General features: G+C 39.9%; 1 protein-coding gene across 3 annotated transcripts; it reads right to left on the bottom strand.

The window, feature by feature from the left end:
• Positions 1-10,580: 10,580 nt before the first annotated feature.
• On the bottom strand, positions 10,581-82,915 carry GAB1 (GRB2 associated binding protein 1). 3 transcript variants are annotated; one of them, XM_029960919.1, is made up of 12 exons: positions 82,859-82,915; positions 53,018-53,312; positions 41,418-41,631; positions 38,106-38,186; positions 33,624-34,228; positions 31,675-31,760; positions 31,172-31,475; positions 19,653-19,742; positions 17,417-17,510; positions 16,946-17,069; positions 13,825-13,947; positions 10,581-12,484 (listed from the first exon to the last, which is right to left on the bottom strand). In XM_029960919.1, exons 1-12 carry the CDS (start codon positions 82,865-82,867, stop codon positions 12,326-12,328), a joined length of 2,184 nt encoding a protein of 727 aa, XP_029816779.1. In that variant the 5' UTR covers positions 82,868-82,915; the 3' UTR covers positions 10,581-12,325. The 3 variants fall into 3 exon arrangements, with proteins under 3 accessions (XP_029816779.1, XP_017929623.1, XP_017929630.1); XM_018074134.1 differs by lacking the exon at positions 38,106-38,186 and having other exon boundaries at positions 82,859-82,913; XM_018074141.1 differs by lacking the exons at positions 19,653-19,742; positions 38,106-38,186 and having other exon boundaries at positions 82,859-82,912.
• Positions 82,916-110,289: the final 27,374 nt, after the last annotated feature.

Below are 110,289 nucleotides of genomic sequence, written 5' to 3'. Positions count from 1 at the left end.
GGGAGGGAACGAAAGTGATCCTTCCCTCCCTGTGGCTTAGGGCCGTACAGAGGGGATAAGTCGCCTGTGTAATTCGAGTCTCGGTGGGAATCGGGTTTCATACCCTGGTTAAGGTTCACGGAATCCCAGAATATTATGAGTTGGAAGGGACCCACAAGGATCACAAGGTCCGACTCCTGGCCCTGCACAGGACCATCCCCAAGATTCACACCATGTGCCTGAGAACATCATCCAAATGCTTCTTGAACTCTGTCAGCCTTGGAGCTGTGACCACTGCCCTGGGGAGCCTGTTCCAGTGCCCAACCACCCTCTGGGGGAAGAACCTTTTTCTAATATCCAACCTAAACCTCCCCAAACTTCATGCTATTCCCTCCGGTCCTGTCCCTGGTCACCACAGAGAAGAGATCAGTGCCTGCCCCTCCTCTTCCCCTCCTAAGGAAGTTGTAACTGCAGTGAGGTCTCCTCTCAGTCTCCTCCAGGATGAACAGACCAAGTGCCCTCAGCCACTCCTCATACAACTTCCCCTCAAGGCCCTTCACCATCCTTTGGACACTCTCTATGAGCTTAATATATTTCTCATATTGTGGTGCCAATATATGATGTGTCCAATTCCACAACAAAGATTAACAGAAGACAAAAGGAGGAGACTCTGGTGTGACCTTATTGAGACCTTTCAGTACCTGAAAGGAACCTATAAGAAAGCTGGAGAGGGATTTTGAACAAGGGCATGGAGTGATGAGACAAGGGGGAATGGCTTTACACTACTAGAAGAATATTGGGAAGACATTCTTGACTGTGAGGGTGATGACGCTGCCCAGAGAAGTTGTAGATGTCCCTGGAAGTGTTCAAGGCCACAGGGGATGGGGCTTTCAGCAACCTGATCTAGAGGAAGCTGTCATTGCCCATGGTAGGGGGGTTAAAACGAGATGTCTTTAAGGTCCCTTCCAACCCAAACCTTGGGTTTTAGAGTGGCCCCAGGGAGGCCTGGCTGTGAGTGCACTCTGCAGGTTTGTGAAGCTGCATCTCCCACATCCCAAGAAAGTATTGTAACCTTGTAGGCAGCAGCTAGGTGGAGACCATCTCTGTGATGATTATGACAACCTTCATTCCATTGTTTTTTATTACAGACATTCTTTAACATTTTTTTGAAGTTAAAATTATTAGCTTTGACATTTCCAAAAGATTGTGTCACTTCATTTCTGCCAAAACTACTCGGAAGAATAAATTCCCAGAAAAAAAATCTCAATTTTCCTAGAATAGGATTTCTCAAGTAATAGCAAATTCACTGACATATTTTCCCACTTCTTGTTGTCATCTCTTAACACAGATGAAAACCCAGTCCCTGAGCTTTGCTAAAGGCTTTTCTCTCCATTCAGGGAGACAGCTTTAACTTTTAAATATATGCAGCAGAAAATTATACTTAATTGTATTAACTCATCCACCTATGCTCTTCCAGCATAGCCTTGTGTCCATCTGCTCTGCCTCAGCTCCTGCCCCCTGTCCTGGAGCTGCTTCAGATGATGCAGTGCTCTCCCTGTTGTCAGGAGTGTAGGTTAGAGTGGGAGGTGAACTACACTCTCCCCTCCCCATTTTGCATTCTTTTGTCTCCACTGCAAAGCACACAAACAAAACCACAGGTGGAGGAATCACTGAAGGAAAGCGGGGTGGAAGGTCCCTGGGAAGAAGTCAGGTATTTGGGAAGAGAGGTGAAGGTGTTTTAGTACCTTCGACACCATATCTTACAATCAGACTGAAGCTGACAGGTAAGATCTGGTTTGAGGGAGAAGGGAAAAAAGCACAACCTTCATCCAAATCTTACTGATCCTTGGCCATCCAGCAAAATAAAACAGCACCTTGTCAGGGGGTGGGGTGCTGATATATTTGTATGCCTGGTGTCAGAAAAGACTAACATGGTATCATTCATCCCTACTTCATCAGGCATAGTAATTAAAAAAAAAAAAAAAGAAAAAAAAACTTTTTCCAAAAGTAAAAAGACAAGAGGCTCTAAATTTCTTTCTAAATTTTCCAAAGTCCTGAAAGCACAGCAGAAAACTATGCAAAATCTCACCAAAAATCAAAATCCGAAAAATCCCAACAACAAAAAAAAATCAACAAAAGCCCCACCCAAAAAACCTCCAACCAAAGTGGGAAAGAGGACTTTCCAAGTTGACGTGAAGATGTTCACGAACACACAAGATCATGAGAGTCCATGCAGAGCCCGAATGTGAAGACCTTAAATCGAAAGCAACCAGTGGCATAAAGAAGCTCATGATGGGGATAACTAATGTGCTAAACACCAACATATGGTCAAATACACAATAAAGCAAAAAACCCTCCCTGAGCCAGTACCAAACTGTAAAGACAACTAATTATTAACATGCTTATGAAGTTAGTAAAGAACGGCTTAATTACAGATTTTTGTCAAATCTCTTGGGCGACATGTCTTTCAATTTTGTTGCTCAGTTGTGCAGTCATAACTTTAATTAATATTCTTTGGATGGCTCCTTGTTAAACAAGAAATTGAAACACCACAAGTAAGAGCAACTCTGAGTGATTCTATTAGCTGTGCAGCAATTATCCTAATAGGCAGTGCTGCGCATGTATCAACGCTGTAAATCTTCCCAAAGTTTGGGAAATGAAAGGAATTAAATAGACACTGTTTGTAGTCGCATCATCAGATGTGTGGCAGGCACTTGGATTTGGGAAGGCAGGAGAGGGATGGGAGCCTGGTTTGCGTTCAGATCTTAGGGGGTTTTGTTGTTGTTTTTCTTAAAGTTTAGTTTGAAATTCAAAAGCAAAATACTACACAGGTGAGATTAGATCCTGCCAGTTTTTCTGGTCCCTCACAAGACTGATGTTGAGCTGGACTATCCCATCAAGAATAAATACAATTAGGCCTATTTTTCAAAGCCATCACTCCTCTGTCACCATCATTTTTCTTCCAGCCTCGGATTAATGGTGCTGCAGGCAACAGGTGATGTACACATCACACACTCAGAGTCAGCAGTCAAAGCAGCATCAAAATCATGCTCTGTCTTCTAAAAACAATGACCCCCACACCCCGAAATCCTCTGCCCATCAGCAAAGGTCACTGTCATCAGCTTCATGAGAACTGACAACACATTGATTTTTCACTGTTAAAAAAAAAAGGCCTCCACCAAAAAAAAAAAAAATCAACACATGCAAACCATATTCTAATTTCAGTAGATTCCTTAATGCATTGGAAAACACATTTTAAAGTTTACCACATGTAAGTAAAGTAAGTATACCATACGTAAGTGGTAAACATACACATGATAAACATGTAAGTGGTATACATTTCATCCACGTGCTCTTTAAATTTTGAGTCCTGTGACGATGACACTGAGGTTGTTCAAATTAGGGTGTAAGCAACCTAGTCAAATGTTTCATACAAAAGAAACAGTGACAATTTGGTAGCAGCAACATGGCATGCACAGACTGTCATAGTGTGTCACACTGTGCTTGTGTCCAGTTCAAAATAAGGCCTTTGAATATAATTTACTCCTGCAAAAAAATGACCCCATACACAGTCAACTCCTAAGCCCATTAGAGAAAACCTCAAAGAATGAAGATTCTGTAACAAGCAGCACCTCACAGAAAAAAACAGAATTTAAAAAAAAATGCTTTTAGGTTTTATTTGCATACTGCTATGATCGAAAAGGTTCAACCAAAAGGCAAAAATAGATTTTTTTTAATATGTAAAATACATATTTATATAAGAAGAAATAATGCACAAACACTTTATTACACACAAAAATCCTTCCCTCTTCAAAACTCCAGGTTCTCCTCCCTCTCAACGACCTGGTTCTGCCCTGGCCATGTTTCCTTTCACCCACGAAGTTCACTCCACACCTTAGGGCACAGCAACCAGAGGGAGGCAGTGCAAGGAAAGGTTCCCTCGGGAAGGTCCCTTCCTCCATCTATTAGCACTGCAGTTAAGCCACCCGACTTCCTCCTGCTCCTGTCATTCTTAGAGCAGAAAAGAATTTTAAGAAGTTGGATATAAACCAGAACTTCACTGAAGGATAGGGATGAATCTGAAAAAGTTTTCTTAAGCAGGACTAATACTTTAACTTTTCTATTTTAACTGTATCTGCAATTCTATCACTTAAATTAGAGTTCTAGTGGGATTCCACGTTATCAATCTGCCTCTACACCCGAATTTCATACATCGAGGACTCTGCAGTAGTGTCTTAATCTGATTTTCAGGTTTTTCTTGCCTTTCTTATGCTGCTTTGTTTCTTCTCAGCTGTGACCTGGGCCAATTCTCCCCGTAGTGTTTAGATACTTAAATACTCATGGAAAGATTTTGAAAAACACTTCGGCACTTAACTCACATTGACGAATGTCTACTTTCCTGAAACTATATTATCAGAATAAATAGGACATACAGGGGCTTCCAATAGAGTTTTTATTGCAGAAATGGTGGGCTCTTTATGTGTGCTGTAGACTGTGCTTGCTTTGTGCCACATGTATTTCCTGAGCCCTTGGCATTGGGCATGAATAGCTTTTTGTATCAGCCTCCAGTCAGTGCTTTTGGGTTACTAGTTTGTATACATCGTCTGAATTCCTTTCTGCATTAGTGATTCTTCTGAATAATAACAGATTTGCTATGTTAAAAAAAAAAACACTTCTGCTCACGAAAAACAGAGCAGCTATTATAAAATTAATTGTTTCTCAAACCTGCTTTAATTAAGCAGAGTATTTGAGGAGAAAATCACATCAGAAAGACACAGGAAATCAAAGTAAGATTTCACCAAAAAACTAAGTGTCTTGGGAAAAATATAATAGCATTTATTCAAATCATTATGATGCAGGGGAGATAAAAACTATGACCCCAGCCAGCTGAACTGACGGTGTTCCGGAGGGATGCTCTCTGAAGGAAATAGAGAAGGTCTGTGCAGCTGTGGTTTACCTGAAGATAGTCAGACCTATAAATAGAAGATACTAAATAAAGATATACAGTTGAAATCAAGTTTTTTTTGTTTGGTTTTTTTTTTTGTTTGTTGTTTTTTTGTGTTTGGTTGGTTTTTTTAGGGCTCTCTGAGTGTTTATTTTGTGGGGGTTTTTTTGTTGTTGGTTTTCTTGTTTTTAAAGCAAAGTATCACCTCATTTACAGAACAGTTACTGCTTGTTTAATTTGAAGTTTCCACTCTTCTACACAATGCACCCACTAAAAGAAAACCTCAAGAACTATCCACTGGAAATTTATCCTTAAACTTTTATGCAAGTACACCTTGACAAAAAAAGGTTGAAACTACTGATGAATCTATGTGTCCAGTCACTACAAAGTGCATTATCACAAAAACTAAGACTGGAATAACCTTGCATAAAACCATCCCACAGTTCAAGATCAGACCTGACCACAAACCTGCACCCATTCAGCTTCTTCCCAGAGTCTGAGGGAACCGTATTCCAGGCAGCTTGGATGGCTGGCTAGAGAAAGGGTGTGAGCCAGCATTTTCTGCTCCTTGATACCATAGCTTAAAAGATGGCCCCCCTCCTGATACACCAAATGTACAAAAATACTCTACAAAAAATATAGACCACAGATACCATTACAAAAAATGAGGGTGAACAATAAAATTCACAGTGAGATGCAGCACAGTCTGTAAAAGGTAGTACCAAGTGTACTTGCATCCCAATCTTAAAGTTCATCATGTTCCTTTTACGCAAGCGAAACAAACCCACCACCCACCAATCCTCTCCAAAACTAAATTTTTGCTTTAACTCTTGATCTGGTTGTTAAGCACACCACTTCTTCAGAGCCTGTTGGTGCTTTTCTGGCACTGGTCAGACAGGATTTCTGTCCCTACTTCTAAGCTGAGCACTGGAATTGGGGGCAGCTCCACTCCACGGTGTATGAGGGGAAGGGGGCTCACTGCAAGGCAGATCAGAGGCTAAATCTTGGTCCTGGTTGGCTCTTTTAATTTTCTTCTTGTTTTTAAAAAAGTTCAAGGGCCAAGTCTCTTCTATGGTCCCTCATATTGAGCTGTGAGTGGGTAGAGCTAATGGTAAAAATGTCTTCAGGATCAACACTTCTTTCATTTATGAAGGAGAAGAAAAATAGTTAAAATGCAGAGTATTTTTAAAGTTTTGTTCCTAAACTTATACCTACATACCTGAGTAGAAATTAAATTATTTTGAAAAAGTTCTTGGAACATTCACTTACTCAAGGAAGGTACACCAGTGCCTTGAATATTAAATTCTGCTCCTCAAAAGACCATGCAGTGGATTTCTGTGCCTGGGGAATTTGAACCCTGTTACACTTCAGGCCTTAAAATACTGCTCTATGCCTAACTGGAGACTAGGGAGCCATTTGTTTCCAACATTTTGGTCTCAACTACAATTAATTTTTAAAATGTAACTAAATATGCACACCATGATTTCTAGGTATTACTATGAAGACAACCTCAGCAGAGGGTTGAATCACCATTTTGATGCAATTAACTCCAGACTCAAACTGAAGTACTCTAGTAGGCCAGTCTGAGGCATCTCTAAAACTCCTAGGCCTGTATCCTTCACCCCTAACAGGCAACAGAAAAAAAACCCCTAAACATTTCAGTTAAATCTCTGTAGTTTACAAGTGTGTAAATCCACAGCACAACTGCACAGAAACAAGCAGTGATTCCTTCCTCTAAAGTTTATTCCCTGAAAAGAGCATAAAAATATGAAAGCTTATGTATTTTAAAGTCTGGCAGGAATTCAGGAAAAATAAACCATAATTATACTTTGCTCCTGTTCTGGCCTTCTGATTAAGAAAAAGCAGTACAGGCAACTTTCATGTGCCCAGTTGTATTTGCTCACATTCAGCATCAATGACCAGCTTTCCAGATACCAACAGATTTTCTGTAAACAGGGGTTTAGAATAGAAATCTATACTTCACCTGTAAGTGTTGGTCCTTGGAATTTCAGTGGCACTAAAAAAAAAATCCTCTAGCACTTTATATAGCTGGTTACTAGCTAGTTACAGCTAGTCCAAGAACAACTCAACTCCCTTGCAATGTCTACAACTAAATTCAATAAAGCATTGAGATGCCCTATATGAGCCTCTTTTGCTTTCCCCAAATCAAAAGCATTTTATTTCATACTTAAAATACACTTGGTTGATTCTAGAAGTAATACTAAGCCTGGTTCTACTTTGTGTTATACCTGTTAAATATTTTCAGCAGACTGGATTTCCACATCCTCTCCTGAAGTGTAATCAAACCATCTGGGTACCCTGTGCAAGCCCCACGGAAACACACTAAACCCAGGACCTCACACAGCATTTAATAAAATCTTATTAGGATTGGCCTTTCTCAAAATTGATGTGACACACATTTTTTTATTATTTCACTGCAGATATACCTTACCAGAAAAGGCTTGGCAGTGATGACAGATCCTGTGAGAATTTTCAAGAGCATATCCCAGTGATTACTACAATGGCTGATTTTATAACTACGAGAAAATTTCTCTGTTTTAACAACCCTGTGTTTTATGTTCTGAACTGTACAGGATTTTATTTCTATTCCATTTTACTGTAGTACACTAAAACATTATGTGTGTGCGCAGCACATCATACAACTACACCCTTCAACTAACCTCTTTTAAAAAAGTTGAAGCCAACATAGATGGTCCCTTTCAAATAAAACATGGACATTTTCTTCTAAAGACCATCTAGAAAGAAAACCACTGGCATCAGAACAGTTTAGCTCTGTTTATCTAATGACGAGATGGCACAACCTTTCACCTGGTCATGCATCCAATGCCTACTATCCTTCCACTTCTGATACTGAAACTTAACACCAAGGATGCCAAACCATAAACATATACTGGGAAACTTACCATGACAAAGACATTGTTCATAACCATCTCAAGCACCTTTTCTTTTTGTCCCACCTTGAGGTTCAGTTCTCAACCTGACAAGGTACAAACTGCTTGTTCAGTTAAGGCAAAAAGCCAAAAACCTCATTGCTTGGTATTTGGTTCATCTACACCTGATCAACACAATGTTTCTGTGGAACATTTATTACACTAATTGCTGGACAAGCACCTGTTATTTGTGGTCATGGACCACACTGGCATTCCCAAGTAATAAGACAAACAACAAGAAATGAACCTTAAAGAAGCAGCTTGGTGCAATGCACAGCTACCAAGAGCAGACACAGGAAATATGGAGGATAATCTCCAAATTTAAGTTCATCTCCTAAGAGCTACAGGTATGAACATTTAAACAGATCAAGTGGCATTATTGATGTCTAAATTGTATGGCAATACCATTTGTGTATTGTACAGCCTTTGCCTTGAGCAAATAAACATCCTCTATAGTTAAGGATGGAATGGAAGCTCTGTCCAGGGCTGCTAAATTTCCAAAACACTTTTGCAGGACTAATATCTATATCTATATCTATATCTATATCTATAAATTCACTGCTGCAGGCAGTAATAGCTAAGCTTAAATGTCACTGTGATAAAAGTCTTGCTTAGCTCATAGTGCACTGTGAAAGATGTAGAGCTGCCCATTGCTCCAATGATTCCCTACATGGACCAACGAATTCTAAATTACTTAATTAAAACAGCCATGTTGTAATCTGTCTGTATGCCCTAAGTGTGGCACTATGTCACAACCATCACACACGAGTGGATTGTTAATATTGTTTTAACCTAAATACAAGTCTCGGTAAAGTAAAAAAAGACTAATGATCACATTTGTATGTTTTTCAATGTCACATTACAAATGTTTAGCAGAACAGAGCAGCTGTGTTTGCACCTGCACTTCATGAGGTGACAGTGATTACGTCACAGTGTGTAAAAGTGTGGCTGTTGGTACTTACCAGACAACACAGTGTTCAGATGATACCATGGAGCAATACCAAATCACCTCAAGAGTCAGTCTGAGTGCACAAGGCACTAAGTTTTTCTATTGATTTCTGTGAGCAAGATGTTGTGTATTTGTAAAAGACCTATTACATACATATATTTGCAGTTTATAATGAACCTGGTTTATGAAGGTTATACAGCAATGAAAACTATATCCACAACTGGTAACAGGTTGTTTTAGAGAAAGAAGAACTTACCTGTCTAGAAATAGAACACTTGACAAACAACATTCACAAAATACTTCTGCACCAGTATCTACTGGAGTTTCCACCTGCATCCCTCCAACTAGTGTGTCCTCACAAAGCTAGTAAGAGAAAGTGGCACAAAGGCTAATATCAGTCCAGCTCACTTTCTACTGCCTACAGTTTTATGATTCACATTTTCAATTTAATATTCACATCCTCACACCATCAAAGAGCTCAGACACATCTGCAGCATGAAGCCCCTCTAGCTTTACAGGTGAAAATGAGTCATATCATCAAAAGTTAGTATCACGCCTCTGATTCTGAACATACTCTGGAAGACATGTAAGTAGGGAAAATGTATTAGGAATAAGGGGGAGAAAACTGCTAAGAAATCTAATTAAAGAGAAATTTTGGACTGTTATTCAAAAAGCATTATACTGTCTGTACAGTGTGAAAACTCCTGTTTTCCTTAGCAGAAGAAAGGGAAAAAGCCTAGAAATTAAGAGTGAGTTCTCAATCATAATAACAGCAACGTTGTGAATGCTGCCAAATATTAAATGAAGAAAGAATAGGTGTAATCTGTAAACCAAGGACGGATATCAGCAAACTTAAAGCAAACCCACCTTCTATCACTAGCTCAGCAAGAGAGGTCAGCCTAGGAAACTGATTCTTTCAGGCTTTTATACCTTAGTCTCAGAGATTCTCACAACATCTGAAAACACAGCATTGATATTTAAATATCGGTATCGTAAAAACCTAAAGAGTTTTAAAAATAAAACATAGTCATGTAGTTGCTCAGTGTTTCAAGGACAGACAAGTTAGGATTAGGTAAAAAATTCCAAACCTTCTCCCTCAAATTCTCCCGCCTCTTGAGAGGCCAAAGAAACATAAGTTTGAAATATTCCAAGATCACCTCGCTCCTCAGGTGCAGGCATGAGTGTAGGAGTCCACAGTGTGAGTTCTTCTCCCCAGGGGCAAGCACCAAAACAATTGTGTAGGATAAACAGCAAAGTGATACTTCAACCACATTTGTGAAGAATTATGGGCATCTCACCGGTCAAGATGCACAGCTGCCATTGCTGTGGTAAAAGGCCTCAAGCCGATGCCCTCAAACAAAATATCATTACATTAGTTACCAAGTACTCACCATGCCTGTGGCTGCTTCAGCTGTGGCATCAGTGAAGGAGAGTTTGTTATGGGACAGCAAGACCATCAAAGCAGAGCTGAGCTACAGCTCCAGAATCTTTACGGATCTGAGATAATTTTGATGGAGCCATCAAGTTTTCCCCGACTCACATCACTGCTTCAGGCTCCCAGAGGAGTGAGAATTCACATCATTTACCTTCTTGGTGCAGGGTTTTAAATCAGAGATTCTTTTTGAGAATTGTTTTAGCTGCACATCTGTTTTTTGAGAGGTACTAAGAGGCAGTCTGCAATTTTGACCAAGGGTGGTTGGCATCCAGGCACCCTCACAGACACACCGACCCCAGTTTGCTGTTTCACAGGACAGAGTTTACACATCAAAACCGAACAACTTGATTTATTTAAAATTCACCTCAAAATGCATTGTGTTTAGTTTCTTTTTTAAAATGAACATTCAAAGCATCAAAATATTACTAATTTAAAAAGAATCTTTGTTAAGAATAAGATAATTTACATACTGTAGATTGTGGCTGTGAGGGGAGAGAAACAACCGACGGTAGATTAGGCACAGTACTAAGGCCAACATGCCAGAAAACAATGCAGCTCTATGCTCAACTTTTAAATGATCTGGACAAAATAAAACAATTGGGTGGGAAAACTAAACCAACCACTTGCTTGAGGGTGTTTGTGTAAAATGAGAGTGTTAGTAAGTTTTCTATCTAGACCTAACTCATTCATGTATTTAAAAAAATCTCTATCTTCTTCCAAATAACAAAAAAATGTTTCTAAAACCAAGGCAGATTATTATTTGGAACTGGCATAGTAAAATAAAGGATCACAGTATACAGAGCTTAAAATCCTGTACCAGGAAAGAGCAACGAGTGGTTTACAAGGGGATCATTTAGGTATATTATCTAATTTTTAAAAACAGAGATATAAAATATCAGTTGCATAGGGATTTAAATATAAGGCCAAGCAGGAGATTAAAGTAAAATAGAGCTCATAAGAAGGGCACTATGGTGTCAAAACATAGTATTTCCATTTGAATTAACGTCTAATTCAAAATCACAGTATTTTGCTAGTACTACAAAAAGTGAATGTCAAACTGTCCCATTAATCTCAAACTGAAAACTGACATTAGAACTTCTAAATAGTACAAAACTAAAGCTCATTGTCTAAACCTGATCAGTGTATTAGCACAACAGTGCTTGGTACGTACCTGATTTATATACTCTACCTTCTGTAAATAATATAAAGGTTATTTCTTGTTAATAAGTGTGAGATCACAATATTACTGCATGCCATCAGTGGTTTGCAGGCTTACTTGATATTTAATTATTCAGTCTTTGAAAGTGTAAGATCCCACCCTGCAGAATCTTCACCCATTGAACACAGAACACTGTCATTAATAAAATACAATAGAAGTTCCACCACTAACAACTAACATATAAGCCAGGATTGTAGGTCTAAACCCAGTACAGTTCATTATTATTAACTCACAGCAATTTTTGTTAGGAAGGTAACCTGTAGACTTCCAAATAATCTTGTGTGTATTAAATATAAACAAGTATGTAACTAACGGTCCTCTCTTGGCATTTCAAGTAGATTATTCAATTGTGAAAGTACTTCTGCAAAATCAATTTTGAGTTGTTAAAATGAAGTTCAAATATTAATTTCCATATCTACACGTAGCTTAATTAACCTAAAATTGTAAGGAATAGTAGTGTAAGGAAAAAAGAATTCTCCAGATGAATTAGGCATTAAGGTATACTTACTGGGAATACCTGAACCAACATTGTAACTGAAAAAGTGCATAAACATGGTAATACTACAAATGTGTTAACTACAGAACAAAAGGTTTTCTGAAAGCTAAGTGATATTATTTTACATGTTATTTACAGGCTGCGATTTTTCCAGACACCACAGAGCCAATTTATGATCTGAAAAGTTCCTTTGATATATTCAAAGTGTCCCTTGGCTTCCATCCTATTCGGTCAAGAACCTGCTCGCACACCAGTGAATCAGGTGCTGTACAGCTGAACAACACTGCCACTGTGGTTCTGTAATTCTTCAGAATTCAATTCTTCCTGTTCTTTCAAGACAGAGCAGTATTTTCACTTCACGCTTTTCGTAGGTGTTTCAGACTCCGTAGACTGTCTCCCATCAGTCCAGGCCTCTCGTGTGCTCTTCAGTGCTAACGTTTTCTGCTGGTCGACCACCACGTAATCAACTCTCTCGTCTGCCACGCTGCTGCCCGAGCCACTGCTCTTCTTCTGGAAAAGGCAAGGAAGAGGGAAAAACATGGTAAAATAAATTACCAGCAAAAAGTAAGTAGATGTCCCAAACAGACAGAGAACAAGTAGAGGTTTTCCTGAAAGGTCTGACACTGTCTCTTGGATTGACTGTTTGAGAAAGTAGTTAAGCCTTTGACACCATCTCCCACAGCATTCTCCTGGAAAAGCTGGCAGCGCACGGCTTGGACAGGGGCACTCTGTGCTGGGTCAGGAACTGGCTGGAGGGCCGGGCCCAGAGAGTGGTGGTGAACGGTGCTGCATCCAGTTGGTGGCCTGTCACTAGTGGTGTCCCCCAGGGATCAGTGTTGGGCCCAGTTCTGTTTAATATCTTTACTGATGATCTGGATGAGGGGATTGAGTCCATCATCAGCAAATTTGCAGATGACACTAAGTTGGGGGGGAGGGACCATCAGCTGGAAGGCAGGAGGGCTCTGCAGAGGGACCTGGACAGTCTGGAGAGTTGGGCTGAATCCAACGGGATGAGGTTCAACAAGACCAAGTGCTGAGTCCTGCACTTTGGCCACAACAACCCCCTGCAGTGCTACAGGCTGGAGACAGAGTGGCTGGAGAGCAGCCAGGCAGAAAGGGACCTGGGAGTTTGGATTGACAGGAAGCTGAACATGAGCCAGCAGTGTGCCCAGGTGGCCAAGAAGGCCAATGGCATCCTGGCCTGGATCAGGAACAGCGCGGCCAACAGGTCCAGGGAAGTGATTCTTCCCCTGGACTCAGTGCTGGTGAGGCCACACCTGGAGTGCTGTGTCCAGTTCTGGGCCTCTCAGTTCAGGAAGGATATTGAGGTGCTGGAGCAGGTCCAGAGAAGAGCAACAAGGCTGGTGAAGGGGCTGGAGCACAAATCCTATGAGGAGAGGCTGAGGGAGCTCAGCCTGGAGAAGAGGAGGCTTAGGGGAGACCTCATCACTCTCTACAACTCCCTGACAGGAGGTTGTAGCCAGGTGGGGGTTGGTCTCTTCTCCCAGGCAGCTCCCAGTAAGACAAGAGGGCATGGTCTTAAGCTCTGCCAGGGGAGGTTTAGGTTGGATATTAGGAAGAAATTCTTTACAGAGAGGGTAATCAGGTATTGGAATGGGCTGCCCAGGGAAGTGGTGGATTCTCTATCTCTGCAGGTTTTTGAGATGAGACTGGCTGTGGCACTTAGTGCCATGGTCTAGTAACCATGGCAGTGTCTCAGAGGTCTTTTCCAACCTGGCTGACTCTGTGATTCTGGGATTTTGCTGGAGGTTCCCTCTTTCCCAGCAACTACTTGTGAATCGATTTTAAACTCTTGATGGCAGGACTGCAAGAGCTGAAGATCTGCTTACCTTACGAGGTGGGGTAGATTTTCCAGAATCTAGGTCCAGATCTAAATACTCTACTTGTTTGTCTCCTTTAGGTTTTACCATAGGGCTGCTTCCTCCGTCAAGACTGTTGCTTCCAAACAAATTCTGAAATCATAATATAAATAACTTCAGTTACAAATGTATGTGCTAGTGGTCCACATTATCAGATATGCTTATTATAAAACTGCCAAAAGCTTAAAGGTTAAAAAAGTGACTAAGAGCTCTTGCAATCAGTTAAATCATGCAAATTTCATTGACTTTGTAGAACAAGGGGGTATATTCTATGTCAAAACTGGGACAGAGTCAATAGCCAATGGAAGGGAAAAACCCAGAAACCAACCCCCCAAATTTAACGTTGCCACCAAACCCATCTGTGCCTTCCACCTAATGTCCCCTTCATATCATGAGATAAGAATGGAGTGTGCTTTGTTCTTTTCAACTGTAGTTGTTATATCTCAAATTTAGCATTACTTAATTGCCAACTTTTTTATTTCCTTAAATTGCTGTTTAATACCTACAATAATTCCAGTTTTACAGTAGTGGCAAAACTTCAAATGAAACTTTTACATTTCATCCAAAAGTCATCATGATTAAGCTGAAAATCAAAAAGTATTATTCCATTGTTAAGATCAAAATATTAAAACTTTGGAAAATATGTGTAGGGCTGCCTGAAGTGAATTTGCATTGTATATACCTAAATTTCAATTAGCTCAGACTTTTACGACCTCACCTCCTCTGTCCTCTCCCAGCCTGATCCCTCCCTCTTAACAGGTGTTATAGGAACAGTACAATAGAAGGACTCTTCTCTAAAAGATAAAGAAAAAACAGGAAGACAGAGGGCAGCAGTCAGCAAAAAATGAAGAGGAAGGCAGAAGGAAAGACAGAAGGGTAAGGCTGACAGCAACTTGAAAGAAAAAGCAGAATATTGCTGATTTTATTAAATAAAACAGAAGTATGACATGTCCAAACAAGATGCTTCGAAGCTGATGACAGAAAAAGATGAAGAAGTATGGACTCCTTGCTCAGAGTTGCAAAAAATAAAAATTCTCAAAAAGTCTATTTAATAGGCAGATTTTAAAACAAAGGCTGTGAGCTATCTGGAAACATTCTGGTTCTCTAGGAAATAAAATATTTCATGGTTAAAGCTCAATGGGCTGGGCTTTTTAGATTGAATTTAAATTTGTATCATTCAACTCATTTAATATTAAGTGGTAACAAAGGACAACAAACACAAACAATTGATACAAAGTTCATTTTTGTTGCCCAAATTCTCTAAACGAATTTCTGCATATGTAACATACAAAAATCAGATTCTGTATCAATGTTTCCAGTATAAATTAAAAACCAAAAAATAATCTGTTATTTCAAACAAACTAGGCAGGCAGAACATAGGCATTAGAAAACAAACTTTAAATATAATACAAATGAAACTGAAAGGAAATCTGCAGAACAACCTTAAAGAAGGAACGGTGCAAGCGAACAGAAGATATTAATGACAGGCTGAGCCATGGCATTAATTATACCATCCTGGCATTGGCGTTAAATCCCTGAAACAGCCTTAAGGATGCACAGAAATCCCCAGTTTGAACTGCGATTCTGTGCAGGGAGAACCGCGGGTGGCACTAATCCTTTGTGTAAGATGGGATGTTTCCTGCGCCTGTGAAAGGGGAACGTCACCGGTTACTTACCAAGGGCCCTTGCAAGAGAGGGGCTCGGTTCTAACATCACCAGAACCCACTGCTGGGGCACATTTCTCCCGGGAAGCACACCTGCACTGCCCGCAGGTCAGACAGGGCACAAAGCACGGCTCGGGATGCTCTGCAGGCTCCTGAGCCGCCAGAGCTGCCCCAGGGGAGTCAGCAGGAGAGGCTCGCTCAGGGGGGGCTAAGGCACGACATCCAGAGGCAGCAGTGGTGAGCTGAGGGGAGGGAGGCTGGAGGAGACTGGGAGGGGATCCAGAGCAGCAGGGGACAGGGAAGCAAACAGCACTGCGAGAGGAGGGGTCCAGGGGGTAGCAGGGACATGGGCCAGCACATGCCATATAAGGAGGCGGACAAACAAACAGGACAAAAACGGTGCTAGACAGGCCCTCCCCAAAGAAGGTCGTTCGTAAGTGCTTTAAAAATAAAAAATGCTGCTGTATTCCCTAGGAAGAGCCCAAGCTGGAAAACATGGTGAAGGCACTGAACCAGGCTGGATGGGGCTTTGAACAACCCGGTCCTTGCCCATGGCACGGGAGGCTGGAACTAGATGATCTCTGAGGTCCCTTCCAATCCAAACCATTCTATGATTTTATACTGAACAAAAAGCTGAGCTCAAGATTCAGGTTTTCCTCCAGTGTTTTATGGGTATTCTAGACCACATTTCAGTTTAGGCCTAGATCTACTGCTATTCTCTTTCTTTAAACTACTATTATTGTGTCTTCTTTTTCTCTCTCTCCTTTTCCCCCACCCCCAAAGAAAAACCACAGCATGCATCACTAACTTTTCCTAACTAGGTCTTCAGTTACTGCACTGCATATGAAACTTTATTATCTGAGAAAGTTCTCCCCCAAAGGGGAAAAAATACAGATACTCAATACACACAGACTCCTTCTATCCTCTTCTTTGAAAGAAGCCTAATAGAAGTACACATGGCTCTGTTCCCATAGAATGCAAACAACAAATATCAATCTTTTTTTTCCCCCTGTTCCTTCCACATTTCTTGGAAGATGTCCTTTTAATACAGTTTTTTTTAAGCATGTCTCAGAGGTTTTTAGACAGTTTCTTTCCCTTGATGTCATAATACTGAATTGGTGCATAGCCCAAGGACAAGCCATTATAAAGAGGAGACAGTTTCTAGGGAAGAGGTAGAAAAAAAAGTAATGCCTTGAATTGCTTTGTATAATAGATGTGTGTATCAACCATTCTCTTTATATGTGACTATGCTCTTAACTTCTTCAGGGAAATCTTACCAAAATTACAGGTTTTCTATGGAATTTTTTTATTATTATTTTGATCTGGAAGTATCAAGGGAGTGATGTTGAGCGAAGGATCTGTGTTTGCATGATTTAAAAGTAAGGACTGCACAGGAAGAGAGTAGTTAAGACGTAGATTTTACATACTGGGTCTTCAGTGGACTGATTTGGATTCATGGATACATAATTCTCTTCACTGTCGTGCGAGTCACTGCTGGAAGTTGTGCTATGAACTGAATCCGGTCTGGGAGACACGGGAAACCTGGAGGAGCTAATTACCAGGAATTATTTTACAAACAATACATCTCGAATATCTTAAACCTCCTGGTAAACAACAAAAATAAGCATATTAGAGCGGAAATTTTCATTCAAGTTTACTAGAGTGTCACATTTTTTGGTTATACACAGTCCCTTATATTTAATACTACAAAATAAAAATTCACATGGACACATTTTGTTTCAATATATAGACACACACACACACACACATATAACACACTTCCAAAGGAAACTTCAATTTGTATTACACAGGCTAAAAATATAATACACACACACATTTATTAACTTTCTAGTGAACAAAACCAATTAATCTGAATAAGGAAAATCTAAGAAACTTACTCTCGTGCAAAGCTTCTGGTGATAGGAGATCTAACTGGGGCTTGTAATTCTTCCCATTCAGGCAGAGGTTTTATTTCTAGTGGAGCTGGTTTTGCTAAGTAAGAAACAGATAATCTTAAAGCACAGAACATTCCAGAAAAAACTTTTATATAGCAAATTTTAAATTGTAAATACTAGTTAGGAAAAGGAGACACTGTTCAGTTCTCAGAAATGCATGTTATATTAATATATTTTTAATCTTTTCAGGTAATGAAAAGCAACATCAATGAAAAAACAATTAAAATGTAAATTTTTAAAAATCCACCACAATTTCAGAATTTTGCAGCATATACTTGTACACAGGAATTCTGTTTTGAAAAGAGATTCTGAAAGTGGCAGCATCAGGTTCTGCCTTTACCCTGCCACAATGACTTGTTGAACTGACAAGCCCAGGATAGGGCTGATGGATATTTCAGCAGAGCCAACTCTTTTCTTGGCTCAAGGACATTTATAATTATGTAAAATGTGCCCTCGCTGCCCTTACTGATGAGGTTTCACAACTCAAACTGTGGGCAGAACCTGCAGCTAAGACTAGGTCTGCAAAAGTGAGAGATGAGCCAACACCAAGAGGAGCTTGGCTCACTGCACTGCTTATCAAGAGATGAGCAGAGTGGTGGTGTGCTTCTGCCATGCATGACAGCTAATATTGTTCTCAAAAAAAAGTGCCATTTTTAAATTCCATTTTCAGAACAGAACCAAGAATAGACTACTAGTGAGAAACCCATTATCCCTCCCTCCAGCTTGTATGTCTCACCCCTTCTAAACATTAGGGAAAAAAAAAGTATAAAAAGACTTGTGGGAAAAAAAAAGAAAAAAAATTAAACAAAAATCACAGAGTCAAACTGCTATCGCAGTTTGGATCTCAACTTCATCCTCCCTAAAACTGTTTTTAGAAAATGAAATGCAATGTCCTTATAATATCACCCCTTCCTCTCCTTGCCCCCCACTCCATGAGTTTGCTGATTCACTATTGGCAGATTCACTAAGATCAAATGTCAGGCATGTAGCACTAGTTCATGTGGCATAAGAGCTGCCTTAAGTGACCACATGAGGAACTGAGAGAAATCAGTTGCCAGATCAGTGTGTTTGTCTCACAAGGGAAAAGCAGAACTGTACTCATTATACTTTCATTACACTCACTCCTCAGACTGAGTTTATTAAAAGGTCAACTATCATATACTGAACTTAAGAACTCCAAATTCAAATTTTCTGGATGACTATAAGTCTTTGGTATCCCAACACTTTTCTCCTTTTCCCTGTTAAGAAGTGACAATTCCACGCTCCAAGCATATCAAGCCTAGTCCAGTAATTCTGCCACTTTCACTCACTTGCTTATAAAAAGCTGCCACCACAGACTCCAAAGAGGAACTACAACTCATCCATCCAGAGATATAAGGTATCACATGAGATAAGAGTGGCAGAACTGAATGTGACATAGGCAAGATGATACTAAAGCGTGAGTGACACAAACTGATCTTTGTGCTTGATCTTGAGCTTGGCTCAAGTCCTCTGTAAAGGTCTGAGTCTACCTGGCATGTATAAACAGTGGGCAAGGTACTGCTCCAGCAGAAACAGAGCCAGGACTTTGTCCAAAGCCCACAGCAAAAATATTTCATCCACTTGCAATGGGTAACAACCAAAGGTAAGGATCAGTGATATTTCTGCGAGATTTTTTAACATTATTAATAATCTCCTCTACTTCTTGTGACTGTATGAGGCACCAACTCGGCATGATGGGCTCATCAGACTAATTGCAAACCTCATTAAGATGCATAAACAGATCTCTGCACTAGTATAGGGGCAGAGGATCAATATTTTTCTTCAGCAGGGGACCAAAGTGAGCTGTGATTTCAGGTTATTGCCTAACAAAAGTTATTTCAAGTATCTTACAAGTTATTATATATAAGTTACAAGTTATATATACATGCTTCTAAATAAACAGACAAAAGTAAATCCAAAATATGAAAAACTACAACTTAAGAGATCAGAACACCCACGTCAATATCAAGGAAATGTTTCCATGCACTGTTCAAGGAAAGCTGTTGCTTGGCACAGAAAATGCATCCATGATCTTAGACTATAACAGAAGTAAAAAGACTATGCAAGAGCTAAAGTTATTGTAGAATAACAGTTTTCTTAATTTTTGCTTCATTTATTTTTATAAAGCTCCATATACATACAGTGCTAAAGTACATACCCTTTCTTCTTGTAGTAAAGTCACCTATGGTTTGTGAATCAGTTCGCTCTAAACCATGTGGTTTAGGTCTTAAAATTTTAGGACTTTGACCTAATTGGTAAAAAGAAGACTCTCTTAATAATATTCTATTTGTAAGTGGAAAATTGGAATTTTGTAAACAAACAGCACAACCCCCTGCAGAAAGATTAATGCCACAAGCATAAGCAAGCTGCTCAAGGAGAGTTTTACAGTCTAGCTGAGGCTCACACTAAGGGCTTAAGCACCAAACCAGAAACAAAGAAAACACTGCATGCAAGTAATATGTTGGAGGCAAGCGTAAAAAGTGTACAAAAAGGCTAAAAAGTGCATCAACAAATACTGTAAATAATCAGTACTATTAACTGGTTTCATTTAAAAAAAAAAATCGTATTTGAGGGGTATTGAGCATGAAAGGGGAATAGTCATGTTTCAAACGCAAGTTGAGGTACCCTCAGGGAAATTAAATTCTCCTTAGTCACAATATTCCTTTGGAAATAGTGATACTCTTGGGAGATCTCCTATTCACTGGGCATCTCCCACTTGAGATGTCCAGAGAATCTTTTTCAGCAATGTATTTGTTAAATTTGTTCCCTAGAGGTCTCCATCTCTCTGTACCAAAGAACACCTCTCTGGCCCTGCAGGCACAGTGGGATTTTCTTTCCACTGTCCCTCCACCACAGCACACCCCAACCTCTGTCACAAACGACCCTGTCATGAAAATACCAATAAGCTCCCTACAGACACCAGTGGAACCCCCCTGCCAAAAAGGGTATTCTTTAGCCAACATGACCAAACTCTGCAGGTGTTCCAGGTCACATTTTAAATAAACATGATCGACAATGTGTAATAGCCCTAAGCTTCCATTAAAGTCTATCTGAAAAGGTGTTAATATCAAAAAAGGTGAATGCCTTCAAGAGGTCCACCAAGAAGCCTTCTGAAAGGTAAATCTTTACAATAAATCAAATGAAAAGTTTAAATCTGATAATGTTAGAAAATTGCCCTACAGCACAAAATGGAAAAGGACTGGTACAGACTCAGACGTGGGCTGGTACTCCCAGCGATGAGTGAGAATGCTTTTTAAAAAATAAACTTGGCAACAAACACAAGAAGTTTGCAAATCTCTACCCCAAGTGTTTTGCATATGAAATGCTCTATTACTGTTATCACTAAAGTATTGGGAATAATCAAATAACAACAAGAAAGGTAAACGCAAAGGTTTTATACTGCATCTTAACTTCTACACAGTGCTTCTGAGAGACCATGCAGGTAAGATAAAATTTATTTATTTACCAGTAGTGCTGCTTAGTAACTTCCTTAAAAAGAAAAGGACATGGAATTATTTTGACATAGACAGTTCTTTCCCAATTTCAAAATCAGATGCTCCCTTAAATGGCTCGATGTGCCGATGGAAAGGGTGAGCAGTTGGGCAATGCTGACCAAAGACACAGATTGCAAAGTGGAACACAAAAGTATTTCTGTACAGTGTACTGTTGACTGGAGCCAAGTCAAAAGCACGACCCAACATGTTGGTGTACTTAATTCTGAGCTGAACCAATACTCTTAAGTACCTTGCCTACAACTCTCTGATAAAAGCTGGCCTATATAAAAAGACCAGGACCTTAAAATCGATTGAACAAATGTAGAAGTTCAAATGCAAACACCTCTTATTAAGAACAATTTGATGCTCAATATCATTATGTGATCATATTAATTTCGTGTTCGGCAGTTTTAAAATCTGATTTAAAAGAAATCTGGCCCAATACAACTCAACTTAAAATGCCAATCAATTGACATACGAGCACAGATCATAAGTACAGTGAGAAAACTAGCAGAGGTAAGAGAGTTAATGAAATTATTTAAGCAGTGTGTACTTTATAACCTCTGTTCTTATAACCAAACAGACTGAAGTGCCTGAAACCCGTAATACAGAGATAAGCTCAAGGAACTCATGCCTGTGACTCATTATTTCTACTTATGTTAATGATGCTACGTGGTCTCGTGCAGCCAACCTTTCTGAACTATGATTAGCCCTATTTGTAAAACATGGGTATTATGTAACTGCCTGCTTCACACTTAATTTAGCACTTAAAAACCACTCCAAGATTTTCAGAAGTACAGGTCCCTATAATACTTCTCTTCCACATCAGACATAAACATACAAAACGCACTGAGCTTTCATCTCTTGCTGCTGGAAGACTGCTCAACCTCAATAAATGTCATGGCAAAACAGCTTGCTGCTACCAACCAGCCAGGATAGTGCAATTCCTGAAGCTTAATATGTCACAGAGAATTAAAATATTTGGGCAGGGTGTTTTCTTTTTCCTCCCTGCAAAACAAAACCCCAAAAGGCCTAATCTCCGTTCAGGAGCTTATACTGTGTAACAGGAAAGACCTGATACCGGGCAAAGGAAAAGGGGAGGGAAGGGGAGGGAGATCAAAATCACAAAACTGAGATTATGTATTTGTTTAAGTGTAGAATTCCTATACCCCCTTTTTGCCCATTTAAGAAGATCAAGTGACACGAGCTAGGGCACTGAAAGCCCTTAATAATATCCCTTAGTGCCTTCAAAAGACAGAATTTTCCCCAAGAGCACCTCTGAGAAGCAACAAGCTGAATATAATGCAGAGGAGAAAGTGCCTCATCCAGCACACTGATCTCCCTCATCTATCCCCAAATAATCACTAAAGGCAAGTGTCACAGGGCTGTTCTTCAAATCAGCACAGTGAAGGTGGAAGGACAGTAGGGCTCTATGGAAAGCCTGGCTCTGTACAGCATTCCAACGCCAGCAATATTGAGGAACACATTTCCTGTGGTTCCCACAGGCCCAGATTTACCTCATCTCATGTTCAGGCATTCACAAAAAACAACACTTTTAACTTACACACCTATTCTGGGAAAGCTAAATCCAGGGTTAAAAAAGAAAAAAGGTTTTATTTATGTAATTTTACTTTTTTTTAACCGAAAAGGAAATAAATTATGTTGCAACACCACTGGATGCAAACCTACAAGGGAGAAAAAAAAACAAACCTAAATAAATTATGTCAAGTGAAACCAACCAAACAAGAAGTGAAAATTAGATGTTTTCACTGTTCAGTCAAGTCACCACCTGTGAAATGCAAAATGCTACAGCCAGGAGAGAGAGAAGCTCAGCCTCTGCACGTTCTATCAGACGAACAGTGCACAAGGGCACTCTGAGCTGAAAAATCACTAATGAAGTCTATTTTTCTAACAAATGGCTGCTTGTACAAACTGCCAGGCAGAACAGGCGATGGTGGCTCCAGCATTAGAGCGCACTCAGACGCATGAATTCTGCTCCTGGCATTTCGGTGCATGTCAATGCTGCCTTTGTCTGAGAAGTCATCAGGAGAAGAGTCCATTTCACATGTTTGATTTGGTTTCAAATAACGGTTTCAGCTGAAAAACCTCTCGGGTTTTGCATCGGCTAACGTATTCTCTTGTTGTTTTCCATAAAACACTTGGAATATAGTGTTGAGGGGAAAAAACGGGTCCCACTGCAGCGAATTCCTGCATCGATGTAGGTGGGTCCCAATGTTTTTGTGGACGTAACACTGAAGAGCCTCATTTGTTTTCAGGTTATTGCCTCGAAGCAGCAATACTGAACATGACTTCTGTTAAGGACACTTCTTTCCCGACTGGCTGCTTGCTCCATGGCTTGCTGGTGAGGGATTGTACATCAGGAAATTGCAAACATCCTCACAGAAGAGGCCAACTCTCTATTTAAATATCAGCTATTTAGGGCTTAAAATTTTAAGGGAAATATACTAACGTGACATAAAATTTAAGAAATGTGTGATCTGTTAATGCTGTTTCCTGGCCAACGGGAGTAATCCACGTGAGACAAGGAGATCAGACATAGGAATGTTAGAGCAGTGCTCTACTTGGAATAGCAGGGGGAGAGCAAAAGTAAAAAACAGCTACATAAGTGCCCTGCATCCACAAAAGTACTTTCAGAGAGAAATAACAGCAGTTTCTTGTTTCCATTAAAAAATACACATCTTTCCCCCTTTCCTTTGTTACTAGAGGAAACCGAAATTTGCACTGAGGTCAAAGAATTCCCGTACTCAGAATCACTGTAGATTTTTCCTTGGAAAACAAGGCTGAAACTCATTGTGTTACTCCCACGGGATTTATTATTTGGTTTTCAATTCTGCAGAATAAACTCCCGCTTTCCTTCTCTTCCTCTTCCTCACCCCAGTGAACTCTGATTCCCAAGTACATGGTCTTCAGCACAGAGCTCTACAAATATCCTGAATTTGCTTTTTTATCTCTGTTTTTATAAGACTATTTCCTGCCAAGGTACTTCTAATTAGAAACATGTATTTAGTTATACAACATTCAAATGGATTTCCATAGTAATATCCACCATCAATCATGTGCTTTGTTCTGGTCAGTGATGTGACATGAATGGTGATAACTACAGCCTCTTTAGGACAGCAAAACCAAACTGAAATCAACTTATTCTTCAATATTATGAAATACAAAAAGCAGTCACCTAAAGAGAGGTTCTCCAGTTTTCTCAGACATCTTTACCTTCTCAAAATAACTTTTCTCAGAGAAATGGTACTTTGAATGCTCCAGAAATTAAGAATGAATTGGAAAAAAAAAATCTGATTATGAAGAAACCCAACTGGATGTGACAGCTAAGGTTCACTAGTATTCCTAAAATATTTGCCAAATGCCATGAAACTATTCAGAGAATACCAAAGCTATTAATCATCAAAATACTATTTGACTGCTCTAATTTGTGAGCAACTCTACATGTCTGTATTTTAAAATCCCCCAAAGCATGATGAACTAAAAGCATTCAATAACAAAGTACAGTGTTCTGGAGTGTTTATTGATTAGCAGTTCAAACCTGCACTAAGATTCATTAAGTGCAAAGTAATGGAATTTAACTTGTTCACTGGAAAAGTAAAGTCTAACATTAAGCCTATAAAAAAGCCAAGGGAACAGCATGACAATATGTGCATCAAAAACTACGTTTTCCTAAAAGAAAGCAATAAGCGCACGAGGAAGAAAAGAAAAATTCTATGGAGGGGGAAAAAACCAGGGCGTTATTACCCTTGTTCACTTGTTCCTGCTCTCCCTGGTGCCTTTGGAGTTAAAAACTACCATCTCTACCGGTAGCATCAGAGCAAGTATTGCAGTTTGTCTTTAGAAAACTCGTGTGTTTGATTTTCTTAAAGCCATTGTGTCCAGCAAAGCGGAGCGAGCTTCCTTTGCAGCTGCGACGCAGCCATCCAAACGAAATCTTTACTGAAATTATTTGTTGTTTCAAAGTTTTGTAAGACAAATCACAGCTGCAAGTTAAGGGCTGGAGTATCACAGCAAGGAGTTATGTAAACTTCATTTCAAGCTATTAAGTAAAAACTAGACTTGTAGAAATAATGTGTACAGGCACGGAGGAAGTTTAATTTTCAGCTAAATGGGAGCCTTTGGAGTTTGTGGAGGATCAAAGAAGAAAAAAAAATTCAATAAATTTGTATTCAACTTGCTTTAGGAATTTTGACGAAGCACCGAAACTTCCCCCCAAAACAGAATTTTTTAGAATTCCTAAACAGAATGAACAGGAGTTTCCAAGAGAGAAAAGAAGGATTAAATGCCTGGATTTCTTAAAAGCAAAATGAACACTACTTCTGTTCAAAAAAGTCATCACAGAAATTACAGTTTCTTTTTTAACTGATCTTTAGTTCAGTTTTTGCTGCTGATTAAAATCACCATTCAGATTTTTTTCAATGCCTACTTGTCCTAAAGCCTGAGAACGTAAGTGAACCTTTATTAAAGAACATGCAAGACAATCACGATAGCATAGAACACTGCAGTGTTGCCAGCTTCTAGTTATTATTATTATTTATTATTTTAAAAGAATTGTCAGCTCCTGTATTCACAAATGCTTTAACTGTTTCTCTGAAGTTTTATTTCAGGCTGGTGGGATGCTCCTCCTGCATCAGGACATGTAACATGTTCACGCTGTCCAACTTAAATATTTACATGTTTGAGTGTCTAACAAGGAAATTGTTCATTAGGCTATTTATAACTGCCTCCATGATTAATGAGGATTCTTAATTTCCTTAACAACTACCTACTTTACTTGGGATTTTTACAGCACCATTACTACACTACAACAATGGGTGATTATGCTGGTTATCCAGGAGCATCATAGCAGGTCCTTTGGGGACCAGAATGTGGCAGGTGCTTCCTGCCATGGGAAAGCTCTGTACACAAATACCTTTTCAAAGTGGGCTTATACTCTTACATCAAGAAAACTGGAATTTTCTATGAAGTTAATTCATTTGGGAGATGCTCATGAGGAGCCATGGCCAAGATACAGCCACATTTTTAGAAGCAATCCACATATTTGTGGTTTAACCACAGAAATAATGTCTTTTAACATCTTAAATGAGAAAAAACTATGAGAAAAACAACCAGATAAAATTTTTAACATTTTTAAAAACAATCACAATTCCCAACTCCATGAGAATTTTCTTCCTCTCCCTTGGTTTGTTTTGTTTGTTTGTTTTCTTGTTTTCAAGCTGCAACTGGGTATTTTCTTGGCATGAAAAGAAAAGTGTGCATCACCCACTAAATCCAAGTCTAAATCCAAGTTCACCACATGCTGGGCTGAAAATTGCCTGGGCCAAGCAGCAGCCTCTTTTAAAGGCAATCCTATGGACTTAAGTCATAGGAAGCATCTCAGATTAAATTTTTGTTGAAATATAAGCCTTTAAAAAAAAAAAGTGAAAATGCACTACACTGGTTATTGGTTATTTCAGCAAAAAAATCTCTGCAATCCTACCCAAAACCCATGTTGTAAACTGGGATTCCCAAATTTTGTATTGCCTCTGTCAGCAATCTGATCCTGAGGGTATCATTCTAACTCAGCTCCCCGTGACTCTGAACTAGGACCTGTGCTAAATGGAACTCTCTCATAAGGTGTTTTTAAGTACTATGGATCAAAAACATGACTAAAATTACATTTATATTCATTCATGCATTACATTCCAATATTATACTGAAATGAATGAGATTAAATTTTAACTTTCATTCCATCATGGTTATGAATTGCTAATTCAGCCATATGCCCATAGTTCATACATTTCTTTGCAGAACCTTAAAATACCCACTTTGGTAGAAGTGGTCTCAGAAAAAAGAATTTACCAAGTTAATGTAAGCTGGGCATCAAACTGAGACTCTGAAGAAGTAAATTCCACCATCCCCAATTCCATCGCTGACTTAACAGTTTGATTCAGATATTGAAAAACCAGTCAAGATGACAAGCACAGATTTCAACTTTATGGATGAGATGATGCCACACAGCTATAAGGACTCCTTCTGTAGGGCTCCTAAACAGTTATAGTTTTTAAAAAAATCTGATTTTGTAGATGTTTGGTCTTAAAGTCTTGGTTTAAGATGACATACTCCATCCCCCAAGTCCTGGAAATAAACCCTTGGGCAGGAGGGGGTCACTGGCATGCCCAGAGGTTGACAGACACTCTCATCTCAAATTCTGTGTCACTCAAAGGCTTCCTGCTGACCTATAAAAAAGAATTCACACCTTTTTCCTTTCATTTTTGACCAGGCACCTTTTCCTTAAAATAGGTTGAACAGGTGTTCTTTGTTGCCTTGGCTGCCCACCGTGTTTGGGCACCTTTAATTCCACTGCTCCTTCTTGGATAAATATTGTTTTGAGGAAGGAACACGTCACTGTCACAACAAATGTCACAATTGCTCTGTGGCAGAACCCTTCACAGTCTTTGAGCAATTCAGTGAGTAAGATTCAACTGCATGGATGGATGCAATATTTCTTCTGCTCGAAGCCTTTTGCTAGCAAACACGCTTCCAAATTAGCATCACGACTACATGCAACTGTGGCAAGCTAAAGCGGCCAAAGAGCAGAAATACAAAAATCAATACAAACACTGGTTCTATATAACTAAAGAAATAGCACCCTGAAAAAAAAATTAAATTAAAAAAGATTTTTTTTTTATCATTCAATTACAGGTGAATGCAGAGAAGCACCTGCCAAATGCTCTCCATTTTGTTCCAAGCCGTACATCACTTACCTTTTGGTATGCTTCTTTAAAGAAAAAGTAAAGTGCTCTGATTCAAGTTATTGAGGCAGGGAGCCAACACCATGTTTTGAACATGGTTCAAAACTGCAGTTTTATTTTTCAGAAAGTACTGGAAGCTCCCTGTATTTACAGAAGCAGCTGTGAGCTAGAAAATGAAACTATGTGAACCTGTAGCGTAATCTCAAGGGGCTCTGTCTCTATTTTTTTTTGTTATTATTTTTAATCCATTTTCTAAAGCAAAGCTTTAAAATCCAGTGGGAAAAGACACAGGGTATGTCATAGCTCACCATGGCTCCTGGTCCTGGCTACTCCTCCAGCTGGGAAGACCAAAGGGCCTATGCCTCTCAGGGCTGTGCTGCACAAGTACCCTCCTCAAAAGACTGTGCACGTACTTTAGTAAATTTTAGACCTATTACCTACATTTAGTTTACCTATGTTAATGATTTTTCATAAATCAGTCCCCTGTCAGTCACTACTTCTACATAACTGTAGAAATTTGGAGAATATTAATGATTAGATAAATTACCCTGAACGTCAGCTGCTGTATGAGAGCTGTGAAGACACTGCACACTACAGTCACTACTGCCGATGGACAGACTGCCAGGTCCTTGCTGCCTGACACATTATTCTTCAAAGACAGCAGAACCAGAAGAAAGTGAGTATCTGTTTCATGTCAGGTGTACAGAATAGAACAGCAAAGGGGAGAGCAGGCTATATGCCAGAGAAGGGGCCCTGCCATCACCGAGCCCTCCACTTTCTACTCTTGTCAAACTATACTGCCTGTAAGCTGTAAGCCCTTAAACCAAAGGAAAGCAGAGGAGATGCTAAACACATACATCTGACAACAAAAAGCAGTATATTCTTTCTTTATCTGCTAGTTTCACCGCATTATTTCTTTGTCAAATGCATTTTTAGCACTGAACAAACTTCCCTGGCCCACACCAACATGACTGAGCTAAAGCTAATGCTCATCTGAAAGGCAATGGTGATACTTCTCGTAGCTACTAAAGAGCAATTGTTACTTGGAGGCAGTGCAAACACTATTTTTGCAGCAATCTGTAACCAATAAAAAAAGATACAGCACCTTCTTCCAAGAGAACAGGAGATGTGCCCTCACAATACCTCACCCAAACACACCCGATCTCTGTGGTAACGCCATCTCTTAGAGAAGCACCAGTGGTCTTCAACAGAAATTCTTGAACCAATGGCATATTAAAAAACCCCAACATTTAATGGAGCAATACCCAGAAGGTAAATATTTTATGTTCCATTTCCTCCCTTTCTGTGTCTGCCAAAGATTTATTGAACCTATTGGCCAACTCAATACTTTCTATGCACTCATTTGTAGCAGAAGAGCGTTGCAGTACATTTACATAAGCAGAAACAACCTGATAGTAGAAGCTGCTACAAGAACTTGAAAGCTGAAAAAGCAACACAGAAGAACATAAAGCAAACACTTGTTTTAATTAGGTAAAGGTCCACTTAAACAAGAGTTTTATCCTACTTTAATTCAAAAGAAACTGCAGTTTTATTTTCCCAAAGGTATATCTGGAAGGAGTTATTTGCTTGGAGAACTCAGCTACTAAAATGGGAATATATTACCATTCTGATGTGTCATCATATCTGCTCTTCACAACAATGGAAAACTCACAGTAATGCGCTTGATAAAATTTGAGTGAGGCTGTGTGTATATGTGTTACTAAGATAAAACCCTCAGTGATAAATCAGAATCATTACCACTCTTGGTAGCTCAAGATCTTCACAACATTTTTTGCAGCCCCTAAGCATTTACTATACAATATTTACTTTCAGGGACAGTTTTACTTTAAAATTATGTTATCTTGTAAATGACATTAAATAATCCTATTATTTTACAGTGGTAACAGCTTCTAAAAGTCTACAGGCAAAAATTTCAGCCAGTCACTCTACACTTATTCAGAGGTATGTTAGCACATCTAAAAATCTTTTCCCTAATGTTAGCTAGTTCTTTCTAGCTGTAAAGCATTTGAGGATGGGAGCAAAGCAGGAGCCTCACATGCCACTTTCAGAATGTGAACCACTAATTCAGTTTCAAAAAGAGATGCAAGAGCAATGATGTTGCACCAGCAGACATCTGTGTGGCAGCTTTGCACTGCCAACAGCAAAAGTGAGATGCTTTTAAACACAGAAGTTTACTGCTTTTGAAGGTCAAACATTTTATCAGTAAAATACACAAACTGGCCAGTCAGGGAAAATATTTTAAATCAGTTCAGTGCTTATTTTGAGAATATTTTCCATTATCAGCTTTCATCAATCTGTTACTGTCCAGTATTTCTTAAGAACTAAGCAAAACTACTGTCTGGTAAAACAGAAACAATTAGACACATGCATAGAGCCAAGGTCTTGAAAAAGGCCATGCCTTGCTTTCTGAAGATGGACAGGCAGGAATGAGACATTCCATTTCACACTGAGCTCATCTATATGATCATGATACTATCTACATCCCTTAATTACAGGCTGTTTTCACCTAGTGGGAAAAATACTAATTTAAAGGTTTAGTTAGTGAATATTTTAGACCATCTGAATATTTGCCATCAAGCTTTCCTACAATGAAGTCAGGCATTCTGAATGTAAATACTAATTTTTTCAAGTGCACAAGATTAAAAATAGGACTTACTCATATGTAAAATAGTGCAGAGACTTGACCTAATGTTCTGTAGTTGCCACTTCTACAAGAAAGTTAGTTATCTTGTCTGAAAAACTGCATAGTGGGGGAAACAAGTTCCTTAAGCATTTGCCTGTATTTCTGACAAGATGGCTGATAAAAAATTTCAGCTGAACTGGAAAATCCAAGCTATTTATTAGTGATTCTCTATACAAGTATCTCTTATAGACACATTGAAACCCTATCTTCTTTGTTCCTTAAGAACACCAGTCACTCAAATAATCCTTATTTAAAGGAAAAGTAAACACAGTGTGCACCAGATTTACAAGATTAATCTTTTAGGATAGATTTAGAAGGGCCTTCTAAAGTGAAAATGTGTACTGCTCCTGTACCAAGCATTGTTATGGCTATAAATCTGTATTTTATCCAGTGCCTTGTGTGCTCTCTCTGCATCACGAGTGTCTCCTATGTATGAGGACTAAAACTCACACCTCTAAATGTCAGCAATTCTGTGTCATTTTTTCTTTAGTAACTGCAGGGCTATCATATAAGCCTATGCTTGTATTTGGCACTGTTTTTGTGATGCTTTAATATTGTTAAAAATAATCCTACGATCCCTTTGTGTTACAATTATCTCATAGGATAAAAATTATTTTTAAAATAATTTCTAAGAATATGGTAATTTTCCACTAACTGGAAGCTGGGAGAGCTATGTTATTTTCTTAGATGATAAGAATTAGCTTCTAGTGGACATTTTCCTCACCTTTTCTGTCTGGTTTGAGGTTCCGATCCACTGGCGGTGGCTCACATTCTGCAGCAGGTACCGACCGTCTGGGAGGGGTCTTTGGACTGGACCTGAAACCCATGTGAGCAGGAGGAGGGACTTGCTTTCCAAATAATGGAAAATCAAACGTGCCTGGTATCATTGGTACATAGTTTGTTTCCTGGATGGGTTCAGTGAAGCTGCTGGAATGCTGTCGTGGAGGAGAGTTGGGATTCATTGGGACATAATTTTCATCTAGTTCTTCACTTGAAACACTTCCCACTGTCAACATGCTTCTGTTTTTCTAGAATTAACATATATTTCCTTTAACAAAATAAGTTATGCAATCAGCTGTGAATCATATGAGTTTTTTAACCTAATCTACTCAGATTAATACTGAAACTGAAAAATCACAAACACCGTGCAACTTGCTTTTTTACACAGGAACCAAGAGCATTCAAGCACTGTCACTGTCGCCTCACATCAGATCAAGTCATACTTACAAAGTGGTTATGGAAGCCCTCCAATGAATTAGATCTGTCATTCGGAAACGTTCGTGGAATATCATAACAGTCTTGAGAACTAATTTCTAAAGAAACGAGAAGAGAAAGTGGCTATTTATCATCCTTGTTCCTGTCACTTGGCACCAGGCATCCAGAGTCTGTTGTTATTTACTGTCTGCTTCTGAGAGCATACAAACACGCCTCCTGAAGCTGTGGCCCATAGATTTTATCTGTACTTGGGAGGACTGTGCTCACAAACAACCTTAGCACCCATCAGTCACAACGTGAAGCTCTTATGGCGGCAGTTTTCCACAGTGAGAAAAGAAAAAGGAATTTTTGCTTTTAAAGAAGCAGCAAAGTCTTTCTTTCAAACAAGCACCTGTATGAACTCAGTGTAAGAGTCGGAATCTGGGCCCTCATGAAAAAGCTATTCTAAAATAAACAAATGGCAGATGTAGTTCAGGGTCTGGAGAAAGGTTTCCTGACTGATACCCTTCCCTTGGAAAGTGCTGATTCAACAGGATTCCATCTGTTGCAGGAACAGGTGAATCCCTTCTCTCAGCTCCCCAGTGTGGTCTCTGCAGAAGCAGAGATCTCTCCATTTTCAGAGTTGTGGCTCCTAGCAGTCCCCACTAAGAAGGTCTCGATCTTCGTGGCTGGTTCTTTGGTGGAGAGGGGTGTTTGTGGGACACCTGGCTCCCAGGTGCTGCTCATCCATGCAGGTGGCAGACTGCCTTATCCTGCAGCAGGCATGCCCCTCCTCCTGATGCCAGTACAGAAAGTGGGAAAACTCTGGGTTTTAGCCCCACCTTGCCCTGTAAAAAACCTCTGAAGTTTTTTTTGAGATTTCCATCTCAGAGGAAAAATAAACACCTCTGCTATTGAGCACCAAATTAAAACAGTATTTTCAGGAAGGCTACTTTTCCTGAGACAGAGAATCTCAGCTTTAGTGTAGGAATATTCACCTACAAACTTAGGAAAATGAGAGAAGGTAAGCGGAGCAAACAAGGATCTTTCAGGGTGTTACTTTGTAATTTTAAAATGCTATCAACCACCAATATTGTTACACTCAGCCTACAAAATGAATGACAAACAGGACAATACTATTTGAGTACCTGTATGTCACATCCATTCTGTATATTGCCTCCTCTAAAAGCCCTGTTCCCATCCCCTCATTTCAGCCTCTCATCCCATACCAAGCACAACTCAAACAATTCTCCTTTCAAAAGACCTCTAACACTAGCATTCACCATAACCAGCTTAGAATTTCACTCTAAAAATAACACTGTAATACCCACCTGCTTCAGGAACCTAAAAAATGATGGAAGTCAGCACAAAAGTAGTTAACAAGACAATACACAAGGCAGCACATCTAGAGTACCAACATTTAGGTAGCCACAAGGAATAACTTCAATTTTACTTAAAAACTGCACTAAGCATGTCAATCACAAGTAATGAAATAAAGGTTAGTGGCAATGATCACCCAATCGGGGTTGATCTCAAAGCTGTGGGTATACACCAAATCCCACTGACCTTCATGAAACTCTTTTAGCTTCTGCAGATTGGACCACAATTTACTAACTTTGGTCGTTCTGAAAGACTGATAATGGCAGTATTGAATTCAGTTATATGAGCTTATTAGGTATCAGAAAAAAAAAAAAAGATTAGTTCTTCACTGGTGTTTTCTAAAGATGAGTAACACCACAAATATGTCTGGGTCTTCAAATATTTTTAGCCAAGACCAAATGCCACAGTGCAATGTCCATCCCTTACTGATGTTCCCTTTAATAATCTCTTTTACCTCTTTCTTACGTACTGTGACCACAGACTGCCTTGTGAAGGGCTACACACTTGTTTCCAAGGGCTAGAAACGCCGCTCACATCGTTCATATCCCACCATCCCTCACGAGAGCACACCATTTAGCACAAAAACTCTGCGGAGTACTGACCTTTCCGAAAGATATTCAGATCTCCAGTTGAAATGGTATTACTGCGGGAGGGCGGCACTCCTGCTGTGGGGATGCAGTAACTACTGTCCGTGTCGGAAGCAGTGCGACTAATGCTACATGTTTCCACAGGAGACCGATCTGCAGCGTGGTGAGGTTTTGGTGGCCGAGGCGGAGGAATATCTGGAATAGTCTCCAGTTTTGAAGTCTGAGACAACGTTCCCTCCGGAAAAGTTCGTGGAATCTGATAAGTACCTCCAGGTGTGGGGGGAATGTCGTAGCTAATGGAGACGTGTCTCATCTGTGCGTCCAGCGAAGACGTTGCCGACGGCGCGTTGAAAACGTGTTGCTCTCCTTCCGCGTCAGTCCCAGACGGAGACGCTGCCTTGGGTAAAACATCCTGGGAGTAACTCCTGGGCAGGTTATAGAGGCTGCAGTCTGCCAGCGTCAGTCCGGTCCGAGAAGGAGGGGAGTCATAGACCCCTTGCTGCGGAAAGAAGCCGTTCACAGCGTGCTTGCTCGCTGAGGGAGCGGGGTTTTTGTGGGAGGGCAAGTTATCATTGCAGTCTGTTTCAGAAGAGCTGGATTTTGCCGAGTCAGCGTGAGATCTACATGTGAGATTGTAAGATTAAAATGTTGGTGAACAACACAAAGGAAAAACAAACATTACAAGCGATAGACACAATGTTTGGAATGTAAACAACTAAAAAGTCTGTCAGTGTCTTCCAAGTTTTTATTTTTATTTTTTTAAAATGAGATGCAGGAACTCAATTATCAAACAAATAGTAGTGCTTAAGGATCCTAAGTGACTACATATGTACAAATCCATGCATGTGAAACACATAATACAACTGTGGAGCTTTACAAACAGCTCCACAACAGGTTGATATTTCATAAAGCAAGTGATTTCCATGATGCCAATTTGGAGCAGTTTTTTTGGCAGCTGGGGGATTTTTTTATTTGGTTTGGGTGCTGGGGGGATTTTTTTTTTATTGTTATTTTTTTAACCCATGTTGGCAACTAGCAGCACTTTAATGGCATAGTTAAAGATAAAAATAAGACACTCCATTCTTGGGTTTACAGTACTTGCTAGTTCTAATCAGTATGAAAAAGATGTTAAGAGGAAAAAAAATGACTGCTTGTAATGCTCTTAAATGTGTGCCTGATGTTGTACTGACCACATAAAACTCATTTGAAATATGTAAAGGAAAGAGAAGTAGGAGATAAGAACATAAATAGGAGGAAAACAGTATGCTCTTTGAGGGGAAAAAAAATCCATAGGTTGCATGTGCAACAGAGTGCTTTTGTCTTGAATGCAAATTAAGGCAGTGGTGTTAGATAAAGCTGCACAGCTGTTTACCTTTGATTTCTTAGGAAATTCTTTTATGAGAATAGCACTCACTAGTAGTGGTACTAACCAGTACTAATGTTTACTAAGTTTACTACCAGTAAACTTACGTGGAAAGTAACCACGTTGCAATGATTTTATTTTCTTTATAAACCTCCCCAGTTACTGTGCTCCAGGCAGAGAAATTCTGTTATTACTGGTCTTGATTCTGTATTGGACTCCTTGCTTAGATGAAAGTCAAGATAGTGGCAAAACACTGGTGGAGTTAAGGCAGTCCACACGCTTTTTGACCAATCATACCATGATATTTCCTACTTTCATTAGCACAATACCATACATTGTGTTAATTTATACATACATACGTAAATATTTCATCATGCATATGTTTCAGTGAACACCTGCTACTCTTATTAAGCTTGATTAAGCACGTGGACCACACAGTTCTGAAACTTTTGAGGAATAAAATACATGAACTACCACAAGAAGCATTTTCCCCCTTATTTAAGAGGCTTGCTACCTCAGAGGGATCACAACCAATATTTATTATACAAATTTCATTTGTCAGCAAGTTTGCACAAAAATTTCTTTCTCAAGGGACAGCTGCGTTTATCTCCCAGGGTTCTGGCAACCTGAGGAAAAAGGAATCCAGTTTAGCTATCCAATTAAATTTCCCCTGCAGTCATCAGAGAAATGGAGACTGTGAAACACAATCTGTTCCTCTTAGATATCCACGTAAACACGAGGAATCCCTCACAAAGTGCCTCTCTGACAGCTATCAAGGGAACCAACATGGTTAGCTTGGAATGGACATCTGCAGTCAAGAAAAATGTCATTCACCCAACCAACAGAACTTTTTGTTCTGTTTAATAGCAGAGATACAATCTTCCACCAGGATGAGCAGCTTATGAGATTTCTCTCACTGCAATTATATGACCTTCTCCTGTTAGCTTATTCTTAGGGGTTTTGGCTTTTTTTTTTCATCAGAGAAATGCTCTGGTTATTATTTTAAACATAGTTTTCAGTTCTGTCTTACTGGCCAGAACTGGTTTCTAGGTAACTCAGAACATTAATCAGCATTAGTTTAGTGGACTCTCTCCCAAAAATAAGAGAATTTTCTCATTATTTATCCTTGGCACAACCAGGGAAGCAAAACTTCCTGTATTCCCTCCAGTGCTGACCATGAAAAAATTATATCTCTTGTCTCTTAACAGTTTACTCCCTTTGCCTCAGAGCTTCAAGAATTCACAAATGAACCACTGGAGGTTTAAAACATTTGCAAAAAGTAGAGCCCATAGGACTGAAGGAATTACACGAGGTTACAGACCGCGTAATAAATTGTCAACAGTGTGACCGGTAACACTGAGCTCAGCCCCTGCTGCAGCCCTTCCTCTTTACTCAAAGAATTGATTCAGGAGTTCCTCGCTTTCTAGATGTACTCTTCCAGTTCCATGACATTCATTCAGACTGAAATCTCAGCAAAAGTCAAATGTTTTTCACATAAGCAAGTGTGGCGAGGATTGGGATCTCTGTTTTTCATGCCATAAAAATAAAGCGGGCAGTCTAGAGAAGCTGGGCACCGACAATCAATTGCAGAACCAAAATTATTAGTTCCAGTTCACTAGGATATACTTTAAAATGAAAAAAAACTTCTAAAACTACAGAAATAAAACATCGACACTACATTTATCTTACGAAAACACACAGGACTATATAACCAGAGCTCAAAAATGCAACAACAGCACATGTACAATGCCAGTGCTTAAGGATTACCCATCACATGCAAGCAACAAATGCTTTTTTAAATATAGGAGTTTTTCTGGGTCAAAGTGGATGGTGCTGCTTCTTGACCACAAGCACTTAGAAGACTTTCAAAAACCATGACGCATGAGACAGCCAGGTCTGTAATTTGCTTAGCTGATGGCAACAACTTACATTTCTCATTATAAGAGGGCATTTCTGATTTACTTCATAATTTTCAATCTTTTGGAATCAACCTCTGTCTACTGAAACAGTTTTCAAAATATGAATCGGTTGTAACCAACCTGATTTTGCAAGACTAAAAGTTTGAAGACAGTCTGAAACAAAGAAAGCAGTTTAAGTCCAAACAAAGTCAAGGAATTCAGCCTCTGAATTTTAACTAGTTTTCAAAAATCAGCATTAACCACTGATCATGATAAGAACACCACGTACAATTCTGAAAATGCACAGTGCATAGTTGACAGGAACAAACTTTACTTGTGGGGGTTTTTTTTGTTTGTTTGGATTTTTTTTGACAGGATGCCCAATGACTTCTCTACTTTGGGAATTTTAATTTTTACCAAGCACTTTAGTATAGCTCAATAAAAAAACCCCAATTGCCTTAAATATTCTATTAACAACTGGTTATTAAGATAAGCATTATTTTTTTATATCTCAGTTTAAAACAATGGCAAGGCTGGATATAACACAATGATAACTCCTCACTTTATAAGCAGAGGATGGCTATGACATGAATTCAGTGTTATCACAAGTGGATATCATGTATCTCCAAATTATGCTCAGTGGCCAAGCTATCCCTTACCCAGTATTAGGATTGGACATCTCTTTCCACATATCAAGAAAAGAAAACTGTGCAGCCTGCTGGACTACAAAGACTAGGCATTAAGGTGCACAGAGAAGAGGTGCAAGGGGAATCCAGTGAAAAGTATCCACATCCTAAAAACTACATGTTGACAGAGACCCAGCAAAAAATGTTTAAGAAGTGTTTTAGTCTGAGGGGCAATCATCCCATTTTTGAAAATGATGTATTCGGGCTGGCTTGACCACTCATCCTTTCCAGCTGATTCTTTTCCCATCTGCAGGAATCAATATGACTGATTAAACAGAATATTACGAACGATATGGTAGCAAAACTGCTCTTGTGTGCAAGTAATCTGGGACAAATGAGCAAGCACAGAAAAGAAATGTGGTAGATATGTAAATAAATAATAACCCAGCTTTCTTTCCAGAAAATTCAAGCCAAAGTTACAAGGTTCTTCTGTTAAAACTCACAGAACACCATGCAAGACGCATCTCAAGCAAACAATATTTTCAGGCAAGTTAATGGCTCTGTCATTAATTTCTCACACGTGTGCCAAGAATGGCTACTGTTCACTCACTGCAGTGGAATCTTTTTACTTTCAAAGTCTTCTAACAGCAGGTATTCCTGCCCTTCTTCTGAGAGAAAGGGTGACCCTTGGCTGGTTCATAAACATAGGAGAGATGGGGAAGACAGCGTTTAGTATTTCAGTACACCCCTCGAATGAGCCAGAACAATAAGCGGGTTGGAAACAGTCTTTGGCTGCATTTTCCTCTCTAGGATCCAAATGCAAACCTTAAAATCTCACTAAATGTTACAGTCAAACAATACTCTTTCTCAAGTCAAGAGTGATCGGAGCATAAAACTATTTTAGACAAAATACAGTGTGATTGTTACAGCTGCAACTGCTGCATCCAAGATGTTCTCACAACAGTATGTGGTGCACTGTATGACATTGTAATGAAGCATTTCAAAACTATTTACTAGTTCTGAAACACCACAATTCTCAAAAAATTCCAAAGAGGCAGCTTGGATACTTCCTCTATATTTCACAGTCCCCCATCTTGCCCAGAAAAGAACCTCAAAGCCTTGAAATAAAATTCAGTGGTTCCCAGATTACCTATAAAGTAAAATGTACAATTAGAATAGAAAACGTTCCCTCTGCGTATTGGCAACTTTTAAGTCTAAAGGGAAAACATCATAAAAATAAAACCATTTAATTAACAGTACCTGCCTGTTTAATTACAGCTATTAAGCTTTGCACTTTGCACTAAGTCTGTATGAAATACACAGATATATTGCTTCAAGCCTGGAAATTATTAGGAAAATGATGAAGCCATTTAATTTTTTTCTTCGCTTTTAAGGATGTGGACTGGGGTAGTGCACAGAGTGCACTCTTACTGATCACCTTAGTAACATGCTACACAGGTACACAAAGCTCTAATTCCATAGGAAAAGGTCTATATGCTCTATATTCTGGCCCAAATCCAGCAGAATACCTACTTTACCAGACAGAAAACATAAAGAATCCTTTTAGGTGGAACTGAAAGTCTAGCACAACTACTATTCTGAATTTTCATTATTACAGCCTTTTTAATGAAAGGACACAGTTATTTAGCAAATTTAGCTACATATAATACATTAAGCCCATATAATATCCAAGTGATCACAATGCCAATGTTTCAGTCTTCAAATGTTCCTACAAAACCATCATTCATTTAAACAATCCCTACACTCCCAAAGATTTTGATCAGTTCTTTCTCAGTTCACTGGGCATTTTATCTCCATTGGACCTTCTGCCTGCCCCAGTACCTTCTCCCCTGTGTCATCAGTGTCTTCCTTGAGAAATTTTGTAAGCTGTTCATGGACTCTCTACTTGCCACAGTTTGTGTCCCCTTTTACGGTCTCCTCAGCCTCTACTTAATGCACTTATCACATAACTGTGGAAATCAGGTCAGAAAGTGAATTACACACCTCAACCTTCATAATTCCTAAAAACACACTTCATGTGGTGGTGTTAAACTTCTGCTCTGTGCCCATCCCTCACAGAAGCAAACAGGCACTCAGACACATTTCTGATGGGCCAGGGTGCTGAAATAAAAGTCAAGATTCCTCTGCCAAGTTGTTCTGGAATGAATACCAAACTCTTAAAAGCTTTTGGCAGGAACAGTGACATACTTCTTGGGCACTATCAGCTTCTAAACATCACTAAACACTGAAACCTTCAATGGTGAGAAAGCAGATACTGGGTTTCCCCTTCTCCTGTAGGAGTTTTTAGGGCACACCATGATGCCTGTAACTGCACATTCCATACTCTGGGGGAACGGTAGGCTCATTCCCTGATTTTATAGGGAAGATTGTGAAGGGTGGATACTTTTCTACCATGTAATTATCAGTAAATGGAGCAGGAAACTCCTCAGGCACAAGAGAGCAAGATAAAAATGCCAAGGGAGCACAGAGCACATGGCAGAGGGAAAACTGGCAGAGCATCAAGGTGTTGTTGAAGAAGGCACTGCCACTAAAAGGTATGGCCCTAAGGAAATATGTGAAATACTCACGAAAACACTTTCAAAGGAAGCTTTCCTCAGCTTCCATGTACTTGTCTGCAATCACAAAAATAGTATGACATTTTGTTTATTTTTCTGGAAATACCCCAGCAAATTTTATTTGAAATTACTGCAGAAGAGAAGTTTGCCAGAGGGATTTATAGGGCTCTCCGACAGAATACTCAAGGTTAGAAGGTACCTTTGGAGATTATCTGCTCCAGCTCTTCCAATACCTCTAAGCAAAACCCTTCAAAATCAGATGAGGCTCCTCAGGAGCTTGTCCAGTCAAGTTCATTTGTGGTTCTTTTGGGTTTTTGGGGTTTGTTTTTTTTTTTTCTGTTGGTTGGTTGGTTTTTGGTTTTTTGAAGTTTTTTTAAAGAGAACACAGATTCCACTATGTCCCTGGGCAGCTACTCCAGGAATGGCCACCATGATCCATTCTGGCAAAACATAGTGATATTTCCCAGGTAGTTACCATGGATATCATAGTATTCTATGCAGGAGGTGCTGTGCATTTATATAAGTTTGAAGTAGCAGTTGGAGAAATAAATAGACATTTAATTCAGTAGAAGTTCTAAATGCTTTCCTTAAAATTTCCAGTTGCACACTCCTCTGGAGAACTGACTGTGTGGATAGTCTTTATTCAGCAGAAAATAAAGGTTATTTGAGCTTGCTTTTAAATATTTGTTATTTGGAAAAAGTTAAAATTTAGGACATGGAAATAGTGTGGTTTTAGCCCCCTGCATTCTTAATTATCACAAAATAATTGCCTTTTACTCTGGCTTGAGAGTCTGAATCATGCCAATAATAGTAAAAAAAACCACCACTCGAAGATTGCTGCACTCAATGAGGTGGTAACCTGGCAGGTGATAACAAACATCAGCATGTTTTCTAAATCCCTTCCATGAAAGCTTTAACTGGCAAAACTGGGGCACCAAATACCAGAAGGGAGAAAGGCTAAATTCCTCCAGGTTTTTCCAGTCCTAAACTGGATTAAGCACACCAGATTGTGGCTAAAAAAAGAGTACTTCTCTGCTCCGTGCCATGCACCACTCCAAGCTACAATGAGATGCTTGGATCACTGCATTATTCCTATACTTCATTCAAGCAATTGCTGCCCACACTTTTGAAGAATACAATATAGGTCTAGCACTGATCAAACAATTTATTATTACTGCAAAAAGTTCAAGCACAGAAAGTAAAAAAGCAGAAGTTACAGGCAGCTTCCTTGGGTAGATTATGCCCATCTGAATGTTCAATGTTTTGGCAATAAAAAAGTGCTTTTAGCACAAATGCTGTTGGCCTGTAATACAAACAAATGTCATTAAGAAACAAAAGTCACTCACCTCATGGGTTCAGGTTTTTTACTTTGACAGTTTATTAGCAGTAAGTAGTCTTGAGGATCTTCTTGACCAGAGGAAGACTCCAGTGGGGGGATGTTAATAAGCCGGTAAGGAGAAGGTAGGGAAGATTCTGCTTGCATGGAAGGTGGTGAAGTGTTGATGGGTAAGGGTAACTCAGCAGATGGTTGTAAAGAACTGACTGGTGGCTTCACAGCATCTGCAAACACAGGAGCAAAGCATTCCTTATGCAATGAAGAAATAGTCTTTCAATACTACAAAAAGAAAATTATTAACAGAGGATGAGAGAATTCTCGGGCTTTAGTTCCAATCTGTCAAAATCAGTGGACATGAGAACATCTGGATATTAAGACTCGTTTCAAAGTATTTAAATTTATATATAAATCATTCGATTTTCAAACTGCAATCAGCTTCTTAAGTATGCCTTGGAAACAGAGGTTATGCCTTATTTAGTGACTGACTTAACCTGCATTCTGGTCACAGAAAGAACAAAGGTGCTGACAGCTGCACTGGTACATCGAAAAACACCAATCTGTTGTTTTAATCAAGAGCAGACAAAGGCTCATATGTTATTATAAGTTATATGGCAACCTGAGTTAGCACTTGCAAGTATTCCTTCCTTTTTTTAACCAAGGTCACTTCAACATTTGAGATTAGTCACCAGTTGATAACTGCCCACTCTAAATAGCTGAAAAGCAACAGGAAAAATGTGGCTTTTCCAATGGAAGATTCCTTAGAACTATAAAAATAAGGCAGAGGTACAATAGGTACTATGTTCCACCAAGCCAAACTTTTTATTATAGTGCAATAAATGAAGCAGTTGTGGTTGGATTAGGGGATTTTTCCTTGCTTTGTTTTGGCTTGGTTTGGGTTTCTCTTGCAGGGGGAAAGGAGGTGTTGGATTGTGGGTTTTTTTGAATAACCTTATCTTTATAATTCTTATGCACTTCCTATTCATGTATCTTCTAAAGTAACTTCTTTTTTTTCTTCCAAGTATATGTATCCTGACTATTTAATTATCTGGGAGACTAGAAAATATTGACAATCCGACATTAAACAATCATTTAACTTTTTCATTGTTTTAATGACACATTGACTAAGAACAACATAATTAAGCAAATTATTCCTCAATTATCAAGGCTCCCCTGTACTTGCAACTCATTGTACATTCCAACTTGCACATCCCAAGAATGATGCTTTTTATTAGGATTGTTTAAATGAACATATTATTATCCAATGCAGACTGCTCCTGTTAGGCTTACAGGCCAGGTATGCACTACAAAGTAACTTCAGCACTATTCTGGGAAGAACCAGATGAGCAGCCCAGAAAATAGCCCTCCTGCTTCCAGTCCTGTGTACAATAGGTATAAGTGATTTAGACGTGGAAATAGAAATAACAGCACTTGCTTTGAACTCCCATGGCACTTAGAGAGGCTCAGAAATTAAATCCCACCACACCCATGTGGGTGGAAGAAGTCTAGGAGTATGAAAATTCCTCAACTCAACCTACCTGAAAAGGTAGGATAACCTAAAAAAAAAAAGTTTTTATTAAAGGTTATGCCTGACCTATTCATCAAGCTAGTTAGCAGGAGAAAAGCAGAACCAGACTGCATCCAGGGACTTGAACAATTTTCTATTATTTAGGAAATTCAAGAGCTCGAAAGACCCTATTTGAGGCACCTACTGATATTTCTTGACTCTCCTAATGCTGGGGTTCAACAGCAGGAACAGAGAGGTGCCTGAATGGACATACCAGCATGTACATCTTGCTCCTGGAAAAGAGATAGTGGAGAGAAAGGACAACTATCTCTGTCCTGTCCCCTCCAGAACTGAGGAATGCATGAGTAAGAGTGGAGAGGAAAGGTTTCCTGCCAAATACAGTCTCATTCTTTGACCACACTTACAGACAAGATCCTCAAGAGCTTCAGTGTTCCATGGTCCCCACCCCTGCTCCTTGTCCCTGACTACACACGGCTTTCACGTCATTAAATCTGCTTGGTGCCAAGTTCACACGAGGGGGAAAAAAAGACATCAAACAGGATGTCCATGGGGCTTCCAGGGAAGATGGGTGTGTCAATCAGACCTCATGTAGACAGGAGAGCCCAGCAGGTATACAGCAAAATGCATGCCTACGTGACGCTGATGCAATTAAACAGGCCACCCACTGGCATTCCCAGGAAGAGCAGCAAGACTCGAGGGTAACTTTCCAGGGAAAAATAACATCAAGACTTTTTAAAGAGGACCACTGTATTCACTAAGGTTGGAGAAAGAAAAAGTTACTTTGAGAAAAAAGTGTGTGTGAGAGAGAAAGAAAAAGAAGTTACAGGCTGGCTATAAGCTGTGATTGGTGAAATGAGGCAAGGTGGTGCAGGCCATTATGCTAAACATCCTGGCACAGATCTGTGCTCTCTGAAGCCCACGATGCCATCTCTGATGGTGGCCTGATGCAGACATCAAGCCTGATGTACTGCCCCCAGCTTCTGGGGCACCCCAATGCAGAGGCTGCATCCACAGCCAATGCTGACCAGCCCCTGACACACTGTTTTCTGAATTTCTCCTGCTTCTTTTAAATGCTTTTTTATTTTTGGCCTCTACTACCCTTCTGTGGCAGTGAGGTCTACACGTTATTACTTGTGTTATGAAAACCACTTCATTTTAAACCTGCTGCCTGATAGCTTTACTTGATATCCTTCAGCTCCCGTCTTCAGAGAAACAGTGAACAATTGCCTCCTGTTCACAATCCCCATTCCCAACTTTACACAACTTTGTCACAGTTTTACAGAGTTGGTGCTGCTTAATTTTTCCTGGCACGGAAGCCATTTCATTGCAGATCTGGTTTCCCTTCACCCTTACCTTTTCTAGCTCTGCTATTTTTTTTTTCTCCTGAGAAAGGAAACTAATTCTTGCATAAAAAGCACAGGAAAAGGTCTGGGACACTCTCACTGATTTACAGACATAACAATAATTCATTCTATTCCTATCCCAACCTTTGCCTTTCGATTGTTACTGAACATTAAAGGTGATGCTGTCCACCTGTCTAGAAGGTTTATGGTCTGTTCTCTGAGCAAGGATTTCGAGCCCATTAATGGTAATGGATAGTTAGGGACATTTTCCTTCTGATGAGCTGCCTCATTTATTTTGACACAGATACCACTTGATAAAATCCCTGATCCTCCTACGGATGTGTTGTGGGGTTTGTGTGTGGTTTGGTTGATTTTTTTTTTTCCCCAGTGGATAAAGCACTAAACTATTAAAATACCAACTTTCTGATCTGAAATTCATCCTCACACAGGCATTTTGTATGTATTAAATAGTGTGGGTTAATGACCAATTTAAAGAGCAAGTGAATTTAGTCTAAAGCACTTCATGCTGGGCTACTTCATATTTGCTTTATGCATTGATGGGATTTCAAATTTGACTATGAAGAAAACAGGCATGTTAAAGCTTTCATCACTGAGCAAATGAGTGCTGTTTGCCTATCTGTACCCTCTCAAATGTTCTCTTCAGCCATGTAGTTCTGAAGCTGATATGAAGGAAAGTTTCTCTCCCAGCAGCCTATTATGATTTCAAAGAGTACAATCATCAACTTGCTCCACTTTGGACTAGCAGATTTTTAGGGAAGGGGTCATCTGCACACCAAAGAGCATTGTAAGTCATTTGGTTTGTTCCCAGAGCTCAGACACTCGGACTGCTTTGAAATAACTGGGAGCTGGAAAAACAGCCAGAATATTTAACATGCAAATGAGTCTAAGAAGAATCCTATTTTGTTTTTATAATTCCTACATTCAGTGCAGCTAGAACAAGCAGCTTTCTCAAAACAAGGCAAGAGTTTTATCTGTTCTCAGATGGTTTGTTAAGAGTAGTTACAGACATCATCTTTGCTAGAATTTATACTTTTTCCCTCAAAACCATTTTTGCATTTCATAAAATTAATGAGCTAAAAAGAGCATTTTCTGAACAAGAATAATAAAACGCTTCCCTTTCTTCCTTCTTACCTATATAAAGTTTCTTTATTCCACACATTCCTATATCTGTGCTTTGTGGACAACCTAGAATATTTGAGTGTGGGAGTTGCCATTTAGGATTAGGTTTGTGTTTTGGTTTGGTTTTTTTTTTAAATGAAAGCAAAATTTAAATTGTTTTCTAAACTATGATATATAGTCTCTTAATATTCTAATTATGTAAATACTTGGAATGTTCTCATAGTGAACAAAACAGAGAGGCCTCATTACAGCAAGCATTTCTTTAAATGTCAAAACTGCAATCCAAGTAAGAAAATGCATTCTTTCCAGCTTGTAGGTAGAAACATGAAAATAGAAATGGGATTTTCCCATTGGAACAGTGAATCAGCAACAGATATGCAGTGGCATGATTTCTCTGGCATGATTCCTGTTCTTCTGAGATGCTTCATTCAATCCATTTGCTATGATGCAGATGTTATTAAAATAATTAATGGCCAACAAAATGTCAAAGTAATAACTTTGAGCAAAAAGTTACAGATACAACAGTAGAAGCCTTAATAAAAGTACAAAAACTTTGTAGCTTCACTTTAAACCTTAAAAGAACTTTTTGTTGTTTTCTTGGGTTTTTTTGTTGGGGAGTATGTATTTCTTTTTTGTTTGTTTGTTTTATATTAGGTCTGTCCAGTCCTTATCTCTGCTGCTTAACCTGATACATCCTGAAATACACTGCTGGAGCTTCCTCTAGTGTCAGCCTCTCCGTGGTCTCAAGTGAAAGATCCTGGAATCAAAGGGCCACATGTCTGATGTGCCTGCCCAGAGCACAAACACATATATATACAGTGAGGGGCACAGACAGACAGACACTTGCTCTGCTCACACACTGACTCAGTAGGTGAGAGCCAGATCCAGCCCAGAGGGTGCACAGACACGAGAGCCTGGGTTTGGTTTTCCGCATAAGTGATCAGCTTGCAACCCCTATGAAATCTATGCAGTAAACCTCAATTCTGAACCTTCCTGCAGTACTCAGAGAAGATCTTTTTAAATACTTTAATTAAGAGTTCCTGTGCATTTCATAAGTTTGTTTCCTTAGTTTAATGTAATCTCACAGTATCTCTCTTTTTCTGAAGACAAACATAATACCCTAAAGAACACTAATGAGCAGTTGCTCATTGTACATTATGCTTTGGACAACTGTGCCTCCTGCATCTGAACCAGAAACATGACTAGGTTCTTATCACATGCTGAAGTTTTCAGCTTTCAGAGCTAACAGCTAAAATTTAGTACTTACTATCTGCAGTTCATATGTAATTTTAAGCTACACTTCTGGTTACCCATTTAAGATTTGAAAATACTAGAAGCATTTCCACTCAGAAGTTATTCCCCTTCTCCACCTGCAATTTTCTTTTGAAGACTGTTCATTCAAAAAGAGACTAAAGAAAGAAACATCTGTAGCCTGTTCTCTCCATCCTCAGATGGCTCACAGGCTGGGTGACACAGGAAAAATAATCAAGAAATTCTGTTATAGACTAACTTCTGTAGGTGCTTGTGAAGAGAAACAGTGCAGCCCACCACATTAAAACACTTGGGATTTTTTTTTTTTCTTCTCTAACAAGGCCCAGAGCTCTCCTGAGCAGAGCCATGGTTCTCTGACCACCAGGTGAGTTTTCCCAGCTGGGGCTCCAGCACGGTGCCTGGGACCGTGGGCATCCCCGTGCCTGCCTCTCAGCACCTCACAGCCTGAGAGCCAGCAATCTGCAGAACCGTTTTCCACCCCACCACCCTGCAATCCCCTTCTCCCAGGGCCTCGTCAGGTGATGTTAAGCAGCACAAAAGGTGTCCAGCAGGAACCAGGGAAAATGAAGTTAATTACCTAGATTCAGTTTATTTTTCCTCAAGGAAGAGCAGAATCACCTTCCATGTGAACTTCTGTTACATGCAGCTGGCAGCTTAAGATAATAACCCCAAATGCTCAAGATTAAGACTCTGATTGTACCCCTGATAGTAAATTATCTTTTAAATAGATGTGTTTTTTCCTCACATCCTGTAAGGGAAGACCTACAGTTGCAGATTTTGTGCTCTATTCATCATCATCTCACTTAACCACCTATTCTTTTACCACATTATCTGAAGCTGAAGACATTTTAGTCCTCTCTGCTGTCTTCTCTTTCTCCTTTGGATAACAGGCAATGATCATCTCAGCTTTGCCTCCCTTTACTCAGTTCTTGAGCCACCAGCTTTCACCTCTATCAAAAATTTGGTTATTCCTATGCAATTTTGCCACTTAACTCTAGCATCATCACAGTCTATCCTCACCTTCTTTGCAATTCCATTCTTAAAAAAAAATTTAAAAAATCATGTTTATGTGTGTCAGCAGCCATTATCCCTGCAACTTTATTCAAAGCAAACAACCAAAAAAGCCTCCAGAAAAGAGATGCCCTTGTGCAACTATTCCCTCTAAACCTACTGCCTCACTTTTAAGAGAACAGACCCACAGTCCTTCTCGGGAGGGTCTCTCTCCTAATGCTTAACTCATTTATGCTATTCTTTACTGCACTCTGGGTCACCAGTCACTCATCCTTCTGGCATGTCACCTTTGAGCCAACATTCTTTCTAGTAAATAATGTCTAAGAGGTACAAAAACTCGTCATTAGGTACATCACCTGCATGGTGTAAACTTGTTGCAAATTTTTTTTAAGTTTATTGCTCTGCTATTGCACTTCTCTTTATGCCCCTCCAGAGCCTCCCTTCCTTCATCTAAAAGTGAGCTTTTAGTCCTCGCTTTTGCTATTTGTCCTTACTTTTGAGTCCTTCCATGACCAAGGTCTCTATTCTTCTCCCCATGTTATGGGGATGGCAATTTTGATTTGCCAAGTGTTCTAACCTCCATCATCCACTTGTCAAAGCTGCCAAAGAATAAAATTTTTTATTTCTTACAGGCAAACCCTTCATGCAGGAATGGCATCCAAAACACCTCCAATGTCCACTATTTATCAAAGACCTCCTGAAAACCTCTTCTGAAAAAAGCCCAGAGCTCAACCAGAGTCCAACACCTGAGGCACTGACACTGTCACAGTGGTCAAAGGCACCTTGTTTGCTTTCACTTCTTCCCCTGCCCCTGCTCCTGTGCAGACAGTAAGCTCTTAGTGGCAGAGCCTGTTCTCTGTTCCATGTGTGTGTCACAGGCAGCACAGGGAGATCCTGATGGGAGATGGAGATCACGGACACAGTGCAGCAGCGCTGATGCCTGACCACGCAGCACTGGAGAGGATACAAGGAGCCAGGATGGCAAGGTGAAGTTATGTTCATCCTGATAGTGCAACCCAGTTGTGATCAACCTGCAATGCATGGATCATCAGAACACGATGAAAAAAAAGCACGGTTCCCCAAAAATAATTGTCCCAAAGGCAGAAGGCATGAGAGGCACACACCAGAGAGCAGCTGCCCGAACAGAAACACTGCAGACTTTGAAAGTGCCGTGTGTGAAAAAAGCTGCAGCTCCTTCAAAGTACGGGCCTTCTGATGACAAACTTTCTTTACCACATGTAATTATTTGTGTAAATGTAATAGTAGATTTCAATGTCTTGTTCTTCCTTTTTTTTTTTTTCTTCTGCTTTGCCTTGTTATTTCTTCTGGTTTACTTTGCTGTTGCTATCTTTATTCAAATGAATACATGCAAGTAACATGTTTGCATATAGTAAGATTATTTCCTCCTTCCCCGGCTCTGCCAAGCACGCAATTCACTAAATTACAGAAACATGGAGCTGGATCACGTATAGAACATTCATCACAGATGTCTACTGAATTCCAGGGAAGGGCTTTCACAGCCTGTGCTTAGATATATCCTTAGAAGGGTTTTCTTTATTGTTATATCACTCACTGAGAGAAAAACAAGTAAGTTCTCTCTTCAGATAACAACTAATCCATGTCCTGCTTATCACAGCCTTTTTTTCAAAGTCAGTTTTTCCCTCAGTATTTTCTTCCCAGGGGAAAAGAAAAAAAAAAATCCTTCAACCTTTCTTCTCATCAATCACTTTAAAAAAATCCATTTCCTATATTTCTACCATTCTTTAAACATTTCTCCCCATCCTTCTGAAAGTTCAGGCCACAGTATATTTCAGCAGACATCTCCACAGCACCAGGCAGAGAACAGACATTTCCTAGGTCTATTCACTCTCTCCACTCCAGAATGTCTCCTACTGGAGTTCAAAGCACACAAAACACAGGTGACACATTTTTGCTCATAGTTTCATTTTAACTTCTAGATTACTTATTATATTATGACCTTACAGACAAAATATGAATGTTAAAAGTGCAATATGAAACTCTGAGGTAAACCTAAACCCCACGTTCATGTGTAGCTTCCCCCACCTTTGCACATGCACTTTAAAAAGAAAGATTCTATGGAAACAAAATTTACATTTGAAAACAAATGAAAAAGAAGTATTAGCTGAAGAAAACATAACAAGTACCCAGATATTAATTTTTGAAAGTGAATTATTTACCTTATTTAAAAGAAAAAAAAAATCCTTCGTGTTTCTGTCTTGCTGTAATTTTAAAATACCGAAACCACTGTGAACCCTTTCTTAAAAGAAACTCCCTGTAAAAAGCCATATATTGCATATATTGTAATTGCAATGAAATCATTACAGATTACACAATACTATGATGCAATCAGAAATCTGGAGACTCAATGGCTGGTAATAATGACTGAAGAACATAAAGTTATCTATGTCCAAATACAAATGTAACATTGCAGATCTCCACAATGAAGAGATTGCACAGGCATAGACCAATTTTGAGTTGGAAAGTCACAGCAAAGCATTAGGTAAAAATGAGTACTCAAAATAATTTCTGAAAAAATAAACACAAACTTAGCATCATAGGAATCTCTGAGTCTTCACTAAGGATGAAAAGAACAGCTCACAGCTACTCTGAAGTGATCTTTTATTTTTTTGGTCTGTCTACAGTTATGACAACTCTTTGTCCCTAATTCCTCCCAACACCAAAAATAACAAGTCCATATTTGTTTTCTAATAGCACTAACCACCACGACTTGTAAATCCAAGGAGACAATGGGCCTGGGCTTCTAAACAAACACCAGTAGGAGCAATAGGACAGTGGTGCCCCTAGTCCTTCATGGAACAAAGGATGCCAACAACAGTCCTCTCATAACACAGCCCTTAACCTGTCTGGCAAGAGACATTTTGTCCAGCCTCAAAGAAAACTATCCTCTGCTTCCACAGGCTAAAGGGGAGATCAGTTATGCCCCATACACTCATTTTGTTTAGTTCAAGACTAAAATCATAGAATCATAGAATGTTAAGGGGTTGGAATGGACATTAAAGATCATCTAGTCCCACCTCTGCCATGGGCAGGGATACATCCCACTAGACCAGATTGCTCAAGGCCTTATCCAATCTGGCTTTGAACACTGCCAGGACTGGAGGAACTGCAATCTCCCTGGGCAACACTGTTCCAGTGTCTCACTACCCTCACAGTAAAGAATTTCTTCCCTATATCTAACCTAAAATTCCCCTCTTTCAATTTGTAACAATTACTCCTTGTCCCATCACTACAGTGCCTAAAGAAGAGTCCCTCTCCAGCTTCCCTGTAAACCCCCTTCAGACACTGAAAGGTTTCTGTGATGTCTCCATGCAACCTTCTCTTCTCCAGGCTGAACAGCCCCAACTTTCTCAGCCTGTCTTTGTAGGGGAGGTGCTCCAGTCCTCTTATCAACCCTATGGTCCTCCCCAGGGGCCATATGTTGGGGACACCAGAACTGTATGCGTACTCCAGGTGGGGTCTCACAAGAGCATATTAATAGTGCTTTTTTACTGCCTGAACTTCACCTGTTCTTGAACTTTTCAAAATAAACTGAAGGCTAACACAGATTTTATAAAATACATTTATGACTTGTTCTTCCACTAGTAGGAAGATTCATCTTGGAAAAATAAGAACTTGGCAATAAACACTCAGCAACTGATTTTCCCATTTTCCTTTTTTAAATTCTTCCTCAATTCACTGCAAGACATTACTAAACCCATAAAACAGACAGTACTGTCAACTGTCAGTTGTGTGAAGTAAAGGTGTTGGAATAATCCAGGCAAAGCTAAAATGCCCAAGATGAAACACGCAATGAAAGTACAACGGGGATAATTTATCAATACAACTGACTGGAGCAAAAACCAGTTTTGGTCCAAATGGCCTGTGATGCTATAGTTAGATCTCTTCACATCCATAGTGTGTTTCACCTTCAGTTCACCAACAGATGTTGTAACCATCAACAGAAAATTAAGGATGAGCAATAAACCAGCCTTCAGAGGAAAGGCCTCATGTTTTTTAGGGGACTCTACCTCTCCCTCCCACGCAACAGACACAAGCTCCTTTGTGCTCTGCCAAAGAGCTGCCAGTTAAACACGTTTCCTCCTTAATTCCCAGATTCCTAGTTTGTCCCCAGAACCTTAGGCTTCTGTGCACCTCCTGCCCACAGCTGCACTGGTGCACTCGTGTGCTATCCACTGAAAGGCAAACCACCTGCCCACCCCTCTCCCGTAGGCAAGGGATGCCTGGCAGACTGAACACTGAATCACCCGGCAATCGCTCTTAGAAACGTGCTGTGGGTGGTCTCGGGTATGTTCAGGATGCCATGAAAATATGCTGGAACTGTCAAAACAAGCACCCTTCACTGCATTTGCTATTTGAGTGGTAATTCACAGATCAGGTTTTCGTGACGAAGTTTTAGTTCAAAACTGCAGCAACGAGAAAGAAAAGGGCCCCTCTTCAGAGCACAGTGTTTTCCAGTCACTTTTCAAGATCTGGCTAGAGCAGAAGTGATGCAAGCCCTTTTTCCCTTCACCTCCCTCAATCCACAATCCTGTAAAAAGCAGGGATTTAATTCTAGCCCCTTCAGTCAGGCATGCCTTATTCATAACCCTCTTACCACATATTTAATCTTTTCTTGGGACTGTGCACAGAGCAACAGCAAGTCATGCAACCCACTAATCTCCACAAGGAATGCAGGAATAATAAGTAAATAAATAAGAATGGATTCAGGACAAGCAATGGCCACAAGGTATTTGTAAGGAATTAAACACACCATCCTGTTTCCTACAAGCTGCCTTCACAAAATGCCTATTTTGGTAGGATTAGAGCTGGATAGTGCAAAACTACAAGTTATTTTTTGTTTGTTTTAGCTGGTGGGGGGTGGACTTTTTTCCCCCAAGTTGCAAAGCAGACGGAGAAATGGTAATATTAGAAACCTGACATTTTGCACTCATTCCTGCTTGCATAACCATATGTTTTTATACCAAATGGGATTCCTTTGATGATTATGATGATCTACTGCTGCACATGATTTTACTTAAAGATTTTTCCTGCGTTCTCAAGACCTAATGCCATGCAAAACAGAAGAGCGTCATCCAAGTTCCATGGCACACTCAATTTGTAACAAGTTCTTCATATCTCCCTCTGTTCTGCTTGCTTTTTTCAAAGACTAACAAGGAAGTTTCATAGCCAATGGATACGAGTTTTAAAACATATGCCAGCTAAAGATAGCCATCTGATCTTTGAAACATTCTTTGCATGTAGGCACTGCAGATTCTCAGAAAAAGCAACAGAACTTACCCTCATCTGTAGGGTTGAACCCACAGATATCACAGATACATCGGACCCACTTATTCATCTCCTCCTCGCTGTCTGCTACCAAATAGAAGACTCGGTCTATAGTGTTGATATCAAAAATATAGCTGTTTTCAAACTCTTTTTTGTTGAACGTTAATCCAGCATCCACTTGTTGACACAAATTTAAGTCAATAATACGGATAGGCTTCTTGGCATGGTCATTTTTGTAGTATTCCAATACATCCGGATCCCCCGTTAAACGGCCGCTCCGAAGAACAAACCATCTTCTCTTCCATGCCTGAAAATTGGAGAGAGAAAAAAGGGAGAAAAATTAGAAGAAATCAGACTTTAAGACCGTTTTGTGTATGGCTTCAACCTGGGTTGAAGTGCTAATAAATAGTCCAATTGTTATTTTAAGAGATTACACACCAGATACCTGCATTTAATACAATCTACTTAGGTATTGTTACAGCAGTGGACTTGAGGATTAGTGAATTTGTATTTTGAAGTTTATTTGTTAGCTTTGCTTATAACAAGTGGATATATAAACTAAATCACTGTTTACAAAATGAGAAAGAATGAATCCAGTAAAGAAAAAAAAGGGGGAAGGGGACCAGGAGCGGGGTGGGGTGGGGAAACTCCACACAAAAGCCTTTGAAGGAAGCTCTCATAGGCATGGGGAAGACAAAATAAAATACATTTTTCAGTGCTGCATAGCATTTTGTTTCCAATATCTGTTGCTTCAGGCTGATGCATTTTAACTGAATTTTTCACTGATACTCAACAATAGTTGACCTGTATTTAAAGAACAGACAATGCTCACATTGTACACTCGCCTTGATGCCAGGGGACCTCTGCACTCAGAACCTCATAATATTTCTACAGTAGTACTTCTCACAGAAAAAGAGCTACATTATTCTTTTTGAAACCATTAGAGAGATGAGGATGGAGAGAATGACCAAATGTTATAATTTTACCACATAAAGCCAGTCTTTGGGGAAGGTACATCCACAGAAGAAATATATTTGATAGTCTGAGGCTGTGCCTAACACACCAGCCCTCCTGATGCTGCAGAGACAAAGAAGTTGGTCTGAGAGAAAAGCACAACTAAATTGCCTCATCTTCTAACTGATCCTCAGCTGCTTTTCATTCCCATGGGCCTCCATCACCTGTTATAATTCTGATCAAAGGCATTGACTTAAACTAAGAAAACAAGGTTTGCATACAGCTGTCCTGTTGCTTCCAACAGCAACTTTATTGCCCCACTTGTTCCTCAGCTCTAGCAGCAATACAACATTCTGTGCTGCAAGCTTCTTTATATGCCCCAAGTCCAGGATAACGGGCACAGCAGAAGAAACCAGACATACTGCCTCTGCCCACTGGAAGAGCTGCACTGCCTTCAGAGTCAGAAATCTGAAAGCAGAGCCCAGGCACAGTGGGGAGCCATCACTGTGTCATCCATTTGTTCTTATGCTTTCCAGCAAAGTTGGAGACCAAGAAAAATCAAGGCAGTAGCCAAGTCCCTGCACATCACGCTACAGGCTCGCACCGTGCCCCAAGGCAGCCCACTTAAAACTGCTTTGGGATATTCAAACGAGGTTGTCAGCAAGTCCTTTGGAAGATCAAAAAAAAAAACAACAGAAGAAATGCATAAATAAGACAGGTGAGTGCATTTTCCTTTTGGTCAGCTCTGGTTGCAGGCTAACCAAGGAAAGGAATGAAATCAGCAAGGATGGTCCTAGAAGAGGTCAAGATGTGTGATGTCCCTTACACACTGGGAGTAGGTTTCAAAACAAGTGTTTCTTACTGTGTATTAGGAAAAGATTCACAGACATTTTTGTGAGGCACAAGAGCGCTTCCATTTCATTTTTAGTGTAGCTGTTACCTTCAAACAAACTAGTGGAAGGAGGACATAAAGGACAAAGAGGGAGAACTGCACTGCCATCTCCCAGCTCTGAACTAGCATCGTCAGCTTGGAGACTCACAAAACCCTCATTGTGAAGTGGGAATGCCTTTTTGGGGTATCAAGCTTAGAAAGCTATTATGAAAAGATAATACAGAAAACAAGGGGAAGGGAAAAATGCCAGACAGCTTAATTAAGGGTTGTGATCCATTCTCCAACTACCAACACTCAAAAAGTTATTCGATTTTAAGATAATGTCTATACTTCACAAAACAAGTATATTTATTGTAGTTGTACAATATATATGTATAGTATATTGTATTTATTGTGTATTATATTATGATGAATACAGCATCTGCCTTTAAATGTTGAACTGTGTGAATCAAGTCAAAGTCTCAAAGAACTATTTCCATGGTAGCAATAAGTTTAACTGGGTGAACACTCAAACACAGAAGTAGAAAACATAACAGACGAAACCCCTTCAAATTTAGATTTCAAATGTGGGTATATTCTAGTAGCACAGCTGGATAAGCACTGTCTAACAGCGACCCAAAAACACCAGCAAAGTTTGTTTTGTTTCCTGTTTCCAAATCAAGTGACAACTTAGATGCTGGGATAACAGGAAACGTCAGTATCGGAGGCTCTCTCTCCAGGCAAGGTTGGTCACAGATAACTGTTAGAAACCAAACTGCAAAACCCTCCTGCTTCAAAAACTGCCTTTATCTTTAACCTCAGTCCTCAGCCACTCAGATGAAATTTTCAAAGCTGAAATCAGGAGGGAAGAGATTAGAGATAGGAGAGGGACAAAGCAGTTGAGAAGCACGATGTGTTTTGTCTCATAATTTGTGCAACAACAAAACACCATGTAAAAAACCCTATAAGCTCTGTACCAACCAGGTGTGCCTCCTCTAGAAGTTTATTTCTAGTACTGTGTTAAGGAGCAAAAGATTCTTAGCAATTCTGATAATCTCTGTTTAGCATTAACGAGTAAATAGGATTCTCTAAAACTGAGAAAAACCAACCAGCTAAAAGAATTTCCTTTCAGCCCTTCAGGCTACAAAACAGCAACTATAAAGTACTTAAAACATTGAATTTAGCCTACCAGCACCTGCTACTATTTTTGCAGAGTTTTCACATAGTGCATATGTGAACGTTTATTTCAGTCCTATAATGAGTCACACTCACTGAAACTGGCACAGATTATATTCAAAAACAAAAGCAATTCCATAAACTACACACTAATAAGGCAGATACAAAGGTTCTCTGGATTACAGTACAAAGCACAATTTAGCAGCAGAATAAAGCTTAAAGCTAGACAAGTGAACTGACATCAGCACCCTTGCTAATCATAGTACAAAAGCGCCTCTATATTTTGTCAAAGTGCAAAATGAGCTCACATAAATCACTCTTTGTTATTTGAAAATATCTGGGATTCTTAAGGCTGGATCTATTTTTAGCATTTCAGTATTTGTCACTGTAAAGAAAGCTGTACACTGCCTCACTGAAGCACAGATCAGTGTGCTGGATGTGTACAGAAGAGCTTCTTCAGTAACAGCTTTCCAAAGAGAAATCTCCAAAAGAAAGCATGTGCACAGGTGGAAATAGCTGTATTTTCCTTTTTTTTTTTTTTTAACCCCCTTTGGGTATTTTTGTTTAAAAATTTAGAAATTTTTTTTACAGAGCACGTTACAGACTATTTCTTGTAATCACCGAAAAAGATGCAACTGGTTTACGTCACAGGAAAATTACAGGTAGTAATTATTTATCCGTCATATAACTGATGTTATCAGCCATACATTATCAAACACTGGTTTTCTGTGCTAAAAGTCAACTGCTTTAAGTTTGAGAAGTCGAAAAAATAGCCATGATGGGATTTAAACATTTTGTACAAATATTATTCAATTCTGGAAACAAAATTGAGCCAAGAAATAATCAAACATATAAAATATGCTATTAATATAAACAGGATTTCAAAATATATTTTACAAATACACTACCAGTTACTAAACACTGCTTGCAGAGCAAATACTTAGTTGAGAAGTAAAATGGTTCCATTTGTAAGCGTAGTAAGGCGAACGCCACGGGAATCAAGCTCACCAAAAGCCTGTGTAGGCTTTGTAGATTATTACAAAACACGGTTTAACAAGGTTTGCTGCTTTTGTTTCAGACTAAGAAGGGCCTTGTGTGCCTCTCAGCTTGTTTTCTCCTTCGAGCTGCAAAGCATATCAGCTGGCCTAACATAGGACACCACCATGCCTGCCAAACATTGTCCTGTTTGTATCATGAGACCATCGTATCATGAGACCATCATAACTATAGAAACAGGCTTGTTTTCTTGTTTTTGAGGCAGGCTGAAATCTGACAAGCTGCTCACCCACAGAGCATCAAATGATCAAAGGAACAGTGGAGTTCTGTATTTTTCACACAGCGTTTTGAGTAGGTTACAAAGTAAAAACAAAAAATTCCTACTATTGTTATTTTTTTCAGTAAGATACTTCCAAACTGCTGATGTAAAAATGAATGAATCAGCTAAGAAATTGGCAGAAAGCATCACGTACCAGTGTTAAGAGTTTAGTTGCTTTTTGTTTTGTTGTTTGGTTTTTTTTAAATACTGTAGTTAATCCTGTATCCAGTACACCGATTTTACAATATATTCTCCTTACAAGAGGTGTATCTGTTGAAAAAGTTGTAGCTATACCTCCCTTAATCTTTCCATTATGGATTTCCCCCTCCCCTCCCATCATGTACACTCGAGATGTACCTCATTCAGCTGCTGGCTATAGTTCAAAGAGGTAGGAAATAGGGGATGTATGTGTAAATGGAGAGGGAAAGGAAGGAGGAAGGGGCAGGAAAGAGTAGATAATTTATATTTTTAAAAGGATTTAACCTTCCATTTGGATCTCCTCAAGCTGTTGCTCAAGAGGCCAAAATGATTACATGACATGTTTAAATAAAAGCTTAGAAATGTTAAGTCAAAGACAACTTTTTCGGTCCATTTTTACAGATTTTGCCCTCCTGTGACCAAGACAAGTACCAAGTAACTGTGGTTACTGATAAACTGGTCAATTGTGCTCCTATACTTTCTTAAGTATTATTACCCATCAATCTGTCATTTAAAGCTGATTTTCTTCTTCTTCTAGCACATTTACCACCTTTTTTTGTGGGGGGCGGAAGCATCCAGTCAAAAAAAGTCTTTCCAAACTGTTGAGCACTGGCTAAGCTGAAGAGGGTATCACATTCCACTCTGGTAATACTGCTCATAAATCTTTCCCTATGTATGACCAGTAAACCCAAGAATAAAATTACAAATCTCAAGCCTCCCCTTCTCATCTCTCAAGTGTGGAGACATTTGTGCTTAGGTTTGCATCTCTGAACTCCATAAAGTACTTTAAAAGGGCAGTATTTGGCATCCTCCTTTCTCAGACAAGTCTGATAAGACCTGGAAGAAAGAAGTGACTTACCCAGGAGGATCCCCAAATAAACCCTGATGTTTTATAAATGCACAACAAAACATTTCCTTGCTCCAAAAGACATTATGAAGTAAACAGAAGACATAGAGAGCATGAACCAAAGAGAAGTAGGAGCAGCAAAAGGCACAGCCCAAGGTGACTTCATCATACTCCCCTGGACATTTGCTTAAGTCTTGAAGCTACTGTTGAGGGATTTTCCCTCATCTGCTGAGATCAAGGCTTAATTTTCTTTATACTTTTTGCTGCCACCTATTTAATTTATCCCTCTCTCTTTACTTATTTTTCAGTGCAAAGGCTAAACAACAGTGAAACTGGTAGATGTCTGACAAACAACCAGAAGAGGGATCGCAAACAGAACCTGAGTACTTCTCCTTTTTGCCTCCACAGTTCTAGTGTCCAGGTGTTCCATTCATTGCAGGAGACAAACACGCCTCTGGCACAGCTTCACTGTCTAACTCACACGTTAGACCTGTGCTCTGCATCCCATCAGAAGCTCAAAAGAAACAAAAATAAGTGTCCCTCACACTGTGCTTCTTTTTAAATCCTGTTTGTGGTCAGCACAGACCAGCGACAACTATCACTGAGGAGCTTCATCCCACAGGGCACGTACTTGGGAGGACTGCCGGGAAGTAGCAAAAAGAGGTCACATTAGGTAACGGTACTTCAAGTACAGAACTTTACTTTTTCCACTTGCTACTCTTCCGGCTTGCAGAACTAATTCCCAACATGGTGAAATTTCCAAATTTCGGCTGCTGTTTTCCCTGAGAAATTAACACTTGTAGATTTTTACATGGAAATAAATTACGGGGTGTTTTACAGAAAGCAAGTTTTCGAAATATTTTAAAACCTGTTTGTTTGTTTTGGTGTTTTGTTTTGGTTTTTTTTGTTGTTGAATTCTTTTTTAAAGGCCATATCATGAGCACTAGGAACTGAGGAACACGTAATTACTAGTTAGTTCTGAAACCATTATCATAATACCAACTGGCAATTGCCATCCTCTTACCCTCTTCCCTAAAAATAATGACCTTTATTTTGTGAAACCTAAGACAGAACAACTAAACTGAGTGCAATAAAAAACATGTCTTACTGTCTTAATTCTATACAGCACAAATTGCATTTCCAGGATCTGACAAAATAGTCCAAACTTTCTACTTTTAGTAGTGTTAAATACTAAGAAGTGCAAATAGATTGCTGCAAAATAAACAAATGCGAGATGAGGAAAATACTGAATACATTACGACTTTCTTTAAATACTTAAGACTTGTTTTCCAGGAAGCACCATCTTTTCTCACTGAGCAAAATAAGGAAAAAACAGTCTCAGTGGAAGTTTCCACTCTCCTGGCCATCATCCTGATCATCTGTTCCGAATACACACAAGGCCAAAATTTCCTGTTTTCAAACTATTGTCACCATTTTCTAGTCTTGTGCTGTCGATTCTTTTGTTTATTTAACAAGCTAAAGTTAGAAAACACTGAAAATACAGAAGAACAATACTTCCACACACATTTGCTGTGAGCTCTGTTTCATAACTGAGGTTTCAGCACGTGAATTAATGTCCTAAGGTTACGCCACTAATTAAAGCGCCAAGAGAGGTGCAAAATACAACGTAACACTAACTTCTGCTTTATTTGTGAATCTAAAACTGAGTATCTTCATAGTCCTTTCCATTTTGCATGGGGATCCTTGATTTTTTCTTACCTTTTGTTTGATTTTTTTTTTCCCTACAGCCTTATCCCTATTCCCAGTGCAATTGTGCGGCCAGGTCTGTATCATCTAATTCACATTAAACTGATCCTTATGGTTGGTGGCATCAGGCACTTCAATAAATACTTACTTCTCTGCTACACGACAGAAATTTTCTAATGGCAAGCACAAATTTCCTCCTGCACACCAGAGAATTACCACCACATCTTCACCAAAGGAGAGCCTATTCAGAGCTATGCAGAGCAATAAAACAGATCTGCAGCAGTGCCAGGACCCGAGCCCTCATTTCACTGTCTCCAAGCTAGGATCAGTGACCAGACCATGTCTCTATATTCCTACATCCTCTAATCCAATTCTAATGCCTACAAAAGTTCTGCTGCTTCTGATCACTTGCAAACCTACCTTTTCAGTTCTAGTTGTTGTACTTCACCACCCATCCCCTGTGGCTAAGACATAACTCCCAAACGGCCTTTCCAGGAACACGTTCCCTATCACTGGCAGTAGCTTCACCATCTCCTCTCACTGCTCCATCCCATTTGACATGGCATGAGGTTTGTCACAGCATAGGAAGTGTATCCATTGCAGGTCCCTTACTCACATATCTACATGGTCTTTGCTTTGCTGCCCTGTTTCTCAGAACATTTCAGAAATTTTGTGGTTTGTTCTCTGATCACAAGCATGTTCTGACCGTCTCCCTCCCTACTCTTTCCCACATCCAACCTATTAAAAATAATAGTGCCAGGAGAATCTCCCTTCTCTCATTCTGATCACATCATCTTCTATTTTAAAGTTCTCCATTTATTGACTTGCTTTATCGCAGTTTGGGGCCTCTTTTCCTATTTTTAGGCCTTTTCTTCTTAGGAAAATCCATCTTTCTTGACTCCCTGCCACTTGCAAGTCACCTCCTATTGCTTTGTGCTCAACCAGAGCCAGATCTGGCTCATTTTTCCTCCTCTGCTGCATCTCTCATCTTCCTTTAACTTTTGAAGGCTTCCCAAACCAATAAGCACAGGCACGATGTCTCCTTCCTTCAGATTCCTCCTAAGGATCAACCTCTTTAACAGTACTTATGATCACCCAACCAAATTACATTTTGGCTTTGCATCACATGGATTTATTTAAGAAATGTTGTTTTTGTGTATTCACCAGACAAAGGTTTGTTTGTTGGTGTTTTTTTTTTAAAGTTGCTTCAGTCTTTTCATCAGCTTTTAATCAGAAGCCACTTCCCCCCACAAGTCTTAATCTAAGAAAGCAAAACATTTGAGGTAGGCTCTGCCCTTTTTTTCTGTACAGCACTTACCACAAGGATTACTACTGTGCTGACAAGACCCTCTTGACGAGTTGCACGAAAGCAACACACAGAAAAATAAAAAACTTTAGCATTTATAAAGACATGGTAAGTCCAAAGCTGAAAGGTCAAGCCTACACTCCACTGACATCAACAACTGTTTTCCCACTAATGGCCAGGGATGAACTATTTCACCATATATTTTTGTCTATTCATTTCTCATATCCTGAGAGGACAGTAATTTTGAAGTGGTGTTTGTAACAAGGTGTGAAAAATCCCCATTCCTCCAGATCACAAGCCCAAGTGCTTCTTGTAATATTTTGTACAAATTGAGAGTTTTCTCTTTCTTTCCTTCTTACTCACCCATGTAGATATCTATCTTCATCATCTGTCAAACACTTACACACAAGGAAAAGCAAGACAAGACACTAGAATCTTGTAAAAACATGCAATTCCTAACACGGTTTTGGATCCTCTAAAGGACACTGCAGTTGCAACAAACACGCAAGACATGCTTGACTGCTTCGTGTTTGGATCACTCAAGCATGCTCATTTTGCAAACAAAGTAAGAGGTTTCCACACATGACAGAGGGCAAGCATTTTGCACATCATCTCTTCAATGAAATATTTATAAGGCTTAGACCCTGTGCTTTGCAGTTCCTCTAAAAGAAAAGGCAATTGAGCTACAGAAGCAGCAGTCTCTCCAACTTCAATAGGGAATGATGAATTAAGGGGGATTTAGCAATGAACTAAGGAGGACAGTACAAAGGTACCCCATAATTTCTACAAGTTGCCTCCTGACTAACTAGCCTGGTTTAACCTACTAGTTGAATTAAAGAAGCTTCTATACATCCATAACACACATGGAAAAGTCTCCCATGGAAATTCAGACTGTGTTTTCAATAAGCCCTATAAATTAAACTTAGAGCATGTTGACAGTCCATCCTTATCCCTTCCTTCTGAGAGCAGGGCTGTGCATTCTCTGACATCTTTGCAAATCAGGTATCTGCAGATCAAAGCAGGAGCCTCTTTTATAAATGAGTGGGCCACTACTACAGCAATAAAAGGACTGGTAGTTACTCAAGCCATTTACTCAGTAAAGGGAAAGCTAAAGGAAACCTATTGTTCTGCCACTTTTACAGGGAGAATCAACACAGTACTTTTTTAAATGCTGTCAGGCATTGCAAAGAATTCCTTATTCTAAGGAAGGGGACGAATTAGGGATGGCAATCGCAGTGTGTACTTTTTAAGACTAAAACTATTAACTTTTCCAATACAAACCATCAGATCTGAAATGTGCATGAACCATGTGATGGCAGGGAGAGCTGCTAAGGAAAGTAAAAGCTAAGATAAAGTAAAAGTCAGCATTACGTCTGATAGACACACTCTCCCTTTACATGGCTGAAAATATTTACCAACTAGGCTACAGCAGAGTTTTTTTCTGAGCAGAACCGACCTAAAGAACTCCAGAGAAAAATTAATCTCAAAACAAACAAGCACAAAGTAAAAATTCTTTGCAAAACATTATGATCTATAGATTCCTTTTACTATGCTCCTTAGCATGAGTTACAATTGTAACAAAAATATTGTTTTTCCAACGTGGCAAACAATATACTTTTAGACTCAAATTACTCACTAGTAGTAACAAAATCGTTAAGAAATTTGGAAACACCATGTACCAACAGCAAATTCAACTACATAATAGCATACTTGAAAATTTGGATGCTTCAGTATACTTACTTGGATTAGCTTATTAAACACTCCTGTAGCTCTCATCAGCTCACATAAAAAAAGTTTTCCACTGTTTGTTTCCTAGACTGTAACAGTACCCTTGTGCCATATATTATTAGGATCAACAGCTTTGTAGAACTTAACCAGCACAACCAATTCACTTATCATTTTTTCTGCCCACCCCAGAGCAATGTTCTGAACCCAGAGTTGTTCTCAAACCAGATGCCTCGAACGGCGTGGCCACAGTTGCTCCAAGAAACTACAGACAGTTCTTGAATAACAATACAAATAAAATCTTTTTTTCTTTTCCCCCCCCCGGAGTCAGTGATACAAGTGAACAAACGAGGTTTAGGCTCGTGCTTCAGAAACAGAATTTACCGAGTCAACTTGTAAATCAAAACGAAAGCTACACCTCTTTTTGAACAAAAAAACCCCCCATTTTTCAAGCGCAAAGATAACATTCTCTACGGAAGCCTTTGTTTACTTACTCCAATTCATTTGCCATATGCTTAAGTTACAAAGCAGAAAAATAAACAACATCAAGAACACTTTTTTTCTAGTTTACCTCTTCAAGTCTTCAGAAAATTTAAGCAAAGTCCTGGCCATTTCTGTAGTTGTGTCTACCCCAAAAAAGCAAAGCTTTCTTTTTCCTGCCGGCTTCCCACCTCACTCTACACCACCCTATCCTCATAACCTTTGACCAACAGGAAGCAGACACAATGGACTGAAAATAACAGCAATTGTAAGATTTCGAATGATTTAATACATGAGGGGTGGGCTTAAGATTTGAAAAACTTCCCTTGCTTTGGTTTTTCAACAGTTGCTTACAACTGTTAGACTCTAAGTCTGTCTACACAGACTTAGAACATTTGTTCAAAATCCTGGGTTGAACGAGGCTAAAAACTGTGAAAGGCACTTTTCAGAGTACAGAGGTCCAAATTCTTACATTTGTTGAGATTCTGTGTTTAAGCCATGGTCATTAGGCTATTATATACAACGAACTTAGTTTTCCAAGAATGTAAGCAACAGCAGTAGAAGTTTCTTACAGCATTACCTCTTTTTTAAAAAAAATATTTTTATTTATCTGAGCTTTGAGATCAGTAATAGGTGTATGTCCCATAGAATAATATGACATTCTTGTGAGAAATGTAAGCGTCCATTTAAACACTGCAGTTAAAGCTATAAAAAAATCATGGTGATGGGAAGTCACAGATACAAAAAGGACCTTTGCTAATTCTAGGTAGCTGAGATACACTTTGTAGTGTAGAAGGGAAGATCTTTATCTTCTCCTCACATAAAAGCCAAAGCAATGATCCCATAAACATCTTCATTAACAGTAAAATATTCACCTGCTTTAAACTGTACCAACATCTTGACAGGAACACTTGGGGGTTACAGATTCCAAAGTCCAAACAGGCAATTACAGCATTTCTTTTTATTAGTTTTAACGTTTTTGTCTTGCACTCCAAGTACCTGCCAAACCCAGAATCACATCCCATCCCTGCCATCCCTCCCCAGAGCCCTCAGGTTCCTCCTCTGCAGTCACACCACAACATACCCAGGTCACTGTGGCAAGAGGAGAATGCACCAATGCAGAGAGGGACTCCCTGAGGAGCTCTGAAGAGCTATACTGTGTTTTCTGGAGAAGGGAAAGGGCAGAGGGGTGAGGATAAAGAGTCAGTGTAATTTTTACACAGACTCCTGTGTAAAGATGACTAAAAGGTTCTTCCACAATCACAGGAGCTGGTAACCTCCTCAGCCTTGCTTGCGAACAACAAGCAACATTTCAAGCTATGAATGTTATAGCAGAATAGTTGCAAGCATGCTGAAATGCAAGGTCATAATAATGTTCCAAAGTAATTCCCAAAGAATTTGCTACCCCCCCCACATTTCATCGAGCATTGGCTGTACCTCTCTTGCATGTTAGGCACCACTTCATTTTAAAGGCATTTTAACAATGGAATTACACTCAAAACGTTCTTTTCTTGGCAGGGGGAAGCACAGGCACTGCATTTCTGCAGGCTAAGACTGGATCTACCTTGTCAATGCAGTATTTCAGTAAGGTCTGCTGGGGCTCAAAATAACTCCAGAGAAGCCCCTCGCACCCCTCGGTATCCAACAACAACTTCCAAATACAAAACATTCCTAGAGCACACGAGCAAGCTTTTGAGCACAGCAGCAGAAGCCACCACTGACATGTTGTCATAGCAGCTTGAAGCACAAATGGTTCAACAACAAGGGAAGTAAACATGAGGTCCTCAGCAAGCCTGCAGTTCAAGAGTCCCTTGAAACTACCCTGTCTGCTAACAGGATCCTCCTTTTCCCTTCCCCCATTTTAAGACATGACCTGATGCCATCACACCAAGGAATAACAGAGAAAGGATATCCTGCCGAGATTTTCCATTATACAGATCAAATCATCAATCCAGAGAGGTCTTTGCTTACACATGGGATAAAAAGAAGATGCTTACAACTGATAAACCCTGAGAGGAAGCAAGGTTGGCTCCATGACTATTTTTAAGTAGTTAGCATTCACACAATGGCCTAAAATTAATGGCCAGCCCCCAGGGTCCATGAAATCTTCATTAAAAATAGTAATAATAATTAAAAAAAAAAAAGGAGTTTGCCTATTTGATGGGGGGAAGTGAAAACAAAAGAAATAGAAGGTGACAGATACAATCATGCTTCTTCCCAGACTCACCTTGAATTCAGTTTGTATGCTAAGTTTAAGTAAAAGATAGGAAGCTTTATGTCTTTTTCCCTAAAAACAAAGCATTTCCTTCAACAATTGATGGGAGAAATCTTTCTTCAACAGCTCTTGTCATTTTGACTAATACTCTTTTGCTGTAAGTATCATAGGGTAAATAGTAAGAAAACACAGAAAAATAAAAATATCTTTATGTAGCTGTATCATGAAAGAAGGAACTTGTTTTTTAGCCCTCATTTCCAAGGCCAGCTACCACAGCTGTGCTGCAGCTCCCAGCTGAACAGCTCCCTCCATCTCACCACATTACAGACAAAGGGCATTTAGTTTACCAAATGGCCAGTGTTTCACATTTAGCTCAGTTAAAAGCATTCCACATCTAAGGCTTCATCTAAGCATGATAAGAAAAGTCATGCTTTGTGCATCTGGACAGATGATGAATACAAACATCCTTGGTATAATCTAAGGATAAATAATTTAAATGGCATCATGTCAACATTAAATGCACTGAAAATGCATTCTTAGGCCAGGCATTTCTTTGGATAAAGAACAAGATGAGGCAAAAGGCCCTGTAAGATCATCTCTGTAATCTAGGAAATGCCCACAAACTCAAGACATTTTAAGTATCATCATTCATCTCCACCTTTTGCTGCCAAGAAGGATTTCTTCTTTTAAGCATTTATACTTGTGGAGGTGGTGGTTGTTTTTTGTCCTTTTTAATAACAGCATCACTCTGATGAGTAACTAAGAGATTCATGGAAAACAAAAATTGCCTAGAGTTTCTGATCTCATCACAAACTATTCCCCTCCTCCTCTGTGCACTAGATAAAGAGTGAACAATTAGCCTGCTGTTTGCTCTGTACAGTGAGATTGTTCATTTCTTCATTTGTATCAGATCAGATCACGGAACAGAGAAAAACATTCAAAACAGATTAAATAAAAAAATCTATCCTTAAACCACCAATACTGCTATGAGAACTTAAACCCCATCAGATTTTTATCATTTCTTTAGTAGTTTTGAGCAGATTCAAGTATTACAGTCCCTTTGCTTCATTTGGTTTGCAAAGTACTTCACGTTTTTAGGATTTGCTCTTTGACATAAAAAGCAAGCACTGCCTTATCCAACTGCTTTTTACACCTTTTTTGTGAGAGTTTCATAACCAGCTTCACTTACCATAAAATTGTTTAATTTTTAACTTACAGGAAGCAAAGAAACTCTAAAACTGGACGCCTTGTTACTTTATTTATTGGCTCTCCATACATCTAAACGGCATCTACTTTGTTTACTGGCTGGGAGCTCTTACCACTGCCAGCACTTCAGGAACAATGTAACTGTGGAAAGGGGAAAACATGTTTTTCTACATTTTGTTTGTCATCTAAGAGAATTATAAGGTACACAGGCAGAAGTTTGAAAATATTTTTAATAGCGGGTAACCTCAAATGGACAAAACAACCTAATTCAGCAGGTATTTTTATCTACACTCGTAACTTAACCCTTTTCATTCTGGAGCCATTTACAAGTAATAACCACTGCCAGATTTGCCATAAACAATGGTTACTTTTCAATGCCTGTTCCATGACGCTGAAAAAGTGTATTCTATTTCTAAAGATGGCCATTTGTTAATCCTTAAAATGGAAAGGGCTTTGGGACAACCACAAGAGGCACGAGATCAGAAACAGGAGAATTTTGTACAATATCTTGTACAAAGTTTTCCACGTCTTAAAAATACATATCACATTTTAATGAACCCAGTAAGACACACAACACTGTGTGTCTTATTTTTTAATATATTAAAAAATGCTGTTATAACAATGTATCAAATTCCAAACAAAAAAAGGAAGCTTCTCATTTTCCCCTCCACTTACAGCGGCATCCAAAGTCTTTCCACCCCTAGGGAATTCTGGTTTCACCTATATTAGGCTGTGTGACAAGGATCCACTTGTCTGAGCAGTACAGCAGGGTGAGAGGGATGCTGCTGGTCAGGCCAGTGCCACTCTCCAGCTTCTCTGAGCACAACTCCCTCCCGCTCACCAGCACAGCCAGCAGTCCTGGCACGAGGGAGGGCACAGTGTTCTGTATCAAACAGGTGAGATTTGGCAGAGGAGTGCACTTTTACACCCAACATCAGGTCTCACACAGCTTGCCTACGCTGTCGTTTTACCCTCAGTGCTAAACGGATGTAATGCACGTATTGAGGTCTCCAAGTGGATGGCTACCCTACTTCCACAGCCAACCACCCATCCTCCCTCCCTCCCAGACCTCAAAGGCTAACAAAAATGCAGAAAATAAAAAATTAAATTGCTACTCTAAGCAATACTCAGCTGACCTTCACATTTGAACACGTTGGTTTTGCCTCTGCTGCGAGCCTCTTCCTTCCATCAATCCACAAAGCCAAAGCTGCTTATTCCCAACTTGAACCATGAGAGAAGAACTAAGACCAGCACTAACAATGTCAAACCATCATTTGGGAAACAACTGATGTGGAATGCCTGTATCTTCACTGTCACCAACTGCACTGGCAGGACACCACCAATGTCACGTTTCTGGTGCTGCTGGAGGCAGCTCCAGCTCCTGGTCAGGCAGGTGCCACTCCACTGAAGCTACTCCATGACTGGAGTATAAACACTGCTAGGACTGCTCACATCAGCTACTGAGGGACACAGTCCAAATCATTCCAATCCAGAGGAAAATTATTTTGGTGATCAAAGTCACTGAATCAAAGTAACAATAAACACAAAAAGCACTTATATATCAACGTCTTGGCACCTTAACCAAAATATGCTGATCCATCAACTTGCCAGTCGCTTTGTGACTACTAAATAAGCACAACCAGTATTTTATTGTGTGCTTTGTACCTCCTGTAACTCTGCTCAAATACTGTAATAAAAGCACAGTTTAATGGTTGACAGTTAATGGTTTGCTCTACTATGAATGCCCTCCCCACAGAGGCAGGGATGGATGATTTTCTGCACTACCATGTGTGTCTTGAACTGGGCACACAAATTAAACACCTTCTGCCTGAGCAAAGCAACGACAGCATGGGATGCAGCTTGGGGGGAGAAGCTCCAGCTGAACTTCCTTTAGCATTTAGAAGAGGTATCACATCATACCAACAGAATTGACAAAATTCCCACAGAACGTAAGGAGAAGTTTCAGTGATTTTATCACCCACAGCAGAAGTGAGCTGGCGGGGCAGAGAAGCATATACAAATGACTGCTTTCTCTTTGATTCACAATATTTAGATTGTTATTTCCAGCCCAGGTTAAACAAATTGGTGTTATGATACTATTGTTAGGCTGGATGTATAAACACACTTATGCACTTTTGGAGGCCAGCCAGCTCAGCAAACAGATTACAAAAGAAACAGGGAAGAGGTAGAACACGAGCTGCTGCTCGAGTTCACCCACCAGGCTGTTATGGAGAGGGAGCAGGGGGTGGGAAGGAAGAAAACAGCACAGAACAGTGGAGCAAAATATGTTGTGAACACGCTATTTTAAGAAGTGTGGAAAGTTTCTTAAAAAAAAAAAAAAGGCTCAAGAGTTGGTTCATACTCAGCAAAATAACTCCTGAACATTTCATACAGACAGACACATTGAGCAGTTTCCATCAGGTTGCTTAATGCAAGGCAAAAGAAACAAAGAAACACTGGATATAGACTTCTTATAGTAAAAGGAAAATCAGTGCCCAAAGCACAAATGACCAGCAAAATTTTAGTTAATAGCAAAAAAACCCCTTGTTTGTTATCTTTAAGAACAAAGAATAAGGACAAAAGGCACTTTCTGAGTAACCTCATCTCTCATGAGGAGAGCTCAGCCTTACCCCCTTCTCTTCTGCAACAGCTCAGGAACTTGACTCCAATTTTCCATTTCTCTAAAAAATTACATTAAAAATATTTTTTTCCTCACTTCAATCAGGAGAGGTGTTTGAAGACAGGTTATTTACAATTGTTTACCAGGACACTCAGTTTGCAGATACAGAGTTGAAATAAGTATACCTGGACCAAGAGAGATTATGGATTTTTCAGCTACCACAACCAGCCTATGTAAGCAGAAAAAGAGCTCTAACTTTTAAATAAGAAAGGCAGAGTAACAAATACTGTCATGGACTAATCTCCCTTAGCTAACATTTTTTCCTGATGAACCTGAAGTCATTTATCTGTTCCAACAGCCAACAAGGCTGGGGTATCATCCCTGAGAGATCACTTCCTAAGCAGACCCAACATGCAGAGAGAAGAAAGTTGCATGAAGAAGTCAAGTCAGTAACTCATCCCCTTTGAAAAGGGCCTCATGAGATCTCTCATGTATGATTTGCTCTCCTTCGTCCATGGCAGACACTCTGGAAAGAGTAAGCTGGGTTGCAGTCATACCAACAAAGGAGGTTTCTATTCTCATAATCAAAACACTTGCCTTGTTTCACTGGAAACACTCCATAATTTTATATTCTATTCAGGGGAACAGGTCCTTCACTGGCAAAATACAGCTGCAGAACAAGGTCTGGCTTTGCCCTTAAAGTAAAAAGTAACTGAGTAGTAGGTTCCATGAACTGAGTACCTTCAAACATCCCAGGAAGCATCAGGACTTGAGCAAGGTCTCTGAAAAGGAGATCTTGAGATAATTCAACTCAACCAATGAAAAATATTGGTGTACCATAATATATATACATACCAGATATTGTAATAGTCAAGTAATTCACTTCAGCCTACGATACAGAAAGATAACTACATAAAATAACACTTCTACTGAACAGTTTAAAAGTTAAAAAAAAAATAAAGTAAAGCTTGTCAGTTCATTTGTTTTCCTAAGCATTTAGTATTTGATGAAACTTTACTTGATTTTGCATATAAATTGTTGGCCTGCCTCTTATTTGGGTATCACTGATATCCAGTATAACCCTAGATTTTAAAATCAATCATATGAGATGATCTCTCCTATCATCAAGCGATGCCATTTTTACTAAATTGATAAAATTAAACTTGAAAACTTGGTGTGTATTTGCTCTGTGGATCACATTTCACACAATGCTGGTGTTTAGAACGTGCTAGTAACTTGTACAAGTATGTGATTTTATTTTTTTGTCAAATACATATGAAAGAACACTCTCCTCACAGTGTGCATATTTCCCCACTTCTTCACATACTGGAACAGGTTGTTGTTGTTGTGGGTTTTTGGGTTTGAGTTGGTTTTTTTTTTTTTTCATGACAGCAGATCCAAAATAGCTCTTAGACAAAGTTCACTTCCTTGTGGAACTGCTAAACAAATAGACCCACATTCGACAACAGAATTCAGAAGATATTGTTGGGGTTCTCCTGCCAAAACAATAGATTATCTGAGCTTTTGTCTCAGTGGATGTGCTTATTAATATTATACAGTACTTTCTCTAAGCAAAAGAAGTGGACAAACTGCTCAAAACACACAATGGAAGTTACAAATGTTTTTTCTTTTCGTCTCCAACCTCCTAACAGATTAACTGGGCTATATTTTAATACAGAAAAATCTGACTGTACAGCAACAGTAGCCACTAGCAGTCTCAGAATAGTAGTCTTGACCTTCCAAAATTCTTTTCTAGTCACCCTTGCTTTACACATACTTTAATGGTGGAGACCCAGAATTAGAAATATCTGTAGCTTGCTAGCAAAAGCAAAGTTCAAGTATAGGACTAGTTGAGTACACTACTTTTCATATGAAATTCAGTGTTTTCAATGACCTCCTTAAAACAAGCAGGTGTGAGGAAGTCAGATAGGATTTCTCTGCACCACCAGTTCTGGTATTAGCATGTGCTGCCTGCCACACTAGTTGTAAACAGGACAGGCAAGAGGATAAGGAGTGACACAATTCACCTCATCAAAGGTCAAGACAAAGCTGACCTGCAGAAGAAACGCAGATCCTTTATAAAACCAGAGCTGTGATGTACATTGTGATATTCCACAGGAAGTTACACAAAGCAGAAGTGTGTCCTCTCAACACTTACACTGCAGTTTCACAGAGAACAGCAAAGCACAAGAAAGCATGATAAAACTAAGCTAGCACAAGCCTGACACTGACTTCAAGATAAAATGACATCATCATACAGAATCTTACTTTAAAACAGGGAAAGATGGAACATCCTTCACCAGCCTCCAGCTGCTGCGACCGTTATCCGGGAGCAAAACCCAGCAAGATCTCCATTTCAGCATCACTCCAAGGAGAGCACTACACCTACTTAGCATCAGCCCCCAGCAGCAGTGCAACTGAAAGCTCTGCAATCTGGTAGACTCAATGAAGGTTTTAATCATCTAATGAGATTACCTCATCTGTGTGTGGTTTCCCAGTGCAGTCTCAACGGCAGCCCATTAAGGCAGTCCCCTGACACGCGGCATCAATCACGCTAATCGCCTTACTCTGCTATCACTCCTGCAGCCAGGGGACTGCCACGCACACACACCAAAACCAGCCAGAGTCTCTACCTCACGGGATAACAAGGAACTGTGAACAGAAAGCACAGCCAGCTCCAACCCTGAAATTAATGTCTCTTCTATCCAACAGGTTATAAAGGAATGTTCCGTTTTTAAATTTTACATGCGTTCTGGGCTAAATCGTAGCAAAGTACAACAGCTCCTGTATGGAGAATATGAAGTTCACACGTAACAATTTACATGTTTACAGTTAATAAACTTCACTTTGGAAATAAAGCTTCACAGAACACCAGTAGCTGCCTCTTCTGAAACACAAGCTTCCCCAGTTACCACCAAACAGAGCTCACGAAGCACAGGGCGCCGCCTATTTTACTGTTACCAGTATAAAAATGGTACAGTAATTAATGCCATTCATTTACCAAAGCCAGGAGCATCCCACCTCAGAGTAACACAGAACAATAAAATTTGTTCTATTTGACAGATGAGGACAATGAGAAAAATCTAAATATTAAAACTAAGCTTAGCGTACACTGCACTCTTTGGTTGCAAGGGGAAAAAGCAACCCTGATATATCCCAAGGTAAGACAGGGATCCAGCTGTTGTATACACATATAAAATCCAGGCACACTTCACTGCTCAAAAGACAAGCAGAACAAGCCCCTCTAGTACCAGCTTTTTATACAAGAAAGATTAAGTGCAAGAATCGTGGGCAAAAATCTAAGACATCCCTATTAATTAGCACTGCCTCATCACACTGGCTTTACCTCTTTAACTTTTCCCAAAGCACTTGAAAATAGTGCTGAATTTCAAAGAAAGAAATTAAGACATAGTTAACAATACCTTTTCTTTAAATAGCTATATGTATCTAAACTTGACTGGGGACTAAAGAGGAGGTCTCCCTAACCTTCTCTACTGTATCCTTTTACCATTAGCTGCTTTCAATAACATGAAGGAAAGGGAGGGGAAATTAAATAAAGGAGACCAGATAAGTGCCATAAGTCACATGTAGGCTGAAAATATACAAAACCACTTAAAACTTGACACAACCTGTAGAAAACAAGAATTGCAAAAAAACGCAAAAAAACCAACAAAGACAGAAAAGTGAAAAACAAACACATACACAATTCATATGAAGCAGCTCTGGCCCTTATGACCCTTCTGCTGTTTAGCTGCCCATTTTGCTGGGCCAAGTATTCCAAATTCTTCTGAAAGCATCTCAATCCACTGCTAGAATATTCACTTAACATAAAAATGTAAACCGGGAAAACCAGCATGGCAATCTCAGGGAAAAAAAGGCATTTGCCCTTGTTATCCCAAATTAATTGCCCTTCAGAATACAGAGTATAAAACTGGGACATGCATGGTTCTCTCACCCAGACTTGATTACTTTTATACTGAATTAACATTTTTGATTTCTCAAACTTCCAAACAAATGAAGGACAAGACTCTGATCAAGGACAGTCAGCACAGATTCATCCAAGTGAAATCATGCCTGGCCAACCTGACGAAATGACTGGCTTAGGAGCAGTTAATTTTAATTATCTTGATTTTAGGAAGGCTTTCAGCACTGTCTCCCATGACATCCTCATGACAATCCCAATGAAATATGGGCTTTGCCAGCATGTCAGAGTCAAACCTTCTGCTCTGCTTAGTCTGGTAAGACACATCTGGAGCTCTGCATCTAGTTATAGGCTCATGTGAGCCTTGCAAGTGCTGGAGAAGGTCCAGGGAAAGTCTGGAGACATAATTAAGGGACTGAAGCATCTTTAATATGAGAGGCTGAGAGAGCTGGACTGTTTAGCTTAGAGGATAAAAAGGATCTTATCCATGCATATAAATACCTGGAGGGTGGAAGTAAAGACAGTGGAGTCTGACTCTTCTCAGTTGTGCCCAGTAAGAGGACGAGACACAACGGGCACAAATTGAAATACAAGAAATTCCATTTAAACGTAAGGAAAGCCTTTTTACTGTGAGGTTGACTGAACACAGGAGCAGGTTGTCCAGAGAGGTTTCCACTCTTGGAGGTGCTCAAAACCCAACTGGATATGGTCTTGAGCAACTTGGCATTGCTCTGAGAAAAGGAGTTGGAGTCCATCTCCAGAGGTCCCTTCCGCTCTCGGTAATTCTGTGACTATATCAACAATCAAGCAACCGTCAAACATTTTATTTGTTGACTGTTCTGAAGTTTTATTTTTACCACAAATTCAAAGGACTGTTTGCACAAGCAAAGACCTTCAAATTCTTTCCCACTTGAAACACCATCACAATAAAATCCCTTACTACCTACAAAGCCATTTTGAACGGTCTGTGAGACATCCCAAACCGGGAACACAACTGAAACAGCACAACAGGTACACAGGGTGCCACACAACCTGATCTCTCCCCATTTAGAGGTTATATTGCTAATATACTTTAAAAAATGCACAAAATCAAAACTCTAGATACAAATCAGCAATGCATCTTCCACTAGTCCATCAAAATAACTGAGCTGATAAAAAGGAGAGAAGGCAAAGGAAAGGAGGGAGAATGCATTTGACTTGGCTACAAAAAGAAATGAGTAGGAAAAAAAAATAGACCTCTAATAATGTTTTACTTCATCTCAAGTATCACATGTTGACATTAAATGTACCATTATTATTCTGCCACTAGCATAACACTGAAATCTGCCTAGAAAGAGCAATCCTTAGTTAATCTCTGTAAGCACGGAACATTTGCAATGCAAAAGCATCTGTCTTTAAACTGCTGTGCCATTAATAGAGTTAAATATTTAATTCTGTCCCATCCAGGAACTTTTTATTGTTTCCAAATTTGAACAATCTTCCCAAAGTCTGCTAACAGCCTTGTGAGACCAAGATTTTCCTTTCCACTCCCCACAAAAAGTTCCTGTTGGAAAGTACCAAAATGCTTCCCAGGGTCTTTCAGTCTTGCTACTGAAACTAACAGGGGTAGAGGACAAGGAAGGACATCTTCCCTAAACAAACCAATAATTATCTCATTTTCACTCCTTTTCTCACACACAGTCAGCTTATGACAGATATCCAGAACAAAAAGTCATTAGCGCAACCAGTTAAAACATGATTTAACTAAGACAATACTATAATGGGAGATGTTAGGCAACCTAAAACTTTGAAATTCATTGGTTGGTCTATCCATAATAAGATTCCTGATGTTATTACGTTAGTTTCCATAGGGATCCAAAATGCTAATTAAATGAAAAGTCAAAAAACATGTGAGCTGCACTCTCTGTGTGGAAAAAATACCAAAAGGAAATCAACTTTATATGAAGTTTGTTTTACCACGCAGCCCTACTTAAGGCCTCTGTTTGATGTTCTATAAAATTGTCATTAAATTAAAGTAACTCTAAGCCCAGGTGGGAGAGTCACATAAAGCCCAAGGAAGCTACATTAGGATGAGAGAATTTCTAATAGTGGAGCACAGACTTTATTGGCTTTCTGTCACTCATTTATCAGTGGTACCATTATTCTCCTGCAATCATTTTTGTTATTCACAGCAGAAAGGCACACCAGTAAACACACTCTATTGCTGACTAGATCCAGTCTGAGCATCACAGAGATAGCCAGGTACTTGCTCATATTGATGAAACAACAGTGAATCACCAAGAGTGCTCAGAGGATAAAAAGAAAAAGAAAAATATGTTGCCCTAGAAAAAAACCAAAAGTTTATTGAACATATCAAGTCGCTATTCACCTTCCTGCACATTTTTCTGGAGCATGTTGAATGGGGAGGAAGGATAGGGAAGAGCAGCAGGTAAGAATTCACTCATGCAGGTGACCTGTCATTCAGAAAAGACTAAGACTAAATAAGGGAACAGCCTTCTTTTTGAAGTAACAGATTCATGTAATTCCTGAATTTGCATATTTTCATTGACCTCCTAGGTCCTGAAATACTTCTAGTGCAAGACAGGCATGTTAAAATTGCACAAACATGTAAGAAAACAGTGAGCGGAAAAGAGTGAAATACAGGAAGAAACAGATTTGTGGCACAGGACAAGTGGGAAATGGGGATTTGCAAACTGCAGTTATAAAAATAATTAAAAATACCTTTCCCAATTACGGCCATATATATCAGGAAATTATTATCTCAAGCTTGGTATGCAAGACCACAATAATGCCTGATGCCTGACAAGTCATTTTGGGTCATAAAAACATGCTATTTCTGACACACTTCTTGTTGGTCAGAATGTACAGATTGCTCCACACTTCTAACCAGGGCATTGCAATAGGCACAAATGTTGAAAGAAGGTTTTAAGAAATATCTTCCCACCTGACAGTAATTTCTTTCTGACTCCACTATGATGAAGCAGAGTGTGAAGCTGTGCTGGAACTTACACCCACAGAAAACTTTAAAGATGAGAAAATGCTTCTGGAGGTGGACATTTGACCACATTACGTATGGGATTGGGGTTGTTTGGGTGTTTTTGTAATTCTGCATATTTAAAAGAGTCTGTCCTGGGAAAGTGCAGGTGCTCCTTAGGCCAGCATGCTTTCAAACCTCACCTACAGGATTTACAATGGATGTAGCTCAGAACCACAAACCTCAACATATACGCTCCACGGCACCGCCAAGACCACGTCTGTAGAAAGGCGTATCTCAGCCTGCCCTTGCAGTTCCTGTCTAGTACACTGAAAAACCTACCTGAGCAGCACCAGACAAGATACACACATGTTTATATACAGGCTGATAAACACCCTGTATCCCAACAGCTCAGAGCAAGGAAGCCTGATCACTTCTACTGATATTATCCCCTATCAACGCGCTCAGACAGCCGAGCAGTGAACAACCATTACCAGGGGACAGACCATCTGAAGAGTAACAAGCTCCAGGGCGTTGTCTTACTAACAGTCAAAATAAAAAGCTGGCCTAGACAAGTCTTCAGAGGCAGCAGAGCTTGAGCAGAATGAGCTCTAGACCTAAGATGTTGCTAACAAGCAACCTGCGATATCTTCTAATCTCTGTAGTGCAGATTCAGGTCTGAAAAAAAAAAAAAGGATAACATCTTTTTTTGGACTCTGCCTCCTGCCCCTAATTTCTGTTCTACATTATTACATACAGAGATATGGTATGCATACACCAGAAACAACATGATTTTACAATTATAAATTACCATCATTTGGTAAGACAGTGATTTCAACCATTGTTTCAAGACTACCAAGCAGTCATTCGTTAATATTTGAATCGAAACTACATAAGATTTTATGGTACAAATTTATAGTCAAAAAGCAAAACATAACAGTCTCATTAATTTTACTTGATTAAAAGCACACTTGAAGTATTTCACGAAGTATAAGTGGGTTTTGTGGAAGAGGGGGAAGCACTAAAGTGCACGCATGAAACCAGAGACAAGACATATGGATGGGGTAAGCTGTTCCAGGTGCAAAGTATCATGGAAGAAACAGACCTGCAAGAAGAGGGAAAACTGATTACTCAGCCCCAAGACCTGATGAATTGAAGCAGCATTATCTAGCAGCTTTTGTGCAAAGCTCTGCCTACACAGGGCCAGCTCTGTGCCCTGCCCTGCTCTGGAGGGAGCTGTGGGGCAGCACACACCTTACCACCCACTGAACATACTTCCAGGGCCACAGTTTTCTGAGGAAGGATGTCTGTATAGACTCGATACCGCTGTATCTTTGATACTTTGTCTTCAGGATTCCAACTTGAAAGGGAAAGCTGGTTGTATTTGTTTATACTTGATCAGAGGTACCTCTTAAGACGATAAAGAAAACAGCTCTTGCTCATCCTTCAAGAATGTCCCAACAGCTGTGCATGGGTGCACACACAGTTGCAGATATGTATTTTGAGAGGACAGGGAGAACAACAATTGATTTCCTGCAAGTGTAACGTCCTGTTGTTTCTCTGAGGTGATCTAGAGGATTATCACAATCCCAGATGTTTACAAGGGGAAAGAGAAACTGCAGTAGCTCTGTGCAGGATGAGACAGCTGACTGCCTAAGCACAGTATACTAAACACAATTTCAACGTTTCATTACTTTTTCTACAGAGGCTCTGTGTTCCAAACCCTGGAATTGCAAGCTGTAGGACATTAACAAGCATACATTTGAGTTTCCAGCCACTTCAAGTGTGCATGAGGCAATGAACTTATACAAAGTATTTTTAGACTTCCTGCAATCAACTGTCCTCCCGGCATTGCTCAATATGAGACACAGTTTTCTGAATGATGCACTTGTGCTAACATACACTCTGATTTTAAAGTTTCATTTCTATGTTTTCCATAAAATAAGTACTGTCAAATTTGCTCATCCAAGCAGTTGAATCACAAGTGATTAAGGGTCATCTAAGCTAAACCATATTGTGTAAATGCTTATTAAATTATACTTATAAAAAGTAATTCATTTTATCTACATAAGATAATTGTGTAAACTACACAAAACACTAGTAATGACTGGGAGTGTAGAGCAAAAATTCTGCACAGTACAGTTCTGCCATTACAGAGTCACACAAGTCTTGCTTGGCGTTAACCTACATTGTCTGTAAAGGAAAATAAAGAAGAAAATGTTGCCTCAGCTTTACACATCCTTCAAGACATAACAACTGAACTCCAAGAACTGTCCTATTTCCTGGCATGGTTCAGAAAATATTAAACAATTGAATTATTTTGAGGAGTGGTTGGGAAAGGGGGTGACAGTTTCTATCATCTATGAATCTCACATGTCCAAGAAAGGGTCAAGTTATATATATAGTTACATATCAAGTGCACCTATGACAGCCAGACAGAAGTATTCCAATACAAGAAGTTCTTGCAAGAAAATAACCATGGTCAGAGTGATTACTGGAACAAGCTAATTATTCAGCCACATTGAGTAACAAATCACTACTTGATGCAGCTCCAGACTATCCACTATTATAATAAATACTGTCATTAACCATGATTAGGCATTATCTCTAATGAAGAAGCTTCAAATGAAGGAGCTTGCTAATTAGCTCTGTCCTAAGTCTCAGAGCCAACAAAGGAATCTTAGAAGTCTCCTGCTACCAATCTCTAAAAACGGGTGAATAGGACTGGTCTAATAAGACACTGATGACACTTATTCCATTAAGAAAACAAAAGATGCCATCAAAATGTGGTGCTATGATTTTAATCTGTTAGTGATGCATTTCTTTTGCTCTATGACTGCTCTTGGTGTACTTAAGTATGGGACTGCCATTTACAGAAGAAACTGATTGCTACTTTTGGAGCCCGCCTCAATTCATCATCCCCTCATTACTACCATTATTATTAGAGTACTAAGTCATAGAAAAATTGATCACACTGCCAACTATTCAGAAAAAAATTATAATAAGTTTCACAAACTAAAGCTGGTGCAGAGACTTAACTGAATTGCCTTCGATTAAAGGCCCAGCTGAAACTACAATGCAAATAAAGCAGTTCGTTTTAAAGAGTCAGTTTTCACAGTAGTGTCCTGTTAGAAAGAAATTTAAATTCCTTCTGGAGAATGACATCAAAATGACCTCAGTTTCATGTTAATAAGGATGACTGTTTTCCTCAGACTAAATGATAGCAGACAAAGAATTTAAATGAAGGAAACAGTCTGGGGGAGGGAGGGGGAAGCCCTCTAAAAGTGGTGAAGAATTGCCCAAAACAATCAGAATCACACTGAAGGATTCAGTGCTGCTGAGGCTTACTACAGTGTGTACAAGTGACAGTAGAGTATCATATTCCTTTTTTTCCAGTTACAGTCTTGGTCTTGATAAAACCAAGAGTAGGTCAAGGAGTTAAAAATCAAGCCACATACAAAGTTAAGGATCCTTTTTAGTGAGCACAGAAACCATTTCTCATGATAAAAATGGGTTGGATTAACTGTGTAAATAAGGAGAAAAAAAAAAGGCTCTTTTGCCATTTGAGCTCTTAGGACTCCTCACCCCTTATGTGCAGCACGACCAGCAGCTCCACAAATGGGTTATTGAAAAAGAAGCTTTACTAATTTGAACAATTTTCGTGTATTTGATGAAGTTTAGATGGCTCTTCACTGGTCAACACATATGCAAAAGCATTCAAGCAACTGTTTTACACACTGTTCCCTCCCTTTTGAATCACATGCAAGGAAATACCATCTGAATGCAAGACTATTCTTGCTATCACCTGCAGGTCCAAAAGTAGCATGGCAATTTCAAAGAGATCTTGCCCACACCTGTGAATTCCATAATTTTGGTTATAGGCTACTGTTTCCATCACAAACTTGGTCCATCTTTAGACATTCAGGGGCCCAGGACAAACAGCAGTAGCTGCAGTAACAAACTAAGTCTCAGCTTTTCAGAAGGCAAAAAGAAGAAAAAATAAAAAAGTCACCAGACAAAATTCCAGCTGCCATATTGGCTCTGGGTTTACATGTTCAGAATATCAACAGTGACAACAAAAGCTAAGGCACGGAGTCCAAACTGTAACAACTCTTGTATTTGGACAGATCCCTCTCAGCTCTCATGGTATTATCCAGTTAACTCACTTCAATCACTAGGAAATACTCATCTATCTTATTTACTAGGGATGCCTTAGGAAAGACACAACTTGTCACTGTAATGCTGTTAATGTGGAATAAAACCAAGTTTGTAGAGTAAACAACTGAAAGGAGACAATATGAGGAGAAAGCATTGGCTCCTGCAGAGAAAGTACAAACTCCTGTCACGTATCATGTTTCTTTTGTCTTAAATCATGAAAAACTAAGAAATACTTCAGCAGGAATTAAGTAAGTGTTTTAATGGGAAATTATAATTTGAGAGCTACAAATAATTAATTTAATAACTATGGATAAGAGCAGACCATAAACAGAAAATTTTTGTTCACACTGAGGTGAAGCAATGAGGTTGGTATTTATGCCAAGAGTACACAGACTATTTCTAATAAAGCACAAGTGATACTCCTGGTACTCCTAAAGACTATTATGAAAAAATATATACACCGGGAGAAGCACGAACACAGAAAAAAAATTTAAAACCATAAACACTCAGTTACATGTTATCTAGTTTGACAGACTGAAAAGGTGAAAAGCTTTGATGTCTCCCCAGTCCTCTCTGCTTTGCCATTTAATACTCTATATTTCTTTTTGTTAAGCCTACAGAAGGACTAATTCACACTGAAACAAGCAACTGGAAACTATTTCACTTCTCCCTACAGATATTCTGATTTTACCATCAGATCCTGACACCCAAATAAGAAAGTCTACTTATATTTCATACAGGCTGTTATAGAGACTTGCTACTCAGAACATACTTTGCTAACTATTCTCCAGTGCTTTTGACTGGATAGTTAAATGCCACCAGAGGAAAGTGTTTGTTCAAGCCTTAAAAGAAAAAAAGGCAGTTACAGACAAAAACTGCATGTATAAGACACAAGAATTTACACAAATCAAGAAATACGTCAGATTCCAGTCTTATAAGCACACATCCCAAAGTCTACAGTTAAAAAAACAAAACAAAACAACAACACAGAACAAAGCCCCACAAAACCCTTCACATGAGTGTTATTGCTATGCAATACGTTGGGTGAACTTAGAAGCATAACCAGAGCAAAGTTCCTCCTTTAAAGCAAAATCAGTACAGTGGCTCCAAAAAGCAGAAACAGTGCAAGAGTTCAGTTTATATTCAGTATGAGAATACCATTTACTTGGAATGTGACAGCAGCCAAGGTTAGTTTCACATTTTCTCACTTTCACTGCTTTACACAGGTGCTGCATGACGGGGAAAAAAAGTCACAAAGCGTGTAGAACATCCCCAAAACACACTTTCCTCCTTCTTTTCTCCTGGTCTTTTACAGGCTGTTTCTTAAAAGCATGGAGTGAGTCACTGGCCAGATCCATCTACCTAATGCACTAAGAAGAAACAAAATGTTTTGCAACCGCCTTGGTAAACTGGTAGTCACAGTTTTAAACATAAACACAAACCACTGCAGTAACACAGAAGTTTAAAAAGTCACTGCAATAGCAAAGACTGTATTTCAATTGTTTATTAGGCTTTTTCAGACCGTTTTGAGAATCTAGATAGTTAGCAAACCACCACTAGGATTTTTTTTTTTTCCTCCTGCAAGCTTTATGTTCTGAGGAAGCAAAACCAACTGGGGTTTTTTTTGCTAGCTTTCTGTGGTATGTTTTCAAACATCCTCCCTTTTATTTATTATTACAGTTCTTGAGGAGAACTCATAAAAAGATTATGAGGAACTGCTTTCTCTAAAAGTTGACCAACATTGTTTCAAGAAAAAACATATTAAACACTGTAGTAAATCCAGTTAATGTTTCACCACACATTTAAAGTCTCTTTAAATTCAAGTAAAAAGTCAGTGAGATTGAAAGCAAAGAGAAATACCAAGTTCTAGGCTCGTGAAACAGGTTTATCAAATTACGATATGAAATCCCTTTCAAGATGACTTCAGATTTCACATCATTTTTTCACCACAGTTTAGTAACCTCTACATGATTTCAGGCAAAATACTTGACTTTTTCCAAAAGAAAAAGTAAATACAGAAACTTTCAAGATAATAATAATATGAGTGGCTACTTCTATTTATTGTACCCATAGTTATCACGTGCAAAGAACTCCAGCTATGATTTTAAAAAATTTGGTTTGCATGCTATGCTTATAGCTGCACACCTGCCCTTTTGTTACACAGAGATAGTGTACTGACCTTAAACATCAAGCCTGTTGAAGGAGACTTTCATCAATGAAATGCAGTGGCTTAATGGCTTAATGGAGACAGACCATTAGCTTACAGAACAGCATCATTCAGTCTCACCAGAGAGAAAGTAAAATTACCCCAGTGGGACAGAGAGGGAGTCTAGGAAGGAGAATAAAGGGAATGTGAAGCGCATGAGCAGGATTTGGACCCTTTGAAGATGGCAGGACAGAAAGACAGGACGTACCTTTGCCCTCGGCGCTGCCCCTCTCCCTGACTCACAGCACCGGTCTGTGCCTCACAGTGGGTCTTCACACAAGTGGCACACACAGCACAGGCTGGCCCACAGCCAGCTGGGTGACTTCAACTGCTCCATATTAATATGGCCCCGGAATCAGCAGGCAGGGGACAGCCGGAGAAAATGGAGGGGGTTGCGCCCTTTGCTCAGCAACCCCCCTTCCGCAGCCAGCAGGCGGATGGATGAGCAGGAAACCTGCTGGCTCACTGGAGCGTCACCCAGGCCAGCACCTGCTGTGCCACCACCTAACACAGGCCACGGTTTGCTCCAAAACCATAAAAACACAGACAGACAGACAGACAGACATCCCCCTCCCCGCTGGGTGGCTGTCACTGTTCACACACCAAGGTGCACCAGCCACGCCACCGAGCGCCTCGCAGGGGCACCTGACGAGAAGAGCCTCTTCATGGGAAAGGGTAAGATTAAAGAGATGGATTTTGAAAAGGCCTTGGAAGTTTCAGAGGGTGACAAAACGCACTAAATTCCTGCAATAAATTATCTTGCACATTCTGAGCTATTTCCTGATACACGAGCTGTTCAGTCAAAAAACTTAAAGGTCAAATTTGCATCAATAGCCTCGCCAAAAAGTTTTCTACAGAGAAAAAGAAAGAAGGATGAAAGGCTAAAGAAGCAGACAAGAAAGTAAGAAACCGGTATCTGTATTTTATGCAAGAAAAAGTCACATGCAGTGCTGAATCAGTCTGAAGGGGAGAGTTATTAGCCTTGTTTTAACCAATATTCTTTTCTTATCTTAAAGTCTTTCTAATTAGTGTATTCTTTTCTCCAGTGTTACTTGGAAAGCCTTCTTTCTTTAAAAAGAGGGGAGGGGGATTAATGACTGTCTCAGTTTTAATCCTTCCTCACACTCCCACGCAGAGAAGATTTTTTTCCTTAAGGACACTTCACAAATACTTCGTTACGTCAAATTTATTTTCTGTGCCCAGTATATATAAAATAAGCACTTGCCATTTTTAACTCATTCGACCTGCAGCCAAGAATCTTGCCACAGAAATTGAAAACTAGGCATAGTGCTGTTAAGAGAGAGGTCTCTGAACACTTAAGGTATAACAGTATGCTTAAGCAAGCAAATACATGAAAATGCCAAATGTCATTTCTTACCTATGTCACTGGCAGATTTCTAATGACTCCACATGGGTTTGGTTTGGGTTTTTTTTTTTTACACTTCCTTTTAACGAAGGAGAAATGGAAGCACCTGTATTTTCTAGGATCAGCACATCCCAATAAGAAAACTGAAAAATCTTAATTACTCAAACCTGTCTAGTTCCCAATTAATCAAGAATGTATAACATTAAAAGCTCCCTCATTCAACCAGCTGGTATTTTAGTGAGATCATATTCATATTAAAGATCATATGTTAGCACACACTCAGATGGGGAAGAAAAAAAAAGCACAGCCCCATGCATGCCTTATTTTCACACCTCATACTGTCAATAAAATTTTTCAAAAGCAAAACACACAAAAAGAAAAACCCTGTCCCTTAATGGAACCTGGCACTCTGATTTGCAAAGTAAACAGAACACATTCAAAGCTGTTACAGCTTAGTACTGGATTTTTTTGCAGTGATCAAATCATAATAAGCCATGCACAGCTAATACCCAAGAAGGAAGAGTTCCCAGCAGCAAGGTTTCCAGGCTGCTACTGTATCCCCCTCAGCTTCTCCACCTGAGAAAACCTTCAGGGTATGTACCCAGCATCACTTAGGCCTGTCATACACCAGCACAGCTGTGCTGCCTGGTACATGTGCAGAGAGCCTGAACTCTGTCCAGCCCTTCTCTGCCCGCTGCAGATGCAGAGGGAAATCAAGAACCCATCCCCTTTTTCACACTGTGCTTCAGCTTTCCCCTGTAAGGTCACCATTTTCTCTGGGGACACAAATTTAGCCCTGAAAAAAAAACAACCCTGTTACCACCAGGTGCTGTGATCCACCAGAAAGTAATGCTGAAATTCCCCAAGAGAACAGACTCAGCCCAGCTGACAGCAACTGTAGGTCTGAATGACATATTAAAAAGCAATCAAGCTGATTACATTATGCATCAAAACATGGTTAAGTGGTACAGTTTTGCTGCAACGTTAAAAGAACATCTGATCTTCCTCTGAAGAAATACAGTTTCACTGTCAAGATACTGACAAGAAGAAAAAGAAGATAAAAGCTGCAGTGGAAGAAACAGGGTTTTTTTCAGCAGTTTCTGGATTAAAAATCTAAGGCTTCCCACACCAAGATTTATGGAAGCAAAGAGTGAATTTCCTGACCTTGCCTTAAGCAGATGGAAGAGACTGTAATATTACAAAGTTCTCCTATTCCTTTTGGCTTTTTTTGTTTGTTTTCTTTGGTGCAAGTTACTCCCGCCACTCCCTTCTCATCAGGTGTAGGCTCACTTCTAAAGCTCCCAGTAAACCACCTCTCCTCTCAAGCACAGCCTGGCTGTTGCAGACCAGCTACTCTCCAGGTTCCTATACTCAGAACCCAAGATAAAACCAAAGTTTCTATCTGAAGCAGAAACATTCATCAAGTCAAGAGAAGAGGAATCCAGCAAAGATAAGCAACAGCAGAGAAAGAAGTCCATGAAGCATGTCTTCTTTTACACCATCATTTTTTCTTCAAGTGTCAATGTGCTGGGTTTGGCTGGGGAAGAGTTCATTTTCTTCATAGTAGCTGGTATGGGCTATGTTTGGATTTGTGCTGGAAATGGTGTTGATAACACAGGGATGTTTTTGTTATTGCTGAGCAGTGCTTACACAGAGCCAAGGTCTTTTCTGTCTTTCAGCAAGTGGGCTAGAGGTGCACAAGGAGCTGGGAGGGGACACAGCCAGGACAGCTGACCCCAAATGACCAAAGCGATATTCCAGACCATATAACATCATGCTCAGCATGTAAAGGTGGAGGAAGAAGGAGGAAGGGGGGTGTTTGGAGTGATGGCATTTTGTCTTTCCAAGTAACTGTTACATAGTTGCCAGCTGGGGTTAAACCAGGACAGTCATTCAAGGAGACGGGAAGAGCTCCACTGTGGATGTGCTACATTTCTGCTGCAGACAAAATCACAAAATTAGAGTATGCCGAGTTGGAAGTGACCCATCAAGATCATTCAGTCCAGCTCCTCACCCTGCACAGGACACCCCGAGAGTCTCACCATGTACTTGAGGGCATTGTCCAAATGCTTCTTGAACGCTGTCAGGCTTGCTACTGACCACTTCCCTGAGGAGCCTGTTCCAGTGCCCAACCACCCTCTGGGTGAAAAACTCCCTCCTGATATCCAACCTAAACCTCCCCTAACTCAGCTTTATGCCGTTTCCTGGAGTCCTGTCACCGGCACATTCCCCCATAACAACTACAAATTTTGGGTGGTGACAGACCTCTAGAAGGACCCCTTTGCTCCAGAAAAGGGAGGAGTAGCTTATGAGGAAAGGACACTGTCAGAACTTCACCTATCTTCCCAAATGAAAAGGCTGCAATACACCCAAATAACAGATTTTTGATCCCTACCTAAGTTCAACCTAACTGAGAAGCATCTGCTGGGGATACCAGCCAGAACCACCAAGATACCCCAAGTTCCTCAGCAAACAGTATCAATACTCACAACATGCTGTGGAAGACCTTAGATAGCTTTTGCTTATCCAAATTGTCCCTATAGTGCAGTGATTTTAAACGGGAACTCTCCTACTATTTTTAATTGAAAACTTTCCACTTCAAGTTTTCTCCAATTTTTGGATTCTTGACTAAGGGAGACAGTTTAAGTCAAAACAGCTGCAGAAAAGAGAGAGAGAGAGAGATATTACAAGTTTGTACACACTTCTGCATACCTTTGCATTAGGACTTTTAAGGTGGTATGGCTTTGTCTTTGAAGGCCTGGAGAAACTCACCTAGAGTAATATCGTGAATACTAAATTCACGCTTGGATTCAGTGCAGGGTAAAGATCAATTAGGAATATAAAAGTATGCTTTGTTGGACCACCACCAAGTCTACCTGTGAAGCTCACAAGAGCTCCAGAACTGTACTTCTGAGGCTCTGCTGTTGTAGCCCAGGGGCCACATACATTTATTTGCCCTCTGGTGGTTTCCATCCACATGTTCAATACGTCCGTCACTCACAAGGCGTCTGGGCCAGCGAGCGCTCACCACCCCACAGTCCACTTTTAGAACTGCCTTTTCTTTTTTTTTTCTTTCCTGTTTTTAACCCAAAAGGGTTTTGCTGATTCCTCTTATGAACAGTGATGCCACAAGGCAGCTCCCAAGTCTGAGGCACTCTCTCACAAGCACTGCAATTTCAAAATGCAGACTTTCACGGGCAGCCAAGAAGATACAGCAGGAATGAAAGAGATGTAACTATTAATGCAAGACTTTTTTTCCAACATTAATCTTTCTCATTAACCTTTGAGACCTGTACACAGTCTTGCATCAGATCTGTGGAATAAAATGAAAAAAAGTAATTTTCCAAGTTAAAAAAGATTATGTCCCACAAAGCTCTCTGTAGACAGCAGAGAAGTGGATGTCCCTTCTTCCTACACAGCAAGAAAGAGTCTACCAAAGAAGCAGTTAAGTCAGCCAGCATGCCAACAGGAAAGGTTTCACTTTTCATGACTGAAAGAAAAAAAAAAAAAAACAACAAAAACATACACAGACAACAAAAAAGGAAATTCTGCTTCCATGCATCAGGCCTGAGCAGGAATATTCACTAATAGTAGCTTCTGACTCAAGTGATAACTTTAGGAAAAAAGTTCTTCCAAGTTAGTTTTTGAGCTATTCAGTTAAAAGCCTTTGCATTTTATATCATGATCCAACAAATGAAATTCCTTCCAAAACCCCACCCTTCTCTCCTTGCCAAAAGTTCACAAATTTGAAATTCTAGCCCCATCCTGGATTAACAATTCACTGCTCTGTCACCAAGTCATATTTCGCAACCAGCCTTCAATGCATTCATAGCAAGAACCATCTATAAAATCCTAAACTGCCAAGACCTGCTCTGATGCTCTCACTCCACTTGCTCTCACTCTCATTCAAGACTCCAGTGTAGCTTGAAGGCAGAGACCTGGAAAGAGCACCTCTGCCAGGGGTCCAGGTATTTTTCTGCTACAGGTACTGAGGTATCTATCAATTTAAATGGAAAGATTCACAACAGGTCAGTAAATCTGAAGTAGAATCAATAAAGTTATTTGTCTCATTTCATTCTTTCCTCATCAAGGAGAGGAACAACTACTACTCAGAGAAGTTGCTGCAGATCATGTAATTTTTGGTGTACACACTGATAATAATAAATCAGGAAATTCTCCAGAGCATAGCACTCGCAGTCATAAAAAATACAGAGTTTCTCTACTCTGAGAACGTGCTAGTATCTATATTTTTTAAATACTTTAAATTTTACTCCTATAGATAGTTTTTTCTGAGAAGGCTGGTCAATAACAAAATTAATTTATGAACACAAGGAGATAAAGCCATATACAATCTGAAACTTAAAGACTAATAAATAGCATTTGATTTTAGGATTTCTAATTACTTTTTACATGATAGTATGAAATTCAAAGATGAAAAATTTTAAGTAGCAAAGCTATCTGGAAGCAAAGCTCTTAGGAAACAACGTGACAAAGTAAGTGTATTTATAGGTTTGCAAATGGGGGGATCACTGAAGCAGCTGCACGGTTCTTGCACAGTGGACAAAAAAAAATATTAAAAAAGGAGGAAAATGCAGACAGAGAAGAAAAAAAGGTAGTTAAAACAAAGGCTCCGGTACTTAACTTATTCCTGTCTTAGGTTATCATGAAAGTATTGCTGTGTTTTGTTTTTACTTTAAAATTAGTGCTTTTTTTCTTCTCCCTACCTGATCCAGTTTTTGTAAGTGCCTTTCCCAGTTTTCATAATTAAACCCATTAAATAAATAATTATACGGCTATGACGCATGTTGCTATGGCAAGGATTGCGATAGCAAAGATTCAAGCTTTTATGACTTCACTACAAGGTCACAGAGAAGCCTGTGAAACAAGAAAAATGTGTGGCAAAAAAGGTTACTTCCATTAACATCAACTGCTAGGAAAGATACTGAGATGGAGTACATGCCTGCACTCTGTACAGTGGTCTGAGGGCAAGTGTTTCATCTCTCACTCCAGCTGCCGTAAGAAGTCACAGAAGGAAGAGAAATGTGACTCCCAACTACCTCATCCTTCTGGTTTTGTCTGAAAGGTTGGTCAGCACAGCGCTCCAACAGCGCGCGAGGCCCCAGGGCCACATACATTTATCTGCCCGCTAACCCAGCTGAACACTCTTTTTTGCCTTTCAAAGTATCCGTAATAGTACTACAAGGCTGTGATCTTTAAAGAGTGTGCACTCCCTGCCAGCTCACTTTGAAGCGGCGCTCAAGGAAGATAAACACCACAGCCTGGCTTCCCATAGGAACACCGGCATCTCCCGGGCCCGCTGTTCCCACCAGAAACGCGCACGTCCAGCTCGGATGGGAGAGACACCGCAAGGGGCATGAGCAAACCAGTGGTGCCAGCCCAGGGCAGGAGGGCAGGAACATCTGCCAGCTGCACTTGGTGGTCTCCTTGGAAGGCTCTTCACCGAGTAAGACAGAGCCCCTCAACAGTCTCAGCCGGGAAGAGAGGAGCAAGGAGAGGCCTCCAGCCCTACACCCAACAGGGTTTAGCGGGGGGAGAAGAAAACCTGCCCTCAAATTACCGACCAAATTTGCTCCCAAAACACTTAGAAACCACTGTTGCTGAAGGCCACAGTTTATGACAAAGAAGCAGCCACTCGGTACTGCTGGCCTGGCATCGGCCCTTCAGGTGACAGAGGCCTCCATACAGAGGCACAAACACCAGCCTCTAACGAGGAGCCTAACGAAGATAAAGCAAAGTGCCTCTAACTTGTTGCTATTTTTACCAGTAAATCTTGTCCTAAAAATATTTGCGTGGGGGAGGAGGAAAAAAAAAAAGGAGGATTTAGTGGGGTGTCAACTAAAACCTTCTCATCAAATACACACATGTATTTGAAAGCAAATAAACCGCTTTGATGCTGCTCCGTGGTGAAGTCCTACAACTCAGCGCAGAGGACAGGCAAACAGTCTTGCAGATTAAGAGAAGAGGTGGGAGATTCAAAATTAGAGATGAAGAAAGCACACACTCGTACTGAACTCTCAGAACAAGTTATTCCAGTTTAACATTTTTCTTCCTGAACTGACATAGCATAAGTAAGAACCAATGAGCTAATGAAATGCAAAGCTTATCCCGAAGCATGAAAGCATTATAATTGTGCTGCGCTTTGCTAATTTTAGAAGACGAAGAAGAATGACTATACTATAATAAGTCAAATGTAAATACACAAGGCCATCCCATCATGCACAGTGCATGCAGCCCACATTATTCAATTCTTCACTGTATCCTCTCAATTTAAGGCAATAACAGCAGCAAGGAATTCCTCTACTACCTCCAGTTTGCTAGACACACAAATCTATTCTACTCCAGAGGAAAGTTTACCAGTCACAATCTCCTTTACTTCAAGGCAGAGCTTCTGCCTGTAGCTTTCTCCACACACAGAAATGTCAGACAGTGTAATATAGAATTGTAAAGTGTAGAATCTTCACAGTGCTCCACGCCCCTTGTTGGCTCCACCATTACCTCTGGATCCCAGGGAAAGCCAGATTTTCATCACTATGGTACCCACACACTGGGCTAACATCAGTATAGTGTGAAGATGGCAGTTTCCTACATGACACAGAAAATAATTGGACTGAAAATTGAAACAGCAAAAACAAAAAACCCCAAATCAACAAAAGCAAACCACAAAAAGCCACCAAAACCCCCAAACTACTAAGAAGTTTCAAACAAGGGAACATCTTCCCTTCCAGCAACTATATCCAGATAAAAATCACTATGGGTCATGGCCTCTGCTGTTATAAAGCCAGCGTTTTGCAGAAACCTTCTTCCTGTAAGAGAGATTAAGGAGGGCAGATAACTACTCAGAAATATTGAGATACAAGCCACATGGTAAACTATACATGACTATATGCTCGCTATCTCTGCTTTAAGTTACCCTCAAAAACTCTGAACAATCCAGACCAAGCAAACTATGACATGCACATTAGGAAGGCTATCAAAACAGGGAAAGTCTGGAACCCCCAAGATTACAAAGATACATTTCCTTACAACCTTCTGGGAAAGTGGGGAGAGTAGAAGAAAAAAAAAATCTGGAAATGTTTTGTTTCAGTGGAGCTGTATTTTGGGTCTTCTGATGACATTTTATTACAATTTTCATGGTAAAATTAAAATACTTAGTTTTTTACTGTGAAAGAAATAACAGTTAAATATATCTATTTTATCAAAACATTTTTCTACAAAGGTCATTAAAACAATGGATTATAAATAAATATTTCTATTCATCTAGATAGCAATTCTGATATGACTCTGGGGACTCTTCAACTTTAGAGGAACTTCAACTTTCTTGTTTGAGTAATTTCAGGTTCTTAGAGACCACCAGATATTACATATTAACGTTCAAAAGGAACAATAAAAAGCAAATGCAAGCATAAAACCCCCAAACTTTTACAAAAGACTGGATTCTATAGCTGAAGCAGTTCTCACGAACAAAACTGGAAAAAAAAATATTAACTGCAGAACTTGGTTCAAAACCAGACTTATTTCATGTTTTCCTGTTTAGCAGAATAGCGATCAACTTACAGTACCTCTGATTAACTGGCTCACTTGAAAAATTCCTTACTAAATTTTGTTTAGTATTAACTCATGAAGTTGAGTCCAAGAGGAAAAGAAAAAAAATGCAACTGGCACAATTTTGCTTAGCATTGAAAGTATTTTGCTGAATGACTATTACATTCTTTTCATACTAGATCTTCTCAGTGAAAGAAGTTGTTCATAGTAGCCATATAACATGAAATACCAAAAATATTCCTATGATGAACTCCAAAAGCTCACCAAAAGACCCAAGAAGGTGATGAGCTTGGGGAGGGCGACTAAAAAAAAAAAAAAGAAAGAAGTCACCTCATTTAATATAAATTGTCCAACTACACAAACAGTTCCACTGTATTTCAGAACAAGCCCAAAGACCATCAATAAGAAAATCTGCCACTTCCATTTACCTTCCTTAGGAACCCATGTCCTTGCCCCCCACCTTGATTTATTTTTTAAATACATAAAGGACAGCTATGGTATTTTTTGAGTGTGTCTGATTTCCCCCAATCTGCAAAGAATTACAAGGTGCATCTCAAAAGCATATAGACTTCATGTGCCATTAATGTGTCATACCACAGGGGCATATTTTGTTAATGCTATGTAAGATATTACAGTACATTCACGTAGCTCTGCAGAGTTTAACCACACTCACCTAACAAGACAGGCGAGTTTGGCTTATACAATACGTAAACAAGCCTTAGAGCAAACATGCAGTAGAACAAGTTGAAACATTGGTTACATTAGTTAAACCTCATTACACCTGAGTAGCCTCTTCATTTCCAGTTATTCCCATTAAGAACACTGCAGGTTAGCAAGATCAGAAAATAAGAAGTCATCACCTTCTCCATACCCACCCCCCACCACCACCACCACTTCCAGGAATACTTTGCACAGATTGATGCAGAACAACAATCAGAGAGCGCACAAACAGCTCTGGACCCCTTCCAATTTACCCGCCCATCTATATGCAGACAGGTCTATCTTTTCCCCCCAAGCAGGGTCATTGCAAAACTCACACAGGGAGCCTGCTCGGTGTTAACTCGATCGGCACCAGCCTTCGGTACCTCGATCCCCGTCAGTGCGTGCAGGATCCTGCTGAGGGGGCTCACACAACTATTTCCCCTCGGACAGCAACGGGCTTGGGTTACACTCTGGCACTTTAGGACAGAGATTCTCTCCTGCGCGGAGTAATTAATTCTGTTTTGTCACACATCATTTTTAGAGAACTTTTAGAGACCTGCGAAAACAGAAAGTAGTAGGCCCAGCGGCCACATCACCGCTGTAAAGGTACTTCCCAGCTCCAACTCACTTCAGACTTGCCTGACACAGGTTAGGAAAAAAGTACATGATAGAGGCACAGTCCAGGGAAGACAAGGCTGATGCCACAGGAAGCACTCAAAGACTCCAAAGCTTTCTACTCTGTTTTGATGAGGGAATGCATGTGGTGAATTCTATTGGCTTCAGGTTTTTGTTTTTGTTTTGTTTTTATTTTTAATATATATATTCTTATTAGAGTAGTGAGATCATCAAATGAAAGAAATTTGGCTTTATAGTTAAAATTGCATTCTTTCAGGGGTCAGTTTTCATATTTGTGTTTGCTTTTATATCTCAATGGAATTTGAATCATGCACGCTATTTGGGGCTTTACTGAAGGATGACCACAAAGAAACTTTACAGCTGATACAGAAGACAGCAGCTTATCTTGGCAGTGCTCCCAAAAGAGCACAGATAATTCCCATGCTCACCAGTCTGTATTCTGTCAATTGTTTCTATGCAAAATTCAGGCCATTTTTGGCCTTCATGGATCTCCATGTGGGCAAAGTCCAAGCCACAAAGGAATCTCTCACTCTACCCAGATTAGACTAAAACAGAGTAGTTACATTTAAAGCCTGCCACATGCTTTCCAGGCAAAGAAAGAGATGCTTTTCCCCATGAACTCTCCTGAAAAACTCATACACGGTTCCTTCCCTCAGTATAGACATAAGAGCATTTCACAAAAATACACAAGTGAATAGAAAAGCCTCACAAATCCTTTGTACATGTAACAGAATAAAGTAGCCTCAACTGAGAACTGAATGAAAAAAGCATCCTCTAGCTCTAATACTTCAGAAAATAGTTTCACCACTTAATCCCAAACTTAGTGCAGAGTTCCAAAACAGAGATAAATCTATTAGAGCAGGCAGGAAAAATACTGAGATACAAGTCTCTAAAGAGATACAGTGCAGTTACAAATAGCTTTTAGTACAACCTTCAAGGAGCGTGAATTTTATGACTTTATGAAAAAAACAGTAGCAGCATTTAGAGATACACAGGCCAGTCCTGTTTAACATCTTTACTGATGATCTGGACAAGGGGATCAAGTGCACCCTCAGTCAGTTCACAGATGACACCAAAATGGGTGGGAGTGTTAATCTGCTGGAGGGTAGGAGGGCTCTGCAGAGGGCTCTGGACAGGCTGGATCAGTGGGCCAAGGCCAACAGTATGAGGTTCAACAAGGCCAAGTGCCAGGTCCTGCACTTGGGTCACAACAGCCCCGTGCAGTGCTACAGGCTGCGAGCAGAGCGGCTGGAAAATGGCCTGGCAGAAAAGGACCTGGGGGTGCTGGTCAGCAGCCAGCTGAGCATGTGCCAGCATGTGCCCTGGTGGCCAAGAAAGCCAATGGCATCCTGGCCTGGACCAGCAATAATGTGGCAAGCAGGACCAGGGCAGTGATCACCTCCCTGTAATTGGCACTGGTGAGGCCACACCCCAAATCCTGTGTCCAGTTCTGGGCCACTCACTACAAAAAAGGTAGTGAGGTGCTGGAGCATGTCCAGAGAAGGGCAACAGAGCTGGGAAAGGGTCTGGAGCAAAAGTCTGATGAGGAGCAGCTGAGGGAGCTGGAGCTCTTGAGCTTGGAGAAAACGAGGCTCAGAGGAGACCTTACTGCTCTCTACAACTATCTGAAAGCAGGCTGTAGCCAGGTAGGGGGCAGTCTTTTTTTCCAATTAACAAGATACAGCACAAGAGGCAATGGCCTTAAGGTGTCCCAGGGGAAGTTTAGATTGGGTATTAGGAAAATTTTCTTCACTGAAAGGGTTGTCAAGCACTGGAAAAGGCTGCCCAGGGAAATGACAGAATCACCATTCCTGGAAGTGTTCAAAAACCACGCAGACATGGTTTAGGGGTGGACATAACAGTGCTGGGTTAAGGGTTGGACTCCATGATCTTAGAGGTCTTTTCCAACCTTAATGATTCTATGAATATGCTTAGCAAGTCTGAAAAATATGACACCAGCTACAGTTGGCCCTATCTGGAAAAAGCCCACACATCCAACCCATGGTGAAAGCAGGCCAACACCTACGTGTTCCTGGAATGGGCAACTCCAGTGGTCAAGGGACTTAGGAAAGTTAGGAAAATGCTGGGCATATGTTAAGGGAACACAGAATGTGAGCTGCGAAGACAAATTCCAAGAAAAGAGAAAATATACTTAATTTGGCAGCAAAACATTAATGGTAGCAGTGTACAGAAGATAAGTCAGAGAAAAGGCAGTGTTTAGGAGGAGAGACTGAAGCATGTGTCATTGATGCAAAGTTTACATAAAATGAGCATGAGAAGTCATCCATAAACAGTTTGATGGCAAGGAAGAGCAAAGATGAAGAGACAGAAGCTAACACAGAAGCTGCAGATTCTCAGGGTAAAGTGAGACCAACAGGAAAAGGCAGGGGGGAAAGAAAATAAAAAAGAGTACCTTTTACCTTTTAGTAAGGACATGAATTAAGTCACAAGAGTAGTAGGGTGTAATGTCACAAGGCTAAATACAAGAGCTCAAGCAAGGAGGTTTTAATTGTTTCTCAAGTGAATGAAGATGAAAAGGGAAAAAAATAAAAAGGATGAATGAACTTTTGACACAAGACTCAGCTTGGAAAAGGTCACCTGTAGGCCTGTGCAGGCATCTGCAGAGGTCATGAGGAATGATGGAATCAGGTCAAACCCAAGGCTTCCCAAATATGGAGATGTACTAGTAGATTCTGGGAAGGCTCTTGGTTCTGACTTGTGTTCCAACCTACCCCTCACAGATGACCTCCTGGGCAAGGCTTATTTACATACCCACGTTTTTACCTGAAGGACGTGGGAATGGACATTTTGTGAAGATTCTCCTACTTCCTACTAGGAAGGCAAAGATACATATTTTGTTGTCATGCCACTAATTTCTAAGTTGTTTGAACTGTTTTAATTACTATATACACACACCAAGAGTTTATGGTAAACACTGAAAAATATACACAGTGCTTTACTGCATTTAGAATATGCACTTATTTGGACACTGAGTGTTACCACACTCAGTTACCACACTCAATTGAAGTTCAACATGTTCTTTCAAATAATTTCATTAACAATACTTAATTTTTAATCCAGACCCGTAACAAACTTAGAGGACTCCCTCATTTTGTCTTTTTAAGTTACAGTAATAAACGACTAACAGAGCTACAGTTAGACCAATATGTCCTTGCTATCACACACAATAATTATCCAAACCAAAGTTTCTGAATTATGCTATCGCAACCTTAAAGATTTGTTGGGTTCTGCCTAATCTTCACAATACACCTTTGGGCAAGCCTGGGAAATTATCCTTGTAAACTAAAAGCTACAATCCTGCAACTACATCTGCATCTGGGGACCTTTTCCTACAGGTAAATGTTTGAATGCTACCAGGGAATAATTGCAGTTGAGAGGAGTTACACTTAATAACCTCAATGAACTTTCTTCCGATCTGTCTCTTTTTAACTATGCAGCCTGTAGTTTAGGGATCTGTTATTAAAAAAATAATTAATCAGTGTTGGATGCTGCACTTCTTCATGAAAAGCCAAGATTAACACATTGAGTCAACAACTTCTATTTTGAAATAGTTTAATTCTCTAAGGAGATGACTGCTTTCCCCAGATGATGCAGACATGTCTGCTGTTGTCTGGGCCAATTCAGAGGCTTGTTATTCACTACTCGGTTGATTTCAAAATCAGACTACCCCTTCAGAAAGTTGCAGAGACTATGACATCACATTTATGATAATTTATTGCACAATTACAGTGGCTACATCCCTGGATTCTATTTCGTGGGAAAGCATGTTTCTACTACAGTCTCAACGACTTTCTTGGCTTACGCCTGTTGACAGAATCACAAGTTTTGGTATAAAGCTTAGCCTGATTTTTTCATAACACCATAAAGGTGTTTAATAGCAACTCAAGGCTGCATAGTTCAATTGCCTAGAGAAATATTTGCACTTTAAATTGAGACTTACTGAAGTTTCACAAGCAACTCAGAAGCGCTGCTTAACAATTTGCTAAAAATCATACAACACTCACCAGATTTCCCTTTGGTACTACTTATGTCTTCTTAAAGAAACAAAAGGCCCAATATCCTTTGAGGAAGCAAGATTGTTATCGCCTCAGATTAATGACAATAATGCAATCACTGAAATTCAATGCAACAGCATCATTTAATAGCCTCAAGTTCAAATGAAAAGGTTTGTGCACCACTGTGATGTTTATTGACTGGAACTGATAAAACAGTACTGTGGAACATTATAAGACAACTTAAGGTAATGCAAACGACTGAAAAATTGGGTTTCATTATGCTTTGGTCAGTGTTATCTTCATTCTAACCAAGACACTTTATATTACAAGCTTAAATTAAAAGACAATAGTAGACAGGTCTGTAATGCTATAATTACAGGACCCAACCCTTACATTTTTGCTTCTGATTCAGCAAAACTTTCACCACACAGCGTACAAAGGACACAAAAGTATTTTCTACACTATTTAACATGGCATTTATTTGAATATGTACTTTTAAGTTTCAAGAAATCCAAAGCACATGCAACAAACAGATAAAATAAAAATATTTTCATGCAATTGTTTCCACATTCAGTTTCCACATGGTACAGTGTTATTAAGAAACAGGTTGCCATCATTTTAGACTAGAATATATTATAAACAGGATACTGCCTTCTATCATGCTTTTTCTTTCCAATTCTCTAATATTGTACATTACCAAATCACACCCCCAAGAAAATTACTTTCTTACTCCAAATACAGGAAACTCATTTCAACCCCAACCATAGAAACAGTAACTCCTCCCACTATTGTGGGAAAAAAATATAAATTCTTTAGTACACAAGAGCAAACAGCATAAGTAGGCAATGATAACAGAAAGCGTATCCAACCTAATCAACTTCCAAGATGAGCTACCAGGTTCAAAATCCCTCTAACTTATCTTTTGGAGGAACTTCATCCTTTCTTTCACTGACTGGATAAAAACAAATGGCACAAGGGAAAAGCCCATGTCCCTTGGAACGTGGAAACTGGAACAAGAGGCATTCCTACTGCACGGACCAGCAGGGTTCTTCTGCCTCAACTGTCTTTTCTGAAATTTACTTTAGACCAGAGTAACATCCTGTTGCTTTGTCATACTGGCACAACTTGCAAAATGTTTTTGTTAGTTATTTTTTTTAGATCATAGACATTATGCTTTCCATGCTATACACAACACCGTCAAGAAAATCAAGGTAAGTTGTAACTGGGGAGAAGAAGGTGCTCACTCTTTTTTTTTTTTACAAGAAAGCATGATGAAGTCAGCATAACACTGAGGCTGTTCTTACCTCATCTAATCTGTCCTAAATATATTTGACTTATGCTCACCTTTGTGGCATCTTAGGAGGAAGAATCGGAGACAGGAGTGAGGAGGTACTGATAGATAGGAAGGTACAAATGCAAAGTTGCCAAAACAAGGACTGGATCTTTCCTGTGTTGTCTACATTTAGCAAGTTAAGTCCATTTAACAGTTCCACATGCAGTTGCAGTGTAGGAGCTGTACTGTTCAGCACACTGTGAGGCTGGTCTATCATGATTCAGGACAAATCTTCCCCATAAAGGACAGAAACCAGCAAAGAGAGAGTGTGAATGCAACAGGAGAGGTGGGGAGTCTCTGTGGGTATTAGCTCTGTCTTCCATGCTTCATTCTGGAGTCACAGCAAATTCAAAAATAAAATGAAGGATTTTTCAAAGCTTAGAAATAGGAATAACAATATGAAAAGTGAGAGTGATACACTCCTATTTTGCAGCTTTTAGAAATATGGTCTAAGAGGTCCGTCAGGCTGATGGAGGCAGACCACGTGTCCCTAAGTACCCTGTGTTATCTCCCTGCCTTGCAGTGAAAGAATCCAAAAAATGAGCAAAGCCCTAATGTTAGACCAGACAGAGCTTCTCACAAGTGACTGGTTAAATGGCAGCCTCTGTGTATCTCAGCACTGTATGCACATGCAAGGCATGAGAGAGAGAAGAGGTGACACCAACAGCAGCAAGACTTGAGGCAACCTAGTTGCTACTGTTATTAACTTCAGAGGCTCATAATCCCACTGTTTATACTCTGGTTTTATCATCTGCTACCATTCACCTGCTGGTCCTGATCAGCAGAGCAGCTCCATCAGTTTAGAAGATAGGAAAGACAAGGAAATCAGCTGGCCACAGAAGCATGCAGTAAGCAGCTTATCCAACCTGTACACAAGTGAATTAGCTTCCCAAGCACACTGCCAGAGGGACCCCCCCACACACACATTCATAAACACAATTTCAATTTGGAAAGGTGCCAGGAGTAAAATGTTTGTTTACTGCAGGCAGGAAGAGCTACCTATGATTCAGACATTAGGAAGTGACAGGAAGGACTAAATTATGCAATTTAAAAGTAGGAAAATAAACACAAAAGAGTTGCAATGTGAGGAAGAAGGAGAAGGAAAGGACAAAGAGACACAAGTTTTGGATCTTCTCTCTCACTTGTGTAGGGCTGAAGCCATTCATTGCAGCAGGAGGCCCCTGTAGGATTTCTTCACCTTTTAACCCTCATTCTAGAGCCCCTAGCCAGGGACTTTCCTCCTTAGCACTGAGTAAGAAACATCTGTCCAGCTCAGTCTCCAGGCTGGAAAGGACAGATCACAGTCTTCCTTATTCCCTATTTTGTTTAAGCGGAGCGAGATTTCAGAGAAGAGCATTCCATCCCTTTAAACAACAGCTCCCAGAAGCAAAGGATTGACAAAAAGAAGGCTCATTTTCCAGCCAGCTAAGGGAGGCAGGAACATACTTCAGCTCTGTCGGATGCTGGTTGCAGAGACTGATAGGAAAGCCTCTTCCCGTAAGCAGAAAGCAGGAGAAGCACTCCCATGGGAACAGCACTGCCTTCCCAGCAGCTGTTGGAAGCAATCGAGCATCTCAGCAGTGCTGCTTACCACTCTGCACCTCCCATCCACAGTTTGGCAGATCCCACCAAAAGTTTAGTTTCTTGAACTGCAGTAATAGTTGTGCATAAATAACATGCCCATTTCCAAGGCTAAAAACAGCAAACCAGCAGATTTGAATCACAGTAAGTTATGGCTGTACTGTAAGAAAAGCCCACCAAAGAACACTATCAAATTTATGTAATGATGGTGGTGCCTCCCTCATACAGTCAGTAAAGACCTTCCTGACACTCTCTTTATAAATCAGACAATAAATTCCTGCTCTCTTTTTTTTTTTTTTTTTCCACGGAGCTGCAGAGATTCACAGAAAAACAGAGCCATCAAATCAAGGAAAAATGCAAAGGACTGTGAATTAATTTAGCACTGAAGCACACACCACAGCAGAAAACTCTGTAGTTACTTGTCCTGGGACAAAATTACCCTGGGACGAAACCAGGGTTATGTTTCCCAATTTACAGTAATGAGTCATTTGAATGCTACTCTTCACTTTAGATTTCCCCCCTGCCCCATTTCTCTCTTCCCCTCTCCAAAACTTCACAAAAATCAAAAACAGGTTTTATCTTAGTAAAGACTCCTGAGTGCATGTAAGTGTGTTTTCTCTGCCAACAGACCTTCAATAGTGAAGAGTAACTTAAGTTCTTTCTCACAGTGCTGACAAGCTTATGCAATTTAACTTCATTTGTGCACACAGACAACTGTATTAGATAGGTCATAACTAAGAGCGTGACATGACCTCAGCTTTGAGCTTTAAGAGCATTATTTCACACTGAGTAACAAGTCATTAGACTGCAAAACTTACTCACATAGCATGATGCAAATAATTTCAGCAGTAACAGCACACAAACAGTGAATGGAGATGCATTAGGACATGCAAGATTCAGGAAGATACAGTTACTGATATTTTGCACTTATCGAAGTTATCTCCCTTAGTAACAGGAAAGGATTCTGTAAACAACAAGTTTATCTAATGCCACCATGAGAACATCACCCAGCATAACACATTATTGAAAGAAGAAACATTTCTTTAAGGAAGAGCACCACAAGAAATCATGGAATTACACAACAAGTGACAGATTCAAAAGGGGTATGCTTCTGTCAGTTTGTGGCTTAAACATCAAATTAAGTTCATATAGATCACTACTTTCTAGGAAAGCAGAATTGCCAGATGGTATCACACCCATAGCCTACCTCTGACACTTCCTTCACCTCAGCAGAATGAGGAAAAGACTGGATCACATAAGTGAACCACAGGAACTGGTTACAACTCGACACTTTAGAAGTCTCCTCTTATCACAGCCCAGACCTCCAAGCACTCATGTTTACAGCTGGGAGATTCTCTCCAAGCCTCCCCGGAATCTCCTGCATTCCCAATGTGGATACCACATGGCAGAGCGTTCCACTGCCTCATCTGTCCTGGGAAACACAAGTCTCTTGTGTTTCAAATTGCACTGCAAACTCTCCCCCCCCCTACTTTCTCCCTGTCTCTTCTTCTTTTCTTTTTTTTTTTTAATTAAACCATGCAAGGACAAATTGTGAATTCAGATCAAATCCATACATAATTTGACATCCTCTTTCTTGGTTGTTTCACAGACTAATCCCTGTAATAATCATTAGGAGCACCAAACAAATTATCCCCACCATCTTTCCTAATATGCTCCTTGCTTTTCAGTGTTAAAAGGGGCAGACTTGCTGTCAGTATTTTACCATATTTTTAAGGATCACAGATATTCATATTCCTTTTTTTTAAAAATCATAAATGTTTGCTAGATTCTGTATATGGACTTTGGAGTTCATTGAGATAAGGGACTGTTCACATGCTCTACACTGACTGGTTTCCAAAAGCAGCCCTTTCAAAGCAGCCATCATCCCTGCACCATCCCAAAACCAGGCACAGCTTCCCTACTACATCTGATCCTGCTTAACAATCTACATGGAAACACAAACGTCAGAAAACTGTAACAGAAACATGCATTAAGTGTGAATGGGAACATTTGTCTAGCACATTACGTGACTCAGTGCAGTTATTCTTCATACAAAGGGAAAATGACAAACTGACACATAATTTTTGGAATTGCTTCTTTTTACTTTATTTTTTTATAAATGGGTATTATTCCATTTTGAAACCTAAAATCCATTTTTCATCTGATATCATGTGTTTATTTACCCTTTTAATAACTCTCCCAAATGGACTGTAATTCTTATGTGTTGATTGCATCAAAGGTCTATTTGAAGGCAAGGGTATTAACTGTGTTTGAATAGCTTCCTGTATTCTTACTCCATACCCCAAATCTAATCCTGTGAACTCCTACTGTCAGCAATAAACACCTACAGAGGGTTTATTTTGTTTTTAAATCCCAAGCCCCAGACAACATAGAAAAATAACCCAAAATCTAATTTTGCGTCGATTCTCTTTTTTCCCCCTTTTCCCTTTGAGGCAGAAATACTGAAGAGCCTGCCAGTAGCTGTGGCCCCAGAGAGAGGAGCAGGAGGAGCAGGCTGGCCTGCACCACTGAAACCCATCACATTCCTCCCGGGGTGGAGACAGGCTCACCTGGAGCAAGGCAGGCAGCAGATCTGCCATCACCCTGCCCCAAGGCTGGCTGTGCTGGGAAGCGGGTGGGGAACCAGATTTACTTTGTGACAGCCACTATCTCCACCGCCACGAAGGGTTTATCTGGCGTTGTTTTCACTTATAAAGCAGCAGAACAACCCACATGTGACAAGCGAGCTGGCTGGAAAACTCCTGTGTGGGAAACAGGCAAAGGGACAAGTTTGCTTTTCTCCTGCTGGGCGAAGTTTCATCCCAATCCCCAGCTGCCATCCCCAGCCTTGCCTGCACATCACCCCACATCGAGATTCCTCATCCTGGTTAGCCAGCGTGTGGCAGAAGACAAAAATTACCTCCTTTTATAAATTGCAGAAAAGGCAAAGCTTTCTCCTGGCTTCCTAGAAATTCTCAGAGAAAAGAACAAGCACATCTCCTGAAAAACCATAGTTGTTTTTAAACCACTCTGCACAAGCTTTTCATTTAATTCACTTTTTGACATGGGGCCTAAGCTCAGCTACCCAGAACTGACAAGCTGGTACTGTAACTTGGCACAGCTTCCTAGCCAAAGTATTGCCTCTTTTTCATGGTATGTTTTTAAACAGAATTATTTGCATTATGTACAGATATTATTTATAATGATACACAAGCCATATGGACATAACTGCCTGACATTTTTAATTACAGATTATTATGCTACCAGCTCCAAGAGAGACAACTCTCATGCTGTCATTTACCCCAAACGACTGCTATTTACCAGAAAAAAAAAGGGGAAGAAAAATGTGTCACCATAACCTCAGGGAGTTAAATCCTAAAGTTGTAATTCTGGGGCATAAAATGCAATTAAATATATTCCTTCTCCTCAGTTAGAAAAACAAAAACATACAAAGAAAAAGCAGGTTAGAGAGTTCAACAGTTAATTCAGTCTCTTTCATCTCACAGAAAGTTACCTTATAAACATTTCCCTGCTGTATTCTGCCAAAGAGACAGGCAGATACTACGTAACATAAGATTGCTTTTTACAACTAAAAGCAGTATGGCATGTTTCAAAGAGCTTCAAAAATTCATCAGAAGGAACAAAACCTTTGTCAACAGCTGGAAGCAAATACAAGTACAAAAAACATACTATGAAACCTTTTATTGGAAGCCAGGGGTGCTTTTTAAAGAAAAAAGAAATACAACAAGCATATTTCAGTGAACAATATTTACAAAGCTAACGTTATTTTTGTAACTATGAATACTTTTTCTAAGGCAAACAAGCCACAGAATTCATAAAAGAACCACTGCAATAGCCTAATCAAGAACTGATAAAGGGAGAGTTGAGAATAAACAATATTTTACTGCAGTTGGGAGACGGCAGAATCCTCCCTCCCCACCTCCCTCCCCCCAAAAAAAACAACACCAAACCAAAAAAACCCTACAGTACTGCCTTAGAACTAGTTGTTTGTACATACGAGGAGCTGAATTCCCATTAGAGTCCCTGAAACAGCAGCAAATTAATACTGGACTACAATATTCCCCTGTACACAACACATACCTGCCTTGACAAGATTATCCCTTTCTGTGTGATCTTTCAGCCTGCCTTGCTCAAGTCATTTGCATGACATAAGGTCTGTCCCTCCTAATGAAATACTGCCATGAAATTGCAACAGGTGAAATTGCTTCTATTGGCAATAAAATGATTAGTCACTGAAGCACAGAAAATTTCAAGGTCATTTTGAAAAGGTCTCAAGAAGTCTGTCACAGCAACACTACAGAAGCGGGGATGAAAAAAAATAAGGAGGTGTATCTTTGCTTCACATTTATTTGCTCTGCATCAAAACAAAACTTGCACCTCATCAGTTGTACTCCCCTGCTTGATTTAAGAAAATATTTCACCCAATATATTTTGGTGACGTCTATTTTTAGACTAGAAAAAGGTGACAGCAAGACTGAAGAAGTATAAGATAGCCAAGCCAGAGCCATCTACAATACACTAATTTATTATTTCCCTTAAAATTACTGCATTTTGAATCACTGATGTTCCTTCATTTTTTTTGCCAAGCTTTCTGTTAGAGCCATAAACCAAATTTAATGGGAAATAAATGTTTTCTAAATGTCTATAGAAGATACATTTAATTCTGACTATCTGATCCAGAAGTTATAACAAAAACGATCAAACCATCATTCCAAGAGTTTTAAAATTTAAAGAGATAAGAGGACACTTGAAAGAGTTCTGTTTGTCATTTTCCTCTCTCTAAATAAAGGTCTGTTGAACATCAAAAAAGATCAATGAAAATGGAAGGATTACCTCTCAGCTGAAAGAGTGACCTGGTCAACCAAAGGCTTCCAGAACTGGTGCTCATTTTGGCAGTCAAGGCCTACACTTTTTTAAGCTAAACTGTCCAATAAAACATTCATTTTTCAATACATCCAATTCACTTTTCACACATCTGCTTGGGGCTTATGATTGACTAAGAGGCGTGCAAAACAAGCTCATCTGCGTATAATTGGAAGTCAAATTCATGGTATTTCATTATTTCCTCTGCTTAGTACATGTGTTGCTTATACTGAATTATTCAATGCTGCAAGACTTTGTGCATTTGTGGAGGAGCAGCCACTATGCAGCACCAAGAAAATGGGAGACATCAATTTGTTTTTCCACTTCCTCTCGCTGCTCCCTGTTAGTTCCTCATTGAACTGTAATCTCCTGTGATTAGCTGCACCAAATCTTATTAGCACACCTATCAAAATACAGCAGCATAGTGAAAGGATATCCATAAGCTGCTATACATCCAATTGCAAACCATCTTCAACATCACAGAGTCAGATGTTGACTATTTCCTCATTTCTCAGCTTTCGTGGTCCCAAATTAAGGGTTATTATTTAGCAGTTGCTAAGAAAAATTTTTCACATCATTTACCATATTTAGAATATCTGCCTTATTTCATATGTCCAGTAGTTCATCTGCACTTCAAGAGGAAAAGGACAATTTCTGTTACTTACACCTCCAACTTTCCTATCTACACCAAGGAGAAAAAGCATCCAAGCAGTCCAGGTACTGTCTGACCATACAAGCTGAGAAACATTTAAATTAACAGTATCCATCAGTGTGGTATACTACATAAAAATTTAAAATAACTAGTGGAAGGTAATTGTGCTACATGTATATTAGACTTCTTAATCTGTTTTATACACTGTTGCCTGCTCTTACCCGCTGAAACCATTCCCAGGGAGCTGATTCAGAGCACAGGTCAAGCACTAACAGTGCTGTAGCTCTGGCAGCAAAGTCAACACCAGCTGCTGATGCGCTCTCAAAGATCACAAATACTTGTACAGTGAGTTCCACACTCCTCATGTGAGACACCCAAACAGCAAGTTTAGGGGGTAGGTATAACCCCCTACATACCAGAGATTGCTTCAGCATCTTCAGTTGGCACATGAAACAATGCAACTTCCTTCTATAATCAACAAAAACATTGTGTTTAGTCATGCTTTGAACTTCATGGTTTTTGGTTTACTAACCCATGTTTGAAAAGATCAAAAGTCAAACTGCTGTTTTCTGACTAGTGCACAGCAGAAGGGGAGGGGCAGACTTCCTTCCAGAAGGAAAGTTTTCTGCACAAACACCAATTCCTGCAAGGTCTTCAGCAACTCCTGGAGTAGCACAAGCACAATCACGTTCAGAACATTAAGATGTCACATAATGGTACTTGATTGCACATCTGTCTTGAGTTAACTTAACTTGACCCAGCTCCACAGGGACAGCACTGAATGATGTCAAACTAGCTCATCTTGTTTCTTTCTCCTGTAAACCAACCGGATTGTTAAATTTGCTCACTATGCTGATGAAAGATCACAAAAAAAAAGCTTTAACACAAACAGGTGTCTTCCAGAAAAAGGGCCTTTGTCAGGCACTGCAGCTTTTACCAAATTACAACTATTCTGCTGAATAAAACATTTCTTAACACCATTACATATCTTAGCACATTTAAGTATTACTCAAGACAGAAGAGGCACCTATGTGATTAGTGCCAAAGAGCAACTGCCAAATAAACCACAGCAAAATATTCCACTTCTGTACCCATACTGTCTGAGCCTCTATTTCAAACATCAATAACTAAGCTTAATAGTCTGGCACTTTTCAAGTCTCTGTCTATGACTGAAAAGATTACAAAGTCAGAAGATACTATTTGAGCCTTGTCTGAATTACATCAGTTCCCTTTATGTCCTGCGGAGCTCAGGCCTATTTCTCATTTTTACACTCTTTGCTTTTAAATAATTAAATGCACAATCAATAGGAATAGTCAAATAACCACAGGATTTTTAGTAACAATTACATTAAAATTGATTCCTAATTTACTTTCAAAAACATCTTAAGAACTCTCAGAAGTGCAGGGAAGTCTTCTAGCTATAGAAAAATCTGAACCAACTTACCCCAAAAAGTGTTTAGTCTATGCAGGATATTTTTGATGGAGTTTTACCTTTTATCAAATAAAATGTATTTCACTCTAAGTAGGACACATTAGAATCACAGAACTGTTAGAGTTGGAAGGGAGATAGTCTAGTCCAACCCCCCTGCCAAGGCAGGGTCACCTGGAGCAGGTGATGCAGGAACACGTCCAGGTGGGTTTGGAATGTCTCCAGAGAGGGAGACTCCATAACCTCTCTGGGCAACCTGTTCCAGTGCTCTACCACCCTCAAGGTTAATAAGTTCTTCCTCATGTTGAGGTGAAACTTCTTGTGTTTTAGTTTATGACCATTGCTCCTTGCCCTGAAAAGAGTCTGGCACCATCCCCTTGGCACTTGCCTTCGAGATATTTATGTGCATTAATGTCACCCCCTCAGAACACTGAGAATTATTATATTACCTCAGTAGACTTTCTACAAACTGGTTTCATAAACCAACCATCAATGCTAAGACCCTGATTCTAAGCACATCCAAGTTGTCATACTGAGCCCTAGTCTACCCCAGACAAAAGTGTAGTAGCTCTAGGAGAGAATTTAAGACTTATTCCCATTCACGCCAGCTCTTCTCCCTTGCTTTACCAAGGACAGCTGTGTTTAAATATCTGGTGGTTTCATAGCATAATGGCAGTAAAAAACCCTCTATGCTGCTACCACAAAGAATCAGCTATTTTAACTGGCACGTGCACAGCAGAACTGCAACGTAGCAGAAAACCACGAAGCCAAGGCTTACTATCACTTCATAAAGGACAGATGGGGAGAAACAGGCTTTCCAACTACATCCTTAGAAATAAGGGGACCAGAGCAGAAAAAGTACAGCAGGTAAAGCACGTAAATGTTTGCAAAGTTGAAGGCAACAGAACAAGGCAAGAAAGAAAAACACATAAGAGGGTAGCAGAAGATGTGAAATCTAGCACTCCTCCATCCCTCTGCACAAACAAGTTCTTTCAGGTACTCGTGCAACCGCAGCATAGGCTGTGGAGACCTGTGCAGGATTTAGCCCCAGCTCCCTTCCCCTTCTCCTCCACTAAATCCACATCCCCATCTTGGACCCCCAGCTGGCACCAAAAGTTACCTGTACTTTCTTCAGAGATCTGCTGCTGGAAGCAGCCACTCTATTCCATCAAACTGTTCTGAATACCAGCTCCGGGGATCCAACAGCAGGTGCCAATGGCTATCAGAACGTTAATTCATACCAAAAACACATGAGTGAGGCAAGAGAATAGAACTCCCTTTAAGGAGGGAAACAGACATTGACATTAAGGCATACATTAAAGGAAATCTGACTTTTCCACCTGCACGACAGGGTTGGTTGGAGATTTTTTCTTTTTTTAGCCTCAAAATGAGTGTAAACCAGCTTTAATACCATGTCCCACTGTTTCAAACTAAAAACTGAAGTCCCTGTGAAACACATGCCTATGTACTAGCTTCAAAGTGCTCCTTTACGCCCTTCCTAAGAACTGAAACCACATTTAACTGCGATTTCAGACTTTTTATCTCCCTTTCCAGATGGTAACCTGGGTCTGCCCCAACACTTGCATGCAAAAACTAATAGAGCGTGAAGCTACAATTTTCCATATATACATGTGAAAAGCATGCATTGCAGAAAAGCCATTTCCTATCGAAATCACTTTCCCATCTTTTCATCTGGTGCAGCCCCTTGAAATATCACCACTATAAAACATGGCTTTAAAAAAAAAACACAGCTCTCTCTCTCTCCTGCGCCTTCGCTTAAGCGTAGAATTACAGAGAGCACAGGCCAACCCTTCAGCCAGTGCACTCAGCTAAAGTTCATCGTCTTAAGGACGTCAACTTTTTGTTTGTTCAAAGACGGCGACCAGAATGTCAAGGTCACTTTTAGGTCTTTGAAGTGAGCGTGAACCTCCAGCCTACAACCGACCTGGCACTACGGATGAGCGGGAGGAATGTTACTTGAAGTCCTCCTCTAAACAGCACCTTTCTTTTATACACGCAGAAAACAGTCCAAAACAACGTGCAAGATTTAAACTCAGGACCTTATGGCCTACAGTGCATGAAGATGATAAACCAAGTCATGTTCATATAAGCTTTCTATATTATCACTCTGCCTCCTCAAAAAGCAGGTCCCCCTCTTCAAGTGAAAATTAAGGATTTACCTCTTTCGGACAGGGAAACACTTGACCAATGCTGTAGTGAGGGTTATCCCCTCAAAGGTTCTGTGTGATTCCAGTATGGAAGCACAGCTATAAATACACTGAAGGGACAGTTACACGGAAAGAAAGCTGGCATATTTAGGGATTGATTTATGGGATTGATTTAGGAGGGCAAACTCTTGCTTACAACTCTGTTCGTTAACAGACAGCACAACTGTACAGGATTTAGAGTCTGAGTGGGAAATTTTTTCAAACTTTTAAAAAACATTAATGCCTAATTCCTACAGGCTGGTAAAGAGGCATCCTGTGAATACACAATTAGACATGGAGAGTTGGCCAAAAATACAGTCCATGTCCAATTCAGCAGGGAAGCAGAACCCTGCTATGTCCCGTCAGGATGTTCTCTTTGCAAGTCTGATCCTGTGTCCTTCACACAAACAGGACTCTTGCCATTGGGAACCAGAGAGCAGGCTATCCCAAATATTATTTTTTAATTTAAACAGAGTCTCATTTCACCAGTTTCCTGGCATTTAAAAAAAACACACGTCCATAAGAGCAACAGTTCATCAAGAAGTGGTTGCTAATCGCTAACAGATGAAAACAACATGGTCACGTTAAAACCCGTAATTCACAGATTCTCAAACAAATCTGAAAGTTTAGCTGCTTAAAAGGGAAAAAAAAAACAAAACAGCCAACACTGGAAAAAGAAAAAAGAAAAGGAAAAAAAAAAAGAAGGCCCAACATTTTGTCCCAATTACACAGATGCCGCGAAGCGAGCCGGGTGCCAATGGGAAAGGGCTCAGCCAGCAGCGATGACTCCTGGCATCACCCATCCCTCCTACGTGACCTGACAGCCTCCCCGGCGGCCCCGCAGCTCCGATGTGCCCTGTCACGGAATCTGCCCGCTCAGCAAACGCGCTCCATTTTCCTGCCAGGAGCGCGGTGTCCGCTCCGCTGCAGCCCCTGCGAGCGCAGCCACTGCCGAGCAACAGCGGGAACAACTTCGGGAAAAGAGACAGAAGCATTTCTCTTAAAACTCCCTCCGCCTTCTTCTCGGTGCGGAGA

This window comes from Manacus vitellinus, unplaced genomic scaffold (genome assembly GCF_001715985.3).
Source record: "Manacus vitellinus isolate BGI_N305 unplaced genomic scaffold, ASM171598v3 scaffold_0_pilon, whole genome shotgun sequence".
Lineage (NCBI taxonomy): Eukaryota > Metazoa > Chordata > Aves > Passeriformes > Pipridae > Manacus > Manacus vitellinus.
Note: the sequence above shows the minus strand (reverse complement) of the source record. Positions and strands in the feature narration are given on the sequence as shown.

What these genes read in the sequence shown, in the direction of transcription:
- GAB1 (XM_029960919.1), bottom strand. An exon ending in CTTTACTACAAGAAGAAAGG is followed by an intron (nt 17,511 to 19,652) that starts GTATGTACTTTA and finishes TTTCTTACTTAG; the next exon opens with CAAAACCAGCTCCACTAGAA. An exon ending in ATCAGTCCACTGAAGACCCA is followed by an intron (nt 13,948 to 16,945) that starts GTATGTAAAATC and finishes TTATGATTTCAG; the next exon opens with AATTTGTTTGGAAGCAACAG.